At 47.8% G+C, this 124,004-nt stretch overlaps 3 protein-coding genes across 6 annotated transcripts; 2 read left to right on the top strand and 1 right to left on the bottom strand.

Moving 5' to 3' along the window:
• Window positions 1-4,693: 4,693 nt before the first annotated feature.
• ZMPSTE24 (zinc metallopeptidase STE24) lies at window positions 4,694-24,794 on the top strand. Its single transcript, XM_075438009.1, has 10 exons — window positions 4,694-4,834; window positions 6,282-6,428; window positions 9,892-9,978; window positions 10,650-10,766; window positions 13,945-14,097; window positions 16,797-16,938; window positions 19,334-19,494; window positions 20,968-21,072; window positions 22,961-23,104; window positions 23,416-24,794. Exons 1-10 carry the CDS (start codon window positions 4,718-4,720, stop codon window positions 23,638-23,640), a joined length of 1,398 nt encoding a protein of 465 aa, XP_075294124.1. The 5' UTR covers window positions 4,694-4,717; the 3' UTR covers window positions 23,641-24,794.
• Window positions 24,795-27,212: 2,418 nt separating this feature from the next.
• Window positions 27,213-71,651, top strand: KDM1A (lysine demethylase 1A). 2 transcript variants are annotated; one of them, XM_075437892.1, is made up of 20 exons: window positions 27,213-27,491; window positions 29,534-29,699; window positions 34,686-34,745; window positions 38,358-38,491; window positions 43,069-43,147; window positions 44,141-44,233; window positions 44,992-45,098; window positions 47,044-47,125; window positions 49,053-49,147; window positions 55,571-55,713; window positions 56,259-56,349; window positions 57,085-57,219; window positions 58,494-58,567; window positions 59,252-59,363; window positions 59,757-59,889; window positions 60,673-60,860; window positions 61,304-61,418; window positions 65,942-66,069; window positions 69,498-69,644; window positions 70,798-71,651. In XM_075437892.1, the coding sequence occupies exons 1-20, from the start codon at window positions 27,213-27,215 to the stop codon at window positions 70,981-70,983; spliced, it is 2,547 nt and encodes an 848-aa protein (XP_075294007.1). In that variant the 3' UTR covers window positions 70,984-71,651. The 2 variants fall into 2 exon arrangements, with proteins under 2 accessions (XP_075294007.1, XP_075294008.1); XM_075437893.1 differs by lacking the exon at window positions 27,213-27,491 and adding an exon at window positions 27,683-27,770.
• Window positions 71,652-77,847: 6,196 nt separating this feature from the next.
• On the bottom strand, window positions 77,848-120,627 carry LUZP1 (leucine zipper protein 1). 3 transcript variants are annotated; one of them, XM_075437825.1, is made up of 4 exons: window positions 120,483-120,626; window positions 89,218-92,489; window positions 84,129-84,293; window positions 77,848-82,603 (listed from the first exon to the last, which is right to left on the bottom strand). In XM_075437825.1, exons 2-4 carry the CDS (start codon window positions 92,371-92,373, stop codon window positions 82,565-82,567), a joined length of 3,360 nt encoding a protein of 1,119 aa, XP_075293940.1. In that variant the 5' UTR covers window positions 92,374-92,489; window positions 120,483-120,626; the 3' UTR covers window positions 77,848-82,564. The 3 variants fall into 3 exon arrangements, with proteins under 3 accessions (XP_075293940.1, XP_075293941.1, XP_075293942.1); XM_075437826.1 differs by lacking the exon at window positions 120,483-120,626 and adding an exon at window positions 114,166-114,325; XM_075437827.1 differs by lacking the exon at window positions 84,129-84,293 and having other exon boundaries at window positions 120,483-120,627.
• Between the last annotated feature and the right edge of the window lie 3,377 nt (window positions 120,628-124,004).

Genomic DNA, 124,004 nt, shown 5'->3' with positions numbered 1-124,004 from the left:
CATTGCTGCCCAAAGGAGTCTGCTGCTCCGTTCCCAGCTGTGCTCTCCTGCCGTCTCCTTTGTGCCAGCTCCAGCGCTTCTGTGAATTTGACTACTTGAAATGTTAGAAAACAAACCCGGCAACAGTAACATACAATTCAGTACCTTTCTACCGTTACAGTGCATGGAAATAGGGCTGCAACTCAAAGATACTAGTTATTAATGCTATACAGTTAATGGGAGGGATTTTATCCCGTTTGGATGCCCTTGTGTCCTTGCTCAGGCCTGCTGCTCACTTGTGTCGTGGCATCTCTCATTATCCCGATTTCCCAAATTCCCTATTCTGGTCGTCTAGGCAGGCTTCCCCTCTTCTGTGCTCTGGTCTCTGTACTCCTGTTTTCTTCCTACGCTACAACTCATCTCGTTTTCCTTTACAAGAGTAAACCCAGGTTTCATCTCCGTACCCAGAAGTGCAGGTCCTGCCCTTTGCTTACTCAGTGAGAACGGGATCGCCAAAAAGCAACAGCTCAGACTCCGGAATCGCAGCCTTCCCAGTGGGAATGTGCCTGACTGTGCTCTGCCAAGGCCCTCTCTACGCCCAGTTCCTTCCACTACGAGCTATCACGGTCCTTCAGCTGAGTGAAGGACTGTTGGGCACGGACTTATGGCTACCTCAGCGCATCTCTGGGGACAGTCTGCAGCAGCTGCTTGTCTCTGGCAGATCTCTGGTGGCTCGACCAGCAGGGACCAGTTACCTTGAATTCCTCTGTGTTTTTAAAAAGGAAAGAACCCACATTCTGGGAATTCCCCTGCAGCGATATCTGTCTGTCTGCAATGTGGAGTCCCAGAGCAAGCAGCCAAACTAATGACTTTGTGGAGTGTGCGTTGTGCCAGCCTGCTTTATTTTAAGAAGGACTTAACAGAGGTTACTCTAGTAGAATTAGAGACAACAATACTGCATTGCAAGGAGGGGAAAAAAGCAGCTGTTAGGGGACAGCCAAGGGGCTGCTTGCCTACCAGGGAAGAAAACCAGTCAACTACTAGTTTAGTCAGTATTAATTTTTGCACTTCCCTTCTTCTGGTGTGGCTGTGAAATTATTTGGACAAGTACTAGTGAGGCTTTATATGCATTATTGTGCACAGTCTGGGTTACTTGTACTGAAGAAAATAATGTAAACATCTTGTGTACAGACTGCAGTACCTGGGGAACGAAAATTCTGGTGGATGAAGAAAAACCAACGGCCCTTGGATGGGTCAGCAACTGCATGCTGAGGAGGAGTGCCTCTCCTGTCTTCCCCTCGCACAACACAGAGCAGCTGTGTGAGCTGACAGAGAGCATTCCACAGCACAAATCAACAGGAACACTGTACTGGAAATCAGAAAAAAAATTTGCAAACTATTAGCGCAGCTCTGGAAGATGTTTTTCTGTAGCAGCAGAGAGGAAAGTGCCCTCTGTGAGCTTGTGAAAGGAGGGAACGGAGACAACTGGCCTCAGCAGCAACAATTGCATCTGTCAAATAGTAAAGGAACACCCTTCAAGGTGTATGCTAAGGCAATGGGGAGGAGCTGTGTGATAGCCAGGCATTTACTCTTTCACGTTCTAGGTCACCAAGAAACTCCCTGCTTATGCAAGCAGGCACTCTGCTGAAATTGTCAGTGTTACTGGGGAGCAGGGAGGGCAGGAGGGGGTGTGAACAGGGAAGCAGAAACACTGTCTCTGGGAAAGGTAATTCAGCTCTGGCGTGTGAGTTGATGTCGTGCAGTGCCGGGAGGAACGGCAGATGGAAATGGATGCAGACAAGGAATGCTGAGTAGCAGCAGCAGGAACCAGCAGAAACTACCAAATAGCAAAGACTGGTAGAAAATTTCCTGATGTTATCAGATGGAGCCAGCTGAAAAGTCATTTGGGAGAGGTGGAGTTGGAGATAGGGCAGGATTTCAGATCCGTGTGGGGTAAACAACACAGCGTGAAAAAGGTATTTTGATTCCACAGGATCTGAAATTGGAGACAACAATGAAAAGGATAAGGCTTCATTTAAATTTCAGCACGTGATGTGCTTGTGTCAGAATAATACCCAGAAAACACTGAGTGGAATAAGGGATTCCAGATTTGTAGTTACAGGAGAGCAAAACTAGACATAGATGAAAATGTGCAGCTGCTGTACACCTCTGCACATCCGTGGCAAGCACAAGCTGCTGCACGGCTCTGCCGGCCCAAGGGTCAGGGCTGCCCAGGAGCCCTCGGGAGCGCGGCAGCACAAGTGTTGCTCAGCAGTACAGAGGGTAGGAGGAGTTTTCTCCGGAACCTTGTGCCCTCTTCCTTCGGGAGGGAGGGTGTGTCGTGGTCCTGCAGGACACACACCATGCTCCAGTCATGGAACTCGGTGGTCTGTAGGGTTGTAACAGCCCCGCTTTTCCCCAGCCGATTTGCTTTGGCTTGCCAAGGTTATACCTGGTCAACTGATGAATCTTTGGGACTGTGAGAAAACCTGATTAATTAACCTGATTGATGCCTGTGCCCTGATGCCAGGCCCAGAAGTGCAATTCCAACTATGCTTTCCTTGGTGGTCTGGTTAACACTATGCTGATGGATTTGGAGCTGATGCAGAAGGCAGTAAGGCACCCTTTCTCCCTGGAGTTCACTTACCAGACCTGTGAGAACGGGCTCCCTGTGGTCACAGAATCTTTTAGGTTGGAAGAGACCTCTTGAGATCCTCTCCCTCGCCCCTGTGGCTGAGCTCAGGATCCCTCCCATGTGTGTCCTAACAGCTCTCAATGGAAGTTTACTGCACGTTCGAGAGCATCCTTGGTCATCACTTTCTGGGTCAAGTCTGCACCCAACAATGTGCTGCTCCTGTTGTGCAGGGGTGGGGGCTGTCACAGTCTTCCTGCCCAAGCAGGGACACCTCTGCACCCTGCAGAACCGGTACCCAGTACTGCCCTGAGCACAGACTACGGGACCACGGTGAAGGCGATCAGAGTGACCTCGCTCCGCGCTAGGCAACATGATCCCTCCTGACCAGACCGAGGTGGTCCCAGGTTGGAGCGTCTCGGACAGCTGATTCACAACTTGCTCCACTTAGAGCATAGTGCCAGTATGTACTTTGCCTTGTAGCAAAGACATCTGATGGGGAGGGAGAACAGCTACCCCCATGGGGAAACCACGGGAGTTTGGCTTTGGCTCCACTGTGCGAGGTTCCCTACATGCTGCTGGAAAGTGCTTGGGCAAGGTGAGGAGTGCATGGACCTAGCTGACCAGAGTCACGTGGGAATTGTATTAAGTTTGCCCTTGTCCAACCAACTCTTCTCCACTGCTCCCAAGCCACTCCTCTGCCTCTCTGGCAGGAGGTGATGGGCTGGTTCTCCATGAGCTGGGCCTGGTGGCGGGCACTGTCAATGTTCACTCAGTGATTCAGGAGATCTAGTGCATGTGAAGGCCCATAAAAAAGTCTTCTCAGTGTCCTCCTCCACTTTGGTCAAGCCGTGTCCTCGTGGTTGGAGTCAGGTGGAGACAAACTTTCTCCTGCCTGTTCTGCACGTCACTGAGCGGGGCCTGGCCTACCACTGTCCCTGTACCCATGTGGTCCCCCTTCACTGAGTCAAACTGGGGTGCCACAATGGCTGCAGAGCTAGGACAGGACTCCTACGGGGCCTTTCCTTTTGGAGGGATCACAACTTGTCTGTGCTCTGCCCCTCGACATCCTCTGCCCTGGCCTTGCTGCCCTGGCCAGCCTCCAGAAGAAACGTTAAAATTTGTTGTGGTCACAGCTACGGTTGGGTTGCTGAGTGGGCCTGGAGTCTCGCTCTGCAGAGCAGGGAAACCACGGCTTGCTCTGCACCACAGCTTGCTCTGCACCACAGCTCGGTGTTAACGAGGATTTGCAGCTGGCCGGCACCCACTGAGGGGGAGCACAGAATGACAAGGGTAAATGCTCATCCCTGTGCATGAGGTCACCCAGCCACACTGGGGCACCTGGACGTGGCTTTACACAGGGTTCCTTCACCCTCCACGTGGTCGGGTACAACACGATTCGACTTCTCACCGACACCCACGGTACCGATTGCTAATCGTAGCCAAACTTTGCAAAGCTGCCGTATTTCTGCAGCACTCCTGCTGCTGTCCAGCTGTCCCTGGAGTCCGTCGTGGTGAGTCACTGACCCCCCGAGGACGCCAGGACCCCCCCCCGAGGACGCCAGGACGCTGTGCCAGGTGATGCTGCGTGGCCCTCAGGGGCTGTCCGGGGGTGTCCTTCATCCTCCGCAGACGGCTCCCAGCCTCAGGCAGCACGGTCGCTACCTCCAGGGCCGGGCTGTCCCTCGCTTTGTTCTGCTTCAGCGCGAACCACGCCGCAGCTTCCAGCGAGGCTTCGCCACGCTGCGGGGCACTGACGGGGCCAGGGCATCCCGCACCGCGCCGGCTGAGCGGGGCCGGGCCCGGCATCTCTGCGGGAGCAGCGGGGCCCTTGGGGCGGCTCCCGGCCGGGCCCCCCCCGCCCGCTGCCTTCCCGTGTCAGCCAAGGCCCAGGCCAGCGGCCTTCTGGCGGGGGCCTCGGCCGCGGCGGTCGCCCCACCGCGCCTCGCCTCACCGCGCCTCCTCCCGCGGGGTGCCCGCCCCGCCCCGCCTGGCCCCGCCCCGCCTGGCCCCTCCTCACCTGGCCCCTCCTCCCGTCGCTCCTCCGGCCGCCAGGCGGCGCCGCAGGGCGGGGCGGCGGCAGGAAGCGCGGGCGCGCGCGGGGAGATGGCGGCGCCCGGCGAGCTGTGGGCGGCGGTGCCGGCCGAGCAGCGCATCTTCGGCGCCGTGCTGCTCTTCTCCTGGGCCGTGTACCTGTGGGAGGCCTTCCTGGCGCACCGGCAGGTCGGCGGGGCTCGGCGGCGGCGGGGCGGCGGGGCCGGGGCCGGCCTGCTCTGTCGCCTGCCGGGGTGGGGGGGGGGGCCGCGGCAGGGCCGTGCCCGCCCGTGCGCGCCGCCGCGGGGCCCGGAGCGGGGGGGCAAAGCCCTCGGCGGGGTCCTGCCCCCCTGGGCGCCGGGCTGCGGGCCCGCGGGGGGACCCGGCGCTGCCCCCGCGCGTTCACCGGGGGATGGGGGGGAGGGGGGTCCTTAGGAGCGGAGCAGGCCGGCCGCGGGACCCGCCGCTCCCCGCACGGGTGGGAGCCCTGGGAGGGCGAACCCGAGGGGGGTCGCGGGTGGCCGTAAGGGAAGGGCAGAGAGGGGAGCCCCACCGGAGCGGCCAGGGCGCTCGCCGAGCCCCTGCCCCGAGCAGGCCGGCGCCTGGCCGGCCCCCAAGGAGCAGCCGGGCCCTTCGCCCCCCACCTGGCTTCTTCCTCCGCTTCAGCTCCGGCTGCTGCGTGTCGCGTCGCGCAGCGTGGAATATCCCTCTGGCAGCTCGGGGCGGCCGCGCCGCTGCCAGCCTCCTGCCCACGCGGCCCGCTCGCCCAGACGGCGGGCGGAAGGCCTTGACGCAGCAGCCAGAGCGCTGGAGGGTTACCAGCGCTGCTCCGGCCACGAGCACAGAGCAAGCACAAACACGTACCACCATGCAGGCTGCTGTGGAAGGACAGCTGCGTGCCAGCGGCGAGCCAGCACGGCCGGCGACAGCGCTGCCCGCTCTTGTGAGCCCGGCACGGCCGGGGACAGCGCTGCCCGCTCTTGTGAGCCCGGCACGGCCGGGGACCGTGCTGCCCGCTCTTGTGAGCCATCAGATGGGCCACACGCCTGCAGGGCTGCAGCCCGGCACTCCGCTCCGAGTAGGAACCTGTTCTGGAGTGACAAGGGGCAGGAGCTTTCGCTTTGAGAAGGGATAAATACACTGAAACAAGGCAGTGGATGGAAGAAGGGCTTTTAGTCTGTAAAAATTTTAAAGTGGCGAGTTCTGTACCGGAAATGAAATAGCTCCTTGTTTCTGCAGCCACATCACAGATATGTTTTCTGGTGAAGGAGCGTGGTTTGCATGGGAGGATCTGGTGTTTAGTTGCAAACTCCCCTTAGTCGTTTCTGTGATGCAGTAGGTCATATCCTGTGGGAAAGTGAGTTTGTGTGATCTTTATACAGTAACTATATCGGAAATAATAAGTGGGTAACTCAGTTTCTGGTTATGATGTAATAATTATACTTCAGTTTTATATTTGGAATTTGATAGAAAACAGGAATTTAGGAATGTTTGCTATTTTCTGGGGTTTGTTGGTTTTTTTTTTTTAAACTTTCTGTGATGGCCCATGGGATCATGTTATGTGTTACTTTTAAAACTTACTTCTTTCCTTAAAAGTAGTGTGTGTAGACTTCACATTTCTTTTTCAATTTTTCAGAGACGGGTGTACAGAACGACAACACATGTTCCTCGGGAATTAGGACAGATCATGGATTCAGAGACATTTGAAAAATCTCGTCTGTATCAGCTGGACAAAAGTACTTTCAGCTTTTGGTCAGGCCTGTATTCAGAGGTTGAGGGCACTGTAAGTACCTGAGCTGCTTTAGCATTCATACGATGTTTTTCATGTACTTAATCTGTGAAATACTTTGATTCGTAGTGATCCTGTGTAGCTGCGCTGTTGGCATTCTGGTGTCTTACGTCAGAGACTGAAATTTGGAAGGCCTAGGTTTCTGTGTTTCTTGTTTGTGGCTGTATTTGCCATATAAAAAGAAGGACTTATTCAGACAGCACTTAATTTCTTTGTGCAGTGCTGAGTCGTACTGCACAACTACAACGTATATTATATTATTATGTTTTAGTGGCACAACTAACCTGTTATGGTTTTCACTGCCAAATAATTAAGCAACATTACAATTATTTTAAATTGTTACAAATACACACCTTTTTCTGTGTTTGGAGGGATGCAACTACTTTCATTTTTAGATAAAATTTGAGTGGAAGGTAGAAAGAAAAGCCTGTGAGTACCCACGGATGCTTCTTAAGTGTGAGAGCAATTACAATGGGCAAGTAGTGTTCGCACATATGAAAAAACAGAGCCATTGATTTAAGCAAAGTATTTACATGTGTGATATACAGACAGTCTTGAAAGAAACATGTTCTCATTTACTGCTGAAATACGCTGCTCATCAGTAGCCGGACAAGAGGTTTTCTTGGAAAATGGAGTGTTGGAAAACATCCTTATGGTACCTTTTTTTGGTATGTTATAAAGATCAGAAAAAAATCTTGGTAATAGCACTTTCCCAGCTGCACTAACTGGTCTAAGATAAGAGACAGTCTGGGAGGTATGTAAAGCTGCTTCTGGTCAGCAATGTCAGCTATACACTGAAAAGGTAATACAAGCTTGGAGTAAAGTTCAGACCAGAATGAGTCAGCAGCTGGAGCACTTTGAGTGACAAAGTGGTCGTTACCTTTGGAGTAGTCCAAATAGTAGGGATAGAGAACTAAAATGATTATTTTTTTGAGGTGATAGCTTGTGAAACATGGAGAACTTCCAGCTGTGTACCACGGACTTAGCAGAGACACTGGGTGTCCAGCTCACTCGAATCTCCTGCCTGCTGCTGCTAACCTCTCAACTTGATACGCACCTTCTTAGATTTTGAGAACTTGTTCTCAGTTGTACTGAAGTCCGCTGGTTTCACTTCAGACTTGAAGAAGAGCTCATGTTTCAAAAAAACCTCGTTGCTTGCTCCACTTACTGTGATCAACCCAATAAAAAAAAAAGATGTAATACACAAACCTTGTCCTACATATCCTTACGCTGCCATGGCTGCAGCATATTTCCTAGTAGGTAAAATACCTCTGATCTGAAGGCTGCAGCAATGTTCTGGTTGTAACCAAGGCCATTCAGACAGCTTCTTCATAGATTCTTCGTTCCCGAGCCCACCTGTATGAGTTTCAACAAGGCCAAATGCCGGGTCCTGCACTTCGGTCACAACAACCCCATGCAGTGCTACAGGCTTGGGGAAGAGTGGCTGGAGAGCTGTCCAGTGGAAAAGGACCTGGGGGTGTTGGTCGACAGCCGGCTGAACACAAGCCAGCAGTGTGCCCAGGTGGCCAAGAAGGCCAACGGCATCCTGGCTTGGATCAGCAATAGTGTGGCCAGCAGGAGCAGGGAAGTGATCGTGCTCCTGTACTCAGCACTGGTGAGGCCGCACCTGGAGCACTATGTTCAGTTCTGGGCCCCTCACTACAGGAAGGACATTGAGGGGCTGGAGCATGTCCAGAGAAGGGCAGCGAGGCTGGTGAGGGGTCTGGAGAACAAGTCTTATGAGGAGCAGCTGAGGCAACTGGCATTGTTTATTCTGGGGTAGGCCGAGGGGAGACCTTATTGCTCTCTATAACTGCGTGAAAGTTGGTTGTAGTGAGGCAGGTGTAGGTCTTTTCTCGAGGTAACCAGTGACAGGATGGGAGGAAATTGCCTCAGGGAAGGTTGAGATCAGATACTAGGAAAAATTTCTTTACGGAAGGAGTGGTCAGGCATTGGAACAGGCTGCCCAGGGCAGTGAGGGAGTCACCATCCCTGGAGGCGTTCAAAAACCGTGCAGATACGGCACTTGAGGACATGGTTTAGTGGTGGACTTGGCAGTGTTAGGACTGTTGGACTTGATGATCTTAGAGGTCTTGTCCAACCTAAATGACTCTGTGATTTTATTCTACAGTCACGCTGATGTCCCTGATGTGCAGCTTCTTCTCTACATAATGTGTGATGGCGAGTTACTGCTCCTTTCCATGATGCTGAGCTCTGTCTTTCTGTTTCTCAGAGTCTGTCCTGGGATTATCAGATTCCAGCAGAGCTAAAATGGTGTGGCCTCTACTGTCTGTGTTTGCCACTTACTTAGACTGTACACTGCGTCTTTTATTGGCTTTGGGAACTGCCTGAAGTGGAATGAGGCTGTCGTGGCCAAAGTTGGTGAAATTGGTTGACAGTTTTGCAACATTTTGCTTTTAGGAGGTGGAAGTATGAATCATTAACGTAGCAAGTTAATTGAAGGGGAGATGCTGTGTTAGAATTTCTAGTATGCTTTATTTCAGCCACTACTTATGTGGGTTTCTTTGTAACTAATAAGTAGTATCAGCATCACCGTATAGCTGTCTTGGTTCAGGGGTTGGTACTTCTGGGATTTCCAGCTCTGCAGCTTACAGGTAGTCTGCAAAGGAGAAACAAGCTTGCTTTGGTCCTTCCTATCCCCTGCTGACACTTAAATGCACCCTAAGAGTTATAACAGTACGCCCTTTAAAAATAAAGAAATAAAAACCTGGAACTGTCCATACTGAAAGGCTGCCTGCTTGAAAGCCGCTTTTTATACATGCAGTGATGTACCACTTGCTAAGAGAGTAAATGTGAGACATTTGGAAGTCAGGCTGTTTAGCAAACATGACCAGTCCCCTCGAACTGCCATTAGCGCTGGCTTCAGTGGCTCCGCCAGGCCCTGTTCCTCCTGTGGGGCAGGAGGCACTGCTAGGCAGGCACAAGGAGGGGAGAATGAAGCTGTCTTAAAGTGGCTGAAGCAGCACTAATACCAAAAGTGAAATGATGGCTGTGTTTTGAGTGCCTTTCTCGGGGTAAGGAGTGCAGGTGAGACCGTCCCGCTGCAGTCAGGCTGCTGCTTGCATACACCTCCTAGAGATGGTGCCTTATACAGCCACAGGGCGAAGGAGTTCTAAGGTCTGCTCAAAAACACACCTTATGTCGGGAGCCAATATAGCAGCAAAGTCTGCAGTAAATGGGCTTGGAAATATGCGAGTATTTCCTAGGGGGAAAAAAAACGAAGCTTGACCTGATCTCTACTTCTGTAAAGTGAAAATGAACCATTGCCAAATACTCCAGGCTTTCTTTATGCACTGCTAAGATCAGCGGGGGATGAAAAGCCTAATTATAAAACTTTTCTCATTCACTCTTAAAAGGTCCTTATGATGAAGTTTTGGTAGAATAAGATGACGACTGGTTTCATATTGCCTTTGTGGTATGCGTTTCTGTTTTCCAGATGATTCTTCTCTGTGGAGGAATTCCTTTTCTCTGGAACCTGTCTGGTCAGATCTCTGGTCGTGCTGGTTTTGGACCAGAATATGAGGTAAGCAGTCTTTAACTTTTAATGAAAACGTTTGAACCATGAGCTATACTATTATAATAATTTTTATTTTTGAGCTTGCATTTACTTAAAGTGGGATTTAGCTACAGGTACAATATAGTAAAAATAACAGATATTTTCTGGTGAACACACTGACTGGCTGAGTCTGAGAACTGATAACAGTATGTGACTTTTAAATTAGCTTACCAATTAAAATAACCCTGTATGTTAAAAACATACAAGTCTCAAAGCTGCTTGAGTCAAGCGAGGTGCTGGGTTGGGTTTTGGGTGTTCTTTGTTTGGGTGCTGTCTCTTTGCTAGTCCTACGTGCACAGTAACGGGGTAAGAAGTTTGAGACTGCTGCTTGTGTTGTCTTTGTGCCATGGATGAGGTATCCAAATTCTTATCCCAAATCCTTAGTTTTTATTTAAATCTGATTCTTCAGTATATTATTTTCATTCTTTTACATAGTAAGCTATTCCAGTGATCAGTAAACTAATCATCACGAACGTGTTAGTTCTGTGAATTTATCTAGTTTCATCTTCTAAGCAGTTTCAGTTAAACCACTGACATAAAATCCATTCTTAACACCCAGAATATAAAAGTTAGTACAGGTCAGTAAATATCAGATGTTTTTAATTTTTTTAATTTCCTTTTTTTTTTTTTTTTGTTAGATTGTTCAGTCATTGGTATTTCTGCTGCTTGCAACACTCTTCAGTGCAGTGACCGGCCTCCCATGGAGTTTATATAACACATTTGTCATAGAGGAGAAACATGGCTTCAATCAACAGGTACTGCAGATAGCACTTACGCTGACCTAACGTCTTCAGTAGGTCTGGTTGGTCAGGTGGACTGGTATGTCCATATCTGTGCCAAAGATCATTGGTTTTAGGAACATTGCTACTCGTGCTGCATAAAAATAAAAGCAGTGACAGCTTGTGACTCTTGCAGAAGTACCCATGGCGCACCAGAATGTCTCTACGTGAGCCCGTGCCTCTGAGCAAAGAGAAGAATGTATTCTAGCAGCGGAACAGAGAACATTTCGTACCTCAGCTGTTCATTTTTGGATGGACTGTTCTTTGTCCTTCGTACGCCCTTCCTGAGAAGTCTGGATCACTGGTTGACAGGGGCAGTTCTGATTCGTGGACACTGAACAGATGAAACAAAACTGAGAAATTACTTTCCTCCTAATTTTGTTTTGCTTATTGGTTTTTTCTGTCAGCCTTTACTAAGTTAGAGAATTCAGCCTTTCATTCGTACTTCTATTAGGTACTCACTTAGTATCAGTCCTGGCTTTCTTAATTTCTCTCACCAACTTCGTTCAACCTGTGTCAGTGTCAGTTTCTCATAGGATCAGATTTTTGTTGTGGGAGAGGAACCTCACTCTGGGACACACCATTAGCTGTTTCATGCCAGAGCATGAGACTTGCTTTCTGCTTTTGGACCCAGTCCAAAGTGTTGTCGACAGCACGTTCTGTTCCAAGTTGATTAGGACATTCAGAATCCTTAAATACATCAGAAGCCGTCTTTCACTGTTGTCTGTCATGTCAATCCTGAGTAGTTGCATCAGGCCTGCACCTTGATTGTCTCTCCTGCCTTAGTGAGGAGTAAGTTCTGTCTTGGTGCCAGATCTGCAAGCCCTTTATGTCCAGGACACACAAGTCCAAAGACTGTCGGTATTGGGGCTTATAGGGCACTAGGCTTAGAGCAAACTGACAGGCTAGCTGGTGGATGGAGAGCTTTACTTCATCAGGCCTTGGTCAGGCCCTATCTCTGTGTAGAAGAAGCAGAGGGTCAAACACTGAACTGAGCAGCTTGGGCTTCTTTAAAACTGTCTTGAGAGCTTGCAGAATCCATGTGGTTCCTTTCATATGCTTTAGGGAGAGTAAGAAGGATTCTGGCTATATCCTCCCAACATTTTCTGTGCTCTCTGGGTGCTTCAGTGTTGTCAGGGCAAGCATTGTGCCTGATCAAATGAGAAAAGGACGACTTGGTACTGACACCTGTGGGTGTTGTCAAGTGCTTGATTGAGCTACTTGTATGATGTCTTTTACAAGGTTTTTTTTCACCACACTGGTTCTCATGCCAAGAACTGAAGGCTGAGTCCAACTCCAATCCAGTTTGAGGTACCAAAAGTCTTAGGAACACAGTCAAATCTCCATCTTTCATTTTGGACTGGTGGGCAAGGTCCTTTAGTGAATGAGCGAAATTCACACCTGGTACCAGACCAGACTTTGGAATTTCTAGCAGTGATTCTCAAATGATCTTCAGATAGACTCTTTCTTCCATGGGAGTGACTTGCTGAAAATGAGAATTTCTCTTGAAGTCAAGTCTGCCTTAGAAAGCAGGAAAGAGGTGGGCCAAAGACAAAAAACACCATGCAGTTTCACAGCTCTGCTCATCCTAGATTGTGGAGCTGGAAGTAAAGAAAGAGTTAAAATGAAAACTGGAGCTGAGTGGATTGTAGCTGACATGTTTCAGAAAGCCCTGTGGAAACTGTGCTGACAGCATGCTTCTGTTAAGAGTTATTCTAGGTTGTATGAAGTGACTGTTTCTTCAGCTGTTGCTAAGTTGAAAAATGAAAAAGCTGTCTATCAGGCCTTTTTCTGGCCGAGCTGAGGAAGTAATAAAGGAGGAACACACTGTTGCGTATTTTGTTTTCTCTCTCCTGGCTTGTACCATTTTAAGAGTCTTGATTAAATGGAAACAACTTTTCCGTTGTCCAGGATGACCCAGAGTTTCTTTCATGCTTCCCCACACCATTTTCAGGAAAAATGCTTTTCACTGCTTGGTGTGAATGAGAGTCACAAGTCTTGCTTTTCTAGTTACAGAGCTGTTTTGCTGGAAACGGCAGCCCACACTACCTGGGAATATTAAAGGCAGGCAAGGAGCAGTGTCTTCTGGAGTGCTCCATCTGTGTGGGCACGTGTCCGTGTGGCTGTGTTACTGCTGATACTAATGGGCGCTTAGCAAGGACAGACAGCCAGGGTGCTCGCTGAGGGACCAGAGCAAACATGTCTACATAAAGAATAGTCTGAAATTGTGGGTTTATGTCTGATTTGTGTTTCAGATAGTCATGGAAGTCTGAGGCATCTATCCAAATTCTTGCCCCAAATACTCAGTTTTTATTTAAATCTGTCTCACCGGTATTTTTTTTCTTTCCAGACGAGTTCCATATCTTTAACGTAGTATGGGCTTTTTAATACAACCTTGTTGGGAAGGATCTTTACATAATAACCCCCTCACTTCTGTGCCTTGCAGATAGCTGTAAGTACTGAAGTAACAATTCCTGAAAGAGCTAGCTGGGTGTCTAATCGTGTTGCAGAGTCACTAGATCAGATTCGTTCAGGTAGAGGTCTTTGAAATTTCTATTGCTTCTGTTAAAGTTACACTAATTTTAAAACCTGAGACTGCTATATGAGTAGTAACTGCATGTCAGGGGAAGCCTGAAGTAAAATGCCTAATATGTATCTACAAATTTTTAATAGGACGTCTATGTATTTCCAGTTAAGACAGTCAGCTCAGTGGTGACTGAAAGTTATGACGAGTGGAGGCAACTGTTCAAAGACAAAATATATTATAGTAGCTCTGTTTCTTTAAGAGTTTTTCTGTTCTTTAAAAATGCCATAATGCCTAGGGTATAGACTGGTAAAGGAAGTAAGAGACAGATTCCTCCTTTAGTGAATGATGTATGTGCAACGCAAAATAAGGGTTTGGGTCAGATCTTGCTAAGGAAGAGTGCATCTGCTTGGAGTCTGTGTGGGTGTAAAGAGCCACAGCTACCAGGAGAGGAGGTGAAAAAGTTCTTCCACCTTTTCTTAACTGACTGATTTCCTTACCACATTGATATTGCTGGTTTGCAATTTGTCTTATTTTGTTTCTGTGCATCCACTGAAGGGATCAGTTCATTAACCACTGTGGCACATCAATATTTACATTGAAAATATCACTAATGTCCTTTCTTTACAGACACTGGGATTTTTTTTTAAGGATGCTATCAAGAAGTTTGTCGTGACTCAGTGTATTCTGTTGCCAGTGACATCCCTTCTGCTTTACATTATTAAAATAGGGGGAGACTACTTCTTCATCTACGCCTGGCTCTTCACATTAGTTGTTTCCTTGGTGAGTATGAGAATATGTTTGGGTTTCTTCCAAATGCTAGCTTACCTGCATGGCTCACAGTGTGCTGAGGTTTAAAAACATAACTGAAAGGAAATGGAGAGAAACCTCCTGGGAATTTCAGTGTCTACAAACTTTAACAACGTGTCTTGCTCTCAGTGTACTTGTTCAGGAATAATAACTCATATTAGTTGTCTAATCCCCATGTAGGTGGTAAGTCTAGCTTACAGTTACTACTTTGAGTTCTTTCCAGCTTTTTTTGTTTGTTTGTTGGCGTAATTACACAGTGTTTCCTGTTGTTTTCTTGTGCTGGCTCCTGCTTTCTGAGTCCAGGTGTCCTTATGCTCTCACATCTTCCCTTTTTTTATTTCTGAATGCAGTCTGAGAAATCTTAGTGTTAGGTCTCAAAAAGGTAAATTAATGTGTATTGAAATGACAGGTACAGCAAGATTTGTGCAGACTAATCAGCACTTCTTAAAGAAATGTGCTTTCAAGCTTTGATCAGCAGTATACTCTTAAATCGTAATTCAGCATTTGAGCTACTGCTCTGTCAACCTGAGTGAAACAGTCCATACTTACAGATTACTCGTGTTGCCTTATTATTTGCAAAATTGGGGAAAAATAGTTCCTCATGAGATACCCAGTTCACATTTTAAGTCCTTAGTTTTAAAGGCTTTAAAGACTTGCTTTTTTGTAGAAGTATTATGCTGAAATTTTAAGAGCTGGTAGTTTCAGGATTGAAAGAAGATACAGGATTTTTTGAAATGGCCTGCCCTCATTTGTACGCTGAAAGCGAGAAATTTTTTCCTTAGCTTCCTTTATACCAGTCACTGACTGCTATTATTCTTGCCATCTTTAAAATATATATTGTAAAAAATGTTATGTGATCTCATATGAGAAACTCTCTGAATGTTCATTTTATAGTCTTTATCAAGCAAGTTTAGTAGCAAGAAAAGATGAAGGTGAGTAGTACCTAATAGTAAAATTCAAGGTGAGAACCAGAACATACTCAGCTGATACGACATTTCTTTCTCTGTCACTTTCCTATCACAAACCAGTATTTTATTTTTGCTTTGCCTGCCCCTTCCCGTTGAGCTGTCTATGTAGATTTTTTTTTTTTCCCTGAGATTTTACAGGTACTTTAGAAACTGGTAAAACAGGGGCTGGCCTATCTTTTACACAACAAATGCCAGAAAATAAAATATGTCCTGTCAGAGCTACAGAATTCAGTGCTGAAAGATAATGTAGCAAGACTCACTCTTTTCCGCTCCCCCCCCCCTTCTCTTCTCATTTTTCTCCTGAGGATTAAGTGCATGCCCAGTTAAGACAATTGGTGCTTTTCAGGTGTCTTGCAGTGTCACTGCAGCTTTAGAGGGTGTTGATCTTGGTTTGAGGCCTTAATGTGTGGGTTTGAGCAGTCTTTGACATACAAAAGAGATGTTTAGGGAAAAATTCCAGTTGTAACCACATTCCATAACTCTGTAATCATAGTTAAGAGTTGCATCCTTTCACCAGTCTGTTGTGCCTGCTGATATCAAGGGATTACACAAAGAACAGAGATTAAAAACTTAAAATTAGTCCACACACGCCACATGGTATGAGACACTTGTCTGGACTCAAACAGACAGCTGATCTCTGCTCTGTGAAATACCCTCCTACACTTGCTGCAAAACATCTGCAGAGCTTTAAACCCTTCTCTTAACAGTTACAGTAACGAAAATAACTTATTTTCTAGCAGTGTTTCATATTGATGCCCTCACTTGCTACGACGTTGGAAAAGTCAGTTTCCCTAGTTTTAGGTTTCACTGAACTTTTTCAACAGTGCAGATACTTTCAAAAGTCAAGGTACTTGTTTTCAGTGGAAAAAAACAGTCAGGAAGAAGTAAATGTTGATGTCCGTTTGTCTCTCATGTCCTGTTCCTTTTTTGCTAACCAGAATTAAAATTTTCTCCAGTCCTTTTCTTTAAAACTAATAAAAATCACTTTGTGAAGGTCCAGAGGGTGAGGGAAGGGAGTTCAGCTTTGCTTCCCATCACAGTGTTATTCCGGTCCTGGCTTTCTCATCTGGGCTGGGCTGCATCTGCTGCCGGTTTGATGAGATGTGGGTGCATTGTAGTGATTTTTGGGACATGGCTGTTAATCCTTGGGGACCGGAGACGTCAGGCAGTTCCTTAGCCCTGCATACAGCTGGGAGAAGGGGAATGTGAAATGAGGGATGTGAAATTTCATGCCTGTTTTAGACCGTGGCTTTGCAGGTTAGCAGGAATTTGAAGAAGCAGGACTGTCTCCTGGTTCAGTGGACCCTGCTGCTCGTGACAAGAGACTTCAGAGCCTTCCAGTGACAGTGACAGCCCGTCACTGATAAGACCATTGCTCCCGGCCGTTGTAGTGGCTTGGCCTTCTGCGGTTTGGCCCTCAGAGCAAAAACACCATTTACACCTATTCTGCTGAGGACTGTAGACTGTAGATTAACCCACCCCCATCTTGCTGTTGAATTGCTGGCTGTCAGCAGTCAAAGCAGCTGTCCCCCTAGATGGGTGACCCACAGAGCACCTTGCTAGAGATCACACTTCATACAGGACTCTGCTTTATCAAGTGTTTTTTCTGAAATTGTGTCCTCTTGTTGTACTTACTCATGTTCCACCTCTAGTACTGAACACACATTTGTATGCCTTGTGTTTAATATCTGTATGTGTTTGCAGGTGCTTGTTACAATCTATGCAGACTATATTGCACCTTTGTTTGATAAATTCATTCCGCTTCCTGAGGGAGAGCTCAAGCAACAAATTGAAACAATGGCAAAGAGCATTGACTTCCCACTGACTAAGGTGTATGTTGTTGAAGGTGAGGTTTTTTTAATAAAAAGACTTTGTAATTTTGAATTTGTGGACTTTGATTGTGGATGCTGTAGTAGGGCAGTTGCTTATATTCCTCAGCTATTGTAATACTTGTCAATGTCTGTACCATTTTCCTTTGATTGCCTCGAGGTCAGAAAAGTGGAGCTGAATGTGCAGCCTTAACTCAGCATCTCGTTGGAAGCGTTGGCTTAGCTCTGGGCAGTGGAAATACACAGTACAGTCAGAAATGGAAGCAGCAGTCAAGATTCCAATCTTAGAACTTTGAACCAGAAGGAAAAATTTCTTTTACATTTTCCAGTCTCAGTTTAGCATTAATTGTCTCCAAGTCCTTGATGAAACAGTTGAAAAAGTTATGAAAGTTAAAACCGCCTATTCCTTCTTAAGAGTGTTCATATGGACGATTTCTTATGGTATGGCTGGATGGACTCATACCTTCTACTCAAGGCTGTGATTTTTTCACTTTCTAGTAATGAATTTCTCGTCTTCTTTTCTTGGGTCATGGAATATAGCACAGAGCATGCCAGCTGCCATGTCACTTCCTCTCCACTTCCATGTTTGTGGAGCACTTTGCTCTTTGACATGTCCACTCTTGCTTACTTTGCTTCCTTTTGAACTTGATTTCAGGGACGTTCCCAAATTTTATTTTGGTTTTGTGCCCCACCTGTGAAGATCACAGGTGTGATTCTGTGATTCTGTTTTTATTGCCTTGGTGAAAGCAGGATGAGATGGCATAAAGGGGTGAAATGGTAGAATTTTGCTTAAGAGAGGGTGATGAAGGCTTTATCTAGCCTGCAAACTGTGGCTTTCAAAACTTTGGGCTGGCCACATCCAGCCAGGGACTACTACCATTGGTATACTTGGGGCCCAAGAAACTCCTCTCTTTCCTAGCGAGGTTGAAGCTTTTCAAGCTCGAGAGTCAGTACGGAGGCCTGCCAAACAGCTGAGTTTTTTCCCATGTGCATTGGTGGCTTTACCCTAGCTTTTAACCATGGTGGAAGTCCTGTGAGCCAGTGTAGGTACTCTGGCTCCTGTGTAGTATAGTGTACTACTGCATTAGCTTCTGCAGCATGTCTGCGTTCAGTGGCAGTGATCTGCAGCGGAGGCAGGCTGCCAAACCCCCGTGCTCTTTCCTGGCATCCTTAAGAGTGTTAAGCCAGCACCATTCCCTTCTGACATGGGGGACTGGATGTGTGAACATCTTTTTGCCAGTGTTTTTCTGCACTCCGTCTTGGCTCTTCCCACTCCAGAACTGACTTCTTGCACTGCTTGTGCAACCCAGTCCTTTAATTTCAGGGTTCATTCTGTAACAGTGTTCTCTACCAACATTTAGTGGAGGATGAAGTTTTTTTGTGGTACACAGATGAAAGGGAAAATTGCTACCCTGTGGCTGTTCAGATTTGTTCACTGAGAAGGGACTGGATGCTGAGGCTTCATGCTCTGACCAGCCTCTTCCTCCATTGGTCTGTCTTGGTTTGGTGCTGAAAGTTGCCGTGACTATACCATGGGTTGGCTTGCAACAGAACAATGGATATTTTGTGCCCTAAGGAGTTGATGCAGCTCATAGATTCATAGTGAGAGTCGAAGGCAAACTTCAAGTTGAAGTATCTTCTATTTTGCTGCAAAAAACAGAGCAACCCACCTCTTCTCTCATAGAGACCTCTTTCAGTCCTGATGTTGTAACAGGTCCTGTCCATAGGCAAAAATGGGCAAAGTTTAACGTCTGCTTTGACCTAAACAGCTTTTTAATCAACTGAAACAGTCCATGTTCCATGGAAAGGGATGAGTTCGTGGTGCCAAAGTATATTGATAGTAGAAACAGAGCATGATTCACCTGATGTAGATAAAAGTAGCTGTAAAAAATGCCTATTTCAAACAAAATAATTTTGAGGGACTGCCTGATATCTGTATTTCATCTCTTCATCATCTTCATGTCTATTTCTAACATCTTCATCCTACCTGTTTCGAGTCATCTTTGCTGGCACATTGAAAGAATTCTAAGCGTATTCGCCCCAAGTCCTTTGCCAGGAGGGCAGCACATGTTCTATGCAGAATGCTCTTTCCACTCTGAATCTGAAATTGCAATAGGAATTGCCTTTCTTTGGGATATTAGATAGTCACATGACTATTCTTATGCTTTTAGTGATTCAGTGTTACAGATGAAAAAAATTATTTCTCTGTTGGAGTCAGTAACTGAGATCATCAATACTTAAATCATTTTAAAGTATGCTTCAGCCTGCAAACTCATTTGCTTGAGTTTGCCTACCATTCATTTGGGGACTTTGAGAAATCCTTTGGAAGAATCTGTTCTGTGTAATATTGCGTAGTCTTCAGTGCATGGGATTATTCAGTTCATGGTCTTTAATGTAGATTTTCTCCATCAGGTTCTAAGCGTTCTTCTCATAGCAATGCTTATTTCTACGGATTCTTCAAGAATAAGCGGATAGTACTCTTTGACACGCTTCTGGAAGATTATTCTGCACTGAACAAAGAGCCAGCAGAGGGAGAAGATGGTGAGAATGAAGAGACAAAGTCTAAAACCAAAGTAAGTTCATCTTTGTTTTTCATCACATTATTTACATTAACTTCTTGGTGAGATATTCCCTTGTGTTTTCTGAATGTATTTTAAAGGTCCTGAATGAGATGCTAAAACCCCAAACCTAATGATTTCATCACCACAGTATCCCTGAGCTGCTAATTGGAGTTTCTGGAGCTGTGTGAGTGGTGCAGATAGCACCAAAGAGACTGCAGAAATCTGCACGGGCTTTAGCAAAGCATTGGTTCCCTGCATGTGAAAAATAGATCTTCTCTGTAATTGTTTGAATAAGGGACCTGTTCAGGATTTTAGCTTGTGTTCCTTCTCTTGGGACAGCCACGCTGAAGCTTCTCTTTGCAGGAAATGCTTTTGCCTACCAGTGTGTCATTTGTACGCCTTTTACTACACGCAAGGATTTTGGTGCAAGAGGCACACACGCATGTGCGTGCCACATACAGATTGCACATGTGCATCCTCCTCTGCCCTCGTCAAGAACAGGATGACAGCCTTTCATTGTCCTTTCTCTTGGTGTGCAGCTGCACATCAGGAGTCTGCTGTAACAGCTTTTGTGGCTCCAGGAGAGTGTTGGGATGGTTAAAACCGATGGAATACGTTCTCAAGAGCCTGCGGGAGTAATTCTGAGAAGGTTTGAGAAGGCCTCCTGCAGCCTAGGGTTAGGCCAATGTATAGATTGTTGTTCCGTCCCACTTCTGTTTCTTGTAACCGTGTTGGTGGTGGAATTCTCTTTGTCCACGGTTTGGTATGGCATACTGCAGAAGTGGGTGAGGAGAGGAGCGGATTTTTAGCTCACCTGTACTGAAAAATTCAGAACGCCTTCTCTAGTGATAACGAGAATAGTTTGTTCCATTTCAACAGGTCCTTCAGCTATGTTCTCAGTACACAAGCCCACGTGCTTGCTTCTGACTTGCTAAGGTACCTTTGAAGGTACAGATGTCATATGCATGTCGTAGCATTTGTTGCAGGGGACAGGGATGTTGTCATCCATTTTTAAAGGAACAGCAGCGCCTTAGGAGGGAGTCTGCGCATTGAGTGTTGAAGGTAGAAGGGAGTGGACTTTGCTCCCAGTTCCCTGTTGAAAGTCTGTGGCTCTGAATGTCTGCTTCCATGTCATGCCTCTTCTTGAGTAAAGAAACAGGATGAGATCAAGGGATGGCAGGAGAGAGTTTGGAAGGCAAATCGGTACTCTTCCAGGTTTGCGTGGGCATGTCTGCATACATAGAAGTAAGAGAGCACCACCTCATGGTAGAAATCTTGTTGAACTTAAAAATTTAATTTTTTTGTAACTATCTTGAAAAAGGCTCAGTAAGAAATTTTATGTGTGTGTCTGCTGGTAGAAGCAAATGGCCTGATCTAGGGACACTTAAGTGACATAGGAAAAAATAAACTAGTATGTAGAAATCTGTTCAGATGTGTTCAGTTGTACCTGATACTACTTCTGCTTTGTATTATATGTGTCCTCAGAATAAGAAACAAGGATGTAAAAATGAAGAAGTTCTGGCTGTACTTGGTCATGAACTGGGTCACTGGAAACTAGGTCACACTGTCAAAAATATTATCATCAGCCAGGTAAGTTATGATAAACGGGTGGTTTTCCTAGAGCATTCTGTAATTATTGCTGTTTCCAAATGCCTGCTTCCAGATTTGTAAGTGTATATTCACAAAAGATACTTATGTTTTTATTTCTCTGCTGTATCTACAGTGAACATGCACTAGCCTTTCTGTCCCCTCCTCACTTCACCTGGGTGGTGGAAAGTATCTAAGAAAGCACGGCTGCTGCCATTTTAATGCATCCCAGCAGCCTTCTGGAGTTGGGACATGTTTTTCTTGCTGTGTAACACTTCTTCCTTGTCTCTTTGAAACTCCCAGCCTGCTCTGAAGGTCTGTTTCCATCCCTGTGCTGGGAATAGGACTGGATGTATCCTGTCTCCCAGCCTGCCTGTTTTTAGGTGTTTATCATTATCTCTGAGAAAGCTATGTATCTGAGAGTCAGTCTTGTTCCTCGGAGGGCTGAGAAGGGATGTGATCGAGGATTATGAAATCTGACACAGGAGAGCATTCTTATTTCTATTGTAGTCTCATACCTTGTGCATTGATTAGTGGTAAATGACTTTATTGTGCCGTTCTTGGGGCATGCCCAAATGGGGGTGAACATTGAAGCGATCTCTAGAGACTGCCCGACCTTGCCTTTGACGAAAAGGAGCCTGATGGGCTGTTCACTCGTGCATATGGCTCTGGGCGTTGCACAACAGAAGGGAATTCCTCCCCCAAACATCCTGCTTCAAATTCTTTGATTTGTAAGGCACAGCTATGTGCCTTCTGTTAAATTACCGTCTGCAGCCTACTGTACGCTTTGGTGTAGATCTGTCTTGTTCCAGGTATTGCTCACCCTTCTTTTCTCCAAGTTCCCAGCCTTTTTCTCATTTGTTTCTCTTAGCTGCCCTCCTGTGCACCTTCTGTAACTCCATCGTGTCTTTCTTGGGATATGTGCACCATTCCAGGAATGCCGCTCTGTTCTTTTTCTAGGGCTATTCACAAACTTATCAGGCTGTAAACATCACTGTCAAGCTCCTGTTTAAGAAAATATCTATCTTTCCATTTCCACACTGGCTTTTTCTTATCCATGTAACTGAATACTTCAGTTTCCTTCTTGCTTTCTGCTTTGAGGCAGTTTCCTTCCGACTTCTGACATCAGTGTTGATCCCCACTAACTAGCAACTGTTATGGTGCTTTTGCCACTGCTGACTCATGTAACTTTTGTCTTTGGATCCACTTTCTAGATACTATTGCTTTGCCATCATAGGGAGATTTTCCTTCCAGAAATTTTCACAAATTCTACTGCGATGGCTTCTACTTTTTCTGTTGATGTTTTCTGTCACAGCCATCCCTCTGTTTTCTGTCCTGTGTGCTTCAATAATAAGCAATATTCCAGCACCTTCCACATGACTCTAAAAAGACCAAAGAGACACTTGAATGGATTGAGAAGGAAAAATGGCAAGGCATGGTCTTGCCTCTTGCCTCTGAAGCGCCAGGTGAGCACAGTGCTTGTACACAGTGAGACATGGCTTAGGTGGAAGCACAGATCGTTTCCAGAAATAGAAGTATGACACAGCACAGACACATTTTGTTTAAACTTTATGGAGCCTATGCATAATTCCAAGGAGATGCATTCTACCCTGTCCTCCCTCCTCCCTTATCTTGTCGTCTTGCTTTTTCATCTTCCATCGCTACTTTGACATTTTTTTTTAGCACACTGACATAAAATAAGTGTTTCTTCACTGCATGCATTTACAGAAAGCAGGTAAAGGCAAGCTGTTCACTGCTTTTTGTATATTAGTTCTAAAGTAATCTGTTTTGTTTTTTTCAGTGGCATTTCTGTGCAAATCTGTGATACGAATAGGCCATGTTTTAGCCTTAGATGAAAAACTCAGTCAAGAATGTTGTTTCCTTTCTCTAGATGAATTCCTTCCTTTGCTTCTTCTTGTTTGCTGTGTTAATCGGTCGAAAAGAACTCTTTGCTGCGTTTGGTTTCTATGACACCCAGCCTACCCTGATAGGCTTGATGATTATTTTCCAGTTCATTTTTTCACCTTACAATGAGGTAAGTTGTTTTCAAGACATAGATGCTGAAGTATCATCCTATTTAAATAATTATTTTATTTTGACGGGGCAGGGGGTGGGGAGTTAGAAGATTGTAGGGGCTCTATCTGGTATCTCGCGTTAATAAGTAGGCTCAGTGCTCCACGCTGGGTAAGACTCCCAGTTTCAGGTGTGGCCCGGATAAACCTTAATGGGATCATTCTACAGCGACCATGATGTGTGGGATGTGGGAAGGAAGATATAGTAGTATTTACTGGTTCTGTAAGGAACTTGCAGATAGCTGAATTTATTTTAATATATTTCTCTCCACAGGTTCTCTCGTTCTGTTTGACTGTATTAAGCCGACGATTTGAATTTCAAGCAGATGCATTTGCCAAGGAACTTGGGAAAGCTAAAGACCTATATTCTGCTTTGATCAAGCTAAACAAAGATAATTTAGGATTCCCTGTTTCTGACTGGATCTTTTCAATGTGGCACTACTCCCATCCACCCCTTTTAGAAAGACTTCAGGCCTTGAAAGACGCAAAGCAAGAATGACAGGAATCATTGTTGGTTCAGAGACAGTGCTTCCATCTCAGAAGCAAAGTTCAGAGCTGCTTTTAATTTCTTTTTAAAAATGGATAATGCCAATTAAGTGCAATGTTAACAGCACCACAGATCTGAGAATCCTGAAACAGGTATTAAAATATAAATTACTTTTTTTTTAACAAAAACAAAACTGTGGAACCTTATATAGGAAAAGTACTGGGTGAAGAGCTCCCTCCCCCGCCCCGGCTTTTGTCTCCATGTCATAGTGTAGAGTTGTAAAGGGAGGAAAACAAAAGTATAGACTTCAGAGCACCTGTTTATTCAGTTTGTGTGTGCCTTGAACATTGTTTTGGATCCTTTTCTCATTCTCAGCGTTCTGTGAAGCTTCTCAGTCTCAACCCTGTTCACAATGAAGAGGGCTTGAGTGACTTGATTTCTTGTATAAAATACTTGTACTCACTAATCACTGTTCTGTGTTTTAAAAGCTGAATGCAAGTAGAGGCCTTTCTCCTGGATTCATGTCTGTTGTAATTGAAAATGCTACTTAATAAAACCTCCCTTCTCTGAAATGTGGGAAGAACGCTGAATTACAGCTGAGGAAATGTACCGTGGCTTCCTTGAAAATGAGCACTAGTCAGTATTTAGTAGCATTATAGTGGGATTAGGCTCCTCCTCTTCTCCGCTGTGCTGCTGGGGGTCTGGAAGGATGTGGCGGGAATCAAAACAGGACCCACATGTTAGAGAAAGTTGCTGATTCTCTGTTCTCCCTTTTGCCTGTGAGCGGAATGGTTAGCAGCTTTTCCACACCTCAGTTGCTCCATTTGTTGTCCTTTGCCTAAATTTTTTGTGTATACGGAAGTGAACAGTTGCTCAGACAGTGTATGAGAGCCAAATTTTCATTCTGAGGGGGTCTGTCCTCCACTCCCTGGAGGGGTTTCCGTTAATATGAATCCAGCTGAAATAGCGGTGTTGGAATACTTAGAAAATGTTCTTTGTCGTTGTTCTGAGATAAATAGCCCAAGACACAGTTTGTTCATATAGGTTAGTGAAGGACAAAGTGAATAATTGCGGAAATGGCTTCTGCATTGATTACCTCAGCTTTTTCTGACAAAAGGTGGACTTAAATATACTTTTGTGGAAATAAAGATAAAAGTTAAATATAAGCTTGTATGTGCCATACCATTTTTTTGGACCAGACTGGATGTGCATGCTTCATATAAAAATCGGATTTTCTGTCTGCGGTACATTAAAAAGTTCTGCTCAGCTCTGTACAAAGAGAGAAGTTGAAGCAAATTCTCATTATTTGAAATGTCGGAGTATTCTCAGATTTTACTGTTAGCTTATATTTTCTGATCGTAGGGAAAAATGCCTTAGAAGATGGTGGGCACGGTGGTGTCTCAGGTGCAACAAGGTACAAGATGTCGCCGGAAGCCTTTTGTATGCCTTATTCTAACTGTGTTTATACCCTAGTGAGTATGAAGCTAAACTATAGATACGGACTTACGAGACAGTTTTACAAATATGGGTAGCCTATATTTGTGATGTTAACTGTGTTTAATAAATGGCCCTTAAAAATAAAGGGATTAACTTGAATCTGTCAATTCAGAAGAGTAAATAAATGTGTCAGGTTTTGAGTTTGAGATGTTGGTTGGTGGAAACCTGTGGAAAACATATTAAATGCGCTCTGAGAAAACCATTTGTCTTATCCATTACGTAAAACATAAAAATGAATTTTGCGGCTATTTCATAAATTCGGCTAAACACAAACAAAAGGAGAGTAAAGTGTGATAATTAAGTACTTGAAAAACTTCGGCTTACAGGCGAGGAGAGTGTTGTTATGGCAGTTGCCTGTTGCTGTCTTTTCTTCCCTGTCACCGTTCAGAGTTGATCTCTGCAGTTCTCCCAGCTGGATTTCGTCATCTGACTCCTCTGAATGAGGGTTCAGAGCTGGTTCCAGTCTGCTCCAGTTGCTTCTCAGCGCTGGCATTGTTGGTGAGTGCTGTTGACCTTCTGCCTGTCCACACACTGCTGTGCAGACATCTGGAATGCGTCAGCTACATGTTGCAGACCTCCTACAGCCTCTGGTTGCTTCGTGTGTCCCTGAGAATGGTCGAAATCACACTGAAATCTTCCTGTGCAGCCGCTGCCTTCCCAGGTATCTAAACCCTCCTGCAGCCACACTACCAGCCCGAAGGAACCAGCTTGATGACAAGGTATGTCTGCTAGGGTCAGCCACCCGTCCCTGCTGATGAGTGACCAGTTTTGGTGAGAGAGGCAAGGAAATGAGCAAGAGTGGGCTTTTGTTTTCTGTTACCTTTAGCTAATAATGTTCAACTATTCCAGGCAAGGGAACCCAGAGCCCGACATCTCTGGCTGTACGCTCCACACGGGCACCCGTGGGGCTGGTGGGCGCTGACCACAGCGTCCTGCCCTGGGGCTGATAGCTCCAGCTTCCACTTCCCTGCCTCACCAAGCCTTTCCAGGTGGTGTAAGCAGAAGCTCGAGAGAGGACATGTTGCGACATGTCCATGGTGAAGATGGACAAAGCATACGCATACAATATGAATGCTGCAAATGTCAAACTTTATTCATAGATTCAGTACTTTATATACTATTTTTAAGATTATCTCATCGGAACATGCAATTCTTTAGTGACAGCTACAGATTATACCTGATATTTATGGTGACAACTACTGATTATATTTGGTATCTGGTTTCTCATTAGTACAGGATATAACTTCCTCCCAGTAACATCTTTACTTGCCAATTGCATTTTTTGGCAGACCACTCAGTCCCATTTCTTTATGAATCTTTGCTTCTGTTCTTGTTTACTTCTTTCTGTACTTTTCCACAGTCCTTGAATCTTTCATCAGGGCATCCTTTCATCACTGACTTTGGTCAAGCAAGGCCTACAAGCCCTGCTCCACAGCAGCGAACCCCACAAGGACATCCCGATAAGTCCAGCCCAGACCTTGGAAGGAGACGGGAGGAGGACTAAGATTGGAATGTTCTATGGAAATAGGCACAAACGTCGTCTTCTCAGCAGCCTTGGCACGTTTCAAGGGCCTCCCTCAGTCGTGCTGTGGATGTGCCTAGGTCCACAGAGGGCTTCTCACTTCTTAGGGCGCCAGCAGGTCCTGCTGCCTTTGCCTGGGAGTAGCTGCCTAGGCAGGGGAACTGGTAGAGACGTGGGAGTCGGTGAATCTGGCTGAGGGCAGGGACGGGAGCTGACCCGCAGTGTGGCGGCTCGCTGAGGTGACCCAGTGGAGGCCTGGGAGGGCGGCAGGACGCGGAGCCGAGCGGCAGCGCTGCCAGGCCCGAGGTAAAAAGAGGCACCGATCCGCGGCCCCGGGAGCGCGCGTCGCCGGGCAGAGGGCCCGATCCGCCGCCCCGGGAGCGCGCGTCGCCGGGCAGAGGGGCCGCGGCAGCTGCGCCGCGCGTTGACGCCGCGCGGAGGGGGGCGGGCCCCGCCTTCGCCGCGCGGGAGCGGCCCGGAGGTGACGTCGGAGGTGACGTCAGGAGGCGGTGCGGCGGCGTGGTCGCGGCCTCCTTTGTGCGGGGCGGCGCGGCGCGGCTCGGCGATGCTGTCCGGGGGGAAGAAGGCCGCGGAGGCGGCGGCGGGCGGCGAGGGCGGGCCTGAGGCTCCGGTGCCGCCGCCCGCCGCCGCGGGGGCCCTGGGCTCCTCCGCCGAGAGCGGCGGGGCCGCCGAGCGCACGCCCCGCAAGAAGGAGCCGCCGCGGGCCTCGCCCCCGGGCGGTCTGTCCGAGCCGCCGGCGGCCGGCGCCGCGCCCGGCGCCGAGACCACCGGCATCGCCGAGACCCCCGAGGGTCGCCGGACCAGCCGCCGCAAGCGGGCTAAAGTAGGTGTGGGGCGGCGGGGGCGCGGGCGGCGGGCGGGCCGCGCTCGGGGCGGCTCCCGGGACGGCTCCCGGGACGGGGCCGGTGCGGGGCCCTAATTCCTGTTTCTTGGAAACTTCGTTGCAGAACGCTGTGAAGCTCTGGTCTGCGCGCAGAGCTGTGTTTGAGCTGGAAGCGGGAGTTACTGCCAGGAGCTCTGCTGTGCTGTGGCTGCGGCACCGAGCGTCTCGTCTCTTACGTGACGCAAGAGAGGGACTGGGCCTTTGCATGTAGGAGCTTGGGTAGGTCAGCCTGGTGCCTCTTTTAAACTGAGAGAGCGGAGGTTTAGATTAGACAGAAGGAAGAAATTCTTCCCCATGAGGGTGGTGAGTACCTGGCCCAGGCTGCCCAGAGAAGCTGTGGCTGCCCCCTCCCTGGCAGGGTTCAAGGCCAGGTTGGACGGGGCTGGGAGCACCCTGGGCTGGGGGAAGATGTCGCTGCTCATGGCAGGGGGTTGGAACCAGATGATCTATAAGGTCCCTTCCAACCCAGACCATTCTCTGTGATCGTCAGAGGCACCGTACCTGGGGTTTACTTGCTGTATAGTGGTCTGTTAGCGAGCAGGAATTAGCGCACCGTCTGTGGGTTGTGTGTCGGTGATGTTTCTCTGCGCTGACAGTGCACATTTGCTAAGGGCCTTAATCCCTTTTAACACAAATACAGCCCCGTGATCACTTGAGGCTGACACAGGGTCACCTTACTGCAGATGTTTGTGGTGTAAACTCAGGTGGGCAGGGTATCCAGGTGGAAAACAAACCTAGCGAAAAGCTTTATTTTTTATTAGACTTGGTTGTTCTCTGAAAGTTGTGTGAGCTCAGGGAGGATGGGAGGCTTCAGAGGGCCTTAGAGCAGGACTGGTCAGTGCTGGTTTCGGGTGCCTGTGATGCTATGCTTATGGAGCTCTGGGATCATGACACTGTGCTTCAGAGTGGGAGTTCGCAAAAGAACCTGGTGGTGCAGCCTTTGCTCAGCAGTGTGAAAAACTGACTGTGCTGGACAGGAGGGAGTGTAAAGGTTTGAAAGGTGGCAGATCATAGAGTCTATTAGTGTTACTGAATTTAGGCTTTCATATACACAGGCTTACCAGTGTTTCTTTGAATAGTGCCCTTTATTAGTGACTGAACTTTGACTGTGAAAGATTTGTCATTCTTTTGATGAGAAGCGCAGAGCTGCTTTTGTCGTGTCATGGTAGAAGCTGACCTGTAGGATGCTGGAGGTACACTGGCTGCTTGCTTTTTATTTTTCCCATGGCTGCATAGTATGGGAAGTGCTTTTTTCCTTTCCAGTAGGTAGGGAAGTTCAATAGCAGTACACAACACTTCCTTACTTTGGAAAGAAGTTTGGTTTGTTAAACAGTACGAGATGCATCCCTTCTAGGTTATTGCCTGGGGTTTCCATGTGCCTTTAAGTTGGAGCAAGTCTTTTTAGCTGGTAATATTATTTTTGCTGGAGAACAGAACATGTATGACAATAAAGATTTTGTTTGTTTGTTTTGTTTTGTTGGTGGTGTTTTTCTTTTTTTTTTTTTTCCTTTTTTTTTCTGTTCTGATCTCTGTTGAGCCACTAGTGTGACCATCATGGAGGGGAGGCAAATGTGATCCTCTGTACCAGAGCGAGATGAAATCTTTTGTACAGTTCTAGTCACCCGTGTTTGACAGATAAGTTCAAGCTGGAACGTGGGTTGGACATAGAGGCAATGGAGCTGAAGGAAGGGAAGAAAACTAGAGAGGTTAAATGATGACATAACAACTACACATGAACTGGGCTTGACAGGACTAGAAAGTTCCTGCAGTTGGGTGCTGAAGACTTTTTTAGTGGAGGTAAAAATAGGTGGAACTTGTTAAGCTGTTGAAGATTCTGTAACATGGCAGCTGTTGTAAGGCTCTGGACAAGGCAGGTCACGCCGTTTCCTTGAGCTGTATGCAGCGCTGTTGCTTACAATGTTCATTTTAGTAGTGAGACTTACAGACACCATCAGTGTGGTTATGCTGTTTGTGTTTTACAGGTGGAGTATAGAGAGATGGATGAGAGCCTTGCAAACCTGTCAGAAGATGAGTATTACTCTGAAGAAGAGAGAAATGCTAAAGCAGAGAAAGAGAAAAAACTCCCACCACCACCTCCACCGGCTCCTGCAGAAGAAGAGAACGAAAGCGAGCCAGAGGAGCCGTCTGGTGAGTAAAGAGAGACCTTCTCCTCGGACGCTCTTTACCTTTTTTATTGGCAGAAGTTAAGCGGAGTCAGGTGCAGCATCATGAATCCTGTGTCCCGTTTTGATCTGGTTTTGAATGATTGTTCTACAGTGTTTGCTTTGCTGGCCCTGGATGTGGACGGAGGGGAAAAACACAGAAGAGCAGCCTGATAAAGATGGGAATATGCATGATCTAATTCCAAACTAAGCCAAACCTCTCATACTAGATTCTCATGATCCTTGTTGACTTGTCTTTGGAAGCTTTAGTGATCAGAACAGCCACTTTGGCACTTCGTTGCCATACCTGCTTGTGTACCAACATTCATTTACTTCTCCGAGGGAAAAGAGGTTAGATTTCCTGGATTGGGAGCAGGGGGTTGCTGTGCGGAAGGACAGATTTAATCTGCAGTGATTCCTGTGGCTTTAAACTGTGACTCTAATCTTAAGTTCTGGTTGGAATTTCAATGCTTTCCTTATTACCTTTGACAGAGTTGTAAAGCTAAACTTTACATTGGAAAGTTTTTTGTTCAGGAAGCAGCTTTTGAAATTTATGGTGTTAACAGTACCCTATCTGTTGTTTACTTATATTGTGTTTGCAGCTGCCACCATTAGTTAGGTCTGGTGTTGGCGTATCACTCTGCTATCTAAAAAATCATGCTTTTGCAAAGTTTAACTGTCGGGGAGGTTTCGTAAGATTCTGTGTGTGCCAGCTGGTTTTAGACAATAGTTGAAATCTAGTAGTTGAGCTTTTGCTGGTTCATCACAGATGTGAATAACAGTTAGTCTTCAGCTCTGCTGCTCTTAATTGGCTTCTTTTTGGCTGGCAGGTTTGAGAACGTAGACAATAGGACTGCTGTCAGCTTGGAGATGCTTACCTTCCAGTTCAGAAAATAGATTAAAAGCCACAGCTGTGTTTTATCTCTTAGTATTTGCCCCTGTAATCTCTCCTCAGTTGCAGCTGTTGGCTGCTGGCTTGGTACAGCAATACTGTAGCTCATACGCTTGACTGAAAGATTGGCAAGGATAAAAATCCTCCTCGCCCCTAGTTGTAGCTGATCTATCAAAAATGGAATTTTAATAGGTGTAGTTAAGCAAGTATGTTAAGTTTACTGTTTAACTCAGCTTAGATTTTGGGTTTAATCCTTGAGACCTAATATTAATACACTTTTGATATTTCTCAGATGCCATTTTGTGCCTCTAAGAATGATTACTGAAATCAGTTTGAGGCATAATCAGTGAAGTACAGTGTTGTATCCCATGAAGGAAGAAACATGGAAGATTGGGCAGCGATAGACTAATGCTATTCTGTACACACAACAGTCTGTTACGTGGTTATTCTGCAAGCGCTATAATTAGTCGTCTGAATACAACCAATTTTACAGCAGGCTGTATCTGGCTGCCTAGAAAGAAGTAGATTTCGGATCATCATGTCCTTTCTCTGTTCCTAGAAATCCTGCGATATGCGTGAAACAGTGATATAGGAAGATGACAAATTTTCAGTTGTCATTCCATGGCCAGTCTTGCTGTATTTTTATAGGCTTCTGGAACTGTATATGTTGGTGGATCTCTGTCTTTACTAATGCAAGCATCAAGAGCATCAGGCCATCTTATTCTGTCTGTTGAAGTGCATTGAAACTTCTGGTTCAAACAACTGTTAGCAGGAAGAGGCATGGAGTCTGCTGTGCATAGAAGCAACGTTTATAACTGAGGTTTTATCTCTGTCACTTCTTTGAAGCAAAAAATAGAAGTGTTCAATAAGAAATATTAAATAGGACAGTAATACTAGAGCAAGTCTGCATATTGAAAATTTAGCAGAACACAAAATGTTAGCTTGTGTATGACTGTTAATTTACTCTCATTGCAGACCTTAATAATTTCCTTTGTATGTTTAAAGCCTGCAAAAACATAGGTAATGCAGTAGAGGTGTAAAGCTGTCGTGTTATAGGTTATGACCTTTTGTTTGAGTAGCTTAATTGTGCAAATGTAAAATGTAATAATGACGGTGTCTGGTGTTTCATTAGTCTGTGCTCACACAGTTCACAGTAGAAAGTATCACACTTTCGATGACAGTGAAATGCTGGTTGTATTTGAGGTGGTTTCCGTTAACACATTCAGCTGTGGCGAATTCCAGATGGTTTGGCTATGCGGATTGTTATAGTCTGGGTGTGCAAGATTCACTGCCTGTTACTGCAGAGCAGCTTTAAAAGGCCTAACAGTATTCTGTGACTAAGATAATTTCCTTAAAGTATCTCTCCTCTTTTTTACCTGAGAATTATTGTCTGATAGCAAAAAGCTTCCAAACTCACTTTCAGTGCTGAATGACATTGGTGTTCTTGATAGCCGATATCCCTTTTCAAATTAAGGAGCTAGCCTCTGTTGTTTTTCTCCTCTAAGGCTTTGTTTACCCTCACCAAGTTGGATTTTCGTTTTTATAGCTTCCTGAAGATTTTCTTTACCAGCTCCTGTATTTTCAGTTTTGTCAGTATTCTTACTTTGTGGTGATCTTGTGTTTCTAGCTGCTGTTTTCCAAGGAAACGTGACACTGAGCACGATCCAGATTAACGTCAAGTGACAGTCAAACTTAGTGGTGTTCTGTCTCTGTTTTTCATCTGACTTGTCTATTTTCCTAATTAAATTCAGTACTTGGTGCCAGTCGTGTGCCACTATTCTTTCTTTTAAGACAGTGGATGATTGTATGAAGTGGACTCCTTTGTAGACCTGCTTCCGATTGCTGTTCAGCGCATGGTCCGTTATTCTGTTGCCTTGAGACTTTCAGCAGATTCTGCTCCTGCCCATGTTCCCGTTCAGCTGCAATAACTCGATGTTGACGTGGATCGGCAGTTTGCTTGCTGCTCGGTTCCTTTGCGGCTGGCACATGACTTTCTTACAGGGAAGGAGAGGCAGTCTGCACTAGCAGGGCTACTTTCCACACTTCTGTACTCAGACTGGCTGTTGTTTAGAATTGTGTCTGAGCAAGCAGTCAGAGTGGTGCGCTTTTTTGACCTAAAATTGAAAATAGTTTAATTGTTATTAATAGAAGATTATGAGACTGGTTTCTTTTTGTAAGTAAACCGAGAGCAGTTTTGTCCCCTCTACTCATTGTCAGTGCTAATTCAGGGATAATGAATGCCACAGGCTCATGTCAGCATCTTTTTGATTTCTTAACTTAAGGAAAGCACAAGTGTAACTTTTTCTGCAAATTAATGGCCTATGCTGGAGCATAAATATTAGTGTTTGAGTTGTGTTAGTGTCTCCCAGCATGGAAGCAGGTCTTGTCATGTTTCCAGCAAAATAAAGTACTTGCAGTGTAGGGGAAGTGAGGAATTTTCTCTAGCTATTGCAGATACATTAGTTCATGGAATCCTGACTTTGGGACTTCGGAGGCCTGTCAAAATACAGTTGTTTGTCACAGTCTCTCTTGTGAGTTTCTGAACTTCCCTGCTGGTAGACTGATTATATAAAAGTAGTATTGCTCCTCTACTGTAGCTGAGTGAAAATGTCTGTCTTGTTCCAGTTCCTATTTTATTTTAACTGTAGCTGTGTGATGTTGCAGCATTCCAGATGTTAATCCAGGTTATCAAAGTATGAAAACATTTGGTTCACTTTTTGTGTCTTGCTTTAGGGGTTACATTTGTAGTTCGGATGAAATTCTTCTAAGCTAGAGTATCCCCTAAAAGCCTCAGATTACTTTCTGGCAAAATTGTCCACCCAGTCCCAAACTCTAAAGAGTAATCTTAACAGTTGTGTGGTCAGCCTCAGGTTAGACCTCACTCTTACCTGTCTGGAGACAATGCCCGGAGCAGTTCTGCTCTAGGAAGTGACTGTCTCATTTGCTACCTTTGACCCCAGCAGTTTGTTTCACTGGGGGTTTGTTTGGACTATAGAAAACACCCTGTTTACTGACTGTGGAAGCACTTGCTTTAAGGAGCCCTGGTACAGGAGCAGGCAGCCAAAGAGCGCTCAGCCATCTCTGTAGTGTTTCGCGGCTTCCTGCTCTCCGGAGGTGACCAGGCTTTGGGCAAAGATCTGTGGAGGAATGTCACTTACAAGCTAAGCTTGGTGCTAGCGTCTCCCGTGAAGGTTAGCAGCGTGTGAGGTGACCTGTGTTAGCTGTGTTCCTACAGACATTGCAGCTGTGCTCAGCTCTGTTCTTGAAATGCTCTCTTCCTGGTTGTGTTGTAGTCCTGTCAAGGCTGCTGTTTAGGTCTCATGTGCAGGCTAAGGTGATTTTGAGACTTCTTCAGATCTTTCGGGTGAATGCTTTGCCTCATTTTTCCAACCCTGAATACGTTGAAAGACCAATGTCTTTCAGTGCTGTGTATTGATCACATTACTGATCGATGGTATTGACATGTACTTGGCTTCCAAGGTGGTCTTAGTGTGTTAGAATGTTGTTGGTGTATCAGGGACGCTGAAGCCAAAATAAGTGGTCTGAGCCTTTCAAAAAAAGTTCTGTCATCAAGCTTCAAGGAAGAGTTTGTGGCCAGAAAAAGAACAGGCTCTTTTGAAAGTAAGAGGCTTCTGAGAATGATTCAAACTATTCCCTTGGCTATGGGGAGACTCGGGAGTACCAAGGGCAAGATTATCAAATTCTTATGACTTGAGACCCGTAGAATCTGATGGTATCCATCCACCAGATCGTGGCAGTAAGAAATGTAATCTTATTGTTCAAGTCTGAGCCATTGGTTAAGTTGATCGGAAATATTTAGCCACCAGGAATGCTACATATTGTACAATTCTTTATTTCCCACAAAGTCTGATGTAAAGCGTTCCAGTAACACGGATAACACTTTAGAAGACCACAGAGTTCGGTGCCCTGAACCTAGGTTCCAGAAGATGGGATTCTCATAAATGGGTTTAGTTAGTTGGTGAAATTTAATACCTAAAACGCCAACTGCCGGGCCTTTTTTGTCCAGTATGGTTTAACTTATGGAGTAAGGTCCCTGAGTTCTCCTCTTTCCTTCCACAGGGCAAGCAGGAGGACTTCAAGACGACAGTTCTGGAGGGTATGGAGACGGCCAAGCATCAGGTGAGGGTGGCGTTTGATGCTTGCCACTGAGTAGCAAGAGCCGCCAGGTTAGGGATTGATGCTTGCAAGTGCGCATGGGTGTGGTTGTCCAGAACTTAGCCAGACACAGGAGTTGGTTACTCACCTGTTAAAAAAGCAAGGGGTGTTTTCAAAGTTCACTTGACATTTGTACCACCTGTGGAAAAGGACACTGACCTATGTTGAAATGCCTCAGGCCGATCTCTCATCCCTCCACTCCTCTCCATGTTCAGAGGAGTCCAAAGGTGCAAAAAGATATTTCTCACCTAGCCGGTTTCTGCCACCCAGAATGGCACAGAAAGCCCTGGCCTGCAGCACAGTAGGCCTTTGTTCTAATTTGCTGAAGCAGCATAGCGTGGAGTACCTTTTTGCTCCTTTGTGTTTTCTTTTGAAAGGGTTTGTGTTTGAGCTGTGTGCCAGTGGTTAGCCCAGGAGGTTTATCTGGTGGGGAGATGCGTAGTCCGCTTCTCAGTGGGCTGGACTCTGAATTGCATTTGCCATTTTGCCTGAGTACTGATAGCAGCATGCACTTCCTGCTTAATTTACAGAATTGGTGTCTTTAGTCCAAAGTACTTAGAGTGCTACTGAAAATCTTCCTCCAGCTCTGCCACTTTCGCTCTTACTTGAGGATTGAGGGTTAGGGTTTTAAGCAAAGGAGTCGAAGGCTCCAGAAACTATTCTCTACCTCCAAGTTGCTCTTTTTGAAGCAAATACAACTTCAAGATATTCACTGAGAGTGCATCCCTTGCTGTTCTAAGTAAAGGAGCCTAGTTGTGCTTTGGATCTTACCACTTGCACAGAATTTCTGTCTATTGTAGATTGTGGGCTGAAGGATGAATTGCCTATTTCATTTTTAGGCAGGCATTGGCTGTTTGGAAATTCTACACATTTTGTATTTTTATATATATGCTGAGAGTACGCTTTAGCAATTGTCCGATTCAGCAGCCAATAACTTTCCTTCCATCTGCAGGTGTTTCAGTAAGTCTTTAGATGATCGTCATCCCTCAAAAGTTCTTCTGTGGGGAAGAAGATAATAAAAACTTTAGCACATTAGTTGCTGATGCTAAAAGTCAGGAAGTGGCAAGTGTGTGCGCGAATGTGTGTGCAGGGGAGGTGAGAATCCAGTCTAGGCAGAGCTGTGCCTGCAGTCATGGAAGGGTTGCATACCCCAAGGCAAGCGTGTGTTGTTCTGAACTGGTCCTCCCTTTGATGAGTTGCTTTCATGAAACACAAGCAGTAAGGGTGTCGGATGGGGGGCATTTAATCAGCCTGAAATCGATTTAATTTTGAGCTGTATCGTTGCAGAAATAAATTCAAGGACATGCAGTTCTTACAAGAACTTCTGGTGGTTGGGCCAAATCAAATGAGATCTTCACAAATAATAGCTAGGCTTCTTCTAAGTTACTTTTGTCAAACCCTATTGTGATTTTCATTTTTTTCTAAATACCAGTGCTCATCCAGAACTGTTCTGACAGTTTTAAAGTTCGGGTATTGCCATAAAAGTCATGTGGCCTTAAAAATCCCCAAAACAAAAAAAACCCTGCCTTGGAGTTCTTTCCAAGGCTGTTAGGAGTGCCAGCCTCTCTGGCTTCTCAGTTTGAAGAAACCAGTCACAAAGCTTTTCGAGAAGCGGGCAAGTTGCCTTCAATGCACGTCTGAGAGTTTCCTGGTGGTTGATCCCTGCGCGACACTCAGCGCTGTTTAGCAAACACCTGGAGAAGGCAGGCTCGTTTCAGTGTAAGCCTGTGAGAGGGAGTCGGGTTCAGCATTTCAAATCTTTGTTTAATCGGCCACTCTCTGAAAATTGTGCTGCTGAGCTTTTTGTGAACACTTGATAACCTAGAACCTCAATGAAGATTTGTTAACATTAACAAAGTATCAGAGAATTGGTAATTTTGCTTGACGTGCACGGTTGTACGGAGTTTGTAGCCAGCGGGTGCATTGACATGTGGAGGTCTGCGCAGTTGGTCCAGTATTAGCGTGAAGGACAGCGGAAGGGCTGGGGCCGGTTGTTGCTGGAGAAGCTGAAGTTCCAGCAGAGCTGTGGGTTGCTATTCCATAGCTGTCAGTGTCAGGAAGTGCTGTGGATGTGTCCACTTTGCCTAATGTTAATGCCATTTCACTTTCTTGCAGGGCTCTGTAGCTTCTGTTACTAATTTCCTCGTGTTGTAAAATTCCTGTAAATGATTATCCACAGTTTTCTTTACCTTGAGTCATCACGCAATCGGATCTTCCAATCTTTGCTTGTGAATGAATTTTGTTAGCTTCGCAACCATTTCCTTGCTTAAATTTTTTTCTTCACCTTTGGGATGTGAAAATGCGTGAAAGTTAAAGGGGGGTGTGTGTGGTTATACCAGAACTGAAAGAAGAGGATTCCTCTCCCCGGTACAGGGACATGTGTGCCTCTGCACATGAACTTCAAACTGTCAAACAGTTGTCTTGGTTAGTGTAACACACACAAATGATCTTCATCTTACTGCATTACTCGTGAGGTTTTTCCCCTTGGGATGTATTGGCTTATATCTTTCCGGAATGAATGTCCTCCCCTCTGTCCTGATCTGAAGTCACTTCTGGGACACAGGAGATTTATGTTGTTCTTGCTGTGTGTCACATCTCAGTATTGCGTTGTGCTCGCTGTGCCTGCAGGATTCGCTTTCTGCCCTCTCCTTGTGCTGTACCGCTCTGTGCAGCTGTCTTGGTTTGTTACTTTCTGTACAGTGTGACACCCAGATGAGAGTGGGGCAGGGAGGGTACAGAACTGTGTTATTACTTCATTGCCAGTGTTTGAACTGGGAGAAGTACGGCTACCTTTATGAATGAAGTCTTTCCATGGAGAAGATGTCTCCGGTACGTGTTCAACATCAGCCTTTTACATGTGGAGCATTTAAAAAGGAGAAGTCAGAAATCTGTAGTTGTTGACAGTAGGCAGCACTTGGGGAAGGGACCCAGGAAAAGCATGAGTAGGGTTGTATCTCATTGTAGTGCCTGTTGTGAATATATAAAATATGCAAAAGGAGAGGTGAAGATGGATTCCTCTAGCTTGAAGAGTTCAGTGCAAATGAAACCTTGAAAAGCAGGTGAGAGGGGACTGTAGGCATTACTCTTGTATCTTACAGATCTTTCGGCTTTGAACGGGTTCTGAAATGTTTTTTGTATTCTGGTAGAGACTGGAAACCACACAAATGAAGGACAGCATCTAAAGTGGTTATGTTTTATTGATATTATATATATGCTATATATAATATTGATATATATATTATATCATTATAATATATATCAATGTATATATAATATTATATTGATATGTGCCCCTACCCCCATATTTTTCAATTTTTCCTTTTTTGTGGTGTTTTTTTTTTCCCTGTAGTATAGCTTTTTGTTAACCCTAGATGATATCTGTGATTCAAAGAACTGTTGACTTGGGAACCTGCATGTCTGGCAGAAGTAAATAAAAGGACTAAATGAAAGCATGACATGAAATTGGCCACCGTATCACCTCGTGGTGAGATGCACTGGCTAGGAAGGGTCATGTAAAAATACTTACTTAGCAGTTCCTTTTGCAGTGCCTGTAGACATCTTGTCTTTTTATTGTAGGTGTGGAGGGTGCAGCTTTCCAGAGTAGACTTCCACATGACCGTATGACATCTCAAGAAGCTGCCTGCTTCCCTGATATAATCAGTGGGCCACAGCAGACTCAGAAGGTGTTTCTGTACATCAGGAACCGCACCGTAAGTTTATTGTAAAAATATTGATGAAAAAAGTGTAGGACATTCGTGTACCTTGCAAGGACTTTTTGGTAGTTACCATGTCTAACAGTGGGTAGATTTTGGGTTTTGAGATGGTGGGGTTTCATTTGTGACATCTTAGCATGCTCAGACTTGCTAAGAAAGGTGTTATCCAGTTCTTGATAAGAGACAATGCTGCGAGGCAGCTTAAAGAATCTGTAGTATATTTACAATATGCAAAACAGAGTCATAACAACCATCAAAACTGCGTGATTCAGCTAATACAGCTTTTAAAAACTAAACAAGCAGCAAGCTGGTACACATGTTCTATTACTTGATCTCAGCTTAAAGAAGTCGCTGTAGAATACTTAAATACTCTTCAAGCAAATAGATGCTTAAGGCAAACCTCTTAGTTTTGTTTTTTTTTTACTTTGCCTAGCGTTCAGTTGCTGTAATGCTGAGACATCAAGCCAGTTGTGTGGCTTATGCTTAGAACAGAACAGTTACTTTGCCAGCTTGGAGTTCATAAAAGAAATTACATTGTTGAAGAAATGAAACTCTGTTTCTGAATGTTTGTAGCATTTCTGCCCCTTTCAAAATTTCGATGCAACTGAAAATACAGAAAGGAGGGGCAATATTCAAATAATTCATTGGGGAGTTCATTCACTTGAGTTCGGGCAAGCATGCTTGAAGTTTAAACCTGCGTAAAACTTAACCAGTAGTATTGTGTGTTGCAGGTGATAGTTTTAAATTGTGACAATGCGTTTAGGTTTCTCAGCACACAAACAGAGTTCAGGGCTTTCTCCTGTACTTAGAAAATTTAACTGATGTTAGAAAAATTAACAGTAGGAAAGCAAGAAATATTTCGAAAATTACCATAGTTGAGAGAGAAAACACCTTATGCATCATTCAGTTTTTTTCCACAGACTTAAGATGATCCAGGAGCAGCATCGTGTATTACACATGGGAGCACCCGATGCTTAATAACTTAGGCATGATGGACATCTTCATGCTAAGGGTGTGACTTCTGCTATTTCTGTGAAATCTCCATCTAATTAACCTAAGTTGTAACTTTTGGGAAGTCATGAGATGCATAAAACCAGGCCCAGGCAAGCCAAAAACTTTGAGTTTGCTCAGAATGTGTAGCGAGTAATCCTTTTACAAATGCATTGGACACAGAAAAGCATTCTGCTGAAACTAATAAATGACCGGACGCAAAGGAGTGCTCGGAAGGGGTATTTGCAGGGCTACGCCAGAAGAGCTGCGCTGCTGGTCTTTGGTCCTTATTGACTATGGAGGAACTTAGAGAAGTTTCTAAGCAGGAATCCCTTTCTGAGGAAGAGTTGTGAGAGGATCTCCGCTGGTCAGGATGGCAGAGGTTATAGAACAGCAGGTGAAGCAAATGGTACCATAAACCCAGTTCTCAGCAGAGCTCTGGAAGAGCTGTGAGGTGCAGTGTGCATCCTCTTCTTTAAAGCTAGCACGGTACCAAGAGGTTTGAAAATTCTGAAGGCAGCATGAACACCCAGAGTTCCTGGAGGTTAGAGGGGTTAGACTGGTAAATCTGATAGAATCACAGAATCATTAAGGTTGGAAAAGACCTCTAAGATCAAGTGCAACTGTCCACCCATCACCACCGTGCCTGCTAAACCATGTCCTGAAGTGCCACGTCTACACATTTTTTGAACCCCTCTAGGGATGGTGACTCGCCCACTGCCCTGGGCAGCCTGGTCCAATGCCTGACTACTCTTTCAGTAAAGAAATTTTTCCTAATGTCCAGTCTAAACCTCCCCTGATGCAACTTGAGGCTGTTGCCACTCGTCCTGTCGCTGGTTACCTGGGAGAAGAGACCAACACACGCCTCACTACACCCTTCTGTCAGGTAGTTGTAGAGAGCAATAAGGTCCCCCCTCAGCCTCCTCTTCTCCAGACTGAACAGCCCCAGCTCCCTCAGCTGCTCCTCATCAGACTTGTTGTCCAGACCCCTCACCAGCCTCGTTGCCCTTCCCTGGACACACTCCAGCCCCTCAATGTCCTTCCTGTAGTGAGGGGCCCAGAACTGAACACAGTGCTCCAGGTGCGGCCTCACCAGTGCTGAGTACAGGGGCACGATCACTTCCCTGCTCCTGCTGGCCACACTATTGCTGATCCAAGCCAGGATGTCATTGGCCTGCTTGACCACCTGGGCACACTGCTGGCTCATATTCAGCCAGCTGTCGACCAACACTCCCAGGTCCTTTTCCACTGGACAGCTCTCCAGCCACTCCTCCCCAAGCCTGTAGCACTGCATGGGGTTGTTGTGACCGAAGTGCAGGACCCGGCATTTGGCTTTGTTGAAACTCATGCCATTGGCCTCGGCCCATCGATCCAGGCTGTCCAGATCACTCTGCAGAGCCTTCCTACCCTCAAGCAGATCGACACTCCCGCTCAACTTGGTGTTATCTGCAAACTTACTGAGGGAGCACTCAATCCCCTCAACGAGATCATTGATAAAGATGTTAAACAAGACTGGCCCCAGTACTGAACCCTGGGGACACCACTTGTGACTGGCCGCCAGCTAGATTTAACTCCTTTCACCACCACTCTCTGGGCTCGGCCATTCAGCCAGTTCTTTATCCAGCGAAGGGTACACCCATCCACACCATGGGCAGCTAGTTTCTTCAGGAGGATGCTGTGGGGAACAGTGTCAAAGGCGTTACTGAAGTCCAGGTAGATAGCATCCACAGCCTTTCCCTCATCCATTAGGCAGGTCACCTGGTCATAGAAGGAGATCATGTTGGTCAAGCAGGACCTGCCTTTCATGAACCCATGCTGACTGGGCCTGATCCCCTGGTTGTCCTTCACATGCCCGGTGAGCACACTCAGGATGAATCGTTCCATAATCTTGCCTGGCACTGAGGTCAGGCTGACAGGCCTGTGGTTCCCGGGATCCTCCTTCCAGTGCTTCTTGTAGATGGGTGTTACACTGGTGATCCTCCAGTCATCTGGGACCTCCCCTGTTAGCCAGGAATGCTGATAGATGATGGAGAGTGGCTTGGCCAGCTCCTCCACCAGCTCCCTGAGTACTCTGATATTTCCCATTTGCCTGATAACAAATGGAATCGGGAATTGACTGAATAACCTGGTAACTAAAAACCTGTTTTGGAAGGCTCACAGTGGCTTTTATAAAGGGAAGTCACCCTTTGCAGTCCATCTGAGTTCTTCAAAGGACTCATGAGAAAGTGAACGAAGGAGATCCACTTCATGGGATCTGCTGCATGAATCCCCACGCCCACCCCAAAACAAAAAACCCCACCTCAACCAACCAATTAAAAAAACCCCAAAACAGTAAAAGCTCTTGGTAAATTACTGTTGATTAAAGAAGATCATGAAGTTTACAAAGCAGAACGTAGGATAAATGATCTGTTGTGGCCATGTGGGGCAGTTACAATTTGAAGCCTTTAAAATCTTCGAAGGCCTGCACTGTTCTGTGTATTCATAGAGGGTCTGAAAATCAGTATTTGTAAAGAAATGGTCATTTGCTGCCCATACTAAGTTATTTTAGGTAGTTAAATGAGGACTACGGAAGACAAAAACTCTTATGAGTAACTGAGTGATAACATAGCAGCTGAAATTAAAATTAAATACAGTAAACTAATGTGAATAATGAAAATAACTGTATATATAATAAATAACATATATAATATATAAAATTGTAGATGTAGAGAAGTATATATAAAAATACAGATTGTGGGCTTTGCACTCGTCAAGCTGAGAGTGGAATCTTAGCATTATGGTACGTAGTACTATGAAATGGTTAGTTCCACACTCAGAAATGATCAGAAAGAACATTGTTAAAAATTGCTTGGAAAGCAAGTAGAAGAAAGTCCTGTGCTAAACGTGAAATTTGCCTCAAATGGCCTCCCAAATTATATGGAAATTCTTTCTTGATCTTTCCTATTCATTATGCTTTGATGATTTTCACTTGAATTTGGTATCTGTGAGGAGCTGTGAAGTTCAGTAGTGCAATTATAGAGAAATATCCAAACAAGTGACTAGTTCTGGAATGTGAAATGATGCGGAGATGGTACGTATGACCTAGATCTAGGCATTGAACAGTAACGTGTTATTTATTAGCTGTTGCCATCCATGCCATGAGGTAGGAGTTCTGTTGGGAAAACAGCTGTCGTATTATTCTGTGCTTTTTTTCTAGCATGAAATGACATGATTAATATTTCACAGGCAGCTCTTCCTGCTTGGTTTTTGAACTGTAACTGTCCTCTAAATGTTCTTTCTTGTGTATACCTGGCCAGCATAGTCCATTGTGTAGCTTTTGTTTTGTCTGTATTTTTTCTTGTACGTGTGATCAGGAGATTGCTAACTTCCTGCATTTGCACTTACCTGACCTGGTGTAGGAAGTGAAAATGGACTGTACTTCACCTTAAAGAGCACTGGAAGGCCAAGTTCAGTGGGGCTTGGATAGCACTGCTGAAGCTTAACTCGTCAGAGGTTTCATCTCCTGACAGTACTTGGTAACACGCACATGGCAAACACCTCCCTTGTACTGCGTAATGTAATGTGTCTTGTTTGTTTAAATACAGCTGCAGCTCTGGCTGGATAACCCAAAGGTTCAGTTGACGTTCGAGGCAACTATCCAACAATTAGAAGCACCTTATAATAGTAAGTCAAGCCTTTTATTGCCAAAACTGTTCTGTACGTATCATTGCTATGCTTTTTCAGTTTTGGGTGGGGAAAAGCTGCCTAGAACTGAGAGGGCTTCAGGTGGGTCCTTCTGTTAGTGAAACTCCAGGAGCGTCCGTGTGCAGAATGGGATATTGCAGCATGCTTGTGTTTCAGGTTTGTTAGAGGTCATTTGTCTGGTAAATTTAGCAGAATTCAAAAAAGCTGGTAAAAAGATGGGTTGTTAACAGAAGTTTCCTGCAAAGAATTCACTTGTGGCTTTTTAGGTTTGCTACAACTTCATCATGGTTTGCAGCTGTGAGACTTTCTAAATCTGAAGGTTTCTGTGAGGCATGAAAAAGTTGCATAAGGCTTGAATAGTCTGGCCATGATGAAAGAAGGCAGTGAAAGAGTGAGGAGTTACTGCTTGCAAATTTAGGCCATGTAGGCCATCAAAAAAGATCCCAATGAACTGGAAAAGGGGTAGAGGGGAGCCATAAAGAAAAAGTAAATAAAGAGGGAGATAATGCTGAAATGAATGCAGATACACTGTCAGGTATTGCAAAACAGTGAATTCTTCTGTTTGTAAAAAACGAAAATGAGAATTCAGTGCTCCAGTAACAGATTGGCTTAATACCAGCAAATCACATTTCAGTTCTGCATAAAGATCACCGGATTTCTGCAGTCGGTTTCAGAAACGGTGTTCTTCCACACTAGATAAATAGAAGCATTTAATGTCCTGTACAGCTGTTCAGGCAGTGTTTGAAACTGCGGTATAGCCTGGAAAAGAGCTTGTCATTTCCGGACAACTTTATCCTCAGCTTTCTGCAGGAAGGTGGATTCATCAGTAATGGCAGCTGGGGTGCAGAAAGAGAAGTGTTCAGTGTGACTTTGCTGGGTTGCTGCTGCTGCTACCTTTGCTTGTGCATATGTTTTCAGTACATACGTGCTCCTGAATATACAGAATAATTTTAAACATTACAATTTTTTAAGGTGATACGGTGCTCGTTCACAGAGTACACAGCTATCTGGAGCGGCATGGTCTAATCAACTTTGGTATCTACAAGAGGGTGAAGCCCCTTCCAAGTAAGTAACTTGAAAATTGTTTCTAATTGGAGTTTTGTTTTATTGTTCTGTGATTTCTTAGGACAAAGGAGTGCTTTTTTTAGGATTGTGGAGCTGAGAAAATGAAAAAAGGCTGGAAAGCTATCTGGCTGTAGATGCTCATGGTTTTTATTTTGGTGTGGAGAAGTCATGTATTTAATTAAATCACTTTGAGCTGGAAAACGTTGGCAAATCTGTGGATAATTTGGTGGCTATCACTGTTTAATGAGTTATCTTTTGTTGTTTGTTTGAATAAAAAAAGGCAGAAACACAATACTGTACTTACATCTATTATAGGCTTATATGATGCTTGAATTTTACAAGGGCTAAACTTGTCGTCCTTTCTAGGTTTTATTCTTCTGGGGCAGAAAGAAATAAAACTATGCTATATGATACTTTGTCCCGCAGTAAGAAGAATTGGTTTCTTCTTCAAACAATTGTCCTTCAGAAGTATTTTTCTTCCCCTTTTCTTCCTTGTCACAGGTGCACTACTGGTGTGTTTTTCTTGTACCTGTCTCATTAAGAAAAACTGCGAAGTGTTTTACTGTATTATGTACATAATTCCTTCCATTTTCTTTTTGTGACCATTAGTTTTTTTAAAGAGTTTGTTCTGTCAGAACTGTGGATTAGAAGGAAGCTGCTTTTTGTTCTTAGTGTCTCTTACATGCAACCTTAGCACGACCCCGTACAACGTGGCAATGCGCGTACAGAGCCTGTAGCTTATTTTTCCCTTCCTTCAGCCAAGAAGACGGGAAAGGTGATCATCATCGGTTCTGGAGTCTCTGGGTTGGCAGCAGCTCGCCAGTTGCAGAGTTTTGGAATGGATGTCACAGTTCTGGAAGCCAGGGTATGAATTTGGGTGCTGTTTTACCTCCATATGGAAACTTGCCCAGCAACCCCATTCGGTGCTGGGCTACGGCTGAGTATCCAGCAGCGCGCCGGGGACGGGTGAGCCTGTGCGTGCTTGCAGGCAGCCGGGAGGTGTTGCTGAGCACTGAGCTGTCTGCCCAGAAGACGAGTGGGTCTGTTCCCACCGGGACTTGGTTGGGGCCAGGGCTGGGCTGTATGGTCAGGTGCTAGTGTCACCAGGATGCTGACAGGCTGGAATCTTCTTCCTTTCGTGATTAGGAATTGATTTTTCACTGGAAAGCAGGATGCAAGTCTGTATTTTGAGAACTTGCTCCTTAATTAGGATCACTGTTTGGAATTGCAGTACACCTTCAGGCAGGGTATTTTTCTTGCACCTTTTAAGTCTGTGTTAAAGGGTCTGTTAAGCACACGGTAGTAAACAAGGAAAGAATGGAAGTTTTGTAGAGCTACATTTTGTGGTGCGTGCACTAGCTGATTGTTCTTCCAGTAATAAGGTATTCTTTTATATCCAGCCTGAAGCGAAATCTCCTGGTTTTGAAGCTGACCTTTTTTTCATATAATCTAATCAATTGACAACAGCTTGATACTCATTTAAAATAAAGAAGTCCATTGACCAATTAAATTGGAATTTATCTTACATTTTACTTCTTGACTTCATTTTGTTTGTGCATTTACTTCTGACTGTTTTCTAGCACAGGTTAAAGTAATCTGCTTAAGTTTTTTATTAGAGTGATATTTTGAGGCTCTCAATTTTGCTAGCTACTGTTCCTGTTGCTGGGGCGAGAGCTGCTGGCTCTGTGCGTTGCAGGTTCCACGCCCCTAGAGCAAAGGACAGCGCAACTGTCTTAAGTGTTCAGGAGCCTCTTGCTCACCTGAATGTGTTCTGGGGTTGTTGGTTGGTTGGTTTGGTTTTTTGGGGGATTTTTGAAGCTGGAAGAAGATGATCCATGCTGTATCCTGGGTTTTGTTCTATGCATCTTTATAATAACCAGTATGGAGATCTGGCAAGAGGGTATTTTAAAATAATGCATGCTACTTTTCAGTCATTTTTCTCTACACTGCTGCATCTCTTCCTGAGTAGTCTGGTTTGTTTTTTATTTTTATTTTTTACGACTGACTGGAGTTTTCTTGCATTAAGATTTCAGTGATTCAGGTGGTAGTTTCTTTGTGTCCGCTCATTTTCTGTAACATTTAGACTGTTAGTTTGCACGCTTTTGAATTGCTGATTTTATTACTAAAAATCAAACTTTACATTTTTATATGAATTGGTAGCTGTTTGGGATCTTTGCCCAATTGTAATTGATACCATCCTTGTAGCTGGACTGAAAATAGGGAAAGGTGGCTTTTTTTTTCCTTATTAAGTTTAAAGTGGTAGGAAAACAAATGTCAGCCTTAAGTCAGTAATATGTCGAGAATCGAAACCTTTTTTTCTTGCTTCTAAAATGGGTTGTTGCTTCCTGGTTATCTTCTTTGAAGAATAGATAGGGTTAGATAAACCATCAGCCAATTATTCCTAAAATTTAGTTTTCTGAAGCAGAGCTGAATCATTCCCTATACAGCTGTTGGATTTTGTGGGAGGAGGTGGGAGGAGGAAATGTAGTACATAACTTAATCTGTTTGTGGACAATGAAGGGTTGATTTTAGAATCACAGTAGAACCTGCAGATTTAGTTAAATCTGTCCAGATCAGGTTAGGCATCTTTTTTCTTTTTATTTCTTTTTTTTTTTTTTTTAATGCAACTTGAACATTTTATTCCTTAACTTACGCAAATTAATTTAGATGAAGTGTTCATTTGCAGAGGTTCTTGGAAAAGTGTACATTCTATTTATTGAACTTTTGGATAAGAGAATATTTGTACCACGTTCTGTAGAAGTTGTATTGCCAAATGTTACCAGAGGTTTAATGTATTTTGCTTTTAAAAGGACCGAGTAGGAGGAAGAGTTGCTACCTTTCGCAAAGGGAACTACGTTGCTGATCTAGGAGCAATGGTGGTGACGGGACTTGGTGAGTTTTTCAGAACAAAAAGGAGTGGGGAGGAAAATTGTTTGAGATGTTACAGATGTGAAGACTGATGCTGTTTCCTTTCATGGCCAAAATAGTTGGGTATTTTTAACTATTAAAAAGTGGATGTTCTAGTTCAGCCTCTTTGGCAGTTAGCTTTTTTCGTCAGTGAATCTTCAGAATAGATGGCAGCCTGCGCTAAAAGCTGGGATTTTTGTTTGTGCCACAGCTCTCGTTGGGTACTGAAGTCACATGGGTGCTTGTCCTGTCCTCAGACCACTGCAGATCCATTCTTTTACAATTTGCTTGTGCTTAGTGGAATTCTTTTCTCTTTCCTTGGCATGCTGCCCTATTGTGTGTCTGCTCCTTGGCCCCGTTCCTCTGAGGTGGTATCTGCACGGGGTTCGCTGCGCAGATCTTTCTAAAGCTGCTTTTGCCAGCTGCCAGTGGCCTCTGAGCTCAGGTCTGTGGACTGGATTTCAAAACAACTCGCTTAGTTGTTTCCTTGCGTCTTCCAAAGTATAAGCTGAAACTGAGCATGGAGCAGTAGGCATGTAGTGTGGGGGTCAGTTGAGTAGCTAAGAGCAAAGTAAATGAGAGCAAATAAATAGCAAAGTTAAAAGATGGGAGAGACCCCAAAGGGATGGAATGTTTTTTTCATTTACGGGTGGGAGGGGAAAGGGAGGAGGGGGAATGAAGAGCAGAGCAATTCTAAAGAGAAAGCTCTGCTGGAAGCCAGGATTTAAACCCCAACAGTCCTTTCACTAAGTGATTTCAAAAATAGTTGTAAAAATACTGTCAAACAAGCCATATTTCTTCCTATTTAATGCTGGTTTATGGGATGGCATCAGTTATTGATACTGGTTACTCTGCTAAGAAGGTGGGGCAGGTGTTTAGTGTGGAATACCCTTCAGTAATGCAGTGAAATGATAAAATATTATAAAACCTGTAATAAAACCTAACTGAGTTTTACTGACTGCCAAAACTTGGTGTCTGTCATATGGTTAGTCTCGATTATTAAAAACTGCATACAAAAACTGTCTCCAGACAAAGAGTATTGAAGTTGCACAGTTGTGGTTAAACAGATTTAAGGTTGCCTAGTAAAAGACTGTAATGTTTTCTTATTTGATTCATCATGGGTGAGATGGTGGCTGAACTTCCCCTCTATTTTGAACTAAGGCACTGGGTTGGATTTGGTTGCAGAATCAGAGAACACTGGGAAGCTTGATCGGAAAAACTTTTCCCGAAGTTAATGTTGTGGAGGAAATCCATGCTGCCTCTCCTCTGTGCCATTTCCCATTTGTGTCCGTTTCCTTTCCTTTCGACTGCTGTGCTTACAGAGAGGCTTTGATGTTTGGTGATTCTGGATGCTTAAAGTCAATGGTTTCTGCCTTCACCATGTTTCTACATGGAACCTCCTAGATTGTTTTCTAATCTATTTTGTTACACATCTTGCAGGTACAGTTGGTGTACGTGGTTCATCTTCATGGATTATAATCACGGTGTCAACTTTTTAGGGGCTGAGTTCTTCAGGTTGCATTGCTGGGTCACCACACTTGCAAAAGCTCCTGAAGTTACCGTGCAGCTGTGGGAGCTTTCCGCTCTGCTCGCAAACCTTCTGAAGATGTGTTTATAGCTGTAAACTCTTGATCATATGAAGGTTGCTGCCGCCTTAGGCCTCTGCTTTTATAATCAGCCCTTTTTTCGTGTTGTTCTTTAAGTATTGGTGGGCAGGTTGGGTTTTTTTCATGACCTTGTTGCAAGCATTGCTGTGAAGAGTAGGCCTTTGGCAGTGTTGTACTACTTCACGGGAATGCGTTTTGCTCTGGAGGTGGTGTGTTTAGTCTCTGAAATTGCTTTAACTGGAATTTTTATTTCATTGCAGACAATCTTTGCAGGAGTACTGTTAACTGTACAAAATGTTTTCCAGGAGGAAATCCCATGGCTGTGGTCAGCAAACAAGTGAATATGGAATTGGCTAAGATCAAACAAAAATGCCCACTTTATGAAGCAAATGGACAAGCTGTAAGTCTGATACTGTTTTCATGAACTTTTTAAAAAAAAAAAAAAAAAATAGTATCTCAAGTGTATTTGCTACCAGGCTATTGGTCTAGCAGGATATAGCTTCCAGAAAGAAGAAGAGTAATGGGAGTGTGTGTCCATTTTTAGGCAGTGCAGTAATATTCTGACATACCTGCACCTGTTCTTCTAAAAGCTGTTCTTTCCACGTGAGTGACTTCGAATTTCAGAGGTTTTGTGGAAGCTAAGTTCCTGTTTGTTCTTTCCGTATTCCTTACTGTTTTTCCTGAGACAGTTGTCTGTCTCATTCCTCTTTGAAACAATTGTCTGCTGTGCTGGCACTCTAGCTTTTGTTGCTGCTGCAGCTACTCCTTTTCCCTGAAATAAGCTCATTCTGGGTGTTCTACTTATCTGTTGCTTTTTGAAGACTTGACTAACCAATGCCAGCTGGTTGGATGCATGCAGCAGTTCAGCAATAATATTCTAGAGCTGGGAATTACAAACTTACTTAGCTTGCTTTCTTTCCGTTGTAATGTCAAGGAGTTGTTAGAGACAGAAATGAGAGATCCTAGTTTAGTGATGAATCTCATGCATGCATTGGCTGGAAGTGTCCCTACCTCGAATCTTAAAACGTGGTACTAAGAGTAATTTCTGAAAGACGACAGGTGGGGATCCTGGGCTTCTTGCTAGAGGCCTGAAAAAGTGATCTTTGGCACAGACTTGTTATAACCTGGCACCTGCAGCTTTTCTTACTGCACATGACTGAATAAGGTGCTATAATAAACTCAGGGAAGGCCACCAAGCCAGTAGAGCTGGTAGACAGTTCTAGCATTCAGTCTGCTCTCATGTCATGAAGCCAGTCCTGCCTGTGACCTGCTTGCCTCTGCAGTGCTGGGTTTCCCCTCTCCCAGCTGTTTTCAGTGTCTGCCCAAGTAATGCTTCAGAATCTTGCAGCAGGACAGATGTGTCCCTGTGCAATTTGAAGAGACTCCCTCTGTTAACACCACCCGATAAGACACACAGTTCAGCTACTTTGAACTTTAGACCATGCTTTTATTCTCCCAGGAATCTCTGAGAAGCCTGCAGCTTTCCTTTCTGCAGCCCACTCCTTTCTGTTCACAGCGTGCTAGATCACCTGTGTCCAGCTGAGCCCCTCAGGCCTGGGCAGCTCCAGCACCCTCTGCTCTAGGAGTCTCCCTTGCTCCAAAAGTTGTCAGCTTGCTTGTTGCAGACAAAGCTTGATATGTATAACTGGGTATTTTCCAGACTGAATTTTATCACTTCCTTGTGTTGAATGTTGTCTTGATGACTCTGTAATGAGCCATATGTTGCCCATGTTGTCTTTCTCTTGTTTTTTCTTAATATACTCCATGATGCTGCTTCCACCAAGGCAGTTATTTTATTAGTCCTTTCTTTTCCTTTTTTAGTGTTGCCACGCTTTTTCCTTTGATTATTAGCAGTGCTAAAAATTAATTAAATTGCTGATTACCAATTTCTGCAATGTTTTCACATATTAGTACTTTGATTTTCACCCCACTGTATAAATCTTACCCTGAAATAGCTGCTAGGCTACTTCTGTTACATTTCTTTCTGCTTGTTGAGAGGACACTGTCAAGGTCCTACTTTTATAAACAGTGAAAAAAAGTTTAGTTTAAGCTGAAATCACATTCTACGGGATATACTTCTTCCAAAGGTGCGTTCACATTGGGTTACTAGTGAGCATTGGGCAAGTAACTTCTCAGCACCCTTTTTGGGAGCAAAAGTTCTGCTCACCCTGCCAATAGAGAGTCTGCTAATTTGATAGTGTCCCTTTGCATTTTCCTTTCATCTTATCCCTGAGCCCAAGTCCATTTGTTGCCCCCCTCTTCCTCAAAACCTGCTCAATTTGTGTCCACCAAATAGCCAAGAGCAAATAGTCAAGCATATTGAGAAGAGCAGATAGCCAAGAGCACAGCCTTTCCTGTCCCAAGTGAAAGAGCTGTAATGTTCACCTCTCCCTCTGGCATTTTGGCAAAGTTCATGGGCTTGACAGGAGGCAAGTTGTAGCTTTTAAATTAGCTAATTCCCCAGCCGTCCTAGGAAGTATCAGAGATCTCCCTGGAAAACAATATACACCAGATAACTGTTCAGACATCTTAAAGCAGAGACTGCATTTAGAAGTCTAGGAACAAGTAATAATCGGATGTCCTTCATGTCTGGTTACTATCTTGACAGCTTTCTGCATCTAAACAAGTATCTTTTCAGTGGTTAAACGTTCCTGCCAGTCTGTCTACATCTTTTTTTCCACTATCTGCATTTTACTGAAGGGCAAAGTACAAAAGACTTACACACTGAGTGTACATCCTCATCGTTAAGCCATGCACTGAAGGCATAAGTCTGCCTTGCAGCTCACAACTGTATGGTGACCCAGGATTGAGCGGTTTTATACCTTTAGTTACCACTCCTCTAAAGCGTGGTTGTTCTTGCCTGTCCCTTATTAATTAGATTGTGCAAAAATCTTCCTTGTTTCTGCTTGCTTCTGTTGATTTAGTGAGTTTGGTTTTAGTCTTTGCCATGGTGTTACCTCATTGAGAAAGACTTTCTCCAAAGAGGTGAAGACAGAATCACATTCTCTGCATACAGGATGGGCTCTTAACGTTTGCAAGTTTCAGATCCTTTCTTTGTGGTGAGTTGGTTTCCTCCAAAAAATGTACCAGTTTAGGCGTTCTGAATCGTCTTTGGGAACTTCTACTGCCTGCACAGCTGCCTGAGCATTGATGTCAGCTGTGAAAAGGTAGGCACTGTGAATATCAAATGTAATTTCTCTTCCCATTCTTCACCCTAACTTCACACTGCTGCGAAGGGTGCACGCTGTAATGCCACCATCAGCTTGTTTCCCCCCAGGATCCTCGCGTCCTTTCTTCAGAGCTGATACCCAGCTGTCAGTTACCAGCCTGTCCTGATGCACGGGGGCATTCCATCACCGTTCCAAGGCTTTGCCTTTGAGTTTCATGAGGCGTTTGTCAGCCCGTTCCCCCCACTTGTTGAGTTTACACTGAGGGGAGAGGAGGGTGGGGAGGCCTCAGAGCAGACCTTACCCTTCAAGTCCGAGGCAGAGGAAATGGGTGCTTTAGCCTTTTCCATATCCGTTACCGTTCGGTTCAGCAGCAGGTCTGCAGTCTGCGTTCTTCTTACTTTCTTGCTAGCGCTGTGTATGTAGAGAGCCCTTCTTCTTACCCTCTTACGTCCAGCATCTCAGTTTCAACTCTGGCTGACTTCTGGTTTTCCTAACGCCATCTCTGCATGCTTGGGCAGTGCTGCTTCGTTCATGACAGGTGACTTGTGGTGTGATAATGGATGCTTAAGCTGGAACTTGGAAGATGAAGCTTAAATAATAAAAGTGATTACCATCAGTGTCTTGAAACTGGGGCTCTAATTTTAATTTTTCAACCTTCAGGAGAGCTATTCTACACCTCTTAAGCCAGAAAAGATCTTAGAAATTTAATCATTCAGTGGAGTCTGCCCTGTGGCTCTGGAGGTCCTCTATTCAGTCTTAAGGCAGCACTGAGCAGTAGCAAGTCCTCTCTTTTCCACTACGAGTTCTACTGAGGACGTGCCCAAGTTCTGGCCCACTTAAGCCAGAACCTGCAGCAGAATCCTTGTTCATCCCCAGGGTCTTCTTTTCAGAGGCAGAGTCACGTACCTTTGGATTAACTGTAAGGAAGTAGCCTAGAAACCAAGTCATTTAGATCATGCCTTTTCCTTCCCAGCTCTTCCTTTTTAATGGCTAAAAAAACTAACAGGGCACAGTAGTACGTACCCACACTGTAAAAGTAGATCCTGGTGTTCAGGTGTGGTGCAAGAATGCCAAGGTTAAGTCAGTGTTGGGTGCGTCACTGGAATGTGACAAAAAAAGTTCATGGTGTTGAAGCATTCTAGTACATGTAGGAAAATAGTCTCATAGTTGTGAAATACATCTTCTACTTGGTATGAAACCCAAATCTTTCTGAATGTAATAGGTGCAAACTACTGTTACATAGCTACGGAGTTCTGTAATTGTTATCAAATGTGACTTACATAACTGTTATCAAATGTGACTGGCAACAACTACTAGAGAGGATGGCGTAGAGGAATCACAAGTATGGATCTGGCTAAAGAGGAAGTTTCAGCATGTAATTCTGAAGGGGAGCAGTATCAATCAGGGAAGGCAATACAGGTGTTGGGGATAGATTTTCAGTGTTTTCATGAATGAGCAGAAATATAAGTGTGCATCTACATCTTGTAATTATAGATTGGACAAGACTGGAGAGAAGTATAGGGAGAGTTTGAAATAGCCTTGTATATAGCTAAAAAATAATAATCTTTAGATATGTGTTCTAGCGATCATATAATTTCTGTCTTCTATAGTGCTGTTGTATAGAATGTTCCATTCTTTGAGCTGGCAGCGTCTCAGAACTTTTACTGTGTTTTAAAAGTGCATGATCTTGAGAACTGAACAGTGGATATAGTATTGAATATAGTAGTGTCAAAAATGAGATCATTCATTTTTGAGACATAATAACTTTGAGTAATAGAATTTCAGTAATAAGAAAGGAGAACCTAGCACTTGCTGCAGAGTAGGTGAGTCACAAATCTTTGGCAGCCATGGGGTGGGGGAGGTATCTTCATTCTGAAGATTCTCTCGGAAAGGTAGATCTATCAGAAATAGGGAAATTCATGTCATGATGCAGTAAGTCTGCAGGGAGACGCTACCTGCAGAACAGTGTGGAGTTCTAAGACATTTCACTGCAAGAATAGCGAAAGAATCAACATCTTAGTATAGCCAGTTGGAAAAGTTGGCTTGTTATGCTTGTGGTACATACCCAGAGATGAAGTATGACTATTCATTGTGAACCTCGGTGTTTCAGTCTGGGAAAATGCCAGACAAGAAAGACCTATAGAGCTAGAAGGTAACCATTGGCACAAGAACAAATGCTGAGAGTGGCCAGTTGCAAAGTGGAAGAGTACTCCTAGGTAGAGCAATGAGATGCTGATGGAACTTCCCAGTGACACAGGGTGCACTGCACATACAGAGGTAGGGATCAAGAACAGTTGCAAAAGAGCCATCTCATGGAGTCGTAGGGATAGGCTTAGCGCTGTTAACACCAGTTCTCAAGCTCTTTTTGGTCTGGTTAGCAATCATCCAAGAGCTTTCCCAGTCTTCTGAAGTATATACTTTTTTTTTCCCCTCCTCATGCTGATTTGCTCTTATGCTCATCCATGTTTTCTCTGCAGCCTTTGTTTAACCTAGAATGGGTCTAACAGATGTTAATACCATGTGACGCTTGCTCTTTTCAGCGTGCAACCATCATCACCAAACTGGTATTTCCACACTGGCAGCAGCACACACTATTTAAATGAGTCTCTTCAGTACAGTCAAATACCAGCATTCCTGAGGAGGGGCCGTGGAGAAGGAAATGCTGAGCTCCTCTCCCTGGTACCCAGGGACAGCAGACGTGGGAGTGGTTCCAAGCTGCACCAAGGGGTGTTTAGACTGGTCATTAGGAAGCATTTCTTTACCGAGACAGTGTTCAAACACCGGAACAGGCTTTCCGGAGAGGTGGTCGATGCCTCAAGCTTGTCAGTGTTTGAGGCATTTGGACAATGCCCTTAATAACATGATTTAACTTCTGATCAGCCCTGAAGTGGTCAGGCAGATGGACCAGGTGATCATTGTAGGTCCCTGCTAACTGAAGTAGTCTGTTCTATTCACGCTGAGCATTCCAAAAGATAAGTTACTGTCTGTCTACTTCTACTGAGCTATGCCGAGCCCTCTAGGGCCTTGTGATTGTGTAGACCCATCCTGCCGTCAGAGTGGTCTTTTGTCCTGTTGGCAAGCTTCTGAAGCTTTAATGAACACACCTTCCAGTAAGGAAATCTTTGTGTGCCCATAAATTGGTTTGCTAAAGTTTTTATGCCGGAGAAGTAGGTTGTCGTTGTGATTTGCCCACTCTTCTTGTAGCTCTTTGGCCAGACATCCTGGCAAAGTGACTTTGTGTCCTACAAGTCGCGGTGTCTGACCATTTAAGAGAGCTGAGGGTATTAAATTTCTTTTTATAAGGGCTGTTCTCAGCTAGCTACTTTTTTGTAGTACTCTTAAAGTGTCACTCTAGTTTGGGGCATGTGATACCTTTTTTTTTTTTGAGCACTGCTCTGTGAATTTATCTGCACCCTGCCTTTCTGATTCCTCTGATTTGGGGAGTGGTAGCATTTTGAGTTTATTATAAGGTGGTGTGAACTGAGACTGCACTAGAGAAGGTGATCTGTGTCATTGCTCTGGTTTCTTTTAAAATTTTCTTTGTACTACTCGAGTGTCTTGTCTCTGAGGCTTCAAGCTTTGGTGACCTATATTTACTCTTCTTTATTTATGAGTAGATTGTTAAGAAGAAAGTTTGTTCTTTTGACTCCTAGGTTCCAAAAGAGAAAGATGAAATGGTGGAGCAAGAGTTTAATCGTCTGCTGGAAGCCACCTCCTATCTCAGTCATCAGCTGGATTTTAATGTTCTCAATAATAAGCCTGTCTCCCTAGGTCAGGCTCTGGAGGTTGTCATACAGTAAGTGACTTCTCTCTTCATGGCAGACTTTCCTATTTTGTGGAGGATTTTCCAAAAGATACCTGAAACAATTGTGATGCTCCTCGGGTAAGCATTACCCACTTAATATAACTGTTTGGTCTCTGCCGAGTTCTTGTTTGTGTATGTGTTTCTTGTTTATTGAAGCAAAATATACCAAAGATGGTTAAAGCAGTAAACATCTTTTCTTGAAAGCTTTCTGAAAATCACTGCTATAGTAACTGATAGTGGATAATTGACTTAGTACGAAGTGGTGTACATACAGCCCACTTATGCTACTTGAAAGCTAAAGGCATTTGAAATACGCCTTTTAATCATAGTAGGTAACTTCAGACTCACATCTTAGCTAGTCAAGTATCTCTTATTTATAGAAACTTGTATTAATTTTCTAATTGCCATATGCGTATTTGCTACAATATCCCATGATGTGCTCTTATTGCATTACACTAATTAGATTACAATAATGAGTTGTCTCATTAATGCTAGGATTTTATGCTTAACTGACTCTCACTTCTCCTGTTTTCCAGATTGCAGGAGAAGCATGTAAAGGATGAGCAGATTGAACACTGGAAAAAAATTGTGAAAACACAGGAGGAATTGAAAGATCTTCTTAACAAGGTCAGATGATGACATTTAGAACAAGAGGATATCATTGTGTTCCTCAAAGTGGAAAAATGTACAAAAACTTGCATGCAAAAATATCAGAAAGTTGCCATTAATGCTGTTCTTAAATGTATCTGTTCCTTGAAGCCCTGCCTAGAAGCACTGCTATGACCAAGGAACCTTTTTGAGGAGGAGCACAGAAGTGATGAGTCAGAAGGCTGTAAAACATTAATATGGGAAAAGAAACGGAGAGGAGCAACATGATGCCCAGTGCTTTTTCATAGCTTCCTTTAGAGATGTTGCTAATGACTGAGGCTTTTGGGGGCTTATTTGAAAATGTTTACTTTCTTCACCACAAATCTGATTTGTAGTGTAGAAACGGTGGTTTAGGCCTACTTACAATGCCTTTGGTTGTGGTAGATGACATCTTTACTTCTCCGTGGAAGTTTCTCAGATTAAAAATGTCGGAGGACAGTTCTCATATCCTAAGTTATTTGCAGCATGTTTTGTAAGATATCGGTGATGTTGGGTATAAGCCATGTTGTTTGGGGGTTGGTGGTATTTACTGTGGTTTCTTGGAGGTAGAATTTCGTCTAAATAAATCTGCCAAAACCAGGAAATCTCTTTGGTACAATGGCGTAGTTTGAGATTAATATCTGTTTTGCACGGTAACTTGTATGAAAAATCTACCTTCCCTAATCTTTTTTTTTCCCCCCCTCCTTTCCCCTTTTCCTACTCCACCTGAAAAAGATGGTGAATTTAAAAGAGAAGATTAAAGAACTTCATCAGCAGTATAAGGAAGCATCAGAAGTGAAGCCACCTCGGGATATTACTGCAGAGTTCCTTGTGAAAAGCAAACACAGAGATCTGACTGCACTTTGCAAGGTAAAGGAGGACACACATACAGCACTGAAGTCGGTGGTTTCTGAGGACTTCAGCAGCCAGATAAAATTAGCTGATAGAAGTGCTTCCACTCTTTCTCTGATCCAGCGCTCTCAAGAGAATGTGATTGATGGTAACTCTGGGTTGTAATACTGATCACAGGGCTGCACTGAGTACCTTTAGGTACCTGTCTTTCATGGCTCATGACGCAGAGGATTAACACATTGTAGACTCAGTGTTGGGTAAAAGGCTGTGCTGACTCGTGTCAGACAGCATTTCATGTTTTGAAGGCTAAATTTTAGGTCAGACTTGGTTTTAGTCATGCTGGGTCTCACAGTAGTCCAGAAGAAAAATCTGTGCTTGAAGAGAGATGTTCTTTCTCTAAGGTAAGAAAGGTGGTTTCCTGAGTAGAAGACTATCTTCTGTTCAAAGATGATGATTTACAAAGCTCTGTCTTGACAAGGAGAGTTAGTCCTGCTCTCTGTGTGTATCTTGGTGTAGAAATGTGCCTTGATAATGAAACCTTAAAAACTGTTCTTTCTATGATAGTGCAAGACACCTTGCTAACCCAGGTCAGATAGAACCAAGTATCATTTTTCAGATCCTGGTTCAACAGAAGATACGCCCTTCATTTGGAAGCTCAGTGTGTTTGTGCATACATAAGAAGTAGCTCTTCTATTTTGTAACCAATGAACATCTTTGTGGTCTTGTCAATACTGTTGGACACTCCAAATTGTTCTGCCTTGAAGGAAAATGATTGTCACCTTGAGACCTAGTTCCACCAATGCTTTTTAAAAAAAAAGAAAAAAACCCACCACCTCTGAAAGAAGCTTGAAGTACATCATGTCTTTGCCTTTTACATGAGTGCTTCTGCTTTGGAAATCTGTATGTTCGATATTAAGTATAATCTTTTAAGAGAGAAAGAAGAATAGAAATAACATTTTGTGCAATATGAAAAAGCTCTCAGTACCATAGGAACCCTACAAATACCAGGAGTGTGATGGACCTTCATGTTCTTCAGATCCAAGTGCTTAAATTCCGGAAATCTTAGCATACTAATCTTTTCTGCGGTGTGGCACAGACTTCTGCATATTCGAACAGCAGAAGGGCAAAATATGCTGGATTAAATATTGAAAAAATAACTGGATTTAGATTCCACTAAAACTGTAAATCTTCCACTGATTTCTCTTGAGATTATGTTTAGTCTGGTGCTATGTGATGTCTTTAACTCCTCTTACATGTAAACTGATTTTAATCCTGGCTTTTAATCTTACTAGGAGTATGATGAATTGGCAGAAACACAAGGAAAACTGGAAGAGAAGTTACAAGAACTTGAAGCCAATCCACCAAGGTAAAGATAGAAACTATAAAAATAAATACTCAGGAAAGCAGGTTTTTTACTACTTTTCACCAAGTTTCAGAAATGCTGTGGTATGCTTTCTTTTAATTATGGTAACTCAAGGGATTAGGAAGATACACAAAGTTTGAGCTTCCTCAGTTTTAGAACTCATCTTCCTCGTTTTTAGAGGTAACTCAGCCAAGACCCACCTTATTTGTCTGGGGTGCCTTAAGCAGAACTCCTTACTGTAATTCCTGCCTGATCTCAGGAAGCCTTTGGGATCTGAAATCCCCATCAACAGTGATAGCATACCAGTCCTGCTTATTTTGGCAGAATATTATTTTGTGCTGTGTGTGATTATACTGGGGTTTAGTCATCTTATTTAATCATGCTACTTAAGCCATTACTTATGTAAATTTTTTTTAATTTCTAAAGTTAGGTTTCTGGCTTCATTTAGAATATTTTACATGAACTGTACTTTGAAAATGTGAATTTTCCATTTTTTTTATACTGAGTTTTCATGAAGGAGATCAAAATGCTTGAAACAATCTGCTTGTGTTTTTATTAATTTTTTTGTTTCTCCATTAAGAAGGGACTCAAACAGAAAAGATTGTTAATAAATTTTCAAAAACAGTGCATTTCCAACATCTACTCTAGCAAACTAAGTGTCTTTCTGTTGTATTTTTTTTCCCCTAGTGATGTTTATCTGTCATCAAGAGACAGGCAAATACTCGACTGGCATTTTGCAAACCTAGAATTCGCTAATGCTACGCCCCTATCTACGCTTTCACTGAAGCACTGGGACCAGGTAGCCAATTAATGTTTTCATTCAGCAGCACACTAAAAACTTACGCTATATTGATTTCATTCTAGTGGAAGCTTCCCGATGTTAACACTTTCTAAACACTTAAGTGCTGTCTGCTATTATGCAGATACTGAGCTCTTACATGATTATTATTTGCTGATGAAATTCCAGACAGCTTTTTGTTAGTGCCAAAACAATCACTAATAATACTGTCTGCTGAAAGTTCCTATGCTTATTACCTGACTAATAAACAGAAGGGGTTTCAAATTTGTTTGACTTGCTCTTTGGAAAAAAGTTTTTGAATAAATTTTGCCATTGTGTAGATTTGCTGATGATTTTCTGTTGTATTATGTGATTTCGTGACAAATGCAGGCTTTTTATGCATCTCCGTTTTAGGATGATGACTTTGAATTCACAGGCAGTCACTTGACTGTGAGGAATGGATACTCCTGCGTGCCTGTAGCCTTGGCAGAAGGGCTGGATATTAAATTAAACACAGCAGTGCGCCAGGTTCGCTATACAGCATCAGGTAAATGAAACCACCTCCTCCAGAACACTGCTCTGAGGGGGTGTGATCACAGAAATTAGATTTCAGTCCTTCTGGAAGAAGATGTGAAGATTGATCTTGTAAAAACCCTCCTGTTGCATGTTTTGGGTTAGATGAACATCCACGTTACTTATGGTGATTAATTGTGTAGGAAGCTGTTAGAGATTTATGAACATTCAATGTTTTTCGTGTATTTCTGTGGCTGGTTTGATGCCACCCTTTTCAGTTGCATTTGCTGATTCCGAAGTTTACATTCATTCTCCCATTTCTTTACTTCATTGAATGAAGCATTTAGAGTAAGAGGTCTTGGCCTGCCTCAGACTTGGTGCCACAGGACCTGCTATTAGAAGTATAAATGAATGTAATATGGACTCAAACAAATTGAAGCAATACATCTTTTTGTTGTTCTTCAAAACATTGGACAGGAAACTGTCAGCTGGGAGAGCAACTCAACGAGAGGCCCACTCTCTACTTGCTATTTATTTATGCATATATTTAAATATCATTTACTGGCCTAGATGAAGTGTTAGGCTTATCCCATTATGGCCATTTTCAGAGGCTGTGTAAATGACACTTTCTGGAATTGAGCTACATGGCCAGTAACATTCACTTGCCTACAAGTTAAATAATTGTTAGTGTAAAGCTGTCTCCATCAATGAAATGGTTTCTGATGCAGATATGTTTTGATGGTAGTTTCTTTCATTTTTAATCTGATGCTCTTGTTTCCTGCCCTATTAAATGGTTGTGTTTTTCTCCCATTTCCAGGCTGTGAAGTGATAGCTGTAAATACCCGGTCTACTAGCCAGACTTTCATTTACAAATGTGACGCTGTGCTGTGCACTCTTCCCTTGGGAGTGCTGAAGCAGCAGCCTCCAGCCGTGCAGTTTGTGCCCCCTCTTCCCGAGTGGAAGACGTCTGCAGTGCAGCGTATGGGATTTGGCAACCTCAACAAGGTGACATGGTCTTTGAGGGCACTGCGGCAGACCAGGGGCTGCAGCAGGTGGTATCTGAAATGTGTGTGGAACATGTACAGTGGATGAGAGGAAGAACGCATTTCCGCTGCTGTTTTGCTAGATTTGGATGCTGAAAATTATCTGAAGAACTGCAAGGACCTCGTCTGTATTTCCCACACAATTTTTAAATAGTTAAATTTCAGAAGTAGGTTGACTCAGTATGTCTACTGTACCTTGCTAACTAGCAAATTTGTAAACTGTGTGAGCATGTTAACCTATGGAAGGCAGTATAGGTGTATGCCTTTGTGTTATGTATGTGCAGTATATATTCAGCAGATTTTCCTTTCTTGACCTTTCCAGTGATAAACATCAATGAGTGTAACTGTCTTCATTTTTATTTTTTCTGTGCGCTCTTCCTAACTCCTGATTCTTTCGGTCTCTAGGTTGTGTTGTGTTTTGACCGTGTCTTCTGGGATCCAAGCGTCAATTTGTTTGGCCATGTTGGTAGCACCACTGCAAGCAGAGGAGAACTTTTCCTGTTTTGGAACCTGTACAAAGGTAGCTGTGATGCATGTCTGCTTTCACCAGTGTCTGATTTGTGGAGTTTCAGATCTAGAAAAGGGCACTTAAGATGCTGTTAGTGTTCACATATGAATATAGTAATAAGATGGTATTTGTAGGAAGACAAATGGAAGCAGAGAGCACCACTGATGTGCAAAGAAGTCTGTAATGAAATAGGGCAGAACATGGATGAGTATGGGTTTCCTAATGCTGACCTCCAGGCTACCTACGTCTGTTAAACCGCATTGCTGCCGATTTACGGTAACACTAGCGTTTTTGTAGACTGCTTTGTCTTGCACCTTGGTGAAGTCGTCCTGTTATCATGGTTGCTTCTATTAAGCATCTATTTAGTTTTCAGTAAAACAAATTCTGAAAAACGTAACTTTTTTGATTTTTATTGTGCTGCATTAAGAAAAAAGCACCAAAACCTAATCTAACATGTTTATATAGTATTTCAGAAATATAGCAAATAATGCGTGTTCAGTTTGCTGAAGAGCAGTGTTGTCTTAGTTTAGTATCTGCTTTGTCAGGACTGTGTGTTGAGCTCTCCCGGAAAAGGGTGATTTGTCTCTGCAGCATTTCTGAATTAAAAGCCATTTCTTCGTTTGTAAGTCTCTGTGAGTTTCCCTCTGGCCACTTGGAACACAGTTTGAGCTCTTCCCTCTTTCACCAAGCTTCTCATACAAATGGGACTGGCATCCAATTTAGTCTTAGTTTTGAAAACCTCAGCTTCCAGGATGTTTTTTAAGTTGAACCGACAGTGTGAAGCCAGACCTTCTTCGTGGGGCGGGCTGTCTGATCTGGGTTGATGTGATAACTGTAGATGAGCCCCATCCTCTGTGACCTCGAGTCCTTTCTGGTACAGGTGATGGCTGCCCAGTATTTCAAAATTCAGTGTCTAGGAGCTAAGCAAGGCAAATTACATTTTTTTCAGATGTAAGGGGTGCTGTTGTCTTGTGTATTCCCTTACGTGGCTGAGCTGCAGAACTCAGTGCTTGTAGGATATCCTGCTTGGATTTCTTAGGGGGGTGCTGTGCAGCCTTTGCAGGGTGTTGAACACTTGGTTTTGGTGGAGCAGACTAGAGGCTTTGCGATAGCTCCGTTGTGATAGCAAGCAGTAGAGGCTTTGCGATCGCTCCGGTCTCCTTGCTGGGCGTTACCGTTCCTGCTGGCTGAGCTGCAGGCCCATCCGTACAGTTCGGACGCAGCGTGCCTCGCAGGAAGGCAAGCTGGGGTGTCTCCAGCTTGTTGAGCGGATGGCCTTGTTTCCTGTTCTGGGCAGCAAAGCAGCTCTGACTGTAGATCATGGGTTGACTGACAGTCACTTTTAGAACTCCTCTTTAAAAAATGCCTAAGTGGGCAAAAGGTACAGCTCTGCCTGTTTGTACAGCTGAACTTTGCTATTAGTAGTTTTATTTTATCTGCAGCTGGTGTGTGCCACAAGAGTTTGTCAGAAGATATTTTCAGTAAGCATACCGGTTTTGTTCATTGCTATTTATCGTGCTAAAAGCAAAGTTGCATATACAGTGAGCACTATCAAATGTGTTATTTTTCTTGCAGATGACCATTTAAAGTACTGGTGGGTTTTTTTCCACTCTGTGATGGGCACAAGTTTTCTTTTAACTGGAGAAAATTGCTGCTCAAGGAAAGTGCCTTTCTAGGGGTTTTAATTGTTAAAATGTTTGATAAGACTTGACTGGAGAAATACAAGTCATGAGCCTTGGGCAACAAGGCTGTTCACGTATCTGCTTTCGTGGCTTTAAGATGGCTCTGTGACATGCTTAACAAATAGTGTTGGGGTTTTGGTTTAGATGGAAAGAGTGTCTCACAAAGGTTTTGCTGCTAGATGCAAAACCTTCTCTTGAAAATAGGTGGAGCGCAAAGACATAAAATAGAAATGCAATAAAATCCTATGCTAGAGGACAAGTCAGATGGCTGAAATTGAAAATATCAATTACCATTTCTCATGGATAGTTAGGTGGCAGTTAACATCATTACACTGTGAAATACTGAAGCAGACCTGACTGAACTTCAGAAGCTATTATTATTTTCTACCTCATTCTGTATTTTCATAACCATAGCATTTTGGGCAGAGAGTATTTAAACTGAACACATTGGAGAACAGTTATTAATCCAGAAACAAAAAACACCAAAAAGTGTCACAGAACATACTGTATTGGCTCTGTGGAAATTCTTTAAAGGTCTTGCCCTGGCAGAGACCAGCTGGTCTCTGAGAAGTGTTTAAAGGTGGGTGGGTGAGTGGGGGGAGCGCAGCTGAAGAGGCTGCCCGTGTCTGCACTGCTGTTGGGTGACCTGTTGTAGCTCAGACAGGAATCCCCCAGGGGCTGAAGTCTAATTCATGTAGCGACTGCTGAGAAAACCTGCAGCTTCAGGAAGGCGATGCGTGTGCTGCAGCAGCTGGCCTGTGCTGTTGGTGCCTCTCGCTCCTCCGTGCTGTTGGGTTGTTGACGTAGCTGGTTAGACACCCTGCGAGATGGAGAGGCTCCATCAGCACAGGGCCGGGGAGCTCCTGAAAGAAATGCGCAGTGTGTTCTGGAAGTCCAGTGACACTTCAGTCTCTGTTTTCTTGCTTGGCTCTTCTGTTTTTGCTAGAGACATGTGATGAAAAAGCTGAGGCCCTTTCTCTGTCATAGTTTAGTGGTTACTTGCTGACCTCTGGCTAAAGCGCATTCCCTGCTTGCTGTTTGGTATCATGGCTCAGTGGACGTCACTGCCTCCACGTGAGAGTTTTTTGTGGAGCAGTGACACATGCTCATCATGCAAGAAGCTTTTCTGAGCAGCACTCTGGTATTTGTGTAGCAAAATAGTGTTCTGCTACAGCCACCTGGCTGTCTGTTACAGTGCTGAATTAATCCAGGTGACTGAACAACGACATTTCCAGGTCTGGATAAATGCTTACAAAACAGGGCCTCGTGCCTGGAAAGGCAGGATTGCCATTAAAATATTTTGGGGTAGTCTGAATACAAGTTTTCATGAACAAATTCACTGGAAGCTGCATTTTGAATATGTAGTTGTTCCATCAAGAAAAAATATGTTGGCTGAATAATTGCTGAAAAGTTTGGGGATCTCATTGTATCAAGGATGGCAAACTAGGAAAAAATTTGCTGGTGAAATGACAAAAAAAAAAGAAAAAAAAAAATCCCAATGCCTATGGATGATAGGAAACCAGTGTTTTGTTCTTTCTGTCAGTTATTTGAAAGACTAGGCTTGATTTTTCAGAAAATGGAGTTTAACTAGAGGAGCAATCTTGTATCTTTTTTCTCTAATAAATGACTTCTAGTCCCAGAGGTCGTGCGTATTGAAGTGTCTTAATTGTATCTGGAGTAGTGTAATTATCTTAGACTAGTAAGGCTATTATTACTACAAACTTCTTCAGAATTTCAAAGACTTTTGTTTTTAACCAGAATATATTATTGCATCTTCCAGCCTGCATGTCACAACTGAACTTCAGCCAGTTTTCTTTCAAGAGCAGCAACTTGACAGGGAATGTATACTGGGATAGAAGGAATTCACTAATCATTTTGGAAACCTGTACAAAAGTTAAAGCCAAATTTTTAACAAGGACTTTTATTTCCCATTTCAGTATGCTTGACATCTGTTTCTAGCTGGAGTATTTCCTTTGCTAAATTTAGGAGTTCTTAAATACCTCCAGGAGGAGAAAGATCAACTGCGAGAGTTTTCATTAAGTAACCATGCTCAGGTCTGAGTCATCTCTTGTAAATGCATGTTTCTTGCCATTGGATTATTTTGGTAGCTCTTCAATACTTACCTAAGATTTTCCTTGAATTTCTGACTACTGAAAATTAATGTTTAGTCTTACCATAGCCGGGGAGAGGTAAAGTGACCTCATCTGTTTGTTTATATGTCCTATAATCACATGAACATTCTTCACCACGGCATAACATGGGGAACTGAGTTCCTCGACGTCTGGCCATTTCACTTCTGAATTCTTCTCAGAATTGCTGCGTTTCTGGGTATTGTCCTACTGTCCGTAGTTTCCACACCATTGAGATTACTTAATGTGAACGTGCATTGGTAATGAATAAATCTAGATACTTTGTATGAGTGAAGTACTTACACAGGTAGCTTAACTGCTGTGCTGATGTTAATCATACCTAAATCAGATTGTTTGGAAGGTATTGAGTTCCCTTACATGTAGCACAGATGACTTTTAAATCCCAGTGGAAACTGCTATGTCAAACAAGTGATGTCTTCATTAAAGAAAACCTTTCCTCTCTTCTGCATGCTGTACTTCCTAATGTGTATATTTAATTTTTCATACATTGGTTCTCTTGATAATTCTGAATAGTACCGTAGCATATGTTAATTCATTTTTGCTTTTGGTAATTCAACGTGATGGTGAAAGACTTAGGACTGCTTTTGTTGGGTTTTAGTTTTTAACCTCATGACTTAGCTGCAGATCCATGCCTGTTAAAGTCCAACTTTCCTGATCAAAATGTTCGATTTCAAGAATTCATTTGTTTTTTCTCTCTCCCCAGCACCAATTTTGTTGGCGTTGGTAGCAGGAGAGGCAGCGGGAATCATGGAAAATATCAGTGATGATGTCATTGTTGGACGATGCCTTGCTATCCTCAAAGGCATATTTGGTAGCAGCGCTGTGCCGCAGGTTGGTCCGGATGCGGTGTCTTTGGGTCACCTCTCTGCGTTCCGGCGTGTGCCGCGGTTCTCGGCAGCTGTTTGGTCTATCTGTGCCACCTTTGGGTTGTTCGGAGGGGTTGGGAGGAGAGTTTTTGGGGTGGAGTTGGGGCATTTTTTTGTTTAGGCTTTTTTGGGTTGTTTGTGGGGTTTTTTGTTTGGTTTTGGAGTTTTTTTTGGAGAAGATTGTTTTAGACCAGGTAACTGTAGCTTCTCCAGAGTCTCAAATACTTCAGTTAATTGTCTACCTTTTACATTTCTGAAGTGACAGCAGAGCTGTCCATGGCTAGTGACAGCACTGCTTAACTGCTCCTTGCCATGTTGTGCACCTTCTCTAGAGTACAGTAACTGGTTTGGCTGGAAAATAACTGAAGGGGGAGGAAGGGAGTAAAGGCAGTCTTTCATCTGGATCAGTTCCCTGTGCAGCTAGCCAGCGGTTATTTAGGCACAATAAATGTAAAAGGAATGGTTAATGAAGGGGGAGTTTAGAAAATACTTAAATATTACTGAAAAAAAAAGAAGCTTGTGTACTTGATAAGTCGATTTGAAAAGCCTTATAGCTGTTCAACCTACAGCATGTTTGACTTTGTTGAATACTTGGCCTGTTCTGCTAACAGGCAGCGTGGAGGCGGTTCTTACAAACAGCATTGGCTGTGAATAAATAGCTGCTCCACTGGGATTTTGATATAGTAAAGTAATAGAAAAAATAACATGTTAACTTTAATGTACCAGTCTTCTCCGAGCATTTGGCCAGGCATAAATTGGACTGTTTACTTCCTTGGTATTGCACATAAGGAATGGATTCACTGCGTTGTCTTGATTGTGGAGTAGTTGTAGAGCTCTTTTTGAAGACGGCTTTATCATCCCCAGTATTTTACTGCTTTCTATATGATGGACAAATCCTCACAGCTGACTGTAAGCATGGATTTTTAGTTAATGAGTGGATCTCATGTTTTAGAAATACTTCATCAGTTGAATTTTACATCTCAGACTGGAGAACGCAAGAGAAGGAAACCCCAGGCTTGCCTTTCTGATAAATCCACAGCTCCTCTGAACTCTCAGAGGACAATCGCACTTCCTAATGAGATCTCTCTGAAAGGAGCTTTGAGACTCTTCTGCCTGCAGGTGCTGTAGAAATCATGTAGTGTGCAGAAATCACTCTAGAGTGAACCAAGAGCAAAGTGTTTTACTGCGGCTGCTCTCTAGTAGGGCTTTCAAGTGAGAAAATCACACACTAGAAAACTGCAGAATCTTGAGAAATATGGATTCTAATGTAGATAAATAAGCTCTCTGAATTTGATCTTTAAACTTTTAAAATATTTCAGTGCATTAACTGATAATCCATTGTTAAGGAATGACTCCATATGTGGTCAGTCATTCAAAGGAGTAAGCCGTTCTTGGCTGTGATAAGAAGGATCTCTAAGTGAGTGGCTGTTTTAACGTATTCACAGTTCAGGTGCTTGTGTACTACGAGCACTTGACAGTGGAGAGATTTTCTGGAGAGCCACTCATCAGTCTGGATAAACCGCGCTCCCGTCTGTCGGGCTGGGTGAACAACGATCTGTGAGGTGGTGCTTGCTGGGCAGGGGCCGTTCCTGGGATCTGTCCAAACCAGGGAAGCAGAGAAGTTAAACAAAAGCAACGTTTCGTTGGAATGTGAGCCTTCTTCCTCACTCCTGTGCTGCTTCTTGTCACTGTCTCATTTTCTCTTCCTGGTTTGGTTTTTGTTTCCTGAAGATAGATATAACCACTTTTTCCCCTCTGCTGTTATTCAGCACATGGAAATTTTTTCAGCCTTGCTGCGCGGCTGACCTCTGCAAGCTTCATGTCCTCTGTAGAGCAGGATTCCCGTTTTGTACCACTTCCGTTTTAGTACATGTTCTATCCCCTAACCATCCTTCTTCCTGTTTAGAGGGTTTGTCAGGATGAAAATAAAAGTTAACTCGTGCCCATGCGTGGGGGTGTGGGCACACGGACACCACCGTTGCTGTTCGGACTGGTGCAGTCTCAGTACTGGGGAACCAGTAGTTTCATGTTCTGCTCTACAGTTGTGTCTGGGTTAGCCGTACCTTCAAAACTACTTCAGCAAAGCAAAATTTCTGTCTGGCTTTATTCCCTGTTAGACTGCAATGCTTCATGTGATTACTAGAGAGAATGAAGAAATCTATGAAATGCCTCAAAGTTTTCTTTGTCAGACATACATGAGATAATATACGGTGCCATCCCAGTGGTCTCCATCCAACAAGGAGGGAAACGTGAGGTTACTCTTTTCTGAAGAAGCAGTCAGTATGTGTGAGCTGGCTCATCGCTCAGTTCCTTACCCTTTGGTTAAAAAGTGCTGAAAATTCTGATGAGGAATTCTCTCAATGAAGTCATCAGACCACATTAGGAAATGTCGTCTCCAGCCCCCAGTGATGTCTTACGCCTTGGAACATGGCCTCAGTCCTCTGTGGCCTTTCCACAGACTCAGCAGAAGGCATCAAACAATCCACGCGAGGCCAGCCGCAGAGAGATAATCTCAGATCTGTGGGTGTTGGGGTCCAGGAGACTTCCCTTGCCATGATGTGGTGCGGTGCCTGCTGGACTGGTTTCTGGAGAACACCCCCACTTGGTAAAGCCTCTTGCTCTCCTTCTGTGGGAAGGTCTGTTCAAGTAGAAAAAATTCCATTAAATATCTTCATGCCCAAGGAGGGAAGATGAGGTTCATGTCTTGATGTTTGCATTTTTACAGGGTATGATTCCTGTTAAAACTCAGTTACACATTTGGACAGAGTCTAGGCTGTTTTAAGATTCACACCCATCACTTTTCAATGTTTTTCTGCAAGGTTACGAAGATGTCCCATTTCCTCAACTGCTGTTTATGCCTTAGAGTGATACTGGTTTGAGTCCTGGTGATGCTCTCACTGCTGCATCTTTCAGTGGAGTATCTTTTGTCATGACCATTACCTTGGCAAACGAGGTGGACGGGAGAAATACAGGTGTTTGTGCAGGTGCCCTTCATGCAGTCGTTTTCCCAGATGAGTTACAGACCTTACATAGGCCTATATCGTAGTCAGATTAGAAGAGCTGTGGCTGAAAGGAAGGAGCAGGAAGGGTGCATTGTCATTATGGTGATAGCTGAAGAAAGAGCAAACAATACACTGTGTGTGTGCAGCTGACTGCCGAGTCAGAGTTCCAGTGCAGAAGCTGCGTGCAGTGGGTTCTGGTAATGGAAGCAATTAAGGCATTGCCACCAAAGGCAAGTCATTTACCTTGGTATGTGTTCTCATGGAATGTAAACTTGGGAGTTCCATCCATTAAGACTTTGTGTATTTTACTCTTGCAGTTGCATCTTTTGTATTTTGCACTAACTGTAGAACTTGCACGGTGTCAACAACTGGAGTTTCTGTCTTCTCTCAGCCTAAAGAGACTGTGGTGTCCCGCTGGCGTGCTGACCCCTGGGCCCGGGGATCATACTCCTATGTAGCAGCTGGATCTTCTGGAAATGACTACGATTTGATGGCTCAGCCAATTACTCCAGGACCAGCCATTCCAGGTGCTCCTCAGGTGAGAGATGCCTCCATTCTTTTTAGAAAAACCTCAACACAGGATGATTTTTTCGAAGTAATTTGCATACATATCTAAAAACAAATTTAAATAATGTGCATCTTCCGGCGAATGATTAGAACCTGTAAAATAATTCAGTTTTGCATCCAGTAATTCTCCCTTCCCAGGTTTGGTGTCATTTGTCTATGAGAAAGAGCTGTTTTTTTCAGAAAGTCAGTTTGGTAATGTCCGAACAGAGTATTACAATATTATACTTTTATTATATTTCGTACTCCATATTTATGTTGTCAGTCACCATATTGAAATGAGTTGAAGTGATTTGAAAGAGGGTAAAGGCTGGAGTGAGAGAAACAGGAATCAAAAGGTCTCTCCCTAATTGGGCGTGAACACAATGAAGGTGTGAGTCATCTCCAGCTCACTTTGAGAGGAGGAAGTTCTGAAAGTGGTAGCCATTCTGAAGCGTTAGCAGAGAAGGATGCGTGGCTTTGGCTTTATTTAGGTTCTTTTTCTAGTGATACAAGCCATTAATAAACATAGCTACGGATGAAATGATTCTCCACAGAGTCCAATATATGAAAGTGTGTTTTTCTCCTACTTTTTATGACACTGTCAATAGTTGGTTTAGGTCTCAGTTTAAAATGAAACTGCCAATTTAAGTGAACTGCTGAAGTGTTTGTTTGCTTATTGTACTAGAGTTCATGTGCCAGGATCAGAAACCATCATTCTTCGTAAACACGTTGAACACTTTGGCTGTAGAGTTGTAGATACAAGATTCAAATGCTTTTTTGATGTACAGCTGGGGATGTGAATCTCCCCTGTGAGCTGGTTCTGAAAGTACTGGTTTTCAAGTAGAGCTTTGTTATCTTTGTATCAAAGCAAGGATACTGGCAAATAATTGGAAAATATTTCCTCATATTTCAGCTGTTGCAAACATGAAACCCTCCTGCGAAATATAAGGTGTATATAAAGACGTTCTTGGTAATTTGTAGGGTAGGTTAAAATATTTTTCATATAGACTATTTTATATGCACCGCCTTCGTGTTAATGGAGACTGTGGTGTGAGTAGAAGTCTGCTAACATTCTTCTTGAAGTATCTGCTGCAGAATCTGAAAGAACGTGAACAAGCCTTAACAGTGTTCTCTGCTCCCCCCAGCCTATTCCTCGCCTGTTTTTTGCGGGAGAACACACGATTCGCAACTACCCTGCAACTGTTCATGGTGCTCTGCTGAGTGGACTGAGAGAAGCTGGTCGCATTGCCGACCAGTTCCTGGGAGCCATGTACACTTTGCCTCGCCAGCCGACACCTGGGGTCCCTCCCCAGCAAGCTGCCAGTATGTAGGGAAGGTCGAAGGCATCAGAAGATGAGTGACAGGACCCCACCGCTGCTGTTGTCGACTCTCTGGGATGAAGATACTCACGTAGTCTGTAGCAGTAGCTGCTGAAAGGACTCAGCCAGGAGCTACTGTGTAATACTTCGTTAGAACGGCCTTACGAAAACTTACCTAACCTTTAGCTTGGCATCCTCTTAGAAAATCTTTTAGGACCTGTCGGTGTCCACAGAATCCTTTACTACCAATCTGGTCAGGGACTTTTTTGACTCTGCAAATACTTTTTGAAAGTCAGGCTTATAGCTGGAGGTTTTCTAGGGTTTGTGTTGGTGTTTTTTTTCTACCTACACATGTATTTACAATTTGGTAATTGCACAAGGCCCTCTAGAAGCTGGTTGCTACAAATAGTAGCTTAGTGTAGAATTTGTGTAAACTTCTTTGTTGGGTTTTTTATTGTTTTGAAGAGTAATATTTTTTGACCAATTCTATTCTTATCAGGCATTTGAGAATTTGGTGCAACTGTTTCCCTAGCAGTAGCAGCAAATCGCACCCCTCCAAAACGGTCCATTGGCTGCTACACCATATGCATCATGTTTTAAAAGAAAGCTGGCAATACGAAGAGTGTGCTAGTCATTCTGTTTCATTAAATACTTTCAACACAATAAATAATCAGAAATTGGGTATTTGTAAGTAAAAAACTGGAAAAACTATTTGTGTGTGTTTATGTAGAAACAGAGTTGCCTAGAGAGTAAGTTAGCTGCAGGCCCTCATCTCTTGACTTCGGCAGCTGCTGCAGGCGCCCGGTGTGCCTGCTGGTGTCAGTTCTGCTAGGCTGGCGCCGTGGCGTTGCAGCTGCCTGTGTTCTACTTCTGAAAATCACTTCGGTTTGGCTGCTTTTCCAGCTATTTTCCGTATTATTAATTTCGTGCAGAGCACCTTCATTTCATTGCACAGAGCAGTCTTATTTAAACAGTTAGGTCCTTTTTCTCTCTCCTCCTTTCCTCATTTAGCACTAGACTTTTCTTATTTCTTCCAGCTTTTCTCATCCTGCTCCTTCTACATGTTATTTCTCTCTCATCTAACCGTGGTCTCTCTTCACACTGGTGGTTCTACTTCTCAGCTTTTCTGTTCTCTCTCCGACCCCATGTCTGTACGTGTGCAGTCTGTCCCAACTTCTTTCTGTCCTTGCACCTTCTGTTCTGCTAGAGAAGCAGCACCTCCTCTTGTTCCATGCTCATCCCTCCACAGTTACATCGCCCGTGCTTCTTCCTGAAGAAAACACACCTGCAGCCGCTGCTTGTTTAGAGCTGTATTGTCTTTGGCCACAGACTCTGCATCTTCTGCCATTGTTGCTTCTACTGGGTTTTTTTGTGTCTCCTTCGTAGTAGCTGGATACTGTTCTTCCTCCTATGTCTATGATCTTCTGGTTGCTTTCTCATTAGATGCTGAAGCCTGTGAGGTGGTGTCTCCATAGGCAGGCCTTCTGACAGGCTCTGAGAAAGGGGATGATGCTGATGTGGCAGGGGTGATAGTCTGAGAGGGCGTACAGACTTCAGGTGTCAAGGACGAAGCCCATTTGAAGTGGCTGGATTTGGTGCCATGGGAACCCTCTATCCCGAACCTCTGTCTAAATTAGTGCCACCTTCCCCGTATCTCTAACTTTGCAAATGGTGTGAGCCCTGTGTTGAAACAGGTACTCCTCAGTAGCACTGCTCGTCCTCGCTTTCCCTTCCAGGGGACGAGACAGACTTTGTGGTGGTTGGTCAGAAAACTGCCACTGAAATGGGGCAGGAACTGGAAGTCCAGCAGGGCACGGAGGAGAGATGTCCAGAGGGTGACTGCGAGTAAATAGAGAGTAATTTGAGACTCAAGACCTTATGTTCAGGTGAAAGCCCATCAGTACCACTACCCAGAGAAGCCCTGTTCCAGGGTGAGAGGTGTGACAGGCCTTTAAAATCCACCAGCCACTGGCCTAGTCTCTTGGCTGCTCCGACCGAAGATGGGAAAAGGATCTGAGAACTGGGGGGCTGTGTTCTTGAATATCTCCAGAGAAGGAGACTCCACCACCTCCCTGGGCAGCCTGGGCCAGGGCTCCGTCACCCTCAGAGGGAAGAAGTTCTTCCTCATGTTCAGACGGAACTTCTTCTGCTTCAGTTTGTGCCCGTTGCCCCTTGTCCTGTCGCTGGGCACCACTGACAAGAGTCTGGCCCAATCCTCCTGACCCCCACCCTGCAGATATTTATAAGCATTTATTAGGTCCCCTCGCAGCCTTCTCTTCTCCAGGCTGAACAAGCCCAGCTCCCTCAGCCTCTCCTCGTAGGAGAGATGCTCCAGTCCCCTCACCATCCTTGTAGCCCTCCGCTGGACTCTCTCCAGTAGCTCCTCATCTTTCTTGAAGTGGGGAGCCCAGCACTGGACACAGCACTGCAGATGGGGCCTCACCAGGGCAGAGCAGAAGGGGAGGAGAACCTCCCTCGTCCTGCTGGCCACAATCCTCCTGATGCACCCCAGGATCCCATTGGCCTTCTTGGCACCCAGGGCACGCTGCTGGCTCATGGTCACCCTGTCGTCCCCCAGCACTCCCAGTCCCTCTCTGCAGAGCTGCTCTCCAGCAGGTCAGCCCCAGCCTGTACTGGTGCCTGGGGTTGTTCCTCCCCAGGGGCAGGACCCTGCACTTGCCCTTGTTGAACCTCATCAGGTTCCTCTCTGCCCAACTCTCCAGCCTGTCCAGGTCACGCTGAATGGCAGCACAGCCTGCCGGTGTATCCACCATTCCTCCCAGTTTGGTGTCATCAGCAAACTTGCTGCGCTTTGCTTGCCCTGACTTCCCAGTAGCGATGGCCTGATCTGGTCCAGCAGACCATGGGTGGCCTTCATCAGAGACCTGAGGCTGCTGGGCACAGTCACAAAGCCTTGTGATCGAGCCTGGTTGCACCCCCTATAGCGTTCCTTTCCACCTCTGCTCAGGGACTTGCCGCTTCTCACTCTGCTCTGTGGGTAAGTGAATTGTGCTTCTGACAGCAACACTGGTTGGTGCACATTTGGGAAAGAAAAATGTTCTTCCCTAGTTGGACCTCCCTTTCTGTGCTGAAGATGAAGGACCACAGTGATCTGCCGTGGGGCTCTGAATCCTGAGGGAACGTGTGCATTCCGTAGTCAGATTGTGATTTTGGATGGGGTGAATCTGCAGGAAGATGGGCATTTCTCCGTTCTCCATGGTTTTGTCGGGTGCTAGCATCTACTTTGCAACGACATAGTGTGGGATCGGGGTCTTTGTGTTCTGTCTTAGTATGGGTTTGAGAATATTTGCTGTGGTCTTGCTTGTAGTGCAAGTTCATTGCGAAGCATGGGTTCTCCCTGCTTCGTTATCTTAGTAATTGACTGGATCATAAACCTAGAGCAACAACTTCACTGCGTTGCTTCTGTTTTAGGTTTGGTTTTTTTTTTATTAATCTTTGCCTCTGACTAGGGCTCCTGCTATATTTCTAAAAAGGTTAAGCTGAGACTACTGTGGTCAACAAGGTGCTCAGTTCATCTTGTAGTCTTTAAGCTATGAAGGGGCTCCATGAAGCGAGGTGACTAAATGTATTTATTTGTGTACTTCAGGTTCTTTTTAAAGGTGGTGAAAATTCCATGAGTTACTTTTCCCAAAAATGTTTACCAAGAGAGAATTAGGTGCCATGGGCTGGTTTGTTTTCAAGTTTGATGCTTTTACCAATGATTTTTTTTGCAGTTACCAATGTATCTGATTTCCGAAGGTGCAATTTTTTGTTCATTTGGAAGGAATATTGAAATGCTTACACTGACATTCTTCCCCAGAGCACACAAATCTTGGAGAACTGCTGGCATGCTTCCAGACCTTATTCTCTGGGCGTTACCAGCATCAGCTGGATAAATACCCCCAAACCCCACAAGAAGTCACCTCTAGAGTGGCAGTGGAGAGTGAAAGCACCCCTTTAATTGCCTGTGCATATCAGTCCTGGAATGTCTTATCCAAAGGACAAATTTTCTTCAAATTCGTTTTTTCCAGCTTTGCCGAGTTGTCTGCTTAACGCTGTTGCTTCTCTGCATACTGGTGCTGGGAGAACGTTGGTTTCTTCTCCCTAGCACCATAACTGGGGTGATTTGCCCCAGGTGTGCAGAGGTGTGACCCACCAGGCACCGGAGCAGTGCTGGAGCCGGCTCTGGACCAGGAAGAGCTCACGTCAAATGTGTTCGTTGACAGCCAGCGCTGGGGCTTCATGTGCAGAAGGAAACGTCTTGTGCTCCCAGTAACGTGGTGGCTTTTGAAGAAGATAAGGGGAGTCCTGGGTGTGCGAGTGGGGAGCATCACTGAGGCTGAGGGAGGGGACCGGGCTGGCCCGGGGAGGCAGCTGGGCTGAGGCCACCCCGGTACAGGGCTGGAGGGAAGTGTCAGCCTTCGTGTTCGTGGTGTGGGGGGCAATGGGGGCACGGTCTGTGAACTTGAGCCGCAGGGTGCGTCTGGGCCTCAAAGTCCTAGGAGGGGCTTGGAACTGAGCTGCTGCAGATGAGTCCAGGGAGGCCTCGGTCCACGTCAGGCGATTCTCCTCCCAGCTGAGCTCTGCAGTGGCAAAGCCTCAGCTTCCTACTTGTCCCTTTATCTCCTCCTGACCCGGCTGCGGTCTCGCTTGTGCCATGACCGCTGCTTCAGCAGGAGGGTGCCCTCCGCCCCCCTCCACCCTGCTCCCCCCTCAATCTGCCCTGGTCTTCTGAGGGCTGACAGATGTTGGCTCGAATCCTCGGCAAGCTGAGGAGAATGAATGGAGACCTTCCCTCTCCTGTGGTGCCTAGGCCACAAAGTGACACAAGACACGGCCGCTTTATCTGGTGGTGCTTCTGAAGGGAAAGAGCTGTGGCTGCTGCGCCTGACTTCATTCCGTCTGTGTGCTTGGACAGGGTGCAACAGAAAATGGCTTCAGGGACTGAGGAGTCTACGTGTCCTTAAACCTCGCTTCCGTAACCTGACAGCAGTTGAATTCCAGTTCAAGCCGAACGCAGAGAACTTGAAAACGATTCTGTATGTCCATGGGTGCCAATGCCAAAAGCGAGGCAGTGAGTGTGGGCTTCAGATGCCTTGGATTAAAAAGCATGTTAATAAAAATGTTCACAAGGATAAGCACGGCGAGAAGCTGGTGGCAGGCAGGCTGCTGGTGGGAACACGAGTAGCTGGGTGTCGGGCAGGCGGCGTGCCCCGTGCTGCTGAAAAGCGATGCTGCGTGCTGAAGGCACCTGGAGATCCGTGGGACTGGCTGCAGTTGGGCGGGCATTCCCTCCCTGGCTGCGAGGGCCGTGGGCACTGGGACTGCTGGGGTTGGAGTGGTGGTGGTGGTGGTAGGCAGATCGGTTTGCAAGGTCAGGAAACATGAGGGCAGCTGCAGCTACCTCCGTAGCTTGGGTAAATACTGCTTTGGATGTGATGCCGGGTAAGAAGACTAGTGAGACCTCTGCAAGTGGCTGATGGAACCCCGGGAGGAGCAGCAGTGCTTGATGCGGGCACGGGCAGCGTACACGGTCTGGCTCAAGATCTCACCAGTAAAGATGGTTTACAGCAGCAACCCTCTCACAGGTGCACCTAAAGCAGAAATCTTCGGGCTAAAGAAGTACGAGAGTATGCTTGTTTGCAGGCAATGTGAGGACCACTTAAACCCACCAAAGCCAGTAGATGGGACTGATTGAAAAGAACAGAGCAAAAGAAGGCTTCGGAAAAAAGTGCGGTATCATGGCTAAGCAGCAGTGCTCTGGTCGGTGGGCCGTTAGCCCAGTGCACGTGCTGTGATGTCCTGACGTAGGGGTGGTGGGCCTGGCCGTGAGCTGCAAACAAGAAGGAGATCTGCCCTGGGGTACGTGCTGTGGGCACTGGCAGGGGAGGCTTCGGGCAGCTGTGGAAGCTGTGGGCAGTAACTCTGCACTGGTGCTCACAGATCTGCGCTGTCCTGGGCAAGCCCCACACGGCAGCATTTGTGTGGCAGCTACAGGAGTGATTAGGAGGTGAAGAACCACCTCTCTACCGATGGTCAATAGCAGCCTGTGTGAACTGGGACAGAAAGGGCTCTGAGCCAAGCCAGAAGTCAAATATTTAACAGAGGGAACGTTTGTAGGACTTCACCTCTAGTCAGAGCTCTACCCAGGGAGTAGCAGCTGAAGTGACAGCTCTGGATGGCTCTGACAATGTCACTCGGTACCAATAACCCATTTAACAGAGCTTCTGGAAGTGCGTCCAGTTTTGCAGTCAAATAGAATAACCCAGATGTCAGGAAAAGCACTTTGTCTAATGTGCAGTGTGGTGCCCCGGGCCCCTTCCAAACCAACCGGCTTCTCCAAACGATGTGGTTACAGCAGCAGGGGCTCATCCCGCAGGTGGTCGGTGCCAGGTGTACCTGCACACTGCAGAGAGCGAGGAACTGTGCAGGAGACTTTGCCCTTTTACTGACCTCTGCATCCCCCAGCTTCTTCCAGGAGATGGCCAAGGGCTCTCGGTTCCGTTACGCTCTGTACTGGCCGAGAGAAGGAAATCTCACGCAGCCGTCTCCCTCTGTAAGAACGCCCTTGCTCCAGCCACACTCAGCGACGCGGAGCCCAGGTCGCCCGGTCGCAGCAGAGAGTGGCTCTGTTCAACTCCGTCTGCCACGTGCGCACGCGCTGCCCACGCCTTGATGTGTGGCCTAGGAACGGGCATGCGAGATCCGCCTGGATGCAGGCGGAAAACCACGAACCAGGCAGTTGGACTCGGCACCAGCGGGCAGTGCTGCAGGCTGGAGCCGCCTCGGCGCTGCCCCGAGGGGCACCAGAACCCCCGAGGGCCGGGCACGGGGCAGAGACTCTGCTGGAGCTACAGATACCACATCACAAAGGCGTAAAAAGAGAAGAGTTTTTATTGGTTATATACTGTAGAGCTGACAGTGTCTGAGTCAGGAGAGACATGCAGATAAAGTGTGTGTTTACATTTGGCATGCAGACTAAGAGCACTGTGTTAACTGAAAGGAGGTGAGCACCATCGGTATCCACTGAACAGGCAGCCTGGGGAGGAAAGAGCTGGCTTCCCTCTGCTGAGCATGCTGAGACGGGGTGAGTTTGGAGAGGGTGAAACAGTGCTGATAGCTCTACTGGACACAACGTTTGTTTTAGGGAAATAGGCAATACTGTAACCCTGGAAAATTTGCTTAACTTGGATGAGTCTGTGATTATGAAAAGATTTCTTGCATTATTTGTCTTCTAAGTAAGCTGCCCCAGCCCAAATATATGTCTGCAAATACAAAAAAATAGATTTATTCTTTTAAAAATACATTCCATGCAGCCTGGAGTGCTGCTTCCCCAAGGCAGGAGCCTGCACTGCGTGCTGGCCAGCCCAGGAAGGCGATCCTTTGGGTCCCCAGGTTACTGACCATCGGAGGCATCTGCGAACCATGGCTTCGCGTGTCATCGCATCCAGAGCAGTCCGCTGGAGCCTGGCCGTGGAGCAGCGCTTGCACTGCTCCAGTGATGTGCAAGGGTGGCAGAGATGAGGTCTACTCTATTGGAGACGCCGCCAATGTGACTATTGCTTCGATCTGCAGCTAGGAAATTGCTCGTGTCAAGTGTCTCTTGAAGCACCAAGGTGTGCCACCCTGCCCTGGGCTCCCTGCCCGGCGGTACCCTCCGCAGGGCCGGGCTCTGCCCCGTCCGTGTCCGCGCAGCTGCGGCCTGACAGCGCCCGGCACGGTGCCGGTGCCGCTGCCCGAGCGGCTGGAGAGGCGTCGCTCTGCACGCTGCCGTGGAGCTGCGAGCGGCCGGACCCTCGGGCTGGCTGCCGGCCGTTCTGGGAAAGCCGGTGGCTCTCCGACAGGGACCAGCGTCTCCGGCCCCGTGGGAGAAGCAAGCACTGACACGCTTCCTCTGTACAGCAAATACATTTACAACTTTGGAATTACCCGAGTGCTTGATGTGCAGCCACGTGGCATCAAGCCCACTGAAAAGCCTGTTATATTTATATGCTAAAATTACAAATACTTCTTCAGTGGTGGCAATATTTACACATACACTCTATTTTACAGCTGTTCAAAAAAAGTGTGCAATTTGAGTAAAACACATTGTGTTTCCTGACGTCATTGCTATAAGTTTAATAATACAATCAGCTCCTATTGCACTCGTGATCAGAGGGCATGGCCCCTGTCAATTTTAAGGAGGGTTTTCCTTCTCAGATTTAACCTCAGTTGTGGTAAAAACAACCCAGCGTACAGTTACTGAGTGACATCTGTGTTCATTATTTACAAGCAGGGAGACTGAGTCGAGAGCAAGAGTCCAAGGTGTGTGCTGTCAAATATTGGACAGAGGACTGAGGCAGCTGGAGGAAGGAGAGACGTCACCTGTGAGAAGCACCTGAGGAGAGCAGACAGTGCCAGGAGAGCTGCGTCGCTGCGGCTCCGGCTGTGCTCCGAGCCAGCCGAGCAGCAGGGTGCAGCTCTCCGGTTGCCCGGGGCTAAGGAGCAGCCTGGTCCTGGCTGACAGAAGGGGAAAACCAAGAGCTCTTGCTGCTGGTGGTTCTTCCCTCGCACTTCAGACAAGAGGCTGCGTTGCTGGGGTAAGCTGTGGGGTTGAAAAGCTGGAGTTCTGTGGGCAGGGAAGCCTGTGTTCACCCAGCACGTCATGTCTTAAGGATGCAGAGCTTTCCAGGCCAGGACCAAAACCAGTTCCCTTGGAAGGAGCTTCAGAAGCACCACGCAAAGCTGGATCCAGACCAAGAATGTGCGAAGGGGAATGCTGGTGGATGTGGACGGGCATCCAAGCGTCCAGTGGGATGTGGACCACTGTCCTGCAGCAGGCTGGGGCTCGTCACTGGGAGGAAGGCCATACGGTCGCTGCTCAACGCAATCCTCTCCAGCACGTTATGTGCTGTTTGTAGAGCTCAGCCCACGTCCCGGGCAGGGGGAGGCCCTTCTGAGACCAAACGGCAAGGCCAAGCAGGTCCTCATCAGCAGTTCCACAGCGACAGGGACGGGGTGTGCATCGCGCGGCTGGCGAGCTGCTCAGCAGCAGGTCTGGGAACGTTCACGGAGGGAAACGACTGCTGCTGTCTGCAGTGGCAGGTTCATGGCAAGATGCCTCCAAGGTGCGACCTCCCAGGTTCTGCAGGAGGCGACTGGGCTCACAGGGGTCGGCAGCAGCGTCTCCCACGCAGCGGAGGGAAGAGGACCTGAGGCAGCATGTTTAGTTTTGAAGGGAAATAGTTCCTTTAACGTGAAAATAAGGGGCAAAGAGTCAGAATGTAGCATCCTGAGGCTGGCAGAGGCTCGCAAGCAAGCCGGCCCCGTGAGAGCCCTGCTGCAATGCGGCACTTCGGGTCAGGCCGCAGGTCTGTCTGTCAGCCGTGGAAAGCCGGCAAGGGAAGCGGGCGCCGTCCAAGCAGTCGCTCGCAGTAATATCTGTTTCTGGGGGGTGGTGGTGATCCTGCCCTACAGTTAACCTCCAAGCAGAGCAGGGTGCTCAGGGTGGATACTGCAGTTTCACAAGCTTGTTAAAAAAAAAACCAAACCATTGTGGTTTCACATTACAAAATATGCACTAATTTTCAGTATTTCCTCATAAACACAGGGCAGGGAGGCATTTCAGAAATCTGAATTTAACTTCAGAATGCCACTCACTTTTAGTTTTGATTTTGAGTTTAAGTTTTTTTTCCGATTATACTTGACCATCTATGTATCCCATTTTCTACTAGCACTGCCACGTCATGAAATGGTAAGAGACAGCAGTTGCTATAATTTATTTTAAGATTATTAGAGCTGCCACTTAGTACTAATTTAAAAAGCATCTTTTTATCTTCTTATGCAACTTGTATGTCATGGAATATAAAAGAATAAAATGAAGGGTTAAAAATATAAATTTGGGAAACCATCTAAAAATTGCAAAAGGAAATACTTTTGTTCAAAAATAATTTCTCCCTTCCTCCAAAGAATCTATATTAACAACAAAAAAAAAAAAAATCACATAATTGAAACACTTTCCTTTTTATATAAATGTTTTCATAGATATTTTCCAACCAGCTCTGTTTTTTTGATTCGTTCGCCTCTCAGAATTGAGGCATATAACTGCCGGGACAGGGAGGAGACACGGCCTAAGATGTGCCCGTACGGGTCGCCACCGGCGCGCTGCTGCAGTAGGTGCTCCTCTGGAAGGCGAGGTGTGGGAATGGGTCTGGGGTGCAACCTGGACCTGGGAGCTGCTGGGCTGCAGCTGTTCCCGCAGCACCACCAAACAGAGAAGCGACCTTCTCCCTTCCGCAGAGAGGGGCATCCCTTTCCAACAGGTAGAAGAAAGCACTGGGGAGGTCCGTGGATTTCGGGTACGGGACAGGACAGCCGTGGGCCAGCCCTGCAGCTGGGCGCTGGGGTGTAAAGGAAGAACTGGCGGAGGTCCGGCTGCGTGTGGCAGAGGCAGTCGCCTCACTCGGGGCAGATGCTGAGCTGCTCCTGGAGCTGCGGGGACAGCGTCTCAGTGCCTCTGCACGCAGTCACCGGCGGGCACTGACCAGGTAACGCACATCTCTACTGGGAGCGGTCTCTGACCATAGCTGGGTCCCAGACGTGGCAGATGGGGTGGTCCTGAAGAAGGGTGCAGGCCGAGGCTGCCTCGTAGCCATGCAGGAGCTCAGCTTAGGGTCCAATCCTGCCTGCTGCCTCCCCTCTGCTTTTGGAAGGAACAAGGACATTCTCCTTGTCTGCAAGGAAAAGCACTTCTTTCTTTTTCCCTTAGAGCTCAACTGCTGAGACCAAGCAGCAGAGTTGTTGCCTGCAGAGCACGATGGACATAAAGCTTTAGGTGAAAAAACACCCCAGTCCAAGTCAGGAGGAAGGGCCACTGCTGCGTGAGCTGCTGTTGGTTTGGCTCAGAAGATGACTTCTTGGTGCAGGATCTCAGCTGCTGGCGAGCAGGTCATGCAAAGCTTGTTGCAGAGACTGACAGCAATACGGAAGAAACTGCTTCTAAGCAACGTTCTCTGCTCTCCTTCCCTCTTCATGTGTAAAGCGTCCAGTGGGGAATGGTTTCTTCCTGCCTAGACACAGAGGGTGCTGCGAACACAGGTACTGAGGTGACCACAACCCAAGCCAACAAGGGTGTAGTAGGAGAATGCAACCTCTCCCTAGGAACTGAAAGCTTTCAGCTGTGGAGCCACGTAGGACAGCCGTCACAGGCTGGTGGACTGTAGTCACAGGGATACTTCTGGGATCTTGTCTAAACGCAAGTGATTATCGAGAAGCTCTCTCTTGTCCAGGGAGTACCATTGTTCAGAGTGGCTATGCAGCCAAGGTTTCCAGATGGAGACAGACCCATCATCCTATGGAGGAGATCAAGGTTGCAGGTACAGAGATGAGAAGTGGGAGTCCCCTGAGCAAAGTCTCTGCAGCTGCCTCTTCAGCAATGAAGAAAAAGGATTCACTGGTAAAGCTCCTGTACCTTGCAAATCGCGTTAGAAAACTGGTTTCAGGCTAGCTGATGCCTCTGGAGAGATTACAAACAGATGTGACGTCCGTGAGCTTGGTGCTGTCCTGCCTCTTGCTCCACAGTGCAGCGTGTTCATGGAGTGGAAGGGAATGCACCTCATCTCCGAGACGTTGTCCGGCAGGCACGGGAAGCACCCTGTAAGAGACAACCCCGCAGCATCACACACTGGCCAGGACCCTCTGGCAGCACTTCTGCTCTGGGGCAGCGCAGCCATCCCACAGCCCATGAGGGTCCCAGCTCGACGGCGGGGCAGGGGAGGGCAGCGGCAGGGCCAGGTTGGAAGATGCAGGCTCCGACAGCATTTACAGTGGAGTAAGCGCAAAGCAGAACGACCAGGCAGCGCGTGTCATCTTCTTTTATGCTGCAGCGTACCCAGCACCCACTTCCACACCCAGCATGTGGATGTGGTGAGATGCACAACAGCCAACAGCACAGAGGAGACGGAGCTGATCTGATGTGCTCACCTCCACGTGCCAGGTGTTCGGGCTCCTGGGACAGACGGTGGGAGTCTGCGCAAGATAGCAGACCCAAGTGATGGCATCTATCTTATGGGGACCTGACTTTGCCCAAGTTTTTACTTGCTGTTGACCCAGTCTGTGCAGACAAAGGAAGCCCAGCGCAGCCTCGGGTACAGGAGTCTGCATCTGGCCAGATGAACGTCACTGTGGGCAACACCTCTCAGTGACCACACAGAGCATCGCTGCGGAGTCCCCTTCCTCAGCTACCAACAGGGACAGTGTCACTTCGCTGCTCCCTACTGCAAACACTACCTATCTCTAAATGCCAGTCTGCAAAGCTCAGCTGGGACCGTGTCCCTCTGGGCTCCTAACTGTGTGCACCTTGTCTAAGAGGTACGACCACATAGGGCTCAGCTGCCTCAGCAGTCCTGCTGCTCTCATGTCAAGGCTCAGCAGCTCCTGTTCATGTCCAGTAAGATACACTGGTGACAGGTTTGAGGTCTCAAGATCTTTCCTGCTGTGGGGGATCCGTAAATGGAAAGATACACTTTGCTCTGGGCAGCTGCACAGGCAAAGAGAAAAAGAAAGCATGGCTGTGTGCCTAGGAATTAAAGGCTGCCTGGTCCCCCACCTCCTCTGAAGGAAGCACCCTGTGAAGAGGCTGGAACACATGGTTTTTCTTATTCCAGGCAATAAGTCACGGTCACTATAATGTGGGCCATTTTCACTTCTCTGTGTGCCCAGAAAGATGAGTTTTAGGAGGCAGAGCAGCAGGTATGCAGCAGCAGACAACCACCCTAGTAGTGCAGCAGCCAGCCGAAGCGGGAAAGTCAGGGGCTCGGATTTTGTCTCTCCGCTGTTTTTCCCATCCCTGATTGCCCAGTGTCTGCCACGGGATGACTAGATGCAGTGCCTCTTACTCCCTGGAGAATGTTTTTAGCCATAAAGCTAGGTGAAACAAGTTTCAAACAGAAAAATAAGGTAGTACTTTTTTACCGGTATAGGCAATCAGCAGAATAATTTACCGGGGCAGTACAGCAGACACTCCGCCTCTGGGCAGTGCTAATTTAAGACTGGATTTCTCCTGAAAGGTTTATATGCATTTGGACAAGCTCTCTCAGTTACGTTACTGGGAGGTCAGGTCAGACATTGGCTTCTTGCCTTGCAGCTCTCTCTTCTGGACGGTCCTTGAGCTCACATACCTGCTCCTCTGCTTGGAGACCCAGCAGTGCGTGGGGGTTGGACTCGGGGTCCTGCAGCTCCACCTTAGTGGCTGACCTTTTTCCTGGGCTGTCAACCTGTGAGAGGTACTCAGAAGAGCCATATTGTCTTCTTCTGGAATTGGGCACGAAATCTTTGCTTTCATCCTGTGCGAAGGAAAATAAAGAGGGCTGGGACTCAGGGACTATGAAGGGGTCTGGAATAGTGCTGGGTTTTTGGTCCCGGGTTTGCAGTGCAAGGTGATGGCTTGAGTCCCTTTCGCAAGGGCCACCAGACCAGCCCTAGCATGTCCTCACTTACCTGGTATTTCATTATTATTTTTTTTAAAAAAACATTCAGTAATTTTAACCGAAGTTATGGCTGCAGAGTCTTCTGTTCAGCTGAGCTGACCCATGCACATATCTGTCTGTTCTCAGCCTGCATGGCTCACTGGGCCCAGAGTACTGCTATCCATGAGGACTGCTGGCAGCAGAAAATCCCACAGTCCAGTGACTGAAGCAGTTTCTTAAAAATACTACCTCTGAGTTTAAACTACCATGGATGGGGGGTGGCCAGCAACATGAGTGTTCTTGTCAATGAGGATGTGATGTGGCAGTGTCCTGCTACAGGCATCTGAATGGCACTTTTAAACTCACTGTTTTTTTGAAGGTCTGCAGAGACACTGACGGGATCACACCGTGGGGTTCAGCCTGCCTCAGGGCTGGCGGGAGCACCCGCGTCTTTCCCCGAGGCTGCACCGTGCTGTGAGCTGCAGGGTGAGGAGTCCCTGTCACCCGCCAGCTCCCCAGGAGGATGGCAGTGCTTTTGCTGTTGCTGTCGCTGGCTGGAAAACCTCCTGATCTACAAGTTCCAGCACACTGTAAGGCACTATCACATCAACATCTGAAACAAATCAAATCGTTGCAGTCTCGCACTGACAACCGCAATAACGTAGTCAGCTACTGGGCAAAGCGTGACGGCTGCACTGCACTACTGAAGGCTTCATCAGCTCTGCTCGCTTCGGGGACGGCTCCGTGTTTGCTGAAACACACGGTGCACAGCCCCGCGAAGGGGCTGCGGGCACTGGTGGAACAAATCAGATCCCTGCCCTGTGGCAAAAGGGAGAGCAGGGAAGGGAGAGGCCCAGCGTCCGTCCCATCTCTGCTGGCAGGCAGCAGGAGTTTGTGACTATCGACCCAGACACACTGGTCTCAAAGAGTTTTGTATGTCAAGAGCTGAGCCAGGGCCGTCAGGCTGGCCACGCACCGTGTGTCGGCGACACAGGCCAGTACCGGAGCCGGGTCAGTGCGGAGCTCAGCATGTTCCATGGCACCCCGAAGGACAATCGGCTGGTCATGGAGAAGCGCCTGGGGAGCTGCTCTGAACAGACTGTGACCCCCAGGCTTCGCCCCAAACAGAACAGAACCCTTGGACGAAGTTACTGAGGTCCAAGGAAAGGTGAAAACAGTGATGTGGTGTGGCTGGCTGCTTACGTGGAGTCCACAAAGGTGAGATGGTGAAGGATGCACCATCAGGCCCTCAGCAGGGGAGAGAAGGGCCGAGAGGCAGCACATCCTTGGGTACTGTCAGGGAGACCTTTCCACGAGACCCACCCACCATGAGAAGGTACACATGGCTTCACTGGAAGAAAAGCCTGCCTTCAGGTTGTTACCTAATCCATGCACCCCAGCTCCAGTCATATTAATGTCACAGCCATAAGAAAAATGAATTAAGTGCATTCATCTCACATTGCTGCCCGCTCGCCTGCTCGCTGCCTGCCAGTGCCTTGGGGCTAATCCAGGCACTGTCAATTTTCAGCAGTCAAACATCACACCAGAGAAATACCGACTCCCTCTTCTGAAACACGAAGCCCCACAGAATGATGGCTTGATGTCTCGCGTCCCCTCAGCTGCAGCCCGAGAAGGCTGGCTGCAAGCACTTGAGGCGGCTGGTCCCCAGGCTGCAGTACCCACCTACCAGCACCTCCTGCGCTCTGGGTCTCCCACCAGCACCTCCTGCCTTCCAGGTCTCCCACCAGCACCTCCTGCGTTCCAGGCCTCCCACCAGCACTTCCTGCGCTCTGTGTCTCCCACCAGCACCTCCTGCCTTCCAGGTCTCCACCAGCACCTCCTGCGCTCTGGGTCTCCCACCAGCACCTCCTGCGCTCTGGGTCTCCCACCAGCACCTCCTGCCTTCCAGGTCTCCACCAGCACCTCCTGCGCTCTGGGTCTCCCACCAGCACCTCCTGCCTTCCAGGTCTCCCACCAGCACCTCCTGCTCTCTGGGTCTCCCACCAGCACCTCCTGCCTTCCAGGTCTCCCACCAGCACCTCCTGTGCTCTGGGTCTCCCACCAGCACCTTCTGCCTTCCAGGTCTCCACCAGCACCTCCTGCGCTCTGGGTCTCCCACCAGCACCTCCTGCGTTCCAGGTCTCCACCAGCACCTCCTGCCTTCCAGGTCTCCCACCAGCACCTCCTGCGCTCTGGGTCTCCCATAGCAGCGCGCCAAAGGGCTGCTGCTTCTGTAGCTGCCAATACCTCCCATAGCTTCATCAGGGACATTCGCCTACAGCAGCAGTACAAACGCGGATGGCTGAAATTACACCTTATGCCTTGGCATCTCCTTGCACGAACTATTTCCTGCAGCTCAGTCTGGGTCTGTCCTGAGGGACAGGCGAAGGGGCAGAGGCCGAGCCTCCAGCTTGCTTCAGCCTCCTGCAGTGCTGCAGCAACTGGTCAGACATCATGAGTATTTCATGGAGGAGAGGAAGATGAATTTTGACAAAGCCAGCACAGACCCTGTGTTTCCCAAACAGGATTCTTAAGGCAATGTCAGACTTTGGGTAGTGGAGCTGGGAAGAGGTGACAGTGATGCCTTCACAGGAAAGCTGAATGTGCAAAGTTAGCATAAGATCAAGTGCCAAGCCTTATGCCAGAGAAACAGCTACACCTTTCACTGAAACGCCAATCCCAGCAGAAACAGACTGCTTGTGATATGACACATATTATAAGCCTGAAGATACCCTTCAAAGGCAGCTACTTTGCTTTTTTTCCAAGGGCATATGCCAAAATTTGAGCCACCCAAATACATTAAATTTGTTATATCTGTGTAGCTGCAGTCTATCAGGGTAACTTCATGCTCCTCATTTACAAGCAAAAAATATACTTAATTTACAACGAAGAATTCAGATTTGTGATTTACTTTTATTTTAAAGTATGATGTAGAGAGACCCGTGACTCAGTACTCAACAGCCCTGCGTGAACTGACCACGCAGTCGCTCTCCTGACTGCTTGTCGCTGCAGACACCGGCAAGGCTGGAAGCCAGCTCATTCCTCAGAGACACCCAGCATGGCCACACAGCGGCCAGCTCGCTCTGCCAGGCACACCTCAGCTGCTGCTGCGGGCACACCGCACAGCTAGCAAATTTGATCTGACAGGGACCTTGAGACCACCTGCAGAACCACAGCACTGCAGAGCCACACTCAGCCCTGGGCGGGCTGCTAGGGGGAAGACGGGAAGGAAACACATGAGTGCCCGCTCGTTAGGGCTCCGTGACTGACACGCGTGAGCCCAGCTGCAGGCGCAGACCTCTTCAGCTGTGAGACTCGAGGTTGTGAGCACTGTGAATTCAACCTCCTGTGATAAACGCAGGCCCAGGGATGGATCTCCCATTTCCCAAGCACATAAGCTGCCACACTATGCAAAAGGACAACCTCGGTAATGTCAATTCTGCCTGGATTCATGAAAAAGAAGTACAGACTGCCTGTGGCCCTGGCCAGCAGATGACCCTGGCTTGGAATCGCCCATCCTACAGGTGGGACACAACTGGGGTTGCACACAGCCATGTGTGCAGCTCCATGATCTCCACCACCCGCTTCAAGCACCGTGTCGGGGTGATGCCATTCCTAGGCGTCCCCTTCAACACGGGGAATTTAGGTTGCTTACTGGTGCTGATGAACGGCACACATCATGCCTCGGGTCCCTGACGCATTCTCAGTGTCCACAGGTAGCTGGAAGGCCAGCCCGCAGTTGCTGACACCGGGCAGTTACACTCTGCGAAGCAACAGTGCAAAGTCTCCTGCGCTGCTCATTGCCAGAGAAGTCGAAGAGAAGTTTTGCAAACATAAAACTCCTTTCACGTCTCCAAGCCCTCATCTTTGTGTAAATGCCAGAGTCATTCGGTTAGCAGTGTGTCCCCTCTGCCACAGCCCTGTCCCGTTACTCAGCTGGGCTCTTCCTGGAGCCCGGCAACGGCAGCAGCTGCTTAGGGCAGCTCGAAGTCAAGAGCAGAGGCAGGAGCTACAGCAGGGGCCAGTGCAGTTTCACGGACTGGAGGGGCACTTGGCACCAGCGAACTCGCTTGAAATATGCTGGAGCCTGCAGCTCCAGGGGCCAGGGTAGCTCACCAGCCTGCGCGCGTCAGCCCTGCTTTGAGGGCCTCCCCTCACTGGTACCAGGCAAAGGAACAGGAAAAGAGCACGGCCATCTCCGCGGCTCTTGCTTCTTTTTGGGTGGCATACTGACACCAACCAAGGGGCGAGCAGCCCTGCGCAACCAGCCGCCACCCACCTGTTTAGGAGATGCCCAGACAACACTTCCAGACCAGAGCCCAGCTCTGGGCTCTGGTTTCACATGGGGAAACCACGCAGCTCTTACCAAAAGGAGCTGTGTCTCTACAGCTGGCGTCAGAGCTATAGCTCTACCTGAGGCACAATCCGATGAAAATCTGCTCACTTCCACCATTTTTTCACTACTACTCCAAGCTGACAGTGCCATGCAAAGCTACTCTGAAAAGCACACCATGTCCTACATAAGCTGTGATTATGTCTTCTCAGATCTTGGCAAGAACAAATGCTACTATACAGTTATTCATATGGCGTTACACGACCCAAGCAGATAGATGTAATTTTAAGAAGTCTAAATTGGGTACTTCACATACGAGATGCTCCGCTGAAGACAGCAGGAGCTGGGAAAGGGCAGCACTTCAGGACATAAGGTGTAAGAATGTCAAATCAGGCACCCCACAACTGACAGGCACCTTGGAACACCTCACCAGTTTGAGGACTGGAGTGTTTAGCACAGAATACTTACAGGTAGCGTCGTCCGGTGCCAAGCAGAAGCCGCTGCAGGATCACTTGCGTGGCTCCTGCGTGTTAGCAGTTCAGACGCACTTAAGTTACTTTTGGTCCTTCGGGACCCCAGCTCAGGGGCACTCCAGGAATTAGCCATGGCACTGGTCCTTGCTGAGGTCTGCTCCGGGGAGTTTGTTCTCCCACTGTTCCCTTCCGTTTCCAAGAAGTCCACTGAGGACCTACACATGTTTGTAGTACTGGAAGCTGCATTTTTCTCCACTTTGGCTGGAGAGTCCTCCAGGGAATGTAAGCCTTGCCTTGTTCTCCAGGAACTCCTCACAGTGACATGCTTTGTTTCAGATGCAGCTGCATCTGAAGAGCCATGGCTCTTCCAGCTGGTTGTCTCCGCAGGGGGCTCACTGTTCCTCTCCGTGAGTTCAGAAGTCTTTATCATAATGCTGCTTCTGGAGACCACTGTTTCTGCTTTACTTCTTGGCACTGCCTCTCCAATTCTGTCCATTTCAGACAATTTCAGAGCACTTTTATTAATCGATATCTCGAAGGGTGTGGCAACATTGTTTGTTACTGGCGAAGGCTCATTTGGAGCAACTCTGATGTTGCTGGTGGTAACGTGCCTTTCCCTCGCTGCTGTATCTGCACTGGTCCTCGGAGCTGTTGGCTCGGAAGGAAAGATCGTGATGCTGCTTGTCATTTTATTTGTTACCATTTTAAAACCAGACTTCTGTTTTTCTGACTCTGCCTCAGAAACAGTCCCTCCCATGACTGCCTTCATATCCTTCTCAACAATTGCAGGTTTAATGACAGCTTTTGACCTCAGAGCTTCTCTCGGGCTGAACGACCTGGATTTAAATCCGCCAGTGCTGGCATCTGACGGTTTTATACTCTTGCTGGAGTCTTCATCATTTACAGTGCTTTTGTCATTTTCAAAAAGTGATGCTCTAAAAACTCCCCTGGAATTGGAGAACTGCTTGGAACTGACTTTCTTTCTTGTCTCAAAATCTGACTGAGGGGTTGTTTTTTTGCTTCTTCCCAATTCCTCATCTGAATTAAGTTTCTCCTGGTTACTCTGGATGGTTTTGGAGTCCGTTTTTAAGCCAGCATTTACATGATCCGTTGCTGAAGTTGAAGACTGCTCTGTGTCTTCTTTATCAAGACCTGTGAGAATCTGCAGAATGTCCTCCTGGCTCCTGGAGCGATGGGGACGCTTTGTTAGCGTTGAAGGCTTCGGGCTTTCAAGTGATGTGTCTGTGAATTCTTTTTCCTGGGAGATTATTGCTCTTTTAGCCCTCCCCTCTGCAGGCTGTCTGTGTGATGCAGCAAAAGCGTTCACTGCTTCTGCTTTAGCAACGGTGGAGTCCGACGTCGACACGTGGGAGGAGAGGTGGTACCTGTATGCCGAAGCTGTGCCGTTGGAAGAGCCGTGATAACCCCTGGCGAGCAGCGTGTCCCCCAGGCACTCACTGACTTCTGCCTGACTTGTTTTCAGCTTCTCGGCCAAAGAAGCCGCTGATTCTCCTTTGCTTGATTTTTCATCCCATGCATCAGCACCGGTTTGGCAGTTGCCACGGAGCACCTGAGATGGCTTTTCAGCCTTGGACCTCAGGCCTGCGTCACCAACAGGTTTGGAAGGCGCTTTCCAAGATTTCTGCTCCTGTGCAGCAGGAGGATACCGGCTGAGGACAGACGGCTGCTCTTTTAATCTCTTCCCCTCATTCTGCATGACGCAGCCTTCCTTCTGACCAGAAGAAAAAGAGGAAACTAAAGATTTCTCTTCCAGTCTTTTTGTATCTGTCACAGCAGTGTCCGAAAGGGCAGATGCACCAGATGCTTTGCCTGCCTTTCTGTTCATTAAGCTTGGACTGGGCACCTGCCTCCCACCATGGCTGTAACTGTCATTACTGACAGAGAAATCTCTGTTCCTTGCTCTTTCCCGGCGCTGCTGTGGTGACAGCTCCCTTGGCTTGTGCTTGGCAGCTGTCAAATCAGCGGTGACACCTCTGTATTTAGGTCTGTCATGTTTTCCCCTGCTAGAAAAGCTTGTATCTTCATTTTCGACCTCTCCATTCTCCAGATCTTTCTGTTTCTTTATTTGCATTTTTATTTCTTCTAGCTGACCCGTTAAGAGTTTGTTTTTATTCTGTTCACTCAAGTAACTATCTTGCAGGTCATTGTTTTTGGCTCTCATTTTTTTAAGTTCTTCTTCTAAAGATTCAAAACGTTTGATCTGAGTTTTAAGTTTCTCAATTTCTTGGGTGAGATCTTTCACTTTGTTGTCTTCCTGATTTTTATTCTTTTGGTTTTCTGATTTATTCCTGGTTTCATTTTCTACATGTTTCAGGTAATCCACACTTCCTTTCCTCCTGGTCTCCTTAGAGGGCAACGCAGAAGTCAAGTCATCTTCAATTCTCAAATCATTTCTGTCCAGGAGATTATTTGATGACCTTTCTAGCAAGTTGGATGCATTTCTAGTTTGATCTGCCCTATTTAGTTTATTATTTTGTTCTAGTTTCTGTGTTAGCTCCTGGATTATTTTTTCATTCTGCTTTTCTCTTTCATTAAAATGTTTTCTTTCAGTGATGAAGCTCAGTGCTAAGGATTTCAGTTTTTCTAACTCGCCCGTTAAGCTCTGCTCGGTTTTATCCAGCCTGTCCTCAGATGCTTCCAGTTCCTTCACTTTCACTCTGAGTATTTCTAATTCTGTAGATATTTTTTTGGTCAAGTTCTTTTCCTCATTGAGGCTCAGACACAGCTGTGTACAGTCGTTCTTGCTCCTGCTGAAGGCCTCCTCCAGCTTCTCCAGCTCTGCCATTCTCCTCTGAAGGTGTTCGATTTCTGACTTCAGCTCTCGGGTGAGGTTCTCTTCCTCTTCAAGTTTTTCTTTCATTAACCGGCAAAGCTCTTCAGCCTTCCTAATTTCTTCATCCTTGCCTTCAATCTTCAGCACTCTTTTCCGCAGGGCTTCAACGTCAGCCAGCATGCTGGAATTGCTGCCTTCCGCCTGGATGACTTTGTCCTGGAGGTCAAGCAGTTCATCCTCTGCTTTCTGCAGATTTTTGGTTGCTTCCTCCAGTTCATCAAGGCGGCGACTAAGACTCTGCAATTTGAACCGTAGGTGCCGATTTGAGGATTCCTTGTAACCTGTAAATTCTGCCATGTTTATTTTTTATTCCTTAGGTGAAAGCTTTGCTTGGTCTGGGTGAATGGTGTGGTCTTTAACACCTTGTGTATTCCTGGTATGTTACCGTTTCTTTGAACAGAGGCAATCTCACCCTGAAAGAAAAAAAGCTTAAAGTCAATATAAGAGCTCAGAATATAAATATTCTCACTGTGTAAATTACACTATAAATGTTTACACAAATAATTTTTTAATTAAACATGTTTATGAGTGCTAAATTAGGAGAAATGAAACTGTGGAGAAGAGCCACAGTCCGTTTACTTTGGTTATACAGGGTTTCCAAAAATGGCCTGCTCCCAACAGCTGAGGGAAGTGCGTGCCCTCCTCTGCTGGTCTGCACGGGCAGTGCGTGCGCGGGCGGTGCGTGCGCAGGCAGTGTGTGCACGGGCAGCGTGTGCGCGGGCAGCGTGTGCACGGGCGGTGTGTGCACGGGCAGTGTGTGCGCGGGCAGCGTGTGCACAGCTGGCGGAGCCGCACCCCGTGCTCAGCAGCCAGCGCAAGCTGCCCACATGCAAGCTGTTGGGCCGTGGAGGTTCATGCACGTGCAGGACTTGGGTCCCGTACGTGGACACGCCCACACAGCAGACACCTCTCTTTCCACCACCGCACCAGTCTCCCAAAGACGCCTTAGAGATGAATATTCAGGAACCATAAACAAGACTTGGGAACTAGAAACACCAACCCCCAGCCATGTGGTGACCACTGAGGAGGGGGCAAGCCCCCCCACACCTGGCTTGCCAGACGGAGGGTGTGAGAGCTGCGTCGGCACTGCCCGTGGCTGCCAGTATTTCTCCTGCAGCCCAGGCTGCTTGGCAGAAATCTTCACCTGGGTTGCAGTCGCATCCCGAGGACACTGTGCCAGTGGAGTTTCAAGTTTCTCCCTCCTGTTTCAAAAGCTGTTGCTGCCCTCGGCTGCCACCCACTCGCCCACCCAGGAGATGAGGAGTCGTGAACGCTTACACCTCCCCTCCTCGCTGCCACTGACAATGAGCAGTGATTGAACACACGGGCACGCTCTGACGCACTGAACGCAGATCTCTGCTCAGCTCAGAGGTGGCAGGGCTGTTGTGAAGAAGTCCCTCTGTGCTTGGCAGGGAGTAGCAGGGAAAGGAGACCTGAGCGAGCCAGAATGGCTGCTGGCAGGATCTGAAGTTCCTCTTCAGCACTCAGCACCAGCATCCTCCTGTCCTGGGCCAAGGCACGTCCCCAGCATCCGCGAGGGCTGCTGCAGGCTTGAGGGGAGGGAGGTGGGCGCAGGTCAAGAGCTCAGGCTGTCTGCCCCGAAGAGGACTTGGCCTCCAGCACGCCTGTGGAGCTCCCTGCAGAGGAAGCACTCGGGAGTTTCCTATTTCGCAGCGCCAAGAACGGCAGAGCAGGATGTGGGGAGGAGACCGTGGCACCCCGACGCGAGGCCCTGGGCCGCAGGGACTCCGCGTGCTGCGGGGCAGCTCCCGGGCTGCCCAGGGCAGACACCCTGCAGCCCTCCCTCCTCAGACCCCCAGCCCTCTGCTCGGTCTGCCCGGAGAGGAACCGCAGCGGCGTGCCTGGCCGTGGCCACGCGCCTGTGCCCTCCCTACCACGGCCACAGCCCGCTCCGGGGCTGCCCACAGCCGCGGAGGCCCGGCGGGCCGCGGCCCCGCTGCGCGGCTGTCTGCGGGCAGGGCCGGCTGCTCAGAGCCCGGCAGGGCCCCGTCGGGAAACGTCACCGCAGCGTCGCACGAAGGGCCGAGCGGGCGGCTCCGCAGTGCCCTGACAACACAGCCCTGTGCCCAGCGGGCCCGGGAGCCGGGCGCTAACGTTGAACCCGGCGCCGGGCAGCGGTGCGGACGGCAGAGCGGCCTCGTGCCCAGGCCGCAGCCGGCGGGGTGCGGGTCTTCGCGGCAGGGCGAGCGCGCGGTGCGGGTCTTCGGGCTGCATCTCCCGCAGGCTGCTCGGCAGGGCTCAGGGCAGGGGGCTGCGCGGCACACAGGCCACAGGCTCCTCGCCACAGAGATACGATGGCGGCTCTCTGCCAGCGGGACCCGTCCCACAGCCCCCTCCGTGGGAAGGGGTGGGAAAGGGAGAGCCACCTCCACAGGCAGGTGGGCAGAGAGGCCACTCTTCTCTCTCCTGCCCCTTCTTCTACCTCCCAAACACTCCTGCAGCATCAGCGGCCACCTGGGTGGAGTGGGACCCCCACCACACACATTCAGAGCCCTGGGGAAGCCCCACCATGGAGGCCAGCAGACGCCCAAGCTCAGTGAGCAACTGGGTGTAGACAGATGGCCTTGCCCTGAAGACAATGGGCTTCTGCAGGCAGAAGAAACAGTCTCCCCAGGAGGTGACCTGGGGTGACCCAATGCAGTGTCCACTAGGAAGCAATGGGGTTATGGGCACAGATTGCTGGGAAGCGACAAAGTATTGCTGGTGAACCACCCATCTCGTTGCTCCACCAAACCATGCTCCTAAAGTTGGTTCCTACAGAGTCTGACCACAGCTAATACCATGCCTTCGTGTCTGCACAGGATAATGCTGGGTGAAGAGCTCAGTGTGGGCCATGAGTCAGGATTCAGACCCTCTGGCTACACTGTCACAGCTCACGGGTCACAAAGAGCAGGAGAGGGATGTTGGGACCGAGTCACTGATCATCTCTGTGGATGTCAGAGGCCGCTCAGAGGAGAACCTGATTTAGGAGGAAACACTCAAACCTTCAAATGAAGCAGAAAATTGAACTCCGCAATTAATAGCATGAACGAATTACTAGTGTCCCTCAGGGACTGATGATGTTTACTGTCTTTATTAACGACAAAGACGATGGATGGAGCACGCTTTCAGCAAGTTCGTGGATGATGCTAGCCTGGGAGGTGGGGGGGAAGCATGGCTGACACGCTGGAGGGCAGGGGTGCGATCCAGAGGGACCGTGACAGGCTGGAGAAAGGGGTGGACATCAGCCTCAGCAAAAAGTCTGAGTCCTGCTCCTGTGGCCCCAGGACAGGCTAGGGATGATGGCTAGAAAGCAGCTTCACCGAAAAGGATCTGGGGAGTCCTGGAGGATGAAAAATTGCACAGAGGTCCGCAGTGTGTCCTTCTGGCTAAGAAGGCCAACCACAGACTGGGCTGGGCCAGCAAGCATGCAGCCAGCAGGTCGAGGGAGGTGATCCTTCCCCTGCTTGGCTCTGGTGAGGCCAATCTAGCGTGCAGTGCCTGGTTTGGGACTGCCTGGTACAAGAAAGACACAGATGTACTGGGCTGAGGCCAGCAGTGGCCCTCAAGACAGCCATGGGCTGGAGCAGCGGACATACAAGGAGACACTGAAGGAACTGGGTTTACTCAGCCTGAAGAAGAGAAGGCAAAGGCCTTTTGCTGCCTGCAGCTGCTGAACAGGAGGGTGTAGAGAAGACGGAGTCTGGCTCTCCTCTGAGGCACAGTGAAAGAAGCAAAAGATACAAGCTGCAAGAAGAAAAATTCCAAATAGGTATTAGGACTTCCCGCCCGCACTGTGAGGGTCATCAAAGAATGGCACAGGGTCTCAGAGAGGCTGTGGGACCTCCATCCGTGGAGGTACTCAGAGCTCTACCAGAGGCGGCCTTGGAACTCCCCAATACCTCCCCAGCCGACGTGATTTACTGCAAGAGATGAAAGAGGCTCAATACAATTAGGAGAAGGAGATACAAAGCAACATCTTCTACAAACAAATATGTTGAGAGAAAGTATGCATGAGAAGTCTTCTAGCAGAAGGCCCTTTAACTTCTTGGCGTAGCCAGACCTAACCCCAGTGCTTGGAAACAGAAGCTAAACAAATTAGTAATACAAATAAAGTGCACATTTATAAGATCGAGGGGAATCAGCCAATATAAAATATTATCATAGACGCAGTGGCTGCTTTAAGCTGGTCATGCTTTGAGTGAGGGCTTGGACCAGAGACCTTCGGGGGTCCTTCCAACCTAAATTACTCTGGCTGTTCATGACTGTTCTTCTCCAGTCTGTCACCGATATCAGAAGGAATGGTGCAGGATTCAAACACTGGGACTATTATGAATGCTAATTAATATTGTCAGGGGATGTTTAAACAAGACTTGTTAAATAAATCTGATAAGGCAATAACTTGCTCAGCTTGTACAGGCACTGAACAATCTGACGTGAATGTACGAACTTCAGATTTCTCTCTCTCCCTCTTTTTGGAAAGTGAGCAGTTCTCATCCTAGCTCTATTTCACATTTTTAGAAAAACCAGGAAGAAAAGAGGATCATAGTTTTCACAAACAGCAAAAAACCTGTGGCAGTTGCAAATATGACAGTTAGTTAAACAGAGCCATCTGAGTCACTGATAAAGTGAGATCAAGGACTCCGGAGTATCCTGGAAACACTGGAAAGGCTTAAATGGTCACAGCAGAAATCTCCTCTGCAGAAGCACCCGATGCACTGCTACAGCTCGCAGGCAGACCCTCTTGGCTGTACCAGTAGGAAATACTGAGCAGAAGTATGACAGTAGGAATTACATTATTTTGTCTGCAGTACTGGACTGTGTATTTATACACCCAAGTCTGACGCATCTCACCTTGCTTAAGTAGTGACACAGAGCAAAAGAGACACCTACAAATTGCTCTTGAGTCTTCTAGATCGAAAAAGAAACAGAGGCTCAAGTGTCTTCACCTGACCTCCCCAGGGAGACCGGCCTTTCCGCAGGAGGAGAGGAACCACCCTTTGAGGGATCGGGCTCTGTCCCCGATGACGCAGGGAACCCGGATGCGGGCGCAGGCACCGGTATCTGAATGGCAGCCGTCTCCCCTGGGAACGATGCCACTCTCTCTCCAGCGGCCACGCATCAAAAGCACAAGCTGCAAGTTTGGGAAAAGCTCAGGAAAGTTTTTGGGAAGCTCAGAAAAGTAGTCATGAGTGCTTTTTTACCCTTTAGAACTCTAAGAAATCACTGATTTCACCTGAACAATGAGGACAATCCTGCATTAGGCCAAGAGCCACAATAACATCCATTTGGATCTGAGTTCTTGAAAAAATGCCCTTCTGATGAGACACATAGGAAGCCTGGGGAATCTCAAACTATTTGTTATTAAAAGCAAATACCAAGGCAAAATGTCAGTAAATACCTACAGGAAGAAAACATTTCGTCTGATCTTCAACATAGCACATTAAGCCACAACTCAATTTCACAAGAGAAACGTGGCACACAATTTAACTGACTCAGAGCAGTAACCTGCTAACAAACACTGCAGCCAGTTTACCAGGATTCACTATTTAAATGACTCATTCTGATTCTGTTTCTCCCCATGGATTTGCCATTGGGTTTTCAGGTCTTCTTCAACAAGTGCGTATATCTCCTAGCTTTTTTTACGTTTATCCTTATCAGTTGCATCCTCCTCCCGTTTCCTACAGATTGTCTTTCAGGGCTCTCCAGACTCTGTGTGGTTTTGGCCATTGTATCCTGTTAAACAGCTGTGCGAATTCAGTATTCGCAACATTTATTAGAGTAGTTTCACAACTCTCAATTACCCTTCACGTTCTTAAATTTAGTTTTTTCTGCACACTCAGTTTTGCTCATCATTATCTACAGTTTTATGAAACATTTCTTTAGCGGCATCACTGGATATAACCTTCCACTGGGACTATATTATCTTGTCTGAACAAAACGCACACAGTCAGTTCACAGCTGTGCATGGAGGCAGAAACACTCTAGCTAGGAACATCTGTGCTAGCTGAAACACTTTATGAATTAGGAAATAACCATCTATTATTTCAGGAACAGCAATTAAATTACTATTACTTGAGACCTACACAGATAATCTGTTCCAGAAGTCCTTAGGACAGTGATGCTCTTTCTCTCCAGATGCACAGAAGCATCCTACCCTACATGTCATGTTCCTCGGTCTGATTTCGTTGGTGGTACGAGTCCCACGAGCACACACTGCTCTGGGTTTCAGGATGGCCCCAACATGCCCATGTGGGAATAACTGCTGGCACGCACTCCTACTGCGCTCTCTGCTACGCCAAGATCAAAATGCTGCCAGCTGCCATGCGTGTCTGTCAAGCACTAGAAGACTCTGCTATCTCTCACAAGCACATTTTGCACTTAGTCTTTGGTTTTTTTTATCTTTTTGCTTGCGCTTTTTTTACTGATAATTCAACATCCCTCACTGTAGTTGGGGGAGTCGGGACCCCAGTGACAGCACTGCTGGTCTTCCACAGCACCCACCAGCAAAAGGGTAACATCATATCATGTATGTGAAGTTTCAGCCTTACCCAATCCTAAAGATGAATTAGAATTATTAATGCCTTGGCCTACAGCCACTTTTTATTCATTTCTTCTTTTGCTCTTGAAGCTGCAGGGGTTTCCAGTAGACCCTGGAGAGCAGCACTCATCACAGGCAATAGAAAACCAATACATTCAAACACAGCTATAATCAGAGATAAGAACAGCAATTTGCCCCATTGTAGCTGGAGTCCTTGGGGTCCTCCACACTGTCAAATCCACACAGGCTACGAGTTTTGCATTCCTCAGCTGAGCAGTGGTCTAGTTTCAGGGAAGGAGCAGAGAGGGGCTGCCGTCCATGCTCTCATGGATGGGGCGTACACCTGGTACTACTCCCTCCGCCTCCCCAAATGCTGGGGTGAGCTTCGATCCTCCCTGTTCTGTTTTGTGCTAAATTTTTACTCAGAATACTCGTGGGAAGTGTATTTTTGTACTGAGCACAATGCTGGGAGCGTTTGTACACACCTGGGGAAAGGGAGCCTTAGGCACCGCAGGTCTCCAGGCTACGTTTTCCAATTGCATTAGGAGCCTGACGGTCACTTCAGGCACAAGGACAGCGCTGGGGATGCACGTCAGCAAAACCGGGGGTAGCAAGGCGGTTCCTCTCAGCAGTCCCAGACGGCCAAGCAGGTCAGGGGGGAGTTAGACCACGCATACTCTTCCACCCGAAGTATAGGTTAGGTGCGTTTGTCGGAGTCTGCCCCGTGTGCATACACATCCGCATTTTAACTCAAGGGTTTCTGGTGCTGCACACGTACGCAAGGGAGTGTGAACTCGTCATGCTCAAATGCTGCAACGCCGCTGACGATTCATGCTTGTATCACAGCTCAACGTGGTGAGAGCACCAGGAGGATTTTTATTCCCTGCCCTAGAGTGACATGGGCTGGGAGGAGTCCAGCATGTCATTCTGCATTTGGAAAACAAAATTTCTCTGCCATTTATATAGAAGAAGGACATGGGTGTCACAGATTGGAGCGGATGAGGATACTGTAGTCAGAGCCTTCAGTCAGGCAGAGACAGAAGGAAGGAAATTTTTTCTTACTTTGATTTTGCCTTTTATGAGCTCCTTCCAGCACCTGGTTCTTGACCCCACACAATGACACATAGTCGTGGGAACAGGCGAAAAACACTCCAGAAAAAAAAGGGTATAAACCAATATATTCAGTCTAAATAACGGTCAGAGTCCACCATGTGTCATCAACCCTGCACGGCACCTGCAGGCGCCTAACAGCCTCCTGGGGCAGCTGAGGAGAGGCAGACGAGGCGTTTGCTTACAGAGGGTGGGGAAAGGGGCACCCCAGCGAACACAAAGGCAGAATGCCACGTGGCTTTTAGGGATGTCTGTATTCTGAGGGATGAACTGTCTCGGAAACGTCTGCATCTAGCGGGAGAGGAAATTCTCAAAGTCAGACCAAGCTAAACACTCTGGAAGTGGTTTGAATATTGACTAATACAATGCTAGACTAGAGACATGTGAAATAATGAGACAGCAGCCAAAAACAACCACAGTGACCACAATGTTCAAGGAGACTAAAACAAAGACACCAAACAGCATCTACAGCAAGCGTGGGAGACTGCAGCAGGCTCTGCAGATGCAGGAGATGACCTGGCATGTCACCGAGTCACACCGACCCTACGTCAGCACTCCCATCACCCACCAAACTCCTCGGTGCTGCTCTGCTCCGGGCACTATAAAAGGAGTTTCTCTGCACAGAGCTGGCAGGGACAACGTGAAGGAAGCAGAGCATAAAGCCACCCTCAGTTGCCCACAGCAGATGCTTTGAGCAGCGCTGGTGTTTGAGCAGACACAGTCACTGTTGCATTACTGTGCGCAGCAGAGATTTTGCTTTTGTCTACAAAGCTGCTACTGCTCTCCTGTGGCTCCCCTTCGAAACCACTGCTTGCCTCGCACTGCACAGACTCACAAACAAAGACTCACTGAGACCAGGTCTGAGCACTTGGTGACTAGATGCGGCATCTTCCTCCCAGCAACAAACGATGGTGTTAACCTGCCTAAGTGCCAAACAGAGCCCTGCAGCTGGTGGCATCCTTGCCCTGGGAACCCCATGGCCAGGAGGGTGTTACCTGTGCTGTGGAGCTCTTGATCAGAAACGGACTGATACTTTCAAAGCCCCTCAGCATGCTGCTCCTATCTGCCAGGTATCAAAAAATGCCTTGTACATGGTAGCAGACAAGTTACCTACTTTGACAAGCTCTAAATTCACCTTATATTTGAATTCAGCAACACATTTTTATGTATTGTAGGCAAGCAGAAGAGTTGGTGGGACAGCTGGGGACCTCATCACATGAAAGACCTCGGGAATTACCTTCCTGCCTTCTTCACGCTGTTTGAAGAAAAATGCCCCATCCTGCACTGGAATCAAAGCTGAGGACAATGTTTTTCTTCTCTGACTCAGTGTCCCATGCTGCTACTTGTACTGTCCTCAGAAACAGATTTTACTGTCACATTTGATTTCACAAACACTATGCAGGCATCTCTCCAGCGAGTCACAAACTTGGCAGCATCCTGCGGATGGCATGGGAAAAGCAGCCCCAGCTCAGTGCTGCCTTTGTAATATTTATTGGACATGGAGGTCTTCCACCTCCTTCACCCCTGCATCTGTCCCTCCCTCCCACCTCTGTCAGGCTCCTCTTTGCAAGGGCTTCAGGGACCACGGCAGTCACCATCCCTCCACCCCCATAACGTGCGCTAGAGTCAAGCGGCCGCCTGGAGCTGAAACACCCAGGGCTGGCTCAAAGCCGCAGGATCCAAACTTTCCAAGAGCCTCAGACAAACTGAAGTTTCCCAACTGTCCCACCACAAGATCAGCATTTCGCCTGTTGTCTACTTTGTACCCAGTTGTCACTGGTTTTTATCCGCAATTCTCCAGCACTGCCCCTTTCGAGGAAAGGGGCCTTGGGCTCCTCAGGGATACTCCAGTATTTATGAAGACATTGGTTCAATGTTAACAGCAGTACAAAAAACAAGCAGAGTATTAGACGAGGAATGTAAACCGGGAGAGAAAAGTATTGCTCAGTCTCGAGTGCTCTAGGCTTCTGGCTTGCCCATCTCACAAAGGCTGCACGTAAGGAGACTGCCCAGGACCACCCCATCAGCCCGAAACAGAGCCAGCTGATGGGGGAAGGAGGTACTAACGCAGCCACCAAACCAGGAGAGGAGCAGAGGCAGCTGACGTTTGCTGCCATCCATAAAATACAAACTCATGGGCATCAGCTGGAAAGACTGCGGGGAGGTTCAGAGCAAGCAGTGAAACCATGGAAATCACCTCTTGCAGGATATTATGGATGCCAAAAGTTTATACAGATCCAGAAAATTATTAGAAAAATTCACGGAACTATATTTCAAAGATTATTGAATACAAAGAACACAAAGTCCTATTAATCAGGAAGTCCCTGGAAGTGGGCGAGGGGGGAATCCTACTGTGCGTTTGCTATTCTGCCATGCTCCTCCCCAACATCTACTTTTGGCCACTGGAGCAGAGAGGATGCTGAGAAGATGGGCACCTTGGGCTGACCTACAGTGCCCTCTCCTCTGTTCCTTTTCTCCTCTCCCACACCACTTCATTCTACCTCTCTCCGCTTCTCAGACTTCCATTTTCCCCAGATATTTAGCATATAGTAAAAGCTCTTCTCAGACCTATCTTCCACATTGTCACTTTAACAAGCTTGCCTCCTACACTTGCTCTTCTAACCTCTTTATCTGGCCACCACAAATCTTACCCTTCAGCACAGCTCTATCCCCTCCACCCTCGTCTGTCATGCTTGCGCTGAACGCTGGGACAGTAATAGCGGCTCCAGCTCCTACTGGTGTTTCCACTATCTCTTCCCATCCTGTGCCCTTCTGCTTGTCTCTAGTTGGGCTGACTCTTTTCAGCGCTCTGCTTCTGCTTGTACTGGGTGTTACACTGGGGAAATCCTTGCTGCAGGATGCTGTGGAAGCTAAAAGTCCTCATGGGTTCACAGAGCAGCAACTAGACTAACTGACGGAAGAAAAATCCCTCAAGGTCACAGGGACAGGGACCCAGCTCAGCAAGTCTCCGAGCCCAGACTTGGAGGTCAGGAGACTCCTCTGGCCTGCATCGCTGTACGTGTCCCCTGTCCCCATCCTCCTTCCTGGGAGTCCATTTCTAGCCATTGCTGGAGATGAGATACAGCGTAGGTAAACCTTTGCTCTCACCCAGTAGAGCTCTTACCATCTTCTTGGGCTCTTGCATTGTCCCATCCCAAACACCTAGCCAGGTCAGACAGGACTAACGCCGCGCACCTGACAAGCACCACACTATAAATGGGCTAAGTACCAAAAAACATAAACCCACAGCAACGTCCAGCAACATCTGCAGACCTGGGAAAGGCATCCCTGGTACGACACACCTAATAAGATCAGCTTCAAGTACTTATAACCATCGCTGAATAACTTTGCTTATTAGACATAGGCAGCCTTAACCTTCACCTTCTTCCTGGCATCATACCCGAGAGCCACATGGGCACAGATATACCCCTGTTGGCATAAAAATCATAGCGTACTCTATGTTTCTCTGCATCCCGCCTGACACAGGGTACACTCCACGCTCCCAACAGAGTGCTGGAAGGACATCCAAGCCAGCTCATTTGCAGGAACACTCCTTCGATTGCTGTGAGCTTTCCCGGCCAAACGCCTGGCTCAGCCATTCAGATGTTTCCACATGGATCCCTACAAACCCTACAGAAAATGGGGATTGCTCCAAAAAAATGAGCTCATGGACCTAGTGGCACAGAAAACTAGTTATTCTTGCGACTTTCTTCCTGGAAGAAATCAATCAATGAAGTTTGTAAGTGCTAAAATGAAAGCTTTTTAGCTCCCTCACACCCACCACAAGAACAGCTTGGGGAGTTGCCATAGCTACTGACTGCCCTGAACTGCTGCAGCTACTTGAGCCATCTGTTTTCTGCCTTGGCCAGAAATGAAAGCACAAGCAGGCAACCAGCCTGTATGTAGGTGCCTGCCCAGCCTTGGCACAGAATAGCAATTCAGCAAACTCCCAGCAGATCTCAAAAGCTGAGACAGAGCAGAGTTTTGGAAAAAGGAAGAGTACAGGCCCAAAAGAAGCTACATTTCACATCGGCACCAGTGTCTGGAGGCCAAGACAGCAATGTGGCTGCAGGGCCAAGCCGTGCGGGGAGACTAAGCAGGAAAAAACCACCTAACATCTCCCAGCGTGCTGCTCAGCCCTGCGAGCAGAGAACAACGGGATGCACCTCTCACCCCCGCGCAGGCAGCCCCAGCAATCCCCAGTGTTCAGTGTGACAGCGTGTGCTCCTAGCTTTCCAATGCATGCCCCGACTGTTTTTTCTAGCACCAGCAGGGCTGCTGTCCTTATAGTTTGAAGGGTATTTCAGAAGAAAGCAGCAGCTTGGCTTACCATCCCGAAGCGCAGGGTCCTAGGCTGCCCGCTGCTGCCAGGGAGCAGCTCCAAAAGTCACAGCGCCATGTCTGATTCACCCAAAAAAGGCTGTAGGGCATCACACCAAACCCCAAACCACTGCTGCTGGGCTTCCCCAGCAACCCTGACGGGTCTTTAGATGCACTGCTGCACAGCTAGTCCCATGGCCTATCTTCAACTTTGTTTTGGACACCCCACCAAAATAAAGCAGCATTTGAAAAATCTGTTGCCACAGCAATGGCTCTCAGACCATACAATAACACTCTAGAACTAAGAGATGGCACTTTCCAGGCTTTTTGAGCTAGTCTACCCAAGGAGATACCCTTTGATTGTATTTGTTCAAGGAATTCCCCAGGTCCTCCTTCTTTGACTGCCTATTTGTCATGAGGTTTACAAGTCGTCTTTCCTGAGGTCCATACTCCGATGAAAACACAAGTTCCCTTGCTTGTGCTGCAGTCTGGGTTCCTACATTTTGCTCCACTTCAGCCATTTAAACAAGCACTGGGTCTGTTGCTGCTTGCTCAGGGATGTCCCCAGCTGTCCTAACACTGCAGCTGCTGGAGCAGCGTGCGCTGGCCGAGTTGGATCTGATGCCTTCGCGCACTTCCAGCTGCATATCCCCCCTGCTACGCACACTCACAGACTCCCAGCCCAAGCGTCCATGCAGGACTTCTCTGGGCTAAAACTAACGGCCTTAAGGTAAGACTGGACATTAGTGGAGTGGTAATTAGTGAACAGAAAAATGTTTGTCCCAGCACAAAGGAGTACAAGGTATGACTAAGGGTGAAAGCGAGCAGCACCGGAGCAAGGAAGGAAGAGGCACAGGAAGGCACCGTTTCTCCATCAGTGAAACTTCTGACTGCCCACAGCTACCAGGAGCACTTCTAAAGGAAAACAGTGACAGAGCTCTTACTAGCTCCCACCTGCATAAGCACTTCAGCAGAAATGGGTTTACCTCCAGAAAGCTTTGCTGGATCTGCACTTCAACTTTGAACTCGCACCTTCCCGGAGAAGCCAATGCCCCCACGTGACACCAGCAATGCAGGACCTGCCCTCGCTGCCATCCGACGTCAACGCATTCCTCTAACACGTTAGCAAAAGCAGCTGAAGACACTCTGAGCTCAGGGTCATAGAGGCAAAGGCTAACTCTGAAGATCTACGGAAGGACCAAGTCTCATTAGGGAAATGACAGATGACATTCTGTGTAGATCAGCATTAATTTACAGACATAGAAAAAACCACCCTAACTTCACAGGTAAAACAGCAAGCTTTCAGCTTACCACAGCCACTGAGGAAAATACTAGCTCATGGTTCCACAGTGGTCAAAAATCAAGTCTAACATTTGTTACTAGGAAATAAGTACAGCACAAAAAGAAACCATTCATTTGCCACTGCATGAACCCATGGTGTGCTAGTATCTCCAAAGCTGTTTGTAATTCTGGTCCCATCTCAGCCTCTTGCCAGCTAGAAAACACATGCAACAAAGACAGTCGAAGGTATGATTTCTGCAGAGGAAATCACTGACAAGCGAGAACTATGCAACCTAGAAAATGAAATGACTCAGGAGGAATATGACAGGTCTATAAAATTATGAATAGTTTGGAGAAGAGGGATATGATCAAACGTTCACTGCCTCTGCAGTCACAACAAACAAGGAGAGCTGCTGCTCCTCATGGCATGCAGATAAGCTGTTGAACTCTGCCACAGGACTCTGTAGACGCTGAAAGTTTCCACGGGTTTGGGGCAAACAGATAAAGTAACACCACAGGTGTCTTTTGAGGGTTAGTAAATCCACAGAAGCCACATCCAGCTCTGTAAGTGCCTGTGCCACAAGGGGCCGGAGGCTGGGAGAGCACGCAGGAACCATTCACCGCAGGTTTTCCCTGTTTCTGCTCTTTTCCCTCAGGCCCTGTTCTTAGCCACTGCAAAAATACCGGGCTAGATACACTTGTGGTCTGATTCAGGGCAAACATCATGGCCTTGGGTAGGAGAGTCAAGCCCAGTTTATAATCACAAAAGAAGGAACAGATTTGTCCTGCTAAATTTGCATCAGGAGCTGGGGGAAACAAGGATTATGGCAGAGATGGAAACCACGGACAGTGGTTCTTCATTGACAGGTCTCTGACCTCTCTGGCAGGCCAGGCAAAGCAGCAGCTATGCTTTGCTTTATGACTTCAAAGAGATGTAAAAACCTTGGATCCCACACGGTACAACAGCGCGGCTTAACCGTCAGGGTGAAGAACGGGTTCATCTCATCCACATGTTGCCTTCAGCACGCGCCTGGAGGCGGGCAGAGCTACAAGGCGAAGCCAAAGCAAACCCAGCATCCAGGTCTGCTGGTAAATCCTCTGATCCTGAAGCTGACACACAAGGTGACACAGGTGACCTGCTCCTGTCCTTGGTGACTTAAATCCCAAGAGGACTGTGCATGGCTAGACAACTCGAATACCCAGTCTGGGGCTGAACACAGGTAGCTCCATGCTCGCTTCCGTGTTGTTCAGCGTCTGCTGTTTCAGAAGGGCTTTGGCTCCACACCTGCCCGGAGGTGGAGGCCCTGCAAGGAGGCAGCAACACCTAATTTCACAGAGGGAATGTTCTGGTCCCGTGTCACAACCCAATACATAGCTGTCAACAGATTATTTAACAACCTAATTTGCATCTTTTTTTTTTTTTTTTAGGTAGGTAGTTTTGTGCTAGCCTCAATGAACAAGACTCTGCTCATCATCAAGAGCAACAGATAATCCTGCTAACTAGCCTGAACTCTGATAAAGGAGACCGATTCCAGGTTAGGGAGGTTGTCATCTCCAAAACCAAGCTGAAGGCAGAGCCTGAAGTATGAAGAACGTAAGTTTGTGAAAATGGAGAAAGAAATGGGACATTCAAATTCATAGCTTTGCTAGTAACTACTTTAACCCTTGTTAAACTGGGTAAGAGTCACACTGCATAGCTGAAGAAGCAGTAGACGTAAGGTATCTTGACTTTATTAAGGCTTTTGACACCGTATCCCATGCAGATTCCCATAAGCAGAGCGGGAAACACACATCTAGATGAATCCATAATGAGCCAGAAAACCCAGGACTCTCTGAAACTGTCCCCTGATTCAGTGTGAAAATGAGAAGCCTTTTCAATAATAAAAAAGAAAGACAATGAGAACTCCTGTGGGAGGCCAGACAATGGTCTGTGTAGCCCAGAATCTGTCTCTGAATTTTGCCAGCAATGGTTGTTGGGGGAAGAATATAAGAAACGTGACAAACAGTGATCTTCCCTCTCATGTTTTCCTAGCACAACCCCTCCATTGGGTCTGTTGAGCAGTCTCATTAGCAGCATGGGTAACGGAGCGGAAAGGAGGCTGAGAAAACGTAGAGATGCCACCAAGCTGAGAGCAATGGCGAGCCCACAACGGAGAATAAGCTGGACACACAGAAAAAGTACTTCAGAACCCAAACCGAAACCGACCCCAGGCCAAGTCCTGCACCACCGGCGAGCGAACCACCCAAACAGAGAACGGGTGGACTCACAGCAGCAAGCAGAGATGTAAGAGCAGGCTTCCACCTACCTACAAAGTCATATTTTGTGAAAAGGGCAAGTCATGCTCTGGACACACTGAGAGAAGAGCTGTACACACAGCAGGTGAAGTAATTTTTCTGTTTTTCCAAGGACTTTGGAGCCTGAGACGTGACACTGTCATCAGGGCTCGGCTACAGGGCTGCACTCGGGAGTGCACGGCCACACGAAGGGATCACCAAGGCATCGCTGCGTCACCTGGGCATCGGGCAGAGACAGCAGGTAACGCCGTGCTGCGCAGCACTCCAAGGCACTGCTCTGCTCACGAGCCGCCCGTGCTGCTGCTCGCTGGCTCGCTCCCACGTCCCCCCCAGCCCCCCTGTACGCAGGGCTGAGCCCCCCGCAGCAGGGAGCACGGCCTCAGCACCGAGTGCCCAGCTCCGCATTCGACAGAAAAGAGTCCAGGCACCCTCCACAGATACAAAAAAGGGAGCGGGCAGGACTGTCAGATAACTTCACCGGATCCTCGTCTGCCGCCTAAGGCCGGGCTGATGAGCAGCCCCGCGGAGACGGCACTGTCACCCTGCTGACCCAAGAGAGCACTTAAGGGTACACCTATGTCAGCAGTGAGCCTTGCTTAGGTCCGTCCCCTGCCCCAGGGCCAACTCGTGTGGAACGAGCTCCCCTGCCCCATCACACCTGCGCTGCCTCCAAACGGGACAGTCCTCGCTGGCTCCGGAGCCACCCCAGATGGCTGGCAAGGTCCAGGCCAAGCCATGCCAAGAACTGCACGAACATCGAGCAGCACCGATGACACCGATCCACAGCTCAGGGCTGTCCCCTAGCACTCCTCAGTACCAGTTGGGAAAATCTTCTGGGAACAGCTTGGACAAACGAACAACGTTCAGCCGCATTTCGGGACAGGCGCCTCGACCTCTCCGCACACCCTGCCCTGCGCCTCCCTCGACTCCGTGCACGCGGGAACTCGCCCTGCGCAGGCCTGGCAGGCACCGCGCAAGACCCTCAGACTGATGGCACGGCAGCACGAGGAAATAAAACGTGACCTGAATTTAAAACGATCATTCACTTAAATAAATGTCTGAACTTTAATTTTTCATTAATCTTTACTAACAGCCCTTTAACTCAATAACTCTCAGCTGACATCTAGGACTAATTACTCTAATAAAATTCCATATTCAAGCGTAAGCCCAGTTTTAACTGCTCTCCTGTAGGTCCACTTTATAAACCATTAGCATTGCTATCCACCCACTGAACAGAACAGCCCTGCCACTAGAAAGAAACGTGATCACCAAAATCCCCCAAATCAGTACAAGTTTTACCCCAAGCCTCTGGAAAGCTCGCTGTATGCTGCTGCTCCCCTTGGCTCCCCTGCGAGGAGCCTGCCCTGGCCCGGCTGACACCCGACACAGCCTCCCCGGCGCAAACTCCACACTTGCCCTGCTTCGTGCAGATGCAGAAGATGAAATTGCTGGCACCATTTTAGGACGCTACACTGGGATGTGTGGACAGCAGAGCTTCTGCAGGCGTGCTCAGCAGCCTGCCCTGCCCTGCGCCTGTAGCCAAAACGCACGGGGCTGAACGAAGGCTGCAATTAGTAGCAATTCAGACTTGTGGAAGGGCCCCTGAGGAAGCCAGGGAAGATGAATCAGCTTACAGGTGCCACTGCTGTTGCTCGCAGAACAAACTAGGGTTTAGACTTGAACTGTAAACTTCTAGTGCCAGGGCTGTGTCTTCACGGGAGCCTGGAGTGCACTGCGTGCATGCGTACGTGCTGGCAGCGGCAGGACTGCGGCAGCTCACACGCGCCGGAGCCCAGCGGCACCAGGAACGCTGTGCGGCTCTGCAGCTTTTGGACACACATCTGTTAGAGCAGGGAGACACTCGCAGCATCCCTCAGCTCAGCTGGCTGGGGAACAGCAGTGGTTAATGCTGCTAAGCGGTCAGCCCTTTGAACTGCCTCTGCGTTACACCATGCAGACCATCTGCAGGGCTCCCCTGGACCCCAGCATCGCTGCGGGCTCAAAGCGAACCTTTCGGCGCAGGGAGGAGACTGTCTCCCATCTGCTCCTTTTGCAATCCCTGAAACCCACACTCTGCTCTAAAGCAAGACCTCGGGTACTGCCACTAAACCAAGGGTCCATCGCCAGCTCGGGGTCTCTTCCAGAGGTGCTTGGGGTGCTCTGCGGGGAGCAGCCAGCTCAGCTCGGCAAGCCCCGCATGGCTCAGGAGCCAGCAGGACCGCGGGCAGGCAGGACCGCAGGCAGGACCGCAGGCAGGCAGGACCGCAGGCAGGCAGGACTGCAGGCAGGACCGCGGGCAGGCAGGACCGCAGGCAGGCAGGACCGCAGGAAGGCAGGACCGCAGGCAGGACCGCAGGCAGGACCGCAGGCAGGCAAGACGAGGCACGATGCCCCAGCAGGAAGCCCTGACGGACACCCCACCCATCGCACTGGCTGCGTTGACTCACTGGCGACGCAGCCAAAGCCTGTGTGATTTCTCCCCGAAGCCATTTGCACCAGGTGAACGTCAGGTACAGCGTTTCACAACGACCTGCGCAGGTAAATGAGGGCTGGCTGGCTCACTAACGCGCGGCACTGCGAGTGATCGCCAAATCCATCACGGCCTCCCAACACGAACGCTTGGGAACTCCATCCCCTAGGCTACACCACATATGTTAATTGTGATCTTGGGCTCTCTTATAACAGCAGGCCTTTTTTTTTTCCCACGAGCTTCCACCCTGAAGCTTCAGAACATAGCTGTTTTATTCACTGGCAAATATGAAGTCAAATGAAAGGAAGTATTCAGGAGCTTATGTCACTCTCTTAAATGTGATTTATTCAATGAAGAGAGCTGGGTGGATTGGACAACTCTAACGGGAGTCTTTTGTGTTCAATTTATTGCCGAAAATACCCTCAGGTAACACAAGAGTAAATAAAATAACTTTTACAAACAGATCACAGCCTGGATCTTTTAAGAAATACGCTGCCTTTGTAAGAGCACACTCGTAGCTGAGGGGACTTCAACACATTAACCTCAAAATAAATGCTCCATGGACAACGGGGAGGCTCTGAGACAAGCTGCCAGGATGGTGTTGTGACACCATGCAGTCGTGCCACTGCAAACAGCCCGCTCAGAACCCCTGATGAATTTATGGACAGAATATGTTCACCTGCAGTCTGAGCGTCTCGATAGGAGATTGGGCATTTCACACACGGGACGCAGAGCATTGCGCCAGAAGCTGGGTAAACGCCCCAAAAAGGTGAGCGCGTCCCGCTGCACTGGCAGGCAGAGACCACGTGCACTGTGCTACAGCCCCTGCTCCGGGCTAAGAGCTGTGAGGGAAGACTTGAAGCTCTCCACGAGTTAGAGGTCCAAGGCCTGGTGACTGGCCGGGGGATTCAGCAGCCCCCGTTGGGATTCTCCTGAACGCATAAAGAGACGGCAGAGGGGTACCCAGCTTCTGCTCCCCCTTCCCAGAAACGGGCCGGAGTTATTCCCCGCTCGCTTGTGTATGGTGACTGCTCTGACCAGGGTGGGCACTGACAGAGCAGAAGAGTAGCTGTGACTTCCCAGGGAGCAGATCATCCCGGCATCCAGCCGCCTCCTCCGGTACACAGCTAAGAAGCTGTCTGGAGTCAGACGTGTGGGACAGGATTTCCAGCAGGAAGGTGCTGAGCAGTACTTCTCCCACACACAGGGCTGAATACATCGCCAGCTTCGAAGTTCATCCAGCTCCTACCAGGCTCGTCCATAGGGCATGAAAGGGTTAAAGACGCCAACCAACTCACGACTATCATGGGAAAACTTTATTCCAAATTCTCAGTTTCATGCTGCTAGAAAATCAGAAATCTTGAAATACTCTATATTAACAAGAAAGAGGCAGTTCTACTGGGCAGCCTGCATTTGCTTTTAAGTCTACTGGTATCTAATGAACAACGGACAACAGCTACTCTGGACAGAAGACAGACAAATTCTATTGCTCCCGAAGCACACGTATTCCTGCAAGCATTACACAAGATGCTAATGAGGAAATCTGCAGGCTTAATGCCAAGCATTAATTTATCTGAAACCCATCCTAAATGAAGATCAGAGCCAAGAAGACATATGCTTTCCTTACAGCACGATTAAGAAACGGGGAGCGAAAAATCGAGCATAAGCCACAAACGGCAGCAGCGGGTCTCCCTCCAGCCCTTGTGCAGGGCATGGCTGGCTAACCTCGCTCCCCCGTGCTGGTACTGACGTGTCCTTTTCCCCTTGTGCTCCCTGGACTGAAGGAAGGAAGGATGTCTCACAGGAAGGAAGCACTGGCTTGGCTGTACCGGGACGGGACCACAGCGCTTCCCCCACCAGGCTGTTCCCGTCTACAGAGGAGGGAAGGAGTGGGAAATCCACACGTTCTGTGTCATTTTGGTTGCCAGTAAGGGGACAAAGTTAACCCCAAGTGTCACAGAACCGAGCCCAGCTCCTGCTCCAAGCAGCGCTAGTGTCAAAAGCTGAAGCAAGCTGCTCAGGACTGCATCAGGAAAAAATCTCCCAAGTCGGAGATGCCACAACCCCTGGGGCCCTGTTCCCATGTCAGACTAATCTCACGGTGAAAATTGTTTTCCTTTGTGTCCAGTCAGAACCTACCATGTTGCAACTTGCTGCATCTGGGTCAGGGCAATCCCCAGCATCATACAGACTGAGAGCAGCCCAGGAGAGGAGGACCTGGGGGTACTGCTGGACAAAAAAATTGGATATAAGCTGGCAACATACACTTGCAGCCCAGGCCAACTGTCCCCTGGGCTGCACCCCCAGCAGCGTGGGCAGCAGGCCGAGCGAGGGGATTCCGCCCCTCTGCTCCACTCTGCTGAGACCCCCCCTGGGAGTCCTGCGTCCAGCTCTGGAGTCCCCAGAAAAACTAGAGTGTGTCCACAGGAGGCCACAAAAATGATCCGAGGGCTGGAACACCTTTCCTGTTGAGAAAGGCTGAGCGAGCTGGGGTTGTTCAGCCTGGAGAAGACCAGACTCTGGGGAGACCTTACTGCTTGTGGCCATTCAGTATATGAAGCAGGTTATGAAAGTAGACAGAGAGAGACTTTTTAACCACTGCCTGTAGTGACAGGACAAGGGGCAACGGTTTCAGACCAGAAGAGGGTTTAGATTTGGACATAAGGAAGAAATTTTTTACAGTGAGGGTGGTGAGGCACTGAAACAGGTTGCCCAGAGAAGTTGTGGATGCCCCATCACTGGAAGTGTTCAAGGTCAGGTTGGATGGGATTTTGAGCAACCTGATCTAGTGAAAGATCCACCCGACTCTCACAACACTTCAGACACCACCTCACCAGTGCTCAGCAGAAGAGAACAACCTTCTCCCTTGACCCTCCCGCTGTGCGGTTACTCACGCAGCCCCAGATGTGGCCACTGCCATGCCACCAATGCGCTGCTGACCCTGCCCAGCTTGCTGCTGCCAGCCCTGCAGAGGAGAGGTGGTCTGCGAGCCCACCAGCACACAGACAGCACAGCTGGGCTCCGAGGCGAGGACTGCTGAGCCCTCCCAGCCACATGCCCCAGCACTCACTGGAGGCACACAGGGCACAGAGCTCTCAGAAAAGAAGAAAGAAAGAAAAAAAACAACGGGGGGGTGGGGTGTGCAGGCACGGCAAAAAAGAGCCCTGCTCTGCAAATCAGCTCAAAATGTAGGCAGCGGAGGAAAAAGTGAATGGAGAGGATCTGTAGATAAGGGCTTGGGAGCACGTCTCTGTTGTAAGACAGCCAGGGAAAGAAAGCTAGAGAATGGTGGCTGCCACTACTGCTCGGAGCAGATGCAGGGAAGGGACCCAGGCACAGGAGTGGTGCAGGGCAATCCAGGTGCCACTGGGCAGTCAAGGCAGTCAGCAGGGCACAACTGCTTTTCCGCACTCGGCAGCTGCTGTTCCGCTGTGCCTAAAGCCAGCCTCACATCTGTAGCTATTCAACGCTCGGCTATCAGGAGCGCGTTTGCTGTCTACACTCTGCAGAGATGAAGCACACAGTGAGCCCCCCCATCTTCAAACCACTCCGGGAAAACAGTCCCCCCCCACCACAGCAGGTTATAGCACTGCTCCCACATTCTCTTTCAGACACAGGTTCACAGCTTTGCCAAAACACTGATGGTCCTTGCTCTCCCCTCCACAGTACCCCTGCTCAGTCCAGACAGAAATGCCCTATTCCGAACTCCGCTTCTTGCTGCTACGCTCTGCCCAACACAAAAAGCTACCTGAAGGCAACATCCAGAGAATTTCAGCGCATATGCAGGCAGTTTGTAATCTAGTACAGCCAAATCTCACATAGAAACATCAACACCCACATCACACAGGATACCTTTTGCTAAGACATTAATCACACTCAACAACACTAAAAACAATCCCAAACAGTAGCTATACAGCATGGTATACAACCAACAGAGTGAGAAGCTTCATTAGGATTTCTAGACTGCTCCAAGTTCACATTCTCACAATGCAGTACTAACAGTTATTTATTATCACACAGGAATTACTGTTCTGCAGTAAAAACAGACATATTTCCAAATGATTCACACTACCTGAGGAATTAATGTTTTTTCAGCTCTGTTCCAGATCCTAGGTCAGGAATCTCCTTTCTATTCTGGTAAATTCCACTAAGATATCACATGTAACAACAAGTTCTTGAAGCAGTTTCATCAGATTTTCCCTTTAAGGTAACCCACTGCACTCCCACGTGAGGCACGGGCACCTCAAAGGCACAGGCAGCTCCAAGTGCTGCAGTGGAATCAGATGATCAGCGCAAGCCTGGAGCCTCTGCAGCCTCCTCGCAGCTTTGGAAACACATCCTGCGATTTTCAAACCAGCCCAGCAGGGAAGCTGCAGCTTAAAACCCAGATAATGCATAGAAAAGCAGTTTTGCGAATGAACATAAAAACAAAGTCTGACAGATTTTGCTGCAACACGTAACGAGGGTGCAGCACTGCAGCAAAATCTGTCACTCCCCGCCGCACGCAGCACGGTGTGGCAGGGCTGACGACACCAGGCAGCAGCAAGCCCGCAGCCCTGAGCTGTGTCACCTCTCTGCAGGCATCTGGACTGCAGGCGACAACAGCGGGAAACGTGAAAAGTAAGCGTTCAAGGTAAAGAGGAACATGCTGGAGCTAATTAGAGTTGCTTGAGCTTATGCTCATCATAATCAGTCATGCAGAAAGGCACGTTTTCAGCTTAGGATGAAGCTACCACTTCAGAGGTCAATTAGAACACTGCAACACATACACGGGAAGTACGGACACGGGTCTGGCCACGTCACACGACGACGTGCACGCTCCTTCGCCCCTACTCCACCTTTTTCTACCGCGGCACTTCCCCTGCCAAGGCAGCCTGTTTGCTGCCGCCTGCTCCCGCGCCTCTGGAGCAGACGCCTGCTGTCCTGCCCAGAGGTGCTCTGCCAGCGGGCAGGACACCGCTCAGCTGCCCGGCACGGCTGCCGGGACGCAGCGCGGGCAGCCCTCCCGCATCACCCGCCTACAGACGCGGACGCTCTTCTCTCCTACTGTGCAGCCTGACACTTGAGCCCCAGCTTCAGGGGTTTTGTAACATTAACCACCAAAGCCGATTCCTACCACGGCTAAGAAAGCCCGGGTTCTCGTCTCCTGCTGCTCTGCTGTTTCAGCAGCGCGCAGGCACACTCGGGGCTGCGTGTCCGGTCTCGGCCACAGCGCCGTTTGCAGCGTGTCCGAATGAAATCTGTCCTGCTACTTGTGAGCCACACGATCACAAATCCAACCAAGGAACGTGGGTTTTCATGGCAAAAAGAGTTATTTCTATTCACCAACGCCCCCCACCCCACCCATCACGTTTGCAATTTGAAATCACAAACCTCAAAAACGTTGAGGTTAATGAGTTAATTTGATACTAAGTGAGGTTTGATACCAAGGCCTGGGCTGTATGGCAGGTCAAACTATGACTTAATCTATTAATTAAAAACCAACTAGCTATGTAAATTCAGACCCATAAATGTTTACATGCGGGGGCTAGTCCACGCAGTACTGATTAAAATCATTACAGCCTACACTTTGCCCTTCATGACTGGAAGGGGCAAACCCACCCCACGCTCCTCCCGAGTGAGGGCAGACGGTGAGGGATGGTGAGGAAGCGCCTGTGCTTGGCAGCACAAGTGTCCCCCCCCACTCCTGCACCCAGAAGCCCACTGGTGAGCAGTGGGATCTGCCCCTGTCTGCCACCACGGGAGCACGAGGGCTGGCACCGAGCACGGCTGGCTGGTGGGCAACCAGTTTCCCGAGAGCCGGAGCGGCCCAGGGGACGAGGCGGCTCGGGATGGCTGGTGTTACGCTGCGGCGGGCCAAGGAGCAGCAGTACAGATGCTTCCAGCTCACACAAAGTATTCAGACACGTGAGACCAGTGCCTTTCTCCAGAAGAGCATTTTGCTGGCCCAAGTACAACACAGCTGATCAGACCCCAGATGCTACGTCTCAGAAGTCACTTTGCGAAGAAGATATATGAGGTCTGCCCAATCCAGGAAAGCCCTGACAAGCAGGGCCAAAATTGTTGGGACTTAAACACAGGAACTTTTCCCCTGAAGTCCTCTAAAGGCAGTGTCTGGACTCCTGCTGCCCAGAGCTGGCCAGTGCTCTGTGCAAGCAGGAACCTTGCAAAGGCAGCACCTCCAAAGCCACCACGAAGGCAAGGTGGCGGTGGCAGAGATACAAAGGCACACAGGCAGCAAGGCTTGATGCGCTCAGGGGATGCTGTCGCTGCATGTGGACCTCACAGACTTCAGACCAGATCCTCAGAAGGAAGCTTTACAGGCACTTTGAGGTGGCCCTGCACTGTGCCTGCCCCCTTCTAGCCCCGCACTCCCTTCTCCTCACGAGACAAAAGCAACCCTGCAGCCACGCTGGGAATTAGGCAGGGTTAAAGGGGGTGGGGGGGAGGCTGATGGTTAATTTTCACCCAGATCAGCTCCCTCCACATGGCTGCACAGAGTTTGCGTTGGCAGGGGTAGGGCTGGAAAGGGCATCCGGAGGAGAAGGCAGCCAGGACAAGGGGAAAGGCAAACCCACCGTGTCAGCGCTCCCCAAAACTGTGACTGGAGAGGATGCGAAGATCCCCGTCTCTCCTCCACGCTGAGGTTGCTGCAGCAGCCGGCAGCAGCTCTCATCTGCCCACTGTCACACACAAACAAACTCACCAGGCGACGCTTCCTTACACTTTCTAGGCATGCATTTTGGCAGCTTTGTTCCTAAGCAAATAACTGATCCATTCCTGGGGCTGCTGGTGTGGATCATAACCAGTTCCACCATCGGCAGAGCTTATCCAGCTGTCATGGCAAACGGCCACACGGCAGGGCTGACTGGCAAGTGTAACATTAAAACTCCTGTTTTCTGAACACCCTCTCTCCTTTCAGCCCTTTGCTGCAACAGTGCATTCACCTTTCCGGACTGTGTTTCTGTAAGAATCTCAAACGTTGAGGAATGCAAACGGTTAATGTGCTGCACAGCCGCTGCAAGAAAGCACTGAAATAGTCTCAGCTCTGTTTCACAGAGAAGGAAACAGAAACTGCCTGCGCGCTTAGGTAGGGCTGCCTCTCGCACCTGCGTATCTTGCTCCACCCCGGCGAGGGTTAAAGAGCACAGGGCAGAACCGTGCACAGCTCCTTACCTGCCCCGAGCAGGGCCTAGCCTGGGAACACCACTGCCAAAACCTAGGCAGACAAAGCCAGAGACACAAGAAGATTAAGGTCTAAACTGCCCCATTTTGGTGGCTGGCGTCCAACACCACGCTTCAAACCGCGCTCTGATTTGCAGGCTGCTGAACTGACCCCAGCCCCGCCGACGCCGTGGGAACGCCATGCCCGCAGTGCCTTCCGCAGTCAGGGGGGTACGAAGGCTCCTGAATCTGGCCAACTAAAGGCAAACGGTTTGTGGGTTTTCCACAAAACTTACTCCGTCACCAGCTCCAAACCCTCAAACCCAGAGCGATGTGACCGTCCGGCGGGTCTGCAGCGGGTGGCCGCAGCCATCCCCAGGGTGAGGCCGCCTTCCCCTCCACCCTGGCCACCAGCTGAGCTGGGACGGGGAGACAAGTCCCACCCTCGGTGACTGCCGCGAGAGGAGGAGATCAAACCAAAGGCCTCAGAGCCCTCGAAAGACACAGCCTGCCTAACGCAGAGGGAGTAGCAGTGTGGAAGGATGCAGCAGAGCACCAGCACCAGGGATGCAGGACGTGCTGGCAAGCGACGCTTGCCCATCAGCTGACACCAAGTCTTTGAGAACTCTCGTGCTTTCTGCTTCACGTGTGCAGCTCCAAACCTTACCCAAGGCAAAAAGGCTGTACGACAGGCCTTAGACTTGTGAAGACCTAACCAGCAAAGCCGTAACCACCACAACTAGTGCTCTCCCTTCCAACACGTCTTACGGGTTCCTACGACCTGCGCTGCACTAGTTAGTGCAAAAGATATGACTGCTCCTAATCGTCACCACCACGTGAATCTTCCAACCCAAATGGCCTCCTAAAAAGATTATTTGCTTCTTTTTAGTGTAACAGTTGTATAAAAATTGTCCTATTTTGCCATTTGGCTCAGTCACACCAGCCACACTTTCTGAAAAGCTTCCATGAGGAAGGAGGCACATACCGTCTGGCTCCTCACCGACCGCAGCCCTCGGTGGGAAGGAAAGGTTTTGTGGAGGATGAGCGCAACCTCAGAGTGCCTGTGTACAATACCATGCTCAAAGATGTAATCACCAACTCCTTTTAACAAAAAAAATGATGTGGTCTAGATTATAAGGCATACTGGGCTTTTAAACATTACCATTTCTGGTAATAGCCACATTTCAGAGTACTCTTTTTTAACAAGAGCTATTTTTGTCTACACTTCCTAACTCACATTAAATAAATAAATTCAGTAACTCTCAGCTGGGCCAAATTTGCAGAGCACAGAGAAAGCCAGAGGGCTAGCGAAGAGCCCACATTGCCGTAACTTATTCTGACTTCCTAGAAAGTAGAAATTGGTCAGATTGCCCTGTACTGGAGTGAAGAAACTTCACCGTTTACAGGATTACGGGGAAGCTGAGGCTGAAGGGCTGCTTAGCCCAGAACAGAGGCACAGGGGGTAGTTAACGGGGTCCTGCCTGCTCTTGAACTGCTCCGTTCCCCCGCTCCCCCTTACCCCGGATTCCCTCCTGCCCGCAGGAGCCTTCAGCCACACGTCCAACAGCAACACGGCGACCAGCTCTCCACGTCCTCCTCCCCGCAGCGTCCGGCCGGCCCCAGCTGCCCGGCCGCAACCCCGGCAAGGGGCCCCGCGCCCCGGAGGGGTCCTGCACCCCAGCCCCCCGCACGACGCCCGCTCCCTCTCGGAGCCCCGGGGCGGGGGGCTCAGCCCGGCAGGCAGCACCGGCCGTTTTCTGCCGTCTTCGCCGCCACGGAGCTGCCACAACGGAGGAATTCTGCTTCTGTGGGAGCAGCGGACGCGGAACGACCACGGAGCACACCGGCCCTGCCGAAACGCGGCAGCGACCACGGGCTGCGTGAACTGACCAGAGCCCACCGCTGCCGGCTGCGCGCTCACGGAGAGCAGCACCGCGGAGCAGCACCGTCCGTCCTCGCTGCCCAGCGGGCTGGGAGATGCGCATCTCCGCCAAGAGACTGGAGGTATGTGGTAAGTAACTGCATTTTTTCCCTAAACTCCGAATGCCTGAGACTACTCCAGGGTTGTAAAAATACTTCCCTCTCTCACTGTCATCGCTGTGCGGTACCACGGGGAGAGACGCTCGCCCGCGCCGGCCGCTCCCGGCGAGAGGCCTCGTAAGGAACAGCCCCGACGCGCGCTGCGCTGACGAGCACTCCTTCCCGTGACTTTTGTGGAAGATTTTAACAGAATTTCTGCGCCAATTAAATTCTAATCCCACCGTGCCTAACTCGAACGCGCTCATTAGTTGGGACGGTCACTTTAACTTGTGTTTAATTGGTTTAAAGGCTTCAGATGCAGCATTAGAAGAAAAAAAAAGAAGAGATTTGCAAAGAAAGCAGGGTCACCAAGGACAGGCACCACAGGTCTGCCATTCCGCTCGCCTCACACACCAGCACGTGGGACACCTGGCAGAGCCCGACGTGCTACTTCCAAGAAATTTTATGACGAGAAAAAGAAAGGTTTCGCGACGCTCCATCAGCGAGTTCCCGCACGACGGAGGAGCAAAGACAGCTAAAGTGATTAACAGAGGAGAAGCTCACGTATAAAAGGGAGAACGTTACTAATTACACAGTAACTGTGGGTGGGCTGGGGAAAGAAAGGGGGATCAGCACAAAATCAGCCACGGGAAAGTGAGCGAGGCTGCAGCGAGGGAAAAAACACAAGGTTATTCACAGCAACCCCATGGTCTGAGCGCCTGGAAACCTCCCCAGCCCCGCCGCCCCGCAGACGGGCAGGGGGGTCCCGGCGCCCCGCAGCCCGCCCCGCAGACGGGCGGGGGTCCAGCCGCCCCGCAGCCCGCCCCGCAGACGGGCGGGGGTCCCGCCGCTCCGCAGCCCGCCCGCCGCGGCCCCCGGCACCGTGCCCTTCCCGGGCGGGGGCCGGGCGCTGGCGGGGCCGCTCTCCGGTCAGGAAAGCGGCGGTTCCGGTCACGTCGGAAGGGGCCCGACGGCGGCTCCATTTCCGAGCGGGACTCCAGGCCCCGGCGGGGACGCGGGGCCGGGTCCTCCCCCTCCCCGCCGCCGCCGCCGCCGCCACACCGGCCCCGCGTCCCCGCCCGGGCAGGGGAAGGCGGTCTGCGGCCGCCGAGACAAAGCGGATGCCTCGAATTCCTCCCCCGCCCCGCCGGTCCGGCGGGGCTGCGGCACCCCCCGCCCGCGCCCCCGCCGCCCACCTCCGCCTACCTGGAGCGGCCGGGCCTCCCTCCCAGCCTCCCGCCCGCCGAGCGCTCCAAGCCCCGGGCTCGGGCGGCCGCAGCCCGCGGGGGCTCCGGGCGCGGACGGCGGGTGCGGGCGCTGACAATGAGGGGAGGGAGCGCGGTACCGGGCGGTGCCTGACGTCAGGGGGTGCGGGGCGGGGGCTGCCGGGCCCGGCGCCCTCCCCCGGCCCTGGGCGAGGGCGGGCAGGGAGCGTCGGCCATTTTGGGGGAGAGCGGGCCGGGCCGCGTTGGGTGGGCGGAGCGGGGGTGCCCTGGCGTTAGCGTTGCGGGGCTGCCGCCTGCTGCGGGGCGGCCCGGGAGGGGGCGAGCGGCTCGCCGGGGGTGGTGCCGAGGCACGGAGCGCAGGGCGGCAGGAGAGGCCCTCGATGGCGGGCTGCTCCGCGGGTGGGTGCGGGGAGCCCTGCGGGCCGAGTCCGGCCGCGGTTCCTCCCGCGGCTGCCGGCCCGGGCTCCGCCACCGCCGGGGGTGGGCATGGCCGGTGCCTCCGCGGGCGCTCGCGCCCTGCCCGCTGGGGCCATGGCGAGAGGCCGGGGCAGAGCTGGGCGCCGGGCGGCACCGGGAGGTTTGTCCCGAGGTTCGTCCTCCGGCGCCTGCCCGGCATCTCCCTTCTGTGTCACCGGCGGGGACTCGGCGGTGAATCGAGGGGGGGGGACCCGGCTGTGGTGGTTTCCCCCTCACGCGTTGCAGCCCAAAGGTGTTTCGGCAGGGTCAGAGACGAGAGACCGTCCCGCACTAACCGGGAGAAGCTGCTGGAAGCATTGCCCGGCTGCGGGCGAAGCCCCGCACTGCCGTGACGCCGGCTGGAGCGCGGTGCGGTGACGGACGCCGAGGAGCCGGGGCTCAGCGCTCCGCACAGCGCGGGGTGCGGTCAGCAGCGGGTGGGCGCTGCCAGCCCCCGCCGCGCAGCGGGACGTGGCGGTCGTAGAACGCATCGTCCCCGTTTGCCCGTCGGTGCGTGAGCCGCGGCTGTGTTTCTGATGCTGTTGTGTTTCGGACATACGCCAGAGGAAGACGCTTCAAGCACTGCGTGGTTTGGCTTGTAATGCTCTCACAGAATATTGTCCATGCTGTCATACTAACTTAAAATATTACTCTCTGGTCCTGTTTCCACAGCACAGTCTGAAATATGCTTGTTCTGAATGAAGTATCAGCACTTAAAAGTGATTTTTCTAGGTTTACAGCTGAAATCCAAGGTCACGCAAAGATACAGAATGAACAAGACCTTACATGTGGGCAGACTGGGGTGGGCTTGCATCCAGTCATTCTAACAGGGGAAAATATTTGCTTTCCTTAAACTCCACCTGCATACCAGCGTTCAGCAGCGGAGTCATGTTACACGCACTCTGCCATGCAACCACAGTCCGTAGTGTTTTGGTTCTCTGGTTTACAGATACTACTTCTAATTTCCAAACTGGTACAAGGGAGATTTTCTATTACAATGCCAGCTCTTGAAATCCATTTGTCAGTGGCATAGCTGGGTATAACTGGGAGATGAAATGGAAAAAAACAGAGTGTTTTATTTTAGCACGTGCTAAATGTGTGTGCTCCAAGCTTGCCAGGAGTTGTGTACTGTAGAGCCTGGGGTGTGTTCCGTGCCCGTGGATTTGCTGTGCAGGAAGAGGAATGGGGCTGTGCTTGGATACTTTTTCGTCGAGAGTTTATGGAGGAATTAACTAATTGCTGCACCATGATACTGGCACCAAAGGCTGCAAAACCAAAAAGCATGAAACAAATGAAGGGAAGAAAATTCTGTCGGGGGCTGTCAGGGAATCACAGCGATGCCTTCTCTGACTAAAGAAGAACCTGAAAAGATGTTGGGAAAGTGTTGTTACATGTTTAGCATATTTTTATACCCTTCCTTAGCCATAATCTACTTGTTGTTGTCCTCATTGGTTTCCACAGTGAAAACAGCTGAAAGTGTATCGAAAGTCTAAATGCCCTCCTCGATAACATCCATCCACCGAGATTGCTGGAGGCCAAAACCTCTGGTTATGAGGCCAGAGGTGGAGGTGGTTTGGGTGACGTTGGTCCTGCAGAACCTGCTCACAGTAGGAGCAAAACGGAGGATGTGGGACACATCTGGATCAACTAGCTGAGAGATGCTGTGAGTGGACCACCCCATATGCAAAGTCATAATAATGGGATCTACTAGATGTTGCTGACTGTCGTTCAGGCAGTATCTGATGTTGATGACGCTGGCCAGGTCCAGCATCAGTCTTCCAGGGACAGACAACCACCACTTGTGGCTGAAGGTAGGATTTCGTAATGGGAATTCTTCAAGAAAAGATCTCCATCCTGTTTTGTGGCTGTAGCTAAACTGGATCTGAAGAGTACTTCAGCATTCTGAGGAGGTCTGGAAGGAAGCGTTCTTGGGACAGGTCTTTCAGGTGGACGCAAAATGGCTGCCAGGCTCTGGCATGTGGTTAAAGAAAGGTGTATACCAGCATGCTCCATACAGGCTGGCTGCAGTCGGTAGATGTTTATGGCAGTGTCTGGAAGTGTAGACCTGATGGTGACTGCAGGCACAGCCTTAGTGAGCCCTTATCAGAAAAAATACAGCGTTTGCTTTCTGACTGGAAAGAGCACTCTGCAAAGCCCATGGTTTTTAAGTGCCAAGAGACGGTGTCTGGCCCGAAGCTACAGCAGCCTTTGTGGGCATCACGTGGGGCACATGACACGAGCCACCCTTGCACTAGACAGGTTTAAACATCTTGCAAGATGTTTAAACTTAAAATATAAATGTATTCCATTTGGTAGAAAATGGATGTGTTTCTCTCCATCCAAACGTGGGTGTTCAAGTCTAGTTACGCCAACATGCCCTAGAGAGCAGTCACCCACGAGAGATCTCGAGTGTGCAGTAGCTGAGCATTTCTACCCCAGTGCAGTCCTGTCTGCTCACCACAATATAATCCCTGTGCAGGTTCCCCAACATATGAGGAAGATGGACACCTGCTGAAGTGCACGTACCCTGGGCCTGACATTGAGGTGCAGACGTGTAAATGACAGCACGCCTTTGTCCACAGGTAAGAGGCTGACATGTTCTCCACTTCCTCACAGAGATTTTGGTGGAAATGGCTTCCCTCACCCTCCACCTTGTAGGCTCAGGAGCTGCACTGATGTTGGTGTCCTGCAGGAATGCAACGCTGAGAACATGATAGTGATGGGGCCTATCTTGTTAGTACAAAGAATCGCGTGAATCCCTGAGGTGTTCCGTGATGCTGTTTTTTGACATATCATGATACCCTTGTGACCAGGAAAACCATTCAGCAAACTGAATGGCTCCTCAGGGGCTAGGAAGGCATGGTGAAGGCTGTGTGCCAGCCTGCCACATGTTGGCTCTTTGCTGGTGGTGGGGTGCTGCAGGGATCCAGGCTAGGACAAGGGCTAGGCAAAGGGCCTGTCTGTGCCACCAGGCTGAGCACCACCATCACATGTACCAGGTGTAGAAGGCTGCATGTAATGAGCGGGACCAGCAGCAGGGCTTGGG

The sequence above is a fragment of the Opisthocomus hoazin genome, chromosome 17, assembly GCF_030867145.1.
Source record: "Opisthocomus hoazin isolate bOpiHoa1 chromosome 17, bOpiHoa1.hap1, whole genome shotgun sequence".
Classification (NCBI taxonomy): Eukaryota; Metazoa; Chordata; class Aves; order Opisthocomiformes; family Opisthocomidae; genus Opisthocomus; species Opisthocomus hoazin.
The sequence above is the reverse complement of the archived record's forward strand: the minus strand, read 5'-3'. Positions and strand labels throughout refer to the sequence as shown.

Coding starts and splice junctions, on each gene's coding strand:
- KDM1A (XM_075437892.1), top strand. CDS start 27,213: ATGCTGTCCGGGGGGAAGAAGGCCGCGGAGGCGGCGGCGGGCGGCGAG. Junction 55,714..56,258: donor GCTCTGGAGGTTGTCATACA/GTAAGTGACTTC, acceptor CCTGTTTTCCAG/ATTGCAGGAGAAGCATGTAA. Junction 59,364..59,756: donor CACTGAAGCACTGGGACCAG/GTAGCCAATTAA, acceptor TCTCCGTTTTAG/GATGATGACTTTGAATTCAC.
- ZMPSTE24 (XM_075438009.1), top strand. CDS start 4,718: ATGGCGGCGCCCGGCGAGCTGTGGGCGGCGGTGCCGGCCGAGCAGCGC. Junction 10,767..13,944: donor AACATGGCTTCAATCAACAG/GTACTGCAGATA, acceptor CTTTCTTTACAG/ACACTGGGATTTTTTTTTAA. Junction 14,098..16,796: donor TCACATTAGTTGTTTCCTTG/GTGAGTATGAGA, acceptor ATGTGTTTGCAG/GTGCTTGTTACAATCTATGC.
- LUZP1 (XM_075437825.1), bottom strand. CDS start 92,373: ATGGCAGAATTTACAGGTTACAAGGAATCCTCAAATCGGCACCTACGG. Junction 84,294..89,217: donor GGCACCGGACGACGCTACCT/GTAAGTATTCTG, acceptor TCCTTCGCACAG/GATGAAAGCAAAGATTTCGT. Junction 82,604..84,128: donor GTCTCCAAGCAGAGGAGCAG/GTATGTGAGCTC, acceptor TGTCTCTTACAG/GGTGCTTCCCGTGCCTGCCG.